The sequence below is a fragment of the Eretmochelys imbricata genome, chromosome 6, assembly GCF_965152235.1.
Source record: "Eretmochelys imbricata isolate rEreImb1 chromosome 6, rEreImb1.hap1, whole genome shotgun sequence".
Lineage (NCBI taxonomy): Eukaryota > Metazoa > Chordata > Testudines > Cheloniidae > Eretmochelys > Eretmochelys imbricata.
The window spans coordinates 72,527,288-72,670,456 of record NC_135577.1 but is presented as its reverse complement, the minus strand read 5'-3'; the positions used below and the strand labels follow the sequence as shown (position 1 = coordinate 72,670,456).

The 143,169-nt window shown below is 43.9% G+C and overlaps 4 protein-coding genes and 1 non-coding gene across 6 annotated transcripts; 3 read left to right on the top strand and 2 right to left on the bottom strand.

Moving 5' to 3' along the window:
• Positions 1-54,370: 54,370 nt before the first annotated feature.
• On the bottom strand, positions 54,371-61,694 carry CCDC32 (coiled-coil domain containing 32). Its single transcript, XM_077818888.1, has 4 exons — positions 61,633-61,694; positions 60,604-60,859; positions 58,510-58,666; positions 54,371-57,383 (listed from the first exon to the last, which is right to left on the bottom strand). The coding sequence occupies exons 2-4, from the start codon at positions 60,845-60,847 to the stop codon at positions 57,245-57,247; spliced, it is 540 nt and encodes a 179-aa protein (XP_077675014.1). The 5' UTR covers positions 60,848-60,859; positions 61,633-61,694; the 3' UTR covers positions 54,371-57,244.
• Positions 61,695-61,825: 131 nt separating this feature from the next.
• On the top strand, positions 61,826-75,759 carry LOC144265847 (protein-L-isoaspartate(D-aspartate) O-methyltransferase-like). Of its 2 annotated transcripts, XM_077818886.1 has the most exons (9): positions 61,826-61,981; positions 67,742-67,889; positions 68,863-68,967; positions 71,398-71,429; positions 71,985-72,089; positions 73,329-73,449; positions 74,604-74,689; positions 74,909-75,078; positions 75,437-75,759. In XM_077818886.1, the coding sequence occupies exons 2-9, from the start codon at positions 67,772-67,774 to the stop codon at positions 75,447-75,449; spliced, it is 750 nt and encodes a 249-aa protein (XP_077675012.1). In that variant the 5' UTR covers positions 61,826-61,981; positions 67,742-67,771; the 3' UTR covers positions 75,450-75,759. The 2 variants fall into 2 exon arrangements, with proteins under 2 accessions (XP_077675012.1, XP_077675013.1); XM_077818887.1 differs by lacking the exon at positions 71,985-72,089.
• Positions 75,760-78,635: 2,876 nt separating this feature from the next.
• On the top strand, positions 78,636-85,010 carry RPUSD2 (RNA pseudouridine synthase domain containing 2). The gene is made up of 3 exons (XM_077818885.1): positions 78,636-79,121; positions 80,272-80,568; positions 84,129-85,010. The coding sequence occupies exons 1-3, from the start codon at positions 78,636-78,638 to the stop codon at positions 84,909-84,911; spliced, it is 1,566 nt and encodes a 521-aa protein (XP_077675011.1). The 3' UTR covers positions 84,912-85,010.
• Positions 85,011-94,499: 9,489 nt separating this feature from the next.
• Positions 94,500-94,581, bottom strand: TRNAS-GCU (transfer RNA serine (anticodon GCU)). The gene has a single exon. It is a non-coding gene; the product is annotated as a tRNA-Ser (tRNA).
• A 431-nt stretch (positions 94,582-95,012) lies between these two features.
• On the top strand, positions 95,013-139,692 carry KNL1 (kinetochore scaffold 1). The gene is made up of 26 exons (XM_077819988.1): positions 95,013-95,040; positions 100,155-100,209; positions 100,642-100,681; positions 102,981-103,040; positions 104,099-104,160; positions 104,666-104,715; positions 105,714-105,753; positions 107,184-107,221; positions 107,567-107,619; positions 109,365-114,428; positions 116,372-116,519; positions 117,672-117,739; positions 117,882-117,980; positions 120,237-120,352; positions 122,512-122,602; positions 126,160-126,276; positions 127,082-127,169; positions 128,524-128,604; positions 129,041-129,080; positions 129,207-129,308; positions 129,778-129,878; positions 130,183-130,251; positions 130,423-130,532; positions 131,190-131,308; positions 137,238-137,360; positions 137,497-139,692. Exons 2-26 carry the CDS (start codon positions 100,175-100,177, stop codon positions 137,609-137,611), a joined length of 7,029 nt encoding a protein of 2,342 aa, XP_077676114.1. The 5' UTR covers positions 95,013-95,040; positions 100,155-100,174; the 3' UTR covers positions 137,612-139,692.
• The last annotated feature ends 3,477 nt before the right edge of the window (positions 139,693-143,169 follow it).

The following is a 143,169-nucleotide window of genomic DNA, read 5'->3' as shown; positions in this document are numbered from 1 at the left end:
ATTATTAAATTCAAGAGGACTTTTCCATAAGAATATGTCTTCCCTTTACATATCATTACATTACCTCTGTATCATTACCCTTGGTAGATTATCTTCTCTACAGGTTCTTCTCATGGACTACTGGTTCTCCAATGCGTTCATCCTTAATGATTCATACGCAATCCAGCCTTTTAGCAAGTAGCAATAAATGGGATGCTCTCACCTTTGACAGTTATGGATGCCTTTCATCCTCTCTATGTTATATGGATCTGGCACCTCAGGGGCATCAATTGTACAAAGCTTCAGGGACAAGAAATTGTGAAAGTGGAACCTATGAAGAAAAAGATGCATAAGCAACTCTCTCCCTTCATGGCAGGTATCTCACTAAATAAAACAGGCACTCAGCTAGGGCAAGAAGACAACCCATGCTTTAATTTCAGTAAGACCCTTCCACTCCATAAATAAAACTAAGAGGGGAATGGTTTAGTAAATTTGTGAAAATAAACTACACTAATATAGGTGTATTTATACCTGGTGGTTTCAATGGCATCACTAGATCTGTGTGTACACTCGGGAATAGCCTTGATTTACCAGTCAGTAACCAGTGTAGCTGCACTGCTTCTGACCCCTAATTGTCAATAAAGGCAAACTGAGGTTTGCACCAGCTGAGGTTTGCACTAGGGTTTATCCCTGCTTCAGGCACGTCCTTGCCTGTGTTTAGGGGTTGGGATCGGTGCAACTACACTATAGTACAGACAAGGCATAGGCTGGGAATTTTATATTTTGAATATGTGTGCTATCATTCCAATTTTCATGCAATGTGTTACTCGGTTATTTCTATTGTGTACTGAGTGACTCTCTTTGTACAATATTTAAGTGTTCAGGTTGGATGGCTTTAACTCTGTTTTTTTTTTCTTTTTCGACGTAAAGCCAATTATTCCGCCACTGAGGATTGCTTAACATTTCCCACAGGCTTAATGTTGTTACATCTCACCTGATATTAGATTGCAAGAAAGATTGTATTATCATCTCAATGAGATAGTTGAAGGCCCAGAGTTTTAAAGGTATTTAGGCGTTGCTTCACTCAGCATTATGAGGTCTAACTGACTTAGGAGCCAAAGTCTCATTTTCAGGAGTAACATCCCCAGAAGTAAGATCCTCAAAGCCCACCCAGCTTTGGCCCCTCCATCATGATGGGAGGGTGGCAGGGCCAAAATTAACAAGTGCCATTGTGACTTGTGCACAAAGTGGGTGTGGGGAGTTGCTGTGTTGGCACATGGGTGGGTTGCAGTCACTGTGTCGCATATGAGGGTCACAACACCTCTCACATTTGGTCCTGTGGCCTCTTCATCATGACGGAGGGGCGGTGGGGTCAAAATTGAAAGAGTGGTGTTGCAATCTGGCATGGGGGGGAGGTCATAGCACTACTCAGTTTTGGTCCTGTCTCACTCCCCCATCATTTAGCAATGCTGCAATCCCCCAACTCCCCTGTGCACTAGATCCCAATGCCACTCAATTGTAGCCCCACAGACCCTCCATCATGATGGAGGACAGCAGAGCCAAAACTGAGCAGTTCTACAACACGCCTTGGAATCTATCAATCTGTGAAATGAAGAATTTACATACTTGAGTGTTTAGTAGGTCTGCTCTGGAGATGAGGGAGTGGTCTAATCTGGGAAAAACATTTGTGTACAAAAGGGGAAAAAAGATGTAGGGCCTGATTTTTTGTAGCAATCTGCCTCTTGTGCACTGCAGGAGCAGAAAGTTAATGCAGATGGTCCCATGGGAATATCAGAAAGCAGAGGGCCTCCCTAGCCGACATAAGGTATGTGGAAGAGGAGCTGGGGGGGCGGGAGGAGACATGGCTAGAGAACATTGTGTTCCAGCTATTCTCTGCTCCCCACAGGCTATTAGAGGCTATGAAAAGCAGAGCAAGACAGAGCAGCCCTGAAGGAAACAAAGCTGATATCAAACCCTTTCTGAATCTAATCTCCTGTGATAACTGGGTTGTAATGGATCCCCTGGCTTGGTAATAGTTGGGTGGTAGATGGGGCCTTAGTGGTTTGCTTTCCTGTTTTGGTTACCTTAGGGGTCTGAATAAGGACAAGGTGGAGCATGATGTTAAGGCCATCCTCTGAGGCAGATAATGTCTGTCTGTCCCTCCGATGGCACCAAGTCTCCATGCCGCCATCCTGATGTGTTTCTTTTTCAATCAGGTTTTCTCTCTCAGATGGAGAATGGGACTCCCAATCTCCCTGGTGTGGCTAAAGCTGACTAGATAGTAAGTCAGGCAAGAGTTTTGTCCCAGAGTGTGGAAAAGGGGATGGCCATGCTGGGTATAGTTAGCACATTTAATGTCTCTCTCATACAGCTGCAGCCTTATGAAACCAAAGGCGGTCTAGAGCTTTTGAACCTCAGTGGAGTAATTATGGTCTATAAATGTTTTTCTTGCCACCAGTCCTTTCCTCCAAGCTGTCTAGCTTCACATGGAGATGTCTAGAAGTGCTAATACAAGGGAGGGGAGGGGCTGTATGATAACCCCCCCAACAAACTATCCTGGTCATAAAAATCCTCTATCACCAAACATAGAAAGTGTAGCAAATGCCACCCAAACTGCAAGACAAGAATGAGGGGGCTGTCACCCTTCGAGCTAAAGAGAGATTTTCTGAAGCATTATAAAAATAACTGTAAAATGCATTTACTCAATATTTGTTAAGCATAAATTTTAACTGTCTAAACAACGTGTAAATATTTGAGAGAAATGCTAAGGACAGTTTGCTTGAGAAATGTTAAACGTGCAGTTTGATTTGGCAGAGAGAGTTATTGAATGAGTGCTCATTGCACTCTTTGGCTTTGTCTACACTAAGTTTAAAAGGTGTTTGATCATGACCAGCTAACATGTCTATAAAGAAGTTTAACTCTGCCTACATAGCTGCTAAGTAATATCTAAAACATCTTATTTTAAAAAGTGTTACCTAACACTTTAAAAAAAACAAAAACTTCTAGTCAAGTCTAGGTAGGACCTTTCTATGTTTGGTCCACAATTGATGGTAGGCCTAGGATCTTTTCAGCAAGAGTGAATGAAGCTGAACATATTTTGTTTTCCACCTCTTCCCAGAATTCAGTAGATACAGGCATGCCTTATATACAGATGTTGCTCCAGCATGACCTGGTCTCCAAATCATCACATTTTCCCTCAATTCTTTTCCTCTCTGAGAACAATCAAGTGCTTTGTCTCTTTGAATACCTAAGTCCTTTTCCTTGCAATGCACTGCTCTGCTTCTTCTCTGCAGGGATGAAGGCATTTTTGGTTTTTATTTTTGAGAAAGTATTCAACCTTTGGGCTTCCCAGCCACTTTCTGCTTGAAGGAGTGCATCTTTGCATGCGTGCATTTCCACCTCTTTGATCAGCCCTAGGAGGCCAGGGAGTGGCTCATAGACACAGCTGCGGATGGGGAGGAGGAGCTGCCAGGTTGGCTTCTGCCGGGCAGAGTGTTTATCTGCAGCAGAGTTTTGGTTTTGTTGACGTTCCTATTTTCCTGTTGTCCAAGAACAAAGGGATCACTCTGACTGAACTCTCAGTAAGCCAAGAGAGGCCACATCCAGCGCTTTGTTTCATCGGGCTCTGATATCTGATGCTGCTGTTGTCTTTAGTTCTCTCCTGGCTTCCTTATTAGAAGGGTTTTGTAAACCCATCTAGTAACTCCAGGGATGTGGTATAATGAAATAACTTCATTTAAGGAAGTAGAGGCAGGTAGTTGCACCTGGTCCCATGAAACACCCAGTATGTGGATGGGTCTTTTCACTGTGGTTAGATTATTCTCTTGGTACAACACTGTGCATTGGTGGCTAGGCTACATCTCGCAAAGGGAGGCCAGTATGGAAGTGCTATAATTCCAGTCTGGGTTGAGTCACCTTATTGATTGGGCTCCTGCCATGTTCATTAATATTATTTATTATTTATATTCCCAAAGCACCTAGGAGCCCCAGTCATGGACCAGGACCCCATTTGTGCTAGGTGCTGTACAAACAGAACAGAAAAATAGTCCCTGCACCCAAAGAGTTTGCAGCCTAAATACACTGTAATATTTAATTCAACGCAACCCCTTTACTCCAGGATGGAGATCAGCTTGGTGCAACCATTGAGGAGTCTGGATTTCTCAGAGTCCAACTGGGAACCTCAGGTATTTCCTGGGTCTAATGACTCAATTATGTCAGCTCACACCATACTGTTCCCCTCTGCCATAACGCCACATGGGACCGCAAGGCAGAATAGAATTAAATATCCAGTCACCCATGCCAGGGTGTAAAAGAACGGCCGGGGCTAGGAACTGCAGTTTTCTCTTCCACTAGTGTCCTTTCCCCCTGCTTAAACAATTGCTTTGAAGGCTCTCCAAATGGTAGAGACCAAAAACCAGGCTTGGGGAGGAGATTTTTTTTTTTTTTTAAAAAAAAGGGGACCCAAGAGTGCTCGCGGGAGACAACCAGCAGCCACGCTTGATGCAGATCGCTTCTGCACGAGCCCTAAAGTCTAGGCTTCTGCGTAACTAATTCTGAGTTTAGCCAGCCAACAAAGTGCAGTAGGGAACCTAATTTAAGTTTAGTTAATGAATTCGGATTAAAAACATAGCAGACTGTCCCGAATTAGAGACCTTGTAAATGGGAGTTTACGGTATGGAGATTTTTAAAAGTCACTCACTCCCGTGGAAATTGCTTAAAACAGTTTTGCCTCTGTTTTAGGGGGAAATCTCTCTGTGCGTGCTGCGGAATTACGAGAGCAGAGTGTGAAAACTGGTGTACAGGACAGACGAGCCTGAAGCCTGGTGTCCACTTTTATAAGAAGAACTTTCTTGACGGATGAGTCGACCCATCTGCTGCTAGCACTAATTAAAAGGGGAGTTTTCTCCTTCAAGACCTAGCCTTGGTTATTTCAGAGCTTTCGTAAAAATACTGTATTCCTCACTCCTCGCCTGGCATCCCGGCGGGCTCGTGTTGGCTGCCTAAGGGCTAAGGCACACGCATCTCCCTCCTGAGCTTGTCTCTTGGAGCGAAATAAAGCAAGCGCCGCTTAGCTCCCTGGCTCCCGTTACAGAATGGTGCTGCTCTTAAGTTGTTTCCAAGGGGCAGTGAGCTAAGAGCTCTGCAAACAGGTGCCCCCAGGAACCTATGGATGGCAGAAAGCGAGAGCTCGCCGTTGGTGGAGTCACGAGAGACTCATGCCAATCTGGAAAGCAAAATGAAGCAGCAATTCGGAGAGCCGAGGGCCACCGGAGCCTTTAAATGTAAGGAGCTGTGGAAAAGGTCGACAGCCGTTCCGCGGGGGAGGGCGGGGACCCTTTACAGCCTGGGGTAATGTAAAGCGAACTGGAGAGTAACCCTGCACCCTAACATTCAATGCACTCTGCCACTTACTGAATCAAGCCGCCGGCTCGTCCCAGGTCCTCCCGTTGCGTTGGTGTTCGCGGCCCACCCGCGAGGAGAGGGGGAGAAGTTTGCACAGCGGAGCTCTGCCGGAGGGGCTGCTGTCGCACGGCAGAGAGCTGCGAAAGCCAGTCGGGGAGAGCCGGCAACTAGCTTCAGACCCCGCCTTTGGAGAAACTTCGCCCGGGGAGGTGGGTCTTGCAGACACAAGCTAGGGGGTGACTCGTGACTGAAAAGCGTCTCCATTCCCAAGGGGCTGGGGATCCACGGGGGTGCTGCAAAGTACCCCCGCCCCCGAGGGAGGGCGGCTGGGGCTGTGTGGGGAAAGGTGACAGTTTAACAGAGCGGTTTCAATAGCTGGAGCCTGTCACTTCCACAGCAGAGTGGAGAGCCCGCGGGCTCACCTGCGTTGGGAGCTGCTGCCCATCCCCACACCTTGGTCCTTCCCCACTTCAAGCCGAGATCTCGCTGGGGTCTGGGTGAGGTGCTGGGACTCAAACGCCCGCACCTCCCCGGGAGCTGTCCCGTCTCCGCGGTACTGAAGCCGACGGCTCGCTCGCTCTACCCTGTCTCTAACCAAGGGAGCAGCCGCCGCCTCCTTCTCGGGGGACCTGCTCTCTGCTCTCCCTCCCCGCAAAGACACTATTTCCTTCCCCCTTGATCCTGAAGGAAGGAGTCGGTGACGGCCAGAGGGAAACTCCTCTGGCAGCAGAACCTGTTCAGAGCGCCCAAAGCAGCCCAGCTATGGCTGGTGCCTTGCGGACACCCAGCTCTCCACTCCCACGCAGAGCCAATGAGCCGGTCCCCGTAGATGTCGCTTTGTATTCTCTTAGCAGGAGGCTTCTCTTGCTGCTCTCAGCGAATTCCCCAGAAACGTATCTGCAATTGGTGGGAAAGAATGGGGGGCCGGTGGGGTGGGGGAGGAGGAGAGTGGGATACGGTCGCACATTAGCCCTTGTTGCTGGAGAAAACTTCAGAACTTACCCACAGCTGGTTTCCAGCCCAAGGACCTGTAGATCACTGAGGACGTGGCGAGTCGTCTGGAAACCCCACGCTGTTCATTGGGAGTATAGGGCCGAGAAGCTGTTGTTCCAATTGCCACAGAGCAGATCTCTGGTGGCGCCTGGTGATCAGGTCTCGAAGGTGGGCTTGTTTGTTTTCAGAGAGCCAGAAACTGCCCCTGAGAAAGGCAACTCTTCTTTGCGGGGCTTTCACCCTCTCCCCCCTGATTAGGCACAGAGCTCGTGAACAGTTTGCCATCACAGGGGCATTTCTTGGAACTCGGAAGTAGAGACTCGCTTTGCGTATTCAGCCACAGCTCTCCCAATGGACACTGAAGACCTGACCTTCTTTCAGGAAGTGGGTGATGGGAGTGACTCCAATCCCAGTAAATGTCTTCTTGGGCCGTAGCAGCACAGCAGGGCAGAAACAGCTAGATGTGGGTGGCCTTGCATCCGACAGAGAACTCCCCAAACACTGACAGTTCCAGAAGGAAGATGGGACGTAAAGAAAACTACGCAGGTGGAGTTCCCAGCCTGCAGTGAAAAGAATCTACACACACTGGGCTGAACCTTCGCTGCAGCTGAGCTCCACTTTGCTCAACTGGTGCGGGGGAAAGGTAGGTCGGCTTCAGATTCCAGCACAATTTCAGCACCCTCAGAACTTCTTTAACTAGGACTGGCTGGCAACAGTTTCACAGAGCCACTCCACCTCTTGGGGCTCATCAGAGCAGAGACGCACTCTTGGCACTGCCTCTGATAGGGCCCCTGCACTAGACCCAGCTCCTAAAGGTAGATCTGGTTTTGCTGGTTTCTATGCTACCAGGGAATTCCCCTGCACTAGGGAAAACTGCAGTCACATAGTAGAGCTGGCTCCCCACCTGCTTCCCATTGAGAGAACAGTGCAAAGCTAGTTGGGGGGGGGGGGCAGGGGGTATTCAGGGTATGGCCCATTGTATTCAACAAAACTTAGTCTTCCTAGGTTTTGGTTTTTATTGGTAATTCTACTAACAATAATAAAAACATAAAGCAGGCCTACATTTTCTTCCTGAGTTTGGCTGTTCATAGGATTTTCATGTAGCAACTTCACCATACACCCCAATTCCCTCTGCCAACAGACCAATTTGCACCTCAATTTATATCCAGGGTGGATTTAACAAGCCAGATGTGCCACAATGAGTCAACAAGAATAGGTCACCAGCTCCCTACAGGGTTCCAGCACCTGCTAATAACATAAGCATCCTCCCATCCTGCTGCAAAATCAAGCACATGCACAGCAGATGCTAAAGGCCTGTTTCTGATTTCATTTGCACAGGTTTTACAGAGGTGTAACTCTAATGATTTTGGTGGAATTACTCCTGGTTTATACCAGCATAAATGAGAGCTGAACCAGGCCCTGAATTTCACTGGAGATGTATCTGCTTCCATCATAATTTCCTCTGAGATTTGGGTCCTAATTCTTTTTTTCAAAGATGCCCCAGGATAACTGTAATCTCAGAAAGAAAAGGAGTACTTGTGGCACCTTAGAGACTAACCAATTTATTTGAGCATAAGCTTTCGTGAGCTACAGCTCACTTCATTTGATGCATCGTAGCTCACAAAAGCTTATGCTCAAATAAATTGGTTAGTCTCTAAGGTGCCACAAGTACTCCTTTTTCTTTTTGCGAATACAGACTAACACGGCTGCTACTCTGAAATCTAATCTCAGAATGAATTAAACAAGATAACTGAAGTATCTCAGAAGTGGCTTCATGTAGAAATGCAGCAGGAATTTGTATGAGAAATTCTTTCCACTTGTGATTCTATTGATGAATGGACCTTTTATGTTCCAATTTCAGTACAGATTTTTTTTTTTTACTTCTTTAATATGATTCAACTTTAAATAAATGGATGAGAGAAAAGCTTTGCTACTGGGCTCTTCTTTTACATGGGTGCTTTGTGTGAGGCAGGTGCTTTTCCAATACAAAGTATATTTAGGACACACAAGGTTTTAGTGTTGTGTAGTACCCTGTTCTGTCATGATTGTTCTCTCCTGTATCTGACTTTAAATACACATTACAAATAATGTAAATGAGTGTAGGAAAAAAACTCAGCATGCCGCCTGTTCTCAGAATGAATGTTGCTTGTTTTGGGCGGGGGGTGTGTTTGTGTTTTTAATTGTCCAGTGAAAACTGTGGCCCTGATACTACAATCAGAATTGGATAGGTAGATGACAACTTCATTGATTTCAGGATCAGGGCCTGTAATTTGTAATGACACTCTGCTATACTTTTCTGATCAATTAATACTTAAGGGCATTTTATTTGGAGCATCCTGAACGGTGATTAGAGCTGGGCAAAATATTTGCAGTGACTTCTTCTGTTGCTGAAATTTGCTGTTTTCATGTTCACAAAACTTTCACAAAATTTGGAGTCATCGTATGATTGTCAAATTAAATTTCACACACTTTTTATGGCTGCAAATTTTACAGTGAATTTTCCTATTATTTTTTCAAAGTTTTGAGATTATTTTCATTGGTCATGTAAGTGACATGGTTTGGGTTCTGCTTCCCTGATTGGATATGTCCATGTGGTTAGGAGGGTTAACAGAAGCCATTTTGATCCATTTTCTCAGGGGGAATGGCTGCATTTTGTACATGCTGCCTAAGCCAGGCAGAAAAAAACTTGATAGCAGCAGGGAGCAGCTCAGTGCACTGCTCCCTACTGCAGTGCTGCTGTTGCCAAACTAGAAATTCCCACTCACTTACACTGGGAGTGTTGTTTTATACCCTCTTTGCTCAGACGTAAATAACTACTCAAGGTTCAAGGCAAAGAACAATCAAGCCTGCTGTCTAGTAAACACAACAATTACTGGACCTCATGCTGCTGCCCTTGATGCAAATGGCAAATTTCTAACTGATATCAATGGGAGCAGGATCAGCCCCCTTGAGTGTAGTTCTCTGTATGTCTGGTTTTGGAAATAAACAATGTATAAAATAACTTTAGTTTATGAGAAAACTAGTGCTGAGTAACTAAGGGGTTGTAAAACTCTTTATCACACCACAAACACTTTCAGCTCTTTACCTAATGCCCTTTGTCCTTTGCTTTTACACCTTCATGTTTTCTTTAGGAAAAAATGGGTTCTAAAATGTCCACTAGAAATATTTCAAAAGTGCACTCCATTCTTGTACTTTTCCTTCCTTCTGTACCAGTGGCAGTTCTCAAAGAGAGGAACGTGGAGTGCTTTGCGCTTGCATTGCACATGTAACATCTGATCTTTTATAAATATTTTAAACTGTTGGCTAGGATTTGAAATACCAAATAGAAATTTTATTCTTTTGATTGACTCAGCCCACAGTCATTTACCATTTTCCTTTAAAAAATGAATTGATTGCTCATGAAAGGAGCCAGACTCGCAAGTCCCAGGATCAAGTACTTTAGTTCAATACAGCAACAACAACAACAACAAAATGGGGGAGGGGGGAATTAAAGTTAAGAACATGAGTAGTCCCACTGAAATCAGTAGGACTATTCATGTGATTTAAATTAAGCATATGCTGAAATGTTTTGCTGGATTGGGCTGTATGCTTAGTATTTTGCAGGATCCAGCTGCTGGAGACTGAATTCCTTTAGTTAAATACAGAACAGGTAAAATACAGGCAGTAGCCATGCAAACCTCACACACACATGCTGTCTTGCCAATTTACGTCAGCTGCATTCAGTCTAGTGAACGAATCCTGAAAGACCAAGTAGCGTATTTTCCATGCAGAGATACATCTATTTCAAACGCTGTATGTAGTGAGGTGGGAGGAGCCAGGCTGGGCCCACCCCTTATGCTGGAAGCAGAGGGGTGGACTAGGTAGTATAAGAGGTGGAACTTCCAACTCATTTGAGGGAGAGCCAGGGAAGGAGTTAGATGCTTCTGCTGGTTTTTGAACTAAGGACTGAGCTGTATCAACCCCTGCCTCTGGAGGAGCTGCCCCAGGTGAATACCCCGAGGAGCTGCTGGAACTGCCAGCCGTTGAGTACCCTGAGGACGCATGAACAACGAGGCCCTACAAACAGGTGGGGGAGGAAGTAGCCCAGGGGAACCAGACATTAGTCTGACCCCTGCATGGCAGCCTACCCACCTTACAGGGGTGGCTGAGTTGTATGGGCCTGTGGTGCCTGGGCTCCAGCAATATTTGGGGCCTGGCTCCACCCATGTTTGGGGCTGGTCTCTCCCCTGGCCCTGTCTGCTGCCCCCCTGCACCTCCCCTGAGTGTCCCCTGACCCCAACTTGCTGCCCCCGTGCACCTCCCCTGGGAGTGTCTCTGCCTCTCCCCTACAGCTCCATGCTGACCCTGCTCTGCTGGCTCCTGGCATCAACTGCTGCTGCAGGGTTCTATTGCCCTGCATCCACTAGTGGCAAGGCAGGCTGCCCTTACCCTGCCCTTCCACCTCTGACCCTTACATTTTCCAGCAGGACCCTCCACCAGCACAGCCCCCCCCCCACCACTGTAGTCACCACTCCTGCCCCACGCTGGGCAAAGGGCAGCCCCATCCCTCACCCCCTATGAGGCTACAGTGAGGGGCAGCAGCAGGGGAGGAGGTGCACATGTGATGGCAGCCCCCCTCCCCCCGCAGCACCCACCACAGGGGAGGCAAGGGGACTTCCTGGACCTGAGAGGAGCCCTAGAACCATGTGCAGTGACAGTGGTGAGAGGTGAGTGTGCTGCCAGGGGGAAGAGGGGGGCACCTCCCCCAGAGCTCACTGCTGCTGGTGGGGAGAGGGCTGGGAGGAGTCCTCTCTGGCCCCAGCTCCAGGGCAGCCTTTCTGCACCCCAAACTCCTCATCCCCACCCCAGAGCCTACACCCCCAGCCAGACCCTCAACCCTAACCCTGAGCCCCTCCCAAACCCCTAATCCCTGGCCTCAGCCAGAGCCCTCACCCCCCCCCGAGCACCCTAATCCTCTGCCCCAGCCCTGAGCCCCCTCATGTATCATGAACCCCATAGCCCCACCGCACAGCCCTCACCCCAACACTCTGCCTGAGCCCTGAGCCCCACCCCAAACCCCTCATCTCCAGCCCCACCCCACAGCCCTCACCCCTTTACCCTCTCCCTCCTCCAACTCCTTCCCAAAGCCTGCACCCCTCACCCCCACCCCTTGTCCCAGCCAAGAGCCTGCACCCAAACTCTGTCCCAGAGCCTGCATCCCTTACCGCCTCCTGCACACCCACCCCCTGCCCCAGTCCAGAGCCAGCACCCAAACTCCCTCCCAGAGTCTTAGGCGGGTGGAGTTTGTGGAGGCAGGTTCTGGCACCACCAAAATTTCTACAAACCTGCAACCTTAGGCTGCACAGCCTGTGTCTGTTGCTGTCTGCCCAGTCAGGGAGCTGAGCAATGGATGACTGGGTATTTCTTGGCCCCACCCAGAGGGCTGGGCCACGGATGGCTTGGTATTGCTCAGACCCGCCCAGAGGGCTAAGCCTGACTATGTTGCTGTCTGCTCCTGCCAGGGGGCTGGCTACAGACTGTTACTGGTGTTCATCCCCTGTTTATCTGCTCTCAGCCATTAGGTGGCAGAATGATGGGGCATGGCCTCCCTTTGACACAGACAGGAAGGAACCACTCCAAGCCACTACACTGTAATTTAGTTGTTTATGTGGCAGCAATCAAAAAAGACTGACTCCTTTTGGCCACATTTTAAGGCTTTCCATTAAACAGTGAAGGGAGTGTTTCAATCCTTTTCAATTCACATTCATTTAGGGGCCCATCTTGCAACCCTTACTCGTGTCAGGAATCTTTACTCAAATGAGTAGCGCCACTGAAATGAATGAGATTGCTCTCATCAAGTAAGGATTCCAGGACTGGACCCTGCCATTGTCACAGCTTGGCAGCCTTGTGTGGGCAAGGCTACCATATCATTAGGGCATGCTCTGGGGCTGGGCTGTCTTTATCTTTCGTTTCTTTTCATTAGATATCACTAGGTTACAAAGTTGTACTAAGTAGGTAAAATACAAGCTTCCTGGCTCTTGGGGAAACAATGCTGAGGTAACAGCCGTGTTTCAGATGTTTGAAGGGGTGACAAAGTCCTCAACAAGAACAAACAAAGGCACAAGATACATTTTTGAAAACTCTCTTGCTTGTCCTTCAGTGCTCTGGAGAGGCCATCCAAGTTGATAAATATTGGTGTGATTTCCTAGTTTTAAAATAGTCATCAAGTCTCTTCATACAGAGATTTACAAAGTCTTTGAGTAACAGATGTGTTGATATAAAGATTTATTTTCCCAGCCCCTTTAAAATGAAACAAAAGCTGCCAGAGCAATAGTCATGTAAATATGGGTCCTCTTAGCCCACAGACAGTGGCTAGGCACATATCTCCATGCTGTGCTGTCAAAGTGCCTCAGTCCAGTTCTGGAGGGATGACCTCTCTGGGTAAGAATCTAATTCAGACTCCAGAGACCATGTTGCAAAATAACTGCCTAGGAAGGAGTACTGCGGAAAGGGATCTGGGGATCATAGTGGACCGCAAGCTAAATATGAGTCACAGTGTAATGCTGTTGCAAAAAAAGCAAACATCATTCTAGGATGTATTAGCAGGAGTATTGTAAGCAAGACACAACAAGTAATTCTTCCGCCTCAACTGGAGTATGGTGTTTGGTTCTGGGCGCCACATTTTAGGAAAGATGTGGACAAATTGGAGAGAGTCTAGGGAAGAGCAACAAAAATTATTAAAGGTCTAGAAAACGTGACCTACAAGGGAAGATTGAAAAAACTGGGTTTGTTTTGTCTGGAGAAGAGAAGACTGAGAGTGGACATACCTTTTCAAGTACATAAAAGGTTGTTACAACGAGGAGGGAGAAAAATTGTTCTTCTTAACCTCTAAGGATAGGACAAGAAGCAAGGGGCTTAATTTGCAGCAAGGGCAGTTTAGGTTGGACATTAGGAAAAACTTCCTAACTGTCAGAGTGGTTAAGCACTGGAATAAATTGCCTAGGGAGGTTGTGGAATCTCCATCATTGGGGATTTTTAAGAGCAGGTTGGACAAACACCTGTCAGTGATGGTCTAGATAATACTACTTAGTCCTGCCTTGAGTCAGGGGACTGGACTAGATGACTTTTCAAGGTCTCTTACAGTTCTATGATTCTATGTTCTCTTGCTTGACTCCACTCCCTTTCCTCCACTCCTGCAGCACCAGTGCAATGGAAAGCTCCTATATCTGCCCATCTGGAGATCCAATGGGACTTTAGCTAGCTGGTGTAAGTTATGACAGCCCATGAGTTACTCTGCTGGGCCAGGGCTGTCTTAGAAAATCAGGGAGATGCAACCAGTTCCCTGACATCCCTGTGTGCATCTTGGTGCAGGAGAGAATCAGGGTGCAGGCCCATTCAGTTGTCAGCCGCTCTATTGATTCACCCAATGTGAATGCCAATTGTGAAAGCATTTTTGTGATAGGCATTCTGGTGTACATGAATGAAAAATAATGGTGAATGTTTTCTGTGCCCCTGTTTTGGCCAGCTGTGGGCCCCAGCAAACCCATACATGCAGCTTCTTTGTACCAGAAGCACGCGTAATCCAAATGAAGGAGGATGCAGTGGCCAGTGACAGACATGAAAAGTCTGTACTAAAATATGCAGATCAGGGATGCCCTCAGACCTTGAGCCCTGTCCTGCAACACCCCTCTTGAGAGGCTATGTAGAAGGCCTGTGTAGCACGAATGGTACAGGTCTGGGAGGAGATGAGAATCAGGGCAAAAGAGATGCACCTGTGTTTCTTTTCTGTTGTTCCATCCTTGAATTCCTATTGCCACTTTTAATTTCTATTACTACCAAGTAGACAACCTTTAAAAAAACAAAAGAGAAAACTTTTGGGGCTATACTTCAGCCCATCTTCCGTTAGGACCAAATCATCACCCCCGCACCCACCTCAAGGAGCTGAGCTGTGTGCTGGGAGGATTAGTAGAGGGAAGTGGGTGAGGCCTCCATTGAACTTGCATTAGCTCCATGCCAGAAGTGGCCATGCCCTTCCCTACCATGGCTCTATTGTGAAAAGAGAGCTGGAGGGTCCATATAGTAGCAAATCCTTGCACAGCGTGCAGCATGGAGGACAATTGTGAGTGGAGACTGTGTGGGTGCAAGAAAGGTTAAGCACTAAGATTCGTCTGTAACACCTGGAAATGAATCTCCATTCCCTTGTACAACTTCATCACTCCAAAGAGATTCTGCACAGGGTAAAAACAGGCTAGGATACGGACAGAGGAGGATTATTTCTGAGAAGATGTGGGCATAAGAGGATCCTCAGCATGAAATCACTCCCTGCTTTGGCCATTCTCCTACTACTAGGCATGAGGAGCTTGCTGGCCGTGCAGCAGCATTGCCCTTAATGCAAGATCAGGTTTCCCTGCACTCTTTATTCTGATCATCATTTTTTTTATCTTGCATTTCCACACGCAGTGCACATGTGTTGTCCAGCGTGCAGCAGACATTCGGAGCAGGTAGATTAACAGATGCGGCGCATGCTGTAAGTGCTGCCACTGGGGAGCTAGCTATGTTTATTACCATTCCTCACCCCTGCTGAGGGGAAGCTGAACACTGTATGTGACATTCCCTATAATGGAAGGCTAAAGTGGCCCTACCTTTGGGGATCTATATTGAGTCACTTCAGGAAATAAAAATAGTAATGGACTGAGTGGTTTTTTTTTGCTCTCACCTTCACAAATCATACATTGTATTGAATTCTAACCACTCCAGATTAACACATTTCCATTTTTAAAGCTGTAGGGAAGGAGTTCAGATCATACAAGAGGAAAAAACATTTCAGAACATTTTTTTAAATGTTGCAAAACATAGGAAAAGTTGTCAACACTTGAAATATGTGCAAAGTCTAGTGACTAATCCCCAGTAACAATCATAAAGCTTTAGGAGCCACAATTTGCTAGAGCCTGCCTATTCTTTTCTTTTGAGATGTGTGTGGATTCATTGATCAAGCTTCATTTTCTTATTTATCTTCCCTCTCTCCCTTTTCAGTCACCTCTCATTTGGTCCAAACTTAGCTCCTCTCTGGCAGATAAGAAATAAACAGCTTTGTCACCCAGGCTTTCATTTGTGAAGCAACTTTCACTCTTTTCTAACATTTTCAAGGAAGAAGAGATAATCTGTGATGGTCATGCAGTTTTCTGGTGTGTGGCTAAAGATTTTTAGAAATGTGTGGGTTTAGCCGGAATTAACTCAGATTATCCCTAATGAGAATTAAAGCAATTTAGTTATTCAACATGATTAAAGAGAGGCACAGACCTCTTCTGCTGCATTGATTTCAGTTGTTTGCAAAGGTAAATCTAATCTTAAACCTTGATTGGGCATTGAATGGTTGCTGAATGATAATATTAATGCCACTGATTGTGCTAATTAGTCTCTTTCATTAAATTACACGTTGTTAAAACAAATGTGGTGGTAATGTGAGATGAAATGCAACCAGGGCATAACTGGTCTCTTGACCTGAAGGCTGGACTTATGCTAAGGTACTGCAGAGTCCTCAGTTGTGCACTGACTGTGACTGATCCAAGGCCAAATTGTTTGTGTATGTGTTTGGGATTGGGGTTGTCCTGAAGAATGGCTAGTGTTTCTGAATCCTGCTAAGTAGCCGTGGCCAGATCACTGGCTACCCCAGAGAAGAGAGATCACGCTTGCACTTCCCCCAAATCTGGGCTAGAAGAGCAGATAGGAGCTAGGCAGGGACTCTCCCCTTCCCTACAGACCCTGGATGATGCTGTGGCAGATCTTTGCTGCCCTGGGAAGAATCCCCACACACAGGCACTTCATAGGACTACCCTAGCTTGGCCTCCAGAGGCCTCTTGCAGGTGCCCATGTAGGATGAATACTAGGTGTCAGAGGAGGTGAGACAGTAGCACAAGTGCTATAGAGATTCTGGAGCAGCTCTGGGTTTCAGAGTTGCCCATAAACAGCCTTGATAGGTTTGGTGTAACTTTGAGCAGCTCTCTGGATTGCCTAAATTATGCTGTTACCTAACAGTCCAGAATCCAAAGGGCCCTTTCTCCTCTTGGCCTGTTCCTGTGTGTGCTGAATTTCTTGGAAACCCAAAGCACAATCTTACCCCTAACTTTTAAGATCCTATTGGAAAGACCCATGAACTGCAAATTGCATGGAACTCAGTTTATCTACTTCAGAAGGATGATGGGATGAGTTGTTTGGTGGAATTTAAAATTAGGGTTTCAGGAAGTCTATTGCTGAAATCATGGCCCCACTGAAGTATATGGGAGTTTTGATGCCAGGATTTCACCCCTAGACTCCCTGGAACCACAAATTTAAATTCCACCATACTCTTTCTGATATAGGAAACAATTTTTAAGTACATCTACATGTACCACATCATATTCTCCCATTATATTGGTTACATCATAAGATTTAGAAAGTTATCAGCAACAATTAATGACTTGCCTGGCTGATATTCTAATTTTAAGTTATACAAGTACAACTGAAAAAATAAGCTTTGTATCTGAAGTGGAATGTTTGTCATATTCCTTTTGAAAAAAGAAAAGGAGTACTTGTGGCACCTTAGAGACTAACCAATTTATTTGAGCATAAGCTTTCGTGAGCTACAGCTCACTTCATTGGATGCATACTGTGGAAAATACAGAAGATGTTTGTTTTTATACGCCCAAATCATGGAAAAAATGGGTGTTTATCACTACAAAAGGTTTTCTCTCCCCTCACCCCACTCTCCTGCTGGTAATAGCTTATGTAAAGTGATCACTCTCCTTACAATGTATATGATAATTAAGGTGGGCCATTTCCAGCACAAATCCAGGTGAAAATATTGAAAATATTAACTAATGGTTTATGACCTGTTTCTGCCAGTACAGATCTACCAGATGTAAATATGTGAAATGTTTTTGCATGCAAAAACTAATGCCAAAGCCTCTTTTTCTATTTAAACATACTGAAATTCCATTTTTTACGTAGCTTGAGATGTATAAGCAACAGATTTCCTTGGATCACCATACTTTTTAATCAGACTGCTCCTGGGCCTTGTTTGGATGCATCTGAAGACAATTTTGTAAGTCTGTTACTATAAAATATTTTAATACTGGAGCTGTTTTTATTAGTTAGTTAAGCTGCTTAACTTCTTGTTGATGTTGACAGTCCCATTTCCACTGATTATTTTTACAAAGTAAAGCCCTTTAATTTTTTTGGCTAGTTTAGGTATGTGTTTTTCCTACAAAATTAACCAGAGCCAAAAATTTCTGTAATGACATCTGTATACAGTGTTGTTATAGACGTGTTAGTCCCAGGATATTAGAGAGACAAGGTGGATGAAATAATCTTTTATTGGACCATCTTCTGTTGGTGAGAGAGACCAGCTTTTGAGCTACATGGAGCTCTTTAGGTCTGCAAGACATGTATGTTCTGAAGAAGAGCTCTGTGTAAGCTTGAAAACTTGTCTTTCTCACCAACAGAAGTTGTTACAGTAAAAGATATGACCTCACCCTTTTTGTCTCCATAACAACTCCTTATCTTTTGGGTAAGCAATATTATCAATGGTTTGTATTCATTATTGATCACTCTGCAATCCCTGTCTAGTCAGTTTTTCTCCTAGAAACATTAATTGTTGCACTCTAAATTTACATTTATTTTTGTTAAGTTTCAGTCCTGCTTCTTTAGTTCTAGATAATGCTTTAGTTAATCTTATATCATGCTTTTCTAAAGTTCTTCCCCATATTATTATGTCATCTGTGTGCACTTGGGCGCCATCTAGATTTTCAAAATTCTTTTGTATTGCTCTATGAAACACCTCTAGAGCTGTACATAGTCCAAAAGGTAATCTTTTAAAACACAAACATCCAAAAGTTGTGCTAAACTTACACAGCAATTGACTTTCTTGCTCAAATGGTATTTGCCAAAATCCATTTGAAGCATCTAAAGTAGAAGAGTGCTTTGCTCCTGACATTTGTCCAAGTATTTCTTCCCTGGTAGGTATTTTTAAATGTTCCCTATTAATATACTTATTTAAGTCGTTTGGATCTAAACAGAAATGCAAGGATCTATCTTCCTTTTCTATTGTTACTAATGAATTCACCCCTCTCAGGCCTGGTCTACACTACAAACTTAGGTAGACAGAAGCTGCCTTATGTTGACCTGATAATATAAGCATCTACACTACCAGGTCCCTTCTGCTGACCTAACTCACCTGTTACATGTACTTAATTACTCCACCTCCACGAGAGGCATAGTGCTTAATTTGATCTTCATGGGTCAACAGAGACAGTGTAGATGCAGTGTTGTGCAAGTTGACTGAATTGGCCTCTAGGAGGTATCCCACAATGCTCTGCTGTGACTGCTCTGGAGATCATTTTCAACTCTGTTTCTGAGCAGCCAGGTACACAGGAAACAGCCCCTCTCCTGTAAAAGCCCCGGGAACTTTTGATTTCCCATTTCCTGTTTGATCAGTGTGGAGAGCTCTCCAGCACAGCTGATTATGGCAACTCAGTGCCCCAAACGTGCCAGGAGTACATAGGAGGGGGTGGGCCTTATTGGTGTGTGGGGAGAAGAGTCTGCACAGGCACAGCTCTGACCCAGTAGAAGAAACACAGACCTCTACGAGGAGATCACACAGGGCATGGGGAAAAAGGACTACAGTAGGGACATGCAGTAGTGCCGCGTGAAAATCAAAGAAGTTCGGCAGGCATACCAGAAGACAAGGGAGGAGAACACTGGTTTTGGTTCTGCACCACAGACATGCTACTTCTACAATGAGCTGCATGTAATTCTCAGCAGCGACCCCCATCACTACCCCCCAAATGCAGTGTGAACACCTCCCAGGAGTCTGATTCCTAGGCCACCTGAGGCAACAATGAGGAGGACATTCTGGACAAGGAAGAGAATGGGAGACCAGTGAACAGTGGATCCATTCTCCCCAAGAGCTGTTTTTAACTCTGGAGCCCAGTCAGGTGCAGGACAGCATGATGCCAAGGAAGGCACCTCTGGTGAATATGCAATCCCAATCAAACTGTAGGGGTTACATGCTATTATAGTGTATGTATAATCTGAAGAAAATGTGAGATGCAGTGTGTATCTGCTTCCCAGTGGCCACTCCAGCTACTCAGAGGCTGCCCCCTGGAAAAGACTGTTTATGTGCACAGGGATGGCTTGGGAATCTTCCCTGGAGATCAGTAGGAAGCTTTCATGGAGGTACTCTGCAATCCTTTGCAGAAAGTTTCTGGGGAGGGCTGCCCATTTCTTCTACCACCGTAGGACACTTTCCCACGCCACTCCAGTATATTAACTCTTCTGGCATCATTACAGCACACAGCGTGGTAGCATAAGGACCAGGTCTGTACCTAGAACCTTGTAGCACCTGTTCCCTTACCACTTCTGTTATCAGTCTCCAGAGGCTATCACATAGCATCACCTAGGGGAAACAGGAAGTTTTCATTACAAGTGCTCATACCAGAAACAATAGAGTCTTTGATCTCCCACCCATGGTGACTTCTAGGTCTCTCAACCATGCTTTCCCTAACATGCTGGTGGTTTGGTTGGCATGGATTGGCATTGACCTCAGATTCTGCAAGTCCAGGGTGACTATTACTAGCAGCGTTAAGGGAAGGAGGTGGATGGGCTTCCTGTGTTCTTTCGTAGCCTCAAACCCCACCTCCTGGAGTCACCTGGGACAAAGACCACAATTTGGGAGTCTTAACGCTGGTCCGTGGTCTCAAAGCAACGTATTGCTAGGGGGAGGGGGCATTGTCCACCTATGCTCCCAATGCAGATTTCCCCAAGTTGTCCACCATGGCTGGAACAGCAAACCTGTTAGTTGAATAGCTTAGGAGTCTGATTATGGTCTGGCTTGCACTTTAGTGTAATAAGGGGAATATTTTTTAAATAGGAACCTTGCACTAGACCCAGGGTATGTGCTGACAATGGTTGCCTTGTGCTTTGCATGCCTTACAGTGGAAACCTTGTCCTTCAGCACATCCTTCACGCCAGCACAGAGGTTTTCGCAGATTAGAAGATAGGGGAAAAAAAGGACAAGTGGTGACATATTCAGCAAGATAATGAACACCTCTTGGACAGCTGAGACGGAGCTAAGAGCCTGGAGGATTTCATTGTCTGAAAAACTGGATATGGACATGGAAAGTAGGAGAGCATCCCAGGAACATGAGATGCTGTGGAATATGAAGGACCAGTCAGACATGTTGAGCTTCAAGAAAATACACTTGAGGCTAGACTCCCTCTGCAGCTCCTGCAGAACTGCCAACAAGCATCATCCTGTTCCAAATTCCCCTCCCCCAAACATTCCAGGAGGTGGGGGAGAAGTTCAGCATCCTTTCCACTCAACACCAGGGGAGGGTACCAAGAACAAAAGGCAGCCATTTGAAGGCGATTGATGGTCAAGACTACTCTGCTGTCACAGACAAGCTGACTTGGTTTCTCCCCTCCCAATTTTATCACACCATTTGCCCCAGGTTAAATTATTTTAGTGTTCTTTAAGTTTCTTTGTGTGTGCAATAAAAGTAAATGTTTCAAGAATGAAATGCTTTCTTTATTCCAATCAAGGGGATTTGGGTGTGGGGAGGAGGTATAGGGAAACTGATGTAACTGAGGGGATGGTATGGGAAGGCACAACACAGATAAGGGGCGCACGTTACTGTGGTGGCCGGCGTACGGCTTCATGAGTCATGGGAGCAAGGGGAAAGCTGGGTCTCCCAGGATCATGATTGGCATGTCAACATCATCAATGGTTATTTTGCAGTCTGGAAAGCAAGTCCCGGATTGTGGCTTTCTGAACAGACCAGTGTTCCTAAAGATACCCGCGTTGTGCACCTTTCCTGTCCATCCCATGTTGATGTCTGTAAAATACCCCCTGTGATCTGTTAAGGAAAAGTTAGCACATGTGACTCCATTTTGGTTTGGGGCCCACTATTGTCTAAAAGCAAGCACATCATGCACCAGGAGGAGTGTTCCCTAGATACTGCAGTCCTGTGAAAATCCTCCTCCTCCTTGTCTCCAGCCTGCCTTGACTCCCGGTATCTGTTCTTTGTCAGTCTCTAAACTCCCTATCTCCTGGCCTTTGATGTGAGGCCTCCCATCCTGATAATAAAAGTTACTGATGCATGGCTTTAGGACCATGCTGTGTAATTAACATACTAGTTTAGCACCGAGGAATGCACCAAGCAGGGATAGGTGGTAGATAAGAAAAGGGTTTGTTTATTGGCTAAGGTTTCCGATGCACGAGGGCAACATGCTTTGCTAAAAAGTATATAAACTTTGTATAATCTGTATTCGGGATCCCCTCCTGGCTAGCAGGGGCGGGCACCACGCTCGAGCGTAATAAACTTAGTATTTTTTGGGAACTCTGCAGTTGTGGACTTTGTTTATGTGCCTCAGGGTATGTCTACACTATGGAATAAGGTCGAATTTATAGAAGTCGTTTTTTTATAAATCGGTTTTATATATTCAAGTGTGTGTGTCCCTACAGAAAATGCTCTAAGTGCATTAACTCGGCGGAGCGCTTCCACAGTACCGAGGCTAGAGTCAACTTCCGGAGAGTTGCACTGTGGATAGCTATCCCACAGTTCCCGCAGTCTCCGCTGCCCATTGGAATTCTGGGTTGAGATCCCAATGCCTGATGGGGCTAAAACATTGTCACGGGTGGTTCTGGGTACATATCGTCAGGCCCCCGTTCCCTCTCTCCCTCCGTGAAAGCAAGGGCAGACAATCGTTTCGCGCCTTTTTTCCTGAGTTACCTGTGCAGACGCCATACCACGGCAAGCATGGAGCCCGCTTAGGTAACCGTCACCCTATGACTCCTGGGTGCTGGCAGACGCGGTACGGCATTGCTACACAGTAGCAGCAACCCCTTGCCTTGTGGCAGCAGATGGTACAGTACAACTGGTAGCCATCCTCGTCGTGTCCGAGGTGCTCCTGGCCACGTCGGCTGGGAGCGCCTGGGCAGACATTGGCGCAGGGACTAACAAGAAGGGTTTCTTCAGGTATGTTGGCAACAAGAAGAAAACCAAGGAAAGTGTGGGCCCCTTACTGAATGAGGGAGGCAACCTAGTGACAGAGGATGTGGAAAAAGCTAATGTACTCAATGCTTTTTTTGCCTCTGTCTTCACTAACAAGGTCAGCTCCCAGACTGCTCCGCTGGGCATCACAACATGGGGAATAGATGGCCAGCCCTCTGTGGAGAAAGAGGTGGTTAGGGACTATTTAGAAAAGCTGGACGTGCACAAGTCCATAGGGCCGGATGCGTTGCATCCGAGAGTGCTAAAGGAATTGATGGATGTGATTGCAGAGCTATTGGCCGTTATCTTTGAAAACTCCTGGCGATCGGGGGAAGTCCTGGAAGACTGGAAAAAGGCTAATGTAGTGCCAATCTTTAAAAAAGGGAAGAAGGAGGATCCTGGGAACTACAGGCCAGTCAGCCTCACTTCAGTCCCTGGAAAAATCATGGAGCAGGTCCTCAAAGAATCAATTCTGAAGCACTTACATGAGAGGAAAGTGATCAGGAACAGTCAGCATGGATTCACCAAGGGAAGGTCATGCCTGACTAATCTAATCGCCTTCTATGATGAGATTACTGGTTCTGTGGATGAAGGGTAAGCAGTGGATGTATTGTTTCTTGACTTTAGCAAAGCTTTTAACACGGTCTCCCACAGTATTCTTGTCAGCAAGTTAAAGAAGTACGGGCTGGATGAATGCACTATAAGGTGGGTAGAAAGTTGGCTAGATTGTCGGGCTCAACGGGTAGTGATCAATGGCTCCATGTCTAGTTGGCAGCCGGTGTCAAGTGGAGTGCCCCAGGGGTCGGTCCTGGGGCCGGTTTTGTTCAATATCTTCATAAATGATCTGGAGGATGGTGTGGATTGCACTCTCAGCAAATTTGCGGATGATACTAAACTGGGAGGAGTGGTAGATACGCTGGAGGGCAGGGATAGGATACAGAGGGACCTAGACAAATTGGAGGATTGGGCCAAAAGAAATCTGATGAGGTTCAATAAGGATAAGTGCAGGGTCCTGCACTTAGGACGGAAGAACCCAATGCCCAGCTACAGACTAGGGACCGAATGGCTAGGCAGCAGTTCTGCGGAAAAGGACCTAGGGGTGACAGTGGACGAGAAGCTGGATATGAGTCAGCAGTGTGCCCTTGTTGCCAAGAAGGCCAATGGCATTTTGGGATGTATAAGTAGGGGCATAGCGAGCAGATCGAGGGACGTGATCGTCCCCCTCTATTCGACATTGGTGAGGCCTCATCTGGAGTACTGTGTCCAGTTTTGGGCCCCACACTACAAGAAGGATGTGGATAAATTGGAAAGAGTCCAGCGAAGGGCAACAAAAATTATTAGGGGTCTGGAACACATGACTTATGAGGAGAGGCTGAGGGAACTGGGATTGTTTAGTCTGCAGAAGAGAAGAATGAGGGGGGATTTGATAGCTGCTTTCAACTACCTGAGAGGTGGTTCCAGAGAGGATGGTTCTAGACTATTCTCAGTGGTAGAAGAGGACAGGACAAGGAGTAATGGTCTCAAGTTGCAGTGGGGGAGGTTTAGGTTGGATATTAGGAAAAACTTTTTCACTAGGAGGGTGGTGAAACACTGGAATGCGTTGCCTAGGGAGGTGGTGGAATCTCCTTCCTTAGAAGTTTTTAAGGTCAGGCTTGACAAAGCCCTGGCTGGGATGATTTAATTGGGGATTGGTCCTGCTTTTGAGCAGGGGGTTGGACTAGATGACCTCCTGAGGTCCCTTCCAACCCTGATATTCTATGATTCTATGACTAAATTTGGAGTGACTTGACCAGGTCATTCTCTTTAGTCCTGCAGTCAGTCCTATTGAACAGTCTTATGGTGAGCAGGCAGGCGATACGGATTGCTAGCAGTCGTACTGTACCATCTTCTGCCGGGCAGGCAAGAGATGAGGATTGCTAGCAGTCGTATTGTACCATCTTCTGCCAGGCAGGCAAGAGATGAGGATGGCTAGCAGTCGTACTGTACCATCTTCTGCCGAGCAGCCATGAGATGTGGATGGCATGCAGTCCTTCTGCACCGTCTACTGCCAGCCAAAGATGTAAAAGATAGATGGAGTGGATCAAAACAAGAAATAGACCAGATTTGTTTTGTACTCATTTGCCTCCTCCCCTGACTAGGGGACTCATTCTTCTAGGTCACACTGCAGTCACTCACAGGGAAGGTGCAGCGAAGTAAATCTAGCCATGTATCAATCAGAGGCCAGGCTAACCTCCTTGTTCCAATAAGAACAATAACTTAGGTGCACCATTTCTTATTGGAACCCTCCGTAAAGTCCTGCCTGAAATACTCCTTGATGTAAAGACACCCCCTTTGTTGATTTTAGCTCCCTGAAGCCAACCCTGTAAGCCGTGTCGTCAGTCGCCCCTCCCTCCGTCACAGCAACGGCAGACAATCATTCCGCGCCTTTTTTCTGTGCGGACGCCATACCAAGGCAAGCATGGAGGCCACTCAGCTCACTTTGGCAATTAGGAGCACATTAAACACCACACGCATTATCCAGCAGTATATGCAGCACCAGAACCTAGCAAAGCGATACCGGGCGAGGAGGTGACGTCAGCGCGGTCACGTGAGTGATCAGGACATGGACACAGATTTCTCTGAAAGCATGGGCCCTGCCAATGCATGCATCATGGTGCTAATGGGCCAGGTTCATGCTGTGGAACGCCGATTCTGGGCTCGGGAAACAAGCACAGACTGGTGGGACCGCATAGTGTTGCAGGTCTGGGACGATTCCCAGTGGCTGTGAAACTTTCGCATGCGTAAGGGCACTTTCATGGAACTTTGTGACTTGCTTTCCCCTGCCCTGAGGCGCATGAATACCAAGATGAGAGCAGCCCTCACAGTTGAGAAGCGAGTGGCGATAGCCCTGTGGAAGCTTGCAACGCCAGACAGCTACCGGTCAGTTGGGAATCAATTTGGAGTGGGCAAATCTACTGTTGGGGCTGCTGTGATGCAAGTAGCCCACGCAATCAAAGATCTGCTGATATCAAGGGTAGTGACCCTGGGAAATGTGCAGGTCATAGTGGATGGCTTTGCTGCAATGGGATTCCCTAACTGTGGTGGGGCCATAGACGGAACCCATATCCCTATCTTGGCACCGGAGCACCAAGCCGCCGAGTACATAAACCGCAAGGGGTACTTTTCGATAGTGCTGCAAGCTCTGGTGGATCACAAGGGACGTTTCACCAACATCAACGTGGGATGGCCGGGAAAGGTACATGACGCTCGCATCTTCAGGAACTCTGGTCTGTTTCAAAAGCTGAAGGAAGGGACTTTATTCCCAGACCAGAAAATAACTGTTGGGGATGTTATTGAAATGCCTATATGTATCCTTGGGGACCCAGCCTATCCCTTAATGCCATGGCTCATGAAGCCGTACACAGGCAGCCTGGACAGTAGTCAGGAGCTGTTCAACTACAGGCTGAGCAAGTGTAGAATGGTGGTAGAATGTGCATTTGGACGTTTAAAGGCGCGCTGACGCAGTTTACTGACTCGCTTAGACCTCAGTGAAACCAATATTCCCACTGTTATTACTGCTTGCTGTGTGCTCCACAATATCTGTGAGAGTAAGGGGGAGACGTTTATGGCGGGGTGGGAGGTTGAGGCAAATCTCCTGGCTGCTGGTTACGCACAGCCAGACACCAGGGCAGTTAGAAGAGCACAGGAGGGCGCAGTACGCATCAGAGAAGCTTTGAAAACCAGTTTCATGACTGGCCAGGCTATGGTGTGAAAGTTCTCTTTGTTCCTCCTTGATGAAACCCCCCGCCCCTTGGTTCACTCTACTTTCCTGTAAGCTAACCACCCGCCCCTCCTCCCTTCAATCACCGCTTGCAGAGGCAATAAAGTCATTGTTGCTTCACATTCATGCATTCTTTATTCATTAAATAGGGGGATGACTACCAAGGTAGCCCAGGAGGGGTGGTGGAGGAGGGAAGGAAAATGCCACACAGCACTTTAAAAGTTTACAACTTTAAAATTTATTGAATGACAGCCTTCTTTTTTTGGGCAATCCTCTGTGGTGGAGTGGCTGGTTGGCCGGAGGCCCCCCCACCGTGTTCTTGGGCGTCTGGGTGTGGAGGCTATGGAACTTGGTGAGGAGGGCGGTTGGTTACACAGGGGCTGTAGTGGCAGTCTGTGCTCCAGCTGCCTTTGCTGCAGCTCAACCATACACTGGAGCATACTGGTTTGGTCCTGCAGCAGCCTCAGCATTGAATCCTGCCTCCTCTCATCACGCTGCTGCCACATTTGAGCTTCAGCCCTCTCTTCAGCCCGCCACTTACTCTCTTCAGCCCGCCACCTCTCCTCCCGGTCATTTTGTGCTTTCCTGCACTCTGACATTATTTGCCTCCACGCATTCGTCTGTGCTCTGTCAGTGTGGGAGGACAGCATGAGCTCGGAGAACATTTCAGCGCGAGTGCGTTTTTTTTTCTTTCTAAGCTTCACTCGCCTCTGGGAAGGAGAAGATCCTGTGATCATTGAAACACATGCAGCTGGTGGAGGAAAAAAAAAGGGACAGCTGTATTTAAAAAGACACATTTTATAAAACAGTGGCTACACTCTTTCAGGGTAAACCTTGCTGTTAACATTACATACATAGCACATGTGCTTTCGTTACAAGGTCGCATTTTGCCTCCCCCCACCGCGTGGCTACCCCCTCAACCTTCCCCCCTCCCTGTGGCTAACAATGGGGAACATTTCTGTTTAGCCACAGGCAAACAGCCCACCAGGAATGGGCTCCTCTGAGTGTCCCCTGAAGAAAGGCACTCTATTTCAATCAGGTGACCATGAATAATATCTCACTGTCCTGAGGATAACACAGAGAGATAAAGAACGGATGTTGTTTGAACGCCAGCAAACATACACTGCAATGCTTTGTTGTACAATGATTCCCGAGTATGTGTTACTGGCCTGGAGTGGTAAAGTGTCCTACCATGAAGGACGCAATAAGGCTGCCCTCCCCAGAAACCTTTTGCAAAGGCTTTGGGAGTACATCCAGGAGAATCGCCAATGCCAGGGCAAAGTAATCCTTTCACATGCTTGCTTTTAAATCATATATAGTATTTTAAAAGGTACACTCACCAGAGGTCCCTTCTCCGCCTGCTGGGTCCAGGAGGCAGCCTTGGGTGGGTTCGGGGGGTACTGACTCCAGGTCCAGGGTGAGAAACAGTTCCTGGCTGTCGGGAAAACCGGTTTCTCCGCTTGCTTGCTGTGAGCTCTCATCTTCGTCCCCAAAACCTGCTTCCATATTGCCTCCATCTCCATTGAAGGAGTCAAACAACACGGCTTGGGTAGTGGTGGCTGAACCCCCTAAAATGGCATGCAGCTCATCATAGAAGCGGAATGTTTGGGGCTCTGACCCGGAGCGGCCGTTCGCCTCTGGTTTTCTGGTAGGCTTGCCTCAGCTCCTTCAGTTTCACGCGGCACTGCTTCAAGTCCCTGTTATGGTCTCTGTCCTTCATGCCCTGGGAGATTTTGACAAAGGTTTTGGCATTTCGAAAACTGGAACGGAGTTCTGATAGCACGTATTCCTCTCCCCAAACAGCGATCAGATCCCATACCTCCCGTTCGGTCCATGCTGGAGCTCTTTTGCGATTCTGGGACTCCATCATGGTCACCTCTGCTGATGAGCTCTGCATGGTCACCTGCAGCTTGCCATGCTGGCCAAACAGGAAATGAGATTCAAAAGTTCGCAGTTCTTTTCCTATCTACCTGGCCAGTGCATCTGAGTTGAGAGTGCTGTCCAGAGCGGTCACAATGGAGCACTCTGGGATAGCTCCCGGAGGCCAATACCGTCGAATTGTGTCCACAGTACCCCAAATTCGAGTCCGCAAGGCCGATTTAAGCGCTAATCCAGTTGTCAGGGGTGGAGTAAGGAAATCGATTTTAAGAGCCCTTTAAGTCGAAATAAAGGGCTTCATCATGTGGACGGGTGCAGGTTTACATCGATTTAATGCTGCTAAATTCGACCTAAAGTCCTAGTGTAGACCAGGGCTCAGCCTAGATGCCTAGATTCGAACTGTGCGTGACCTACCAGGTGTAATCCGTAGTATTTGTGTGCGTGTCCTACCAGGTATAATTCGCAGCAGTTGTGTGCTTGTCCTATCAGGTATAATTCGTAACAGATCCACCAGCATTTGCAACACCATTGAAAAGTATCCCTTATAGTTTATGTACTCTTTGGCAAGGTGGTCTAGTGCCAAGATAGGGATATGTGTGCCATCTATCGCCCCACTGCAGTTAGGAACCCCATCACAGCAAAACCATCCACTATGTCCTGCACGTTGCCCAGAGTTACTACCCTTAGCAGAAGTTGATTAATGGATCTACATACTTGGATCACAGCTGCTCCCATGGTGGATTTACCAACTCTGAATTAACTCCCCACTGCCCAGTACCAGTCTGATCATTGCAAGCTTCCATAGAGTGATGGCTACTATCAGAGCAGCTCTCATTTTAGTGTTGCTGCACTTCAGGGCTGGGGAAAGCTCTGCACAAAGTTCCTGGAAGGTGGCCTTCCGCATTCAAAAGTTCTGCAGCCACTGCTCATCATCCCACTTCTGAATAACAATGAGATCTCACCAGTCAGTGCTTGTTTCCTGGGATGAGAAATGGTGCTCCGCCATATTAAGCTGCTGCACGACTGCCAGTAGCAACCAGGAATTGTTTCGTTCTATGCCTTGTAGCAGCACTGCTTGCATGACATCGCAATGTTCTGCACAGCGGCTTCTGTCTTGACTCTGGAAACACTGCAGAATAAGGTGGGAGGTGTTTGTAATGCTCACAACAAGAGTGCACAGCTGGTGGGGTCCATGCTTCTTGGTGTACACACGGCTAAACCAGGCTTTTGAAAAAAGGCACAAGAAAGTATGGGTTGTTTGCCATTGATATCAGGGTAGGCAGGGAGGAAACTGTATCATGGAAGTCTGAAGCCATGTTCCCATTCCCCCCTGCAATAATGTTTTGGTCCCATGAGGCATTGCAAGCCCTTCCAAAAAACCCCTGTAGCTAGCTGTACTGTGGGATAGCTTCCCAAGGTGCACTGCTAGTGAGGATGCACTCCGCTGATACAATGAGCATGGTGTGGACACACATGACCAATTTAATTACTGGATGTCGACTTACATTTAGTTGACTTTATTTTGTAGTGTAGACATGCCGTTAGTTGGCTCTTTCAACTGAAATTAACTAACCTTTCCAATCACTTTTGTACTCAACTTCTTAAAGCTAAGGGTATTTTTCTAGTTGCATGTATAACTTGTTTCTTTGTTTCATTTAACTCTATTTATAAATTGTAGCTAATTTACCAATGCCTGTGAATAACTCTGTTAAATTAATATTGTTTCCAGTGTTTCAGAATCCTGAATAGTCTGAATTCTACCAACTAGATTTAGTGCTATGCATGTTTCTAAACCTAAAACAGAAATACCTTGTCCCTTAACAACTAAAAATCTTATGTTTTCTAAATTATCTTTAACTTTGACTAGTAATTCACAAATACCCAAAGAGGAATTTTTTTGCTACTATAAGATTGTAAATTATTATGTATTTGTTCTCTTAATACAAGTTTTATTTTTAGACATTTTATAATTTCGTCTGAAATTACATTCGCTTGTGCCACTATATCTACTGCATATAGTATCTACTAATGAAATATTTATTTTGTAACTGTCCAAACTTCCTGGTAGTTCAGAGTGACTGTTTCAATGTACCCAGAAATAAGTTTTCTTCATCTGTTATGTCAGCTCTGTATTCTTTATTCAGTATCTTCTCAGAGAATTTTGAACTAAATGTATACTTCTAAGTTTTTCCTGACTTCTCTGTCTACAGATTTTGGTAGAAAAATTTTGTTTCTTGCCATAGGCGCTGACTCTGTGGGTGCTCCAGAGCTGGAGCACCCATGGGGAAAAAATGGTGGGTGTTGAGCACCCACTGGCAGCCAGCTTCCCCACCTGCCCAGCATCTCCTTCCTGCCAGCGGCCCCTCCAATCAGCACCTTCCCCTCCCTCCCAGGGCCTCCCGAAGCTGTGATCAGCTGTTCTGCTGCATGTAGGAGGCGCTGGAGGGGCAGGAGTAAGGGTGGGATGAGCTCAGGGGAGGGGGCAGAAAGAGGTGGAGTGGGGGCACGGTGGGAAGAGGCGGGGTGGGGATGCGGGCTTGAGGGAAGGGATAGAGTGGGGTGGGGCAGAGTGAGGGTGGGAAGAGGTGGGGCGAGGGTTTGGGGAAGGGATGGAGTGGGGGTGGGGGTCTGGCGCATAGCCAGGACGGGTTAAGCACCCACCACCAACAGATTAGAAAGTCAGTGCCGCTGTTTCTTGCAGCTATGACAGGTTTGACCGTATCCTGGACGTTCATAGAATCATAGAATATCAGGGTTGGAAGGGACCCCTGAAGGTCATCTAGTCCAACCCCCTGCTCGAAGCAGGACCAATTCCCAGTTAAATCATCCCAGCCAGGGCTTTGTCAAGCCTGACCTTAAAAACCTCTAAGGAAGGAGATTCTACCACCTCCCTAGGTAACGCATTCCAGTGTTTCACCACCCTCTTAGTGAAAAAGTTTTTCCTAATATCCAATCTAAACCTCCCCCACTGCAACTTGAGACCATTACTCCTCGTTCTGTCATCTGCTACCATTGAGAACAGTCTAGAGCCATCCTCTTTGGAACCCCCTTTCAGGTAGTTGAAAGCAGCTATCAAATCCCCCCTCATTCTTCTCTTCTGCAGGCTAAACAATCCCAGCTCCCTCAGCCTCTCCTCATAAGTCATGTGTTCTAGACCCCTAATCATTTTTGTTGCCCTTCGCTGGACTCTCTCCAATTTATCCACATCCTTCTTGTAGTGTGGGGCCCAAAACTGGACACAGTACTCCAGATGAGGCCTCACCAATGTCGAATAGAGGGGAACGATCACGTCCCTCGATCTGCTCGCTATGCCCCTACTTATACATCCCAAAATGCCATTGGCCTTCTTGGCAACAAGGGCACACTGCTGACTCATATCCAACTTCTCGTCCACTGTCACCCCTAGGTCCTTTTCCGCAGAACTGCTGCCTAGCCATTCGGTCCCTAGTCTGTAGCGGTGCAACCTAACGTTGTTTAGGTTGGTGCCTCCTTCCACTTCTAGAACATTCTTTCACATGATCATATGTTTTAACTTTAGTAGTTTCACTCTATTTTTCTCCAGAGACTTGTTTTTTTTATTTTTTCTTATTAAGTCTATATTCACATCAGTTTGTTTTCTTTCTAAAATGTTCAATCATTGTTGATTAAGTTCAGCAGTTTGGCAAATTCTCACTGTTTATTCTAGATTTAGATCTGGCTTTTCAAACAGTCTATTACACTGATATCTTTTTTTATGTCCATCACAATTTGATCTTTTATCATTAACTCGGATTCCGGACTTCTTATCTTTAGATCTCAAAAGTCTCATTCTCCATCTGACTTCTTGAGTGAAAATGAAATCTTTCAAATGTTACTTTTCCTTTTGATAAACAGAATTCCTCTTTTTTTTTTTAAGACAAACTCATAGTCAGCTCATTCTCTAACATTAAGTGCCAATGCATTATATGCTGAAATTGTTTCATTACCTGCAATATTAAAAAAAAAAATAGGAATCTTTTATTCATTTTCCTTATGAGTAGATCCTGATGGCCTCAAAAATAAATCAAATTCTTGTTTAAACCTTTTCCAATTTTCTGCAGCATTTCTCAACATTTTTGGAAATGTAGGAACTCTTTATCGATCCATCTTATTACATTCAAACTTGCTTTTCACTTCTGAGTAACTTTTACTTCAAGTTTTCTTCTGGGGTTTGGTTTTGTTTTTTTAACTTCTTCCTTCGCTCCTGGTACTACTTGTTGTTTTATATTCAAGTAATCCACTAGTCTTAATAATATTTCAGTGCTAGTAATTTAACAATCTTTATTAGATACATAGTTAACATATATACAGAGCATCTTAATTCAGGTCAATCTTTCAGTCTTATCTAAAACCAACTGCCGGCTCCCACTGTCAGCTCCCACACCCTGGAGACTCTGTTCGTTCTCTGAATGCCACAGAAACACCACACCTAGTACAATGCCAGATCTGAATCAGCAGCATGGAGTCAGCCCAGGTGGCCAACATGGCAACTTCGCTTTTTCTCTCCAGCCTGCACCCCCCTCTCAACAGGGTGACAGTAATACAGTATTTCCACTGAATAAGAGAAATTGTGGTTTCAGGCAGAGGGAAAGCTGAGAGAAGCAAAGCTGGAAATGCTGTTAAGTGCAGAAGAAATGTATTTCCGGCAAGACAGTACAGTTGAATTTCCAGAGGACTTTATGGGGGTTTTATCATTTCTTTTAAATCAGTGGATCATTAATAGTGTGCACATCCCTAAGGAATCCATTTAAAACTTTCACCTCACAAACCTACCTCCTGGTAGACTTCCAAGTCCCAGGCTGAGAGAGCAGGCAAAGCCACGTGAGAATGAGAAAACACCATCTCTGACCAGTTCCCGAGAACACTAAATTCAGACGTTATTCCACGAACTCTCAATCAACAGGACTTCTTTGTTCTGTTATTTAAACTAAATACAAACAGTAGCACTGGCAGAGGCACCAGCACATAGAAATCTGTTGTGGATTTGCATCTGGTCTTATGTTGTCTGTACAGTTGGCTTCAGAAATAATCCAAACAAACAACCAAAGCGCACATTTCAGTTAAATAAGTACACGGTGTAACCTTTGCTGTTAACAGTCACCATGGCAATCAATAAATTTGAAAAGCTCTCAGCCTTTCAAAGATATGCCATCAGACAGAAATGTCAGATTATTGCCCTGGACTTGTTCTTCCCCATGAAATTCAAGAGTTTTTCTCATTTTGATTTTGCTTTGCAGAAAAAACAAATCCTTGTTTCTCTTTGGGATTCACTTTGAAGCAAGTTCTATTAACTACTGAACAAGTCACTAGTTGATATTTAACTGGATCTGTGCTGAGTCATCTTCTGCAACAGGAGTTTCTTGACATTGGTGTCACTGTCCGTCAGCAGCCTTGTAATGACATCAGCCTCAAGATACCAGGAGACGTCCTTCTCTCCAACCAAAACCATCCAAAACATGGAATGGTCGCCTACATCAGGCTGAAACTAAAAGACATAGCCAAAGCACTGCCAACAACGGACAACAGTTTTTCGATCAGTATCGAGTTGGTGAGCTGACAATAAATAATGTGTATAAGCTGCTCAAGTGGCAGTGGCCCTTCCCAGCCCTATCAAAATCACAACACCCATCCATGAACATAGAAACAGCAATACAGAGGGGTCAAGGGACTTGCCCAAGCTCACGCAGAGCAGGTAAGTGGCAAAGCAAAGATCAGAACATAGTCTCCTAACTCCATGTCCCATCTATTAAGACACAGTGCCGCCCTAATCAGAGAGCAGGTTAGCTGGATGGATAAAAGCTGAATGATTTATGACATGTTTCCTAAGCCCTATGCTGCTAACAGAGGGTCTCCCTAGATACTGTCATCACAGGCTGTGATTGCTGCTCAAGCAGACATATCAAACTAGTGTTAATTTAGTTAGCTCAGATCCCAGAGCAGTAAAGCTACCAGCAGCATGTGTGTCAGTACAGGCTGTATGAGCCCACCCAGAGCCCAGGGTAATTACTCATGGTGCAAGGCTGCCATGAAGCACCCACTGCCACAGCCTCACTACTCAAGGCCCTGAGCTAGCTGGACAAAAGTTAATTCAGAGGTGTCTACTCTAGCTGCAGTCACTCCCTGTGATTACAAAAAGACCCAGAGACTCTCCAGTAGGGGCCTTTGCTTTTGGAGGAAGATTGGAGTTCTATCCTGACTGCAAAGGCGGAGTTTGGGGCTGGGGAGAGCATTGCCCCCCTCTCCCCCAACTGCAAGCCTCAGGCAGGCAGCCTGAGTGTACAATGTAATGAGTTCTGCAGAGGACAGGAGAATGCTGCTTCCAGCTTGCACCCCTGAGGCAGGGAGTCCGAATTTTGTTTCTAAACAGAGTGATTAACAGGTGGTTAAGATAAGAAAGGGCTGTTAGGATGTTTCCTAAAGTTAAATGATCTGTTCCAAGCTTGGTGAGCTGCAAAAAGTAAGTAGCTTAAAAGATAGAGAGTATTTGTAGATTTTTTTACAATTGTTTCAATTGTTGTATTCAAGAGGTAATAACAAAGTTATTAATATCTTTCTTTGCAAAGATAACTGATTTTTTAGACAAAAGAAATGCAGTAGATCTAATCTGCCTGGATGCTAGTGAGGCATTTGATACAGTTCTACATGAGAAATTATTAGTTAACTTGGAAAAGATGGGGATTAATAAGAGAACTGAAAGGTGGATAAGGAACTGGTTAAAGGGGAGACTGTCAGGCTAGAGTGAGGTTACCAGTGGAGTTCCTCAGGGATCAGTCTTGGGACCAATCTTACTTAACATTTTTATTACTGACCTTGGCACAAAAAGTGGGAGTGTGCTAATAACATTTGCAGATGACACAAAGTTGAGAGGTATTGCCAGTATGGAGGAGGACCAGAATATCATAGAAGAACTGAAGGACCTTGAAAATGGAAGTAATAGAAATGGAATGAAATTTAATACTGCAAAGTCCAAAGTCATACATTTAGGGACTGTGACAGGGTCAGGCCAGATGGCTACAGGAGAGTGATAGAAGGCAGATATATTAGCCCCAGGTTAAGTAGGTTCCTTTTCCCTGTAAGGTAACAGGGAAGGTTCCAGAACAATCAGGAACCTTCTGGAGACAATTAAGACAGACAGGCTGATTAGAACACCTGCAGCCAATCAAGAAGCTTCGAGAATCAATTAAGGCAGGCTAATCAGGGCACTTGGGTTTAAAAAGGAGCTCACTTCAGTTTGTGGTGTGCATGTAAGGAGCTGGGAGCAAGAGGCGCTAGGAGCTGAGAGCGAGAACACGGACTGTTGGAGGACTGAGGAGTACAAGCATTATCAGACACCAGGATGAAGGTCCTATGGTGAGGATAAAGAAGGTGTTGGGAGGAGGCCATGGGGCAGTAGCCCAGGGAGTTGTAGCTGTCGCACAGCTGTTCCAGGAGGCATTCTAGACAGCTGCATTCCACAGGGCCCTGGGCTGGAACCCGGAGTAGAGGGTGGGCCCGGGTTCCCCCCAAACCTCCCAACTCCTGGTCAGACACAGGAGGAGTTGACCTGGACTGTGGGTTCATGAAAACAGCCAAACTGAGGGCTGCCGTGAAGCTCCAAGGTGAGAAAATCCGTCAATAAGCGCAAGACCCACCAAGGTAGAGGAGGAACTTTGTCACAGGACTAACCATAAGAATTTTTGCTATAAGCTGGGGACTTATCAGTTCCAAGTGACAGAGGAGGAGGAGGAAGATCTGGATGTACTGGTTGATCACAGGATGACTATGAGTCATCAATGTGATGCAGCTGTGAAAAAGGCTAGCGCGGTCCTGGGGTGCATCAGGCAAGGTATTTCCAGTAGAGACAGGGAACTGTTACTACCATTATACAAGGCATTGGTGAGACCTCATCTAGAATACTGTGTGAAGTTCTGGTCTCCCATCTTTAAGTTGTTCAAAGAGTTGTTCAAACTGGAACAGGTTCAGAGAAGGGCAACCTAGATGATCTGAGGAATGGAAAACCTACCTTTTGAGAGGAGACTCAAAGAGCTTGGCTTGTTTAGCCTAACCAAAAGAAGGCTGAGGGGAGATATGATTGCTCTCCATAAATACATCAGAGGGATAAATACCAGAGACGGAGAGAAGTTATTTAAGTTAAGCACCAATGCGGACCCCAGAACAAATGGATATAAACTGGCCATCAACAAATTTAAGCTTGCAATTAGGCGAAGGTTTCTAACCACCAGAGGAGTGAAATTCTGGAGCAGCCTCCCAAGGGGAGTAGTGGGGGCAAAAAAAACCTAACTGGCTTCAAGACTGAGCTCGATAAGTTTATGGAAGAGATGGTATGATAGGACTGCCTACAATGGCATGTGGCCCATCGACGACTGCCAGTAGCAAAAATCCCCAATGGTTGAAGATGGGACACTAGATTGGGAGGGCTCTGAGTTACTCCAGATAATTCTTTCCCAGGTATCTGCCTGTTGGGTCTTGCCCACATGTTCAGGATCTAACTGATTTGGGGTCAGTAAGGAATTTTCCCCTGTGTCAGATTGGCAGAGACCCAGTGGGGTGGGGGTTTGCCTTCTTCTGCAGCATGGGGCATGAGTCACTTGCAGGTTTAAACTAGTGTAAATGATGGATTCTCTGTAACTTAAAGTCTTTACATCATGATTTGAGGACTTCAGTAACTCAGCCAGAGGTTAGTGATCTAATACAGGAGTGGGTGGGTGAGGTTGTGTGGCCTGCATTGTGCAGGAGAATAGCCTAGATGATCACAATGGCCCCTTCTGACTTTAGTAAGAGTATCTGAGTAAGAATATACATTACAATTTAAACCTAACCAGTGTCCCTTAAGTGACTTGCCACAAGATGTCAGAACATGTTAGTATTAGAGCTGAGTGGGTCTAATATTTATTTAATTTTCTTTCTTGATATAGGAATTAGATACAATGCTCCTATCAGATAATTACTAAGATATTATCTGAATTTGCCCCCCACAGGCGTAGCCCTGCCCCCCCAAATATAGAAGTCAAATTATGCCTATGCCTTACTGTTGCTGTGAAGTGTTTGCATCTCTATCATGTGCAGCACAGATGACAATCAAGAAGGCCCAGGTTGCTGTGGATTTGTTACAGTATGTCTCTATGCATCAGACCTGCAACAGGATAACAGAGGAAGATCAGAACAATTCGGGCCAAAATTTTCACACATGGCTTCTGCTTCTGGAGCGATGTGAGTGCTCAGCAACTCTGAAAATCAGATCCAAAGTGTCTCAAGTTGGGCACCTAAAGTCAGAGGTCACGTCTGAAAGCATTGTCCCTGAATCTCTGCATACCTCAGTTTTTCCAGCCACCAAATGACAATAATAATTATTTACCTCACAATCAAGTGTAAGGCTTCATTCCTTAATATTGGTAAAGCCCATCAAGAGTCTCAGATGAAAGAACATATAGAAGTGCAAGCTTTATGATCATCATTATTATATACTGTTGCCAGTCCATGCATTAATTATACTGATTTGGGCTCTTTAAATACACGGTAGCTATCTTCTTTTCACTTCTTGGTGGATAAGCATTTAGTTTGTTTGTTTGTTTAAGAAAATAGAATCATCACTGGAAACCTGCAAGTATTCTAAGAGCACGTACATGGCATGCTAATAGTACAGTTCATTTATCAACAGGGATCCTAGTTTTCCGTGATTTAAAAAAAAACACAAATATCTCTTATAAAAAACAAATATCTACATATTTCCATGATTAAAATGAAACAATGAACTTTAGTTTCCCTCGCTACAATATATATAGGTATCAGCTGAACACAGTGTTTTACTGATATACAGTAGAACCCTATTTATCTGAGCCTCTTTTATCCAGCTCTCCATATTAACCAAACCACCAGCGGCCTGGAGATGACTGCGGCGGGGGCTCAGGCAGACCACCCCAGGTGGCGGGGACTCAGCAGGCTGTCCTGGGTGGCAGGGACTCAAGCAGACCACGCCAGCCATGCCACTATCAGATCCGGGCTGTTGGTGGTTAAGTTAGTACAGAGAGCTGGATAATGGAGGCTCAGATAAATAGGGTTCTACTGTACGTTTTTATTTTTTCACAAAATGTAAAAACTAAAGATTCTCTGTAAAACTGTAAATTCTGCATTTTTCCTCAGCAAATAGACTTCTAGAATCCGAGTTTATCAAATACAAGCAAATGTACCCAATTTTATTGTGTGCAGCTCCACTGCTCGAGAGATCACTTTCCCCCACCTATCCCCCAATTAGTTTTTATGTAGAAGTCAGAGACAGACGCTGTGTTGTGCTAATTTGTTTTTAGTCAAACACCGCTTTGCCTCCTACTTATGTTTAAAAAATTCTCATCAAATAAAGCAAATTAATTTAGAAAGGATTGTTGAATAATGAATCACATTAGCTTTGTAAATATGAACACCTCTGCCATGAAGCCATTCATTTGTCTTTAAGCGTGATGTATTGTTGTATAAGCTTTTCTGTATGCACGCCCTTTGCCAACAACCTAGTGCTTTGCCAACAACCTTCCTGTTTACCAGCCATAGATTATATTTTGCTTGACTGTTGTTTTCTCTTGGTTATTATTACAGTTCTAGGGATGTTTGAGAATGTGAGCAGGCTAGTAAGCAAGCTACTTATTCACTGGCAATACGTCTCTTTGACAGTTAACATGGACTAGGCATGTCACATTAGTAAATGAAGTGCCATAGCCAACTGCAGTTTACCCCACTGGGCCTGATCTTCCCCTCACACTGGTTTTACACTGGTGTAACTGCACTGATTTCAATAGAATTACTTCTTATACTGTTGTGTGAGAGAGCAGAAACAGACCCAGTGCAGGAATTCATCTTTGGTGCTGGAGGCAACGGGGCCAAAGGCAGGAATAAGCACACTCAAAGATTTGTCCCTGAACAGAACACCATCACTCTGTTCAGAACAGGCTCTGCCAGCTCTGTTCCCCCTGCAAAACCCCCTGGAGCAGGGGGCAAGAGAGATGTCAGAAGTAGATCTGAGTGGGCCGGAGGAGGCAAGAAGAGGCATTGCTGTGCCAATCTTACACCCTGATGATTCCCACCGTGGGGGCCATGGCAGTGATGAGGAGGGAGCGTTTACAAATTAGAGCACCTCTGAGGGCTGCTCTAGCCTGCCCCAGGGGCTGAACCAACTAGCAATCCCTGAAAAGAGGTGGAACAAATCACCTCCCCTCAGTTGGTGTGTCAGCCTATGGAGGACTCTCAGCCAGTAGGGAAAGAAGGCTGAATATTCCAAGGTGAGTTCCCAAAAGAAGTCTGGATGTTACGAGCAGCCCAAAATGATGCTCCTACAGAACATTCCAAATGACTCAGAGGACCAGGGTCAGGGATGCCTTGTGTTCCTTTCTATAGGCCAGGGTGTACTAGTGGTACAGCAATGTACTGTAACAAGGAAATGAATGAAATGTGGGTTCATAAACACTTTGATAGTATGAGGGAAAATGTACTTTGAGATCAGGGTGTAGTGGTGTCTTGTAACCAGAGTAAGAAATGAAATGTGCTGATGAAAACACTTTATGAGGAACCGATGTGATTGAGGGGAGTTGTACTGCAGTGACATTTTTTCAGATGAATTTTGCATCATAAAAACTTTCATTGATTCAACATAAGAGTGCAAACTTCAGATTAGTGGAGCTGTGGCAGAACATGTTAAGTTAGTACATGTTTGCACTGATGGGCACACAAAAATGGGTAGGTGGAGGGTCAAAACTGTTCTCCTTATCCTGGGGTGGAGGGGGCAGTTGAATGGTGTAGAAGGGCCTGATATTTGGGGGAGAGTGAGGGGGCTCCAAGTATCCTGTGTTCTCCACAAGTGCATGACATGGCTATTGGGGGTGGAGCATGAACATGTTCTCCAGCAGAATTGTTGGCCTCTGCATCCTGTCCTGCAGGTCCTTTTCTTTGTCCAGGTGCTCCCTTTCTGTGTCCCAGGTGCTCCCTTCAGAGCTTCTCAGACTGCTAAGGGAAACCTTCCCTCTGCCCATCTGCTTCCTCGACTGCTGAGGTACACTCACAAAGTCAGCAAACATATTTTCCCTGTCTTCTTTTGCTTCCCTTGGACTTTTGTCAGATGCAGACCACCTATATGGGCAGCCCAGGGAAGGCTGCATTGCTTCGCAATGTGTGTGCCAAAATAGAGCATTCTCTTTGCCTTACATTCTCTTTTTTTTTTAAACTCCTACAGATCAGCGCAAAGTGCACTACAAAATAAAGAGACTTTTGCAATAATTACTTTGAACCCAAAGAGTAAACGAGCCTGTGAGGGGCTGATTCAGAATAGCCATGAATGCCTGATAATCTCTATTTCAAAATGTCTCTGTAGCCTAATTTTGGCAATTTACCTATAAAATGTAAAAGTAGCTAACGCCTCAGGGCACTGGTCAAACTGTGAGCCAAAGTACCTTTTCAATTGCTTTTTCTGTGTCTGTGGTTATGATAAACATGCCTGCTGTGCAGTGTGTTTGATTTTTAACCCCCACGGTGCCACCATCTTGAATGGAGGGACAGAGGGACACAGACAAGGAGAGGGAGACTTATGCGGCATGGGAAGTGGGGTGGGAGGGTGGCACATGTGGCCAGTGTTTGTAAGATTTGATACTTTAAGGAGAGAAATCCAGTGGAGCTTAAGATCTCTGGTGTGGACTTTTGAGCATACTAAGTGCAGGGGAGCAGGTGGACGGAGCTCATCGCTCACGTCCGTCCAACATGGCAGTGCTCAGCAGGCAGCCAGAAGAAAGTTGTTTAAACCTCCCTATACAGTTGTATTGTAATACAGCACATAACACTTAGTAGTAGTAACACTCCCCACAGCAGTTTCCTCCTGGTCTGGGTCTGGGGTTGCATAGGTGCCTTACATGTTCAACTCCAAACTACCCAGCACCTCATGTCAGGTTTTGGTGGTGACCTCCCTTGCAAAAAGCCGGTCCAGTTCCTCATAGTTTGGGCAGGTTATGGGAGCATTAATGGAGGTCATGTTCTTGTCCCTCAGATTCTTGTAGTTCTGCTGGAGCTCTTTTGCTTTGAAGCTGGATTGGTCCTTGTCCCAGAAGTGCTCCTTCTCCTGCCTTTTCTCTACCAGCAACTTGCAGCTCTTTATTTTCCAGTGACTGCTGTTCAAATGGAATTGGACATGCTTCTCTCCCCAGAGGGCAAGGAAGGTCAGGGCCTCCTGACAGGACCACACAGAAGCACTGGGTATGGCTACGATCATGGGTATGTGATTCTGGGCGTATGGACTTGCTACAAGCTGGAATTGCAAAGGCGTGCACCTGGCTGGGCTCCAGCATTTAAACAGGGTGGTGACTCTGTGTCAAGATATATAAATGGACGGGCCGATCCAGACATAAGGCAGAGTGGCGCGCAACTGCAGTAGGAGGACTGCCAGAAGCAGAATAACTAATCTGCACTACAGAACTTCACCCTGAAAAAAATCGTTCCAAACTAATAATTTCACTTCCAAAGTGGATTAATTAAAACACCACCAGCGGCACTACTGCTGATCCCTGTAGTACCCCTTCACCTGCATTCCCCCATGCAATCTGCTCGTGGATGTCCAAGTTTCTGTGACTGCTTTGTAGCTGTGCCTGCACAGCGTTTTCTCCACACAGGCCCAGGAGACCCAATACCTCCAGGCAGAAGCATGTCTGGAGCATATAGCCAGAAAGAAAACACACAACAAAGGAGGAGCGGCAGAGGAGCCAGCAAACAGACCTGAAACCTGGCAAGTTTGAGTGGGAGTTCTGTTGGAGAAGAAAGGAGGAGGCTAGCTCCTGTTCCTGAGGGGCAATGAGTGAATTCTCAACAGTTTGTTTCCTTGCTAACTGGTTTGTGTTTGTTTTGTTGTGGTGTTCTTTTCTTCACTTTGCAGAGGCTGGAAAGGGGCAGTGTGCCACAAGAGAAGAAGAGCCTTTGATCACAGCAGAGCCCTGATTAGGGGACAGGGCTTCTCTGATTAGGGGCCTATAAACGTAGTGAAGCAGCCAGGAAACAGCTGAAAATAGGGGAGTTTGAGTGGAAGTTTGTAAGGTGAGTTTGGTGGAGGAGTGTTCTGTTTTTGTTTTGTTTTTTCCTTGACAGGAGATGAGGCAGGAAGACTTATGACCGATATAGAGGCAATAGTTGTAGTGACCCAAGGAATGAAAGAGACAATGAAGATGACCGGATGTGGAAACTGCAAGATGTACATTATCCTGGAGCAGGTACCCAAAAAGAGCTTTATTTGTATGAAGTGCTACCTGATAGAGCTGATGGAAGAGAATATCCAAGTTTTGGAGATGCAGGTGCAAACAATGATTGAGTTTTGGAGGGGATTCAAGCAGATAATGGAGGGAAGGTGAGAGAAGACAGAAGGGAAAACTCAAGACTCACAGATACAAGCTGGACTAGAGAACTGTGAGAGTAGACAGCTGGATGAGGAAAGTGGCCAGTGGAAGCATGTGACTATGCAAACTAGGCAGAGGAAAAGTCTGGCTAGAGAAGGAGAAATAAAGCTGAGCAACAGGTTTGCTGAGTTGGTAAATGAAGAAGGGGCACAGCAAGCAGTAACAGAAGATGGGAGGGCAAGGAAGAAGAGAAGAGCGGGTAATCCTACAAGAAGAGGGGAAGAGTCAATGGAGATAGCCAGAGTGTTAAGCCCCAGGAGGACAGAGGATGACTTGCAGAAGATTGCAAGGGAGAACAAAAGACAAGAGAACTTGCAGTCAGCAAGAACAGGAAGAAGGCCAGAGAATCACACAACACAAGGAAGAGGCAGGTCAATGTGATTGGTGACTCCCTACTAAGAAGAACAGACAGGCCTGTCACCAGAGATCATCTGGAGAACAGAAGAGTGTGCTGTCTGCCAAGAACTAAGATATGGTATGTGGACCTGAGGCTGAAGAGGTTCCAAATTGGAGCAGGAAAGAATCCACTGATTGTCCTTCACATGGGAACAAATGATAGCACTAGATTATCAATGGAATGTATCAAGGGAGACTATGCCAGGCTGGGAAGACTCTTAAAGAAATGGAAGCCCAGGTGATCTGCAGTGGGATTCTATCTATCCCTAGAGGAGGAGAATGAAGGAGAGACAAGATTATGATGATCAACAGATGGCTCAGGCAGTGGTGCTATAAGGAGGGCTTTGGGATGTTCAACCACTGGGAGGCATTCATAGACAGAGGACTGTTCTCATGGGATGGACTCCTTCTGAGTAGGGAGGGAAATAAACATCTGGGAGAGAGGTTGACACACGTGATTAAAAGAGCTTTAAACTAGGAATCTGGGGATGTTTGGGAGATGCTCATGTAATCTCCATGTCCGATTCTAATATTGACCAGGAGGAAAATCAAGAAAGAGAGAATACAGCAATGGAGAAAGGAACAGCAGTGTGTAGGAGAATGGACATTAAGAGAAAAGATTGTGCCAAACCAATGACATCAACAGTCAGGTAGGCGATATTGGCAGTAGAATGATTTTATCTAATTGGGTGAGGAATCTGGGCAAAGTCAAGCAGAAACAACGAAGATGTTTGTACATTAATGTAAGAAGCCTGGATAACAGAATGGAGGAACTAGAACTGGTACAGGAAGTGAAACCAGATATTATAGGGATAATAAAAATATGGTGGGATCATAGTCATGACTGAAGTACAGGTATTAAAGGGCATGTGCTGTTCAGGAAAGACAGAAATAAAGGTAAAGGTCGTGGAGTGGCGTTGTATATTAATGATGAGAGAGACTGTACAGAAATTAAAAGTTTTATGGAATAGATAAAACAGACTCTGTTTGGGTCAAAATCACTTTGGGGAAGAAAGACACAAAGTTCAATCTTGTAGATGCTAGGGGTTGGCAACCTATGGCACACGTGCCAAAGACAGCATGCGAAGACCCAGCAGACAGCAGCGTGCCATTAAAATTCCTGCCCGGCCCGGCCCACTCTTTTCTGCCCCCCGCCCACCACTCTCTCCTTGCAGGGCAGGCAAGCTTCCCCCTCCCCCGCCTCTTCCCCCAACATGCTGGGTTCCTGCCCCTCCTCCTCTCCCTCCCTGCTGCCGATCAGCTGACGGCCCTTGCTACAGTGGGGGAGAGGGAAAACGCAGCACGCTCTCTGCTCCAGGGGCCTTGGGAAAGGGGGTGGAATCGGGCACATCCCCTCCAGCCTCCTGCCGTGAGCCACTCAGGGCAGGGGGCTGGGAGCACGCCCACACCCCCAGCCCTCACCCCCACATCCTCCCCCACACCCCAGCCCCATGCCCTGACCCCTGCACCCCCCCCACAACCCCAGTCCTGACTCCGGCACCCCCCACACATACCCAGCCCCCTGCCCTGAGCACCAAACGGGACCTCCTGCACACACACACACCCCACATTCCCACCTGCACCCCTCACACCAAATGGGAACAGCCCAGGTAAGCGCTCCACACCCAAACCTCTTGCCCCAACCCTGAGCCCCCTCCTTCATGCTAGCTCCTGGCCAGACCCTGCACCCCAACCTGCTCCTTCACCCCCAGCCCTGGTCTCCGTGCTCTCTCACCCTCATCTCAGTGCAGAGAGAGGAAGAGAATGGCTAGAACCAGGGAGAAGGTAGGTACCTACTCTACATGGACAGGTCCAGGACCCCAAACCAGCAGCCGGCTGAGCGGGGCCAGCAGCCGGGACCCTGGCAGGCAGAAGCCGGCAGACGGAACCCCAGACCAGACAATCTTGGTTTGAGTGATCATGAGCTAATTCTATTAAAACTAAATGGAAGGATAAACAAAAATAGATCTGCAACTAGGGTCCTTGATCTCAAAAGAGAAAACTTTAAAAGTTAAGAGAAATAGGGATGTAAACTGGACTGAGGAACTTAAGGATCTGAATGCGAAGGAGGGAATTACTTTAAGTCAAAGTTGTGGAAACTATCTGAAGCCTACATCCCAAGCAAGGGGGAAAAAATTATAGGGCAGGGTTGCAGACCACGCTGGGTGCGTAAGCATCTCAAACAGATTATTTAGAGAATGTGGAAAGCCTAAAAGGAATGAAAAATGTGACTGATCAGCAAGCAAAGCTACCTCTTGGAGGTCAGAAAGTGCAAGGAAAAAGTGAGAACTTCCAAAAGCCAAGCAGAGTTGGATCTTGCAAAGAAAATTAAAACCAATAGTAAAAGCTTCACCAGCCATATAAATAAAAAGAAAACAAGGAAAGAAATGGGACTGCTAAACACAAAGGATTGGGGGGAGATTAAAAATAATCTAGGCACGGCCCAACATCATCACAAATATTTTGCCTCAGTTTTTAATAAGGGTAATGAGGACCTTAGGGGTAGTGGCAGGGTGACTAATGGAAATGAGGATATGGAAGTAAAAATTACCACATCCAAGATAGAAGTCAAACTCAAACAGCTTAATGGGACCAAATCAGGCCCCCTGATTATCTCCATCCAAGAATATTAGAGAAAGTGGCACTTGAAATTACAAGACCAAGGGCAAGGATTTTTAATGAATCCATAAACTCAGGGGTCATACCCTATGACTGGAGGATTGCTAATATAGTCCACTGGACCCTCGCTAGAACGCGGGATTTGGGATCCATGCGCAGTACCGCGTTAACGCGGGGACCTCGTTAAAATGAATTCCAGTTAAAGTAATTAAATTTGGGATCCATGGCCACGACTGCGTTATATGCGAATTCATGTTATATAGACGCGCGTTCTAGCGAGGGTCCGGTGTACCTATTTTTAAGAAGGGGGGAAAAAATGTGATCCGGGAAACTACAAGCCTGTTAGTTTGACCTCAATTGTATGCAAGATCTTGCAACAACTTTTGAAAGAGAAAGTAGTTAAGGTTATAGATATAAATGGTAATTGGGATAAAATACAACAACGTATTACAAAAGGTAAATCATGCCAAACCAACCTGATCTCTTTCTCTGGGACAATAACTGATTTTTTTAGACAAAGGAAATGCAGTATATCTAATCTAACCTGGATTTCAGTAAAGCATTTGATACAGTTCCACATGGGAAATTATTAGTTAAATTGGAGAAGATGGGGGATTAATATGAGAATTGAAAGATGCATAAGGAACTGGTGAAAGGGAAGCGGGTCATACTGAAAGGTGAACTGTCAGGCTGGAGGGAGGTTACTAGTGGAGTTCCTCAGGGATCTGTCTTGGGACCAATCTTAACACTTTTATTAATGACCTTGGCACAAAAAATGCAAGTGTACTAATAAAATTTGTAGATGACACAAAATTGGGGGGTATTGCCAACATGGAGGAGGACCAGAATACCATACAAGATCTGGATGACCCAGAAAACTGGAGAAATAGAAATGGGATGAAATTTAATAGTGCAAAGTGCAAGGTCATTCACTTAGGGACTAACAATAGTTTTTGCTATAAACTGGAGATTTATCAGTTGGAAGCGACAGAGGAGGAGAAAGACCTGGGTGTATTGGTTGATCACAGAATGACTATAAGCCACCAATGTGATGCAATCCTAGGATGCATCAGGCAAAGTATTTCCAGTAGAGATATGGAAATGTTAGTACCATTATACAAGGCACTGGTGAGATCTCATATGGAATACTGTGTGCAGTCATGGTCTCTCATGTTTAAGAAAGATGAATTCAAACTGGAACAGGGGCAGAGAAGGGCTACTAGGAGGATCAGGGGAATGGAAACCCTACCTCATGACAGAGGACTCAAAGAGATTGGCTTGTTTAGCCTAACCAAAAGAAGGCTCTGGGGAGATATGATTGCTCTCTGTAAATACAACATAGGGATAAATAACAGGGAGGGAGAGAAGTTATTTAAGTTAAGCACCAGTGTTGACACAAGAACAAATGCATATAAAACTGGCCATCAACAAGTTTAGGGTTGATATTAAATGAAGGTTTCTAATCATCAGAGGAATGAAGTTCTGGAACCGTCTTCCAAGGAGAGCAGTGCGGGCAAAAAACCTAACTGGCTTCAAAAAGGAGCTTGATAAGTTTATGGTATGATGAAACTGCCTACAATGGCATGTAGGCAATCTGCAACTGCTAGTAGCAAATATCTCCAATGGCCAGTGATGGGACACTAGAAGGGGAGGGCTCTGTGTTACTACAGAGAATTCTTTCCCAGATGTCCACTGTTGTGTCCTGCAGAAAAGCTCAGGTCTAAGTGACCACCATATTTGGGTTCAGGAAAGAAGTTTCCCCCAGGATCAGATTGACAGAGACCCTAAGATTTTTCACCATCCTATGGAATATGAATCACTTGCAGGTTTAAACTAGAGTAAATGGTGGATTTTCTGTAACTTGAAGCCTTTAAATAATGATTTGAAAACTTCAGTAACTCAGCCAGAGGTTATGGGTCTCTTACATGATTGGGAGGGTTAGGTTCTATGGCCTGCAATGTGCAGGAAGTCAGATGAGATGATCATGATGGTCCATTCTGGCCTTAAAGCCTATAAGTCTATGAGAGCTGCTAGCTATGCTTGCCAAACTGGGCAAGTCAGGAAAAGGCATTTCAAAAATATGTGGGGGTTTCAAAGGTGGGGGTGGGAGGTGGCTTCCAGTTTCCATGATCCCTGGACAGAGGAGGTCACAGTTTTGACCAGACTAGTCAGTGTCAGGCATTGTCTCCAGATCACAGGCCCTGGTTCTAATGGGGGACTTCAATCACCCTGACATTTTCTGGGAGAGCAATACAGCAGTGCACAGACAATTCAGGAAGTTTTTGGAGGGTGTTGAGGACAACTTCCTGGTACGAGTGCTCCTCCTGACCTGCTGCTTACAAACAGGGAAGAATTGGTAGGGGAAGTAGAAATGGGTGGCATCCTAGGCAGCAGTGACCATGAGATGGTTGAGTTCAGAATACTGACAAAAAGAAGAAAGGAGAGTAGCAAAATACGGACCCTGGACTTCAGAAAAGCAGACTTAGACTCCCTTAGGGAACTGATGGGCAGGATCCCCTGGGAGGCTTATATGAGGGGGCAAGGAGTCCAGGAGAGCTGACTGTATTTTAAAGAAGCCTTATTGAGGGCACAGGAACAAACCATCCCAAAGTGCAGAAAGCATAGCCAGTATGGCAGGTGACCAGCTTGGCTTAACAGTGAAATCTTTGGTGAGCTTAAATTCAAAAAGGAAGTTTACAAGAAGTGGAAATTTGGATAGATGACTAGGGAGGAGTATAAAAATATTGCTAGAGCATGCAGGGGTGTAATCAGGAAGGCCAAGGCACAACTGGAGTTGCAGCTGGCAAGAGATGTGAAGGGTAACAAGAAGAGTTTCTACTGGTATGTTAGCAACAAGAAGGTGGTCAGGGAACGTGTGGGACCCTTACTGAACATAGTGACAGATGTGGAAAAAGCTGAAGTACTCAATGCTTTCTTTGCCTTGGTTTTCACAGACAAGGGCAGCTCCCAGACTGTTGCACTGGGCAACACAGCATGGGGAATAGGTGAGCAACCCTCAATGGTGAAAGAACAGGTTAAGGACTATAGAGAAAAGCTGGACATGCACAGGTCCATGGGTCCAGATCTAATGCATCCAAGGGTGCTGAGAGAGTTGGCTGATGTGATTGCAGAGCCATTGGCCATTATCTTTGAAAATTCATGGTGATTGGGGGAGGTCCCAGACGATTGGAAAAAGGCAAATATGGTGCCCATATTTTAAAAAGGGAAGAAAGAGAACCCGGCGAACTATAGACCGGTCAGCCTCACTTCAGTCCCAGCAAAATCATGGAGCAGGTCCTCAGGGAATCCATTTTGAAGCACTTGAAGGAGAGGAAGGTGATCAGGAACAGTCAACATGGAGTCACCAAGGGCAAGTCATGCCTGACCAACCTGATTGCCTTCTATGATGAGACAACTGGCTCTGTGGATATGGGGAAAGCAGTGGTTGTGATATATCTTGACTTTAGCAAAGCTTTTGATATCTCCCACAGTATTCTTGCCAGCAAGTTAAAAAAGTATGGATTGGATGAATGGCCTATAAGGTGGATAGAAAGCTGGCTAGATTGTCGGGCTCAACGGGTAATGATCAACGGCTCAATGTCTAGTTGGCAGCCAGCATCAAGCGGAGTGCCCCAGGGGTCAGTCCTGGTGCCGGTTCTGTTCAACATCTTTATTAATGATCTGGATGATGGGATTAATTGCACCCTCAGCAAGTTTGCAGATGACACTAAGCTGGGGAGAGAAGTAGATATGCTGGAGGGTAGGGATAGGGTCCAGAATGACCTGGACAAATTGGAGGATTGGGCCAAAAGAAATCTGAGGTTCAACAAGGACAAGTGCAGACTTCTGCACTTAGGAAGGAAGAATCCCATGCACCGCTACAGGTTGGGGACCGACTGGCTAAGCATCAGTTCTTCAGAAAAGGACCTGGGGATTACAGCAGACAAGAAGCTGGATATGAGTCCGCAGTGTGCCCTTGTTGCCAAGAAGGCCAATGGCATATTGGGGTGTATTAGTAGGAGCATTGCCAGCAGACTGAGGGAAGTGATTATTCCCCTCTATTTGGCATTGGTGAGGCCACACCTAGAGTACTGCGTCCAGTTTTGGTCCCCCCACTACAGAAGGGATGTGGACAAATTGGAGAGAGTCCAGCGGAGGGCAACGAAAATGATTAGGGGGCTGGGGCTCATGATTTACGAGGAGAGACTAAGGGAATTGGGGTTATTTAGTCTGCAGAAGTGAAGAGTAAGGGGGGATTTGATAGCAGCCTTCAACTACCTGAAGGGGGGTTCCAAAGAGGCTGGAGCTCGGCTGTTCTCAGTGGTGGCAGACGACAGAACAAGAAGCAATGGTCTCAAGTTGCAGTGGGGGAGGTCTAGGTTAGATATTAGGAAACACTATTTCACTAGGAGGGTGGTGAAGCACTGGAATGAGGTGGTGGAATCTCCATCCCTAGAGGTTTTTAAGGCCCGGCTTGACAAAGCCATGGCTGGGATGATTTAGTTGGTGTTGGTCCTGCTTTGAGCAGCGGATTGGACTAATGACCTCCTTAGGTCTCTTCCAACCCTAATATTCTATGATTGTGGAACAGCTGCTGGAGGACTGGTAAGGTAAACATAGGCCACACAGTGTCTACGCTCGCACTGGGTCCAGCAATCACTCACACCCCCAATTACCGTCCTTTGTTCCAGTTTCTTTCAGGCATTTTTGGGGGATGGAGAGGCCATCTCTTAAGCCAACTGAAGACAAAATGGAGGGGTTTCCAAGGCCTTTTATATTCTTTCTCTTGTGAGCAGAAACCTCTTTGTTCTTCTGTGCAAAGTCACAGCAACAAGATGGAGTTTGTAGCTACCAGGCAAGTCAAATGTTCATGAATGATTCAGTTTTTTGCAGGCCAACACCACTGTTTACTTGTTAGCTTAAACGTTCCCAGGAAAGCTCAGATGTGGATTGGCGTCTCCCAAAGTCCATTGTCAGTTAAGTGTTTCTTAATTGGGCACTTACTGAGAATAGTCCTTTCTCAAGAAGCTGACCAAATGCTTCACTGAGTCTACTTAGAATCAAACACATTGAGATACAAGTACATAGCCAATATTCATAACTTCAAATACAAAAATGATACGCACATACAGAGTGCATAATCATAACCAGCAAACTACAACCTTTCTATAAACACCCCACTTGACCTCCTCTGTACAAGACCTGGTGTAACCATAGGACCCCGACTGCAACAATGATCTATATGATCTGAATGCATCTGATGAAGTGAACTGTAGCTCACGAAAGCTTATGCTCAAATAAATTGGTTAGTCTCTAAGGTGCCACAAGTCCTCCTTTTCTTTTTGCGAATACAGATTAACATGGCTGCTACTCTGAAAACTATATGGTCACAGTTCATGTCAATAACGTCACAGTGGAGTTACTGCATTACCATAACATGACATTTACATCGGTGGGAGAGAAATTTAAGCGTAGACACAAGTACAAGCAAATTTCAGAGTAGCAGCTGTGTTAGTCTGTATCCACAAAACGAAAAGGCGTACTTGTGGCACCTTAGAGATTAACACATTTATTTGAGCATAAATTTGTTAGTCTCTAAGGTGCCATAAGAACAAGCAAGGCAGCTTATATCAACCTGATTTTGGAGTGTAGTCCTGGCCAGAGGTGTCCACCTTAAACTAATTTTCCTTTAAACAGCAAGAATTCCTATTTTATTAAAATGCCTTTTTAACTTTATTCTCCTCCAGATTAAATATGAACTATTATCAGAGTAATACTGAGCTGTCACATATACCAGAATTATCCACATTTCTGGACAAATTTAAGGAAAAAAAGTCATTCCATACTGTGATTAAAGAAAAATACTAATAGTAAAAGGTAGAAGCCAAGGAGAGTTAGAAGATGTATAGGGGGGTGGAGGAGAGAATAGGAAATTTAATTTGTTTTTTTGTAGTCCAGAAACAGCTTCTACATTTCATGGTAACTGTCCTGTATTTGTTTTATCATCTGAATATTAACCTTTCACATGATGCTACTGTTAATGCTGTGGTCAAGAATTTTATTGTTGGTTTGTTCTTCCAGCAGCTGATTTGTTTCATCCATCCTTTTCCTTGTGCTATTTGCTCTGTCACGTCTCCTAGTGCACATAAGGATACAGTCATGGGGTTTTTTTCTTATGTGGAAGGAGTGCAGTCAGTGGTCAGAACAGGTAACACCTTTTTATTATTCTATAGGTCAGTATCCTGTAATCAGTATCTATTATTCTATTGACAGGTCTCAGGAGCAGCCGTGTTAGTCTGTATCCGCAAAAAGAACAGGAGGACTTGTGGCACCTTAGAGACTAACCCATTTATTTGAGCATAAGCTTTCATGAGCTAAGCTCACTTCATCAGATGCATTCAGTGGAAAATACAATGGGGAGATTTATGTACATAGAGAACATGAAACAATGGGTGTTACCATACACACTATAAGGAGAGTGATCAGGTAAGGTAAGCAATCCTTGATGATGCGTTGGAGAGGTTTTAGTTGGGGGCTGAAGGTGATGGCTAGTGGCGTTCTGTTATTTTCTTTGTTGGGCCTGTCCTGTAGTAGGTAACTTCTGGATACTCTTCTGGCTCTGTCAATCTGTTTCTTCACTTCAGCAGGTGGGTATTGTAGTTGTAAGAACACTTGATAGAGATCTTGTAGGTGTTTGTCTGTGTCTGAGGGGTTGGAGCAAATGCGGTTGTATCGTAGAGCTTGGCTGTTGACAATGGATCATGTGGTGTGGTCTGGATGAAAGCTGGAGGCATGTAGGTAGGCATAGCGGTCAGTAGGTTTCCAGTATAGGATGGTGTTTATGTGACCATCGCTTATTAGCACCCTAGTGTTCAGGAAGTAGATCTCTTGTGTGGACTGGTCCAGGCTGAGGTCGATGGTGGGATGGAAATTGTTGAAATCATGGTGGAATTCCTCAAGGGCTTCTTTTCCCTGGGTCCAGATGATGAAGATGTCATCAGTGTAGCGCAAGTAGAGTAGGGGCATTAGGGGACGAGAGCTGAGGAAGCATTGTTCTAAGTCAGCCATAAAAATGTTGGCATACTGTGGGGCCATGCGGGTACCCATAGCTGTGCCGCTGATTTGAAGGTATACATTGTCCCCAGTTATGGGTGACGACAAAGTCACAAAGTTCAGCCACCAGGTTTGCCGTGACATTATCTGGGATACTGTTCCTGACAGCTTGTAGTCCATCTTTGTGTGGAATGTTGGTGTAGAGGGCTTCTAGATCCATAGTGGCTAGGATGGTGTTTTCAGGAAGATCACCGATGGATTGTAGTTTCCTCAGGAAGTCAGTGGTGTCTCGAAGATAACTGGGAGTGCTGGTAGCGTAGGGCCTGAGGAGAGAGTCTACGTAGCCAGACAATCCTGCTGTCAGGGTGCCAATGCCTGAGATGATGGGGCGTCCAGGATTTCCAGGTTTATGGATCTTGGGTAGCAGATAGAATACCCCTGGTGGGGGTTCCAGGGGAGTGTCTATGCAGATTTGTTCTTGTGCTTGTTCTTGTGCTTTATTCTATTGTTCAGTATCCTGAAGCATATTAGATTCAAACTTGATTCTTATACAGCTCATTCATTTTCACTTTCCCACGGATGCACTGGGGTAAAATTCAAGTAGGTTTATGGGGTGGTTTTTTTCTCCAGTTTGGATTTGTTTTTGTTTGATTTCCTGAAAGCACTTGTTTTGGACATTTTTGGAAGTTGTTCATGGTGCACGCTAGCTTTCGTTCCTTGGTGGTTGTGTTTTCCCCCTAGCTGCAAGAAAGTCATATTTTATCACTTGTATAAAAGTGTGTATAGTAGTTTTGGTGTTCCTCTATTTATCCATGTTGTCCAGTCAAAGTACAATTTCTGTGAGTTACTGTATACACACATACATTTTTACTCAGCTGTAGTGCATCTAAATTTTTCTGTACTTTGTTTAACATATTACTGTGCCATATCAGCTTCAATGTTGATATATCAACCAATTTCCCTTGTTTCTCTGTTTATTCTCAGAAGTGGCATATTAGCCTTTCTGCCACACTGTATATGTCTGGATCAAGTCAGATGTAGAGATAAGCCTGAGACAGAGACTTTGGATCGAGGTTTTACCAACATTGGGAGGGTTGGATCTGGTGTTTTATCCGAGTCTGATCTCCAGTTAAAAGCCATTTAATAGAGAGGCTTTAAGTTTTGATAGTTTTAATTCTCTGTTGCGAAGATGTGGACAGTTTTGTGGGCCTGATTCATCATTATCCTGAATCTTGTACACCCATTTACCCCCCTGACAATCTCGTACAGGTATGTTTTTATAAGTTTTTCTGCATTTTGTTTAGAGTTAAATTATAGCAAAGACATATTTCACCCTGTCCTGCAAAAGGCTTAGTACGCTAGTCAGTGGGCCTGATCCTGCACCCTTTGAAGCCAATAAACACTCCCATTGATATTATTGCATGTGGGACTCAGCTGAGTGGGACCTGAAGGTACTCTGCCCCTCACATAACTGGCTTCACTGATAGAATCGAATGGAACTATTTACAGACTACAACGGCCCACTTCCCCTTTCAGTTTTCCCATCTCTGAGGTACCAAGATTGGCTCAAAAGGACATAGGACTACATGTCGATAGTTCAGTGTGTAATCTACTACACCTTACTAATGTACACTGTTCAGGGCAGTGACATCCAGTGGGGATGCTATGTGACTGGTGGCACATCAGTGTAAACAGGAAGAGCTCAGTTGCTAATGATGTATTCAGACAACAAAGCTTTTTCCACCAATCCTCCTTTTCCTTGGGGATCTCGATACTTTTTAAAATGGAAAAATCAAAAACCAAAATTGCTTGCTCTAAGCTTCCCCCTCTGGAAAAACAGAAGAGTCAATTCATATATTTAGCTTCATTTTATTATATTATACTTAAAATTTAACTCATAGAAACTGGTTTATTTTTGCACGAGATTACCTCAGTTACTCATTCTGTAGGTTCAAATATTTAAATTTTGTTGAAACTTCAACTTAGTTTGAGACTTTCTGATTCCAGGTGTATAATCTCCTTACTAGCAGCTTTAAAGGGAAACTACAGTGTAGCATAAAATATCCTAACCACAATCTCCGATTACAAAAAAGAGGAAATCATTAACATGTTTTTGTGAACAGTATCAAATAGGAAGTCACCCTCATTATAGTCTGACAACATAGTTTCAGCTACAGAATAGAAACTCAGTATCAATGTATAATAAAGCAAGAGATTTTTAAATTTACACTTATTCTATTTTTAAATAGCATTTTAAAATTTGGGGAGTTAAATAGTGGAAACTTAATTTTAAAAACCCACATCTTATAAATCTCCTGTCCTTAATGTTGAGATGGTGCTGAATTATGAATTACTGTGGTTGACCTGGGTCTGGTACAGCTTAGTAAATATGAATTTGCTAGGGGATTTTGGGAGCAGCATTCCCTTAGCATCAGACAGGTGGTATCAAAAGTTACTGAGTGAGAGTGTTGAAACTGCATTTGTATGCTGACACAACTATGTACTTCGGATGTTTACTTGGGGCTCTGTGTATCTGTGCTGATCTGGAAGAACTGTCACGGTCAGTCAATGGTCAGACCACCTAGAAAACAGGCAGAAAATATACAGATGGTGGACTTGGTACTAACTGCCTTGCATCAACTGACTCCTTAGGACAGCACAACAAAAAGAGCTCAGGTGAATGATTGATGAAAAGGTAAATGTTAGTCGGCCTTCAGTCTGTGCCTGTAGTCCCTTCCAAAAATATTAAGCAGGAAAAAAAACAAGTCATGAAATGCCAACAGGGCATATTTCGAGGACATATGACTCCCTGGAGATAAGTGTATAAGTACTGCAGAATAATCCTATGTGCCACTGCCACCCCAACTAATATCTAAGGAGGCTTGTGATGCTGTAGGACGGCCACTATAGCCAACACCCTTCTGCGAGAGATTTTTAGGTCACGGGGTTTCAGGGTAGCCAACACGCTGCCCTGGGGACATTTGACAGACCAAGTGCTTGAGAAGAAAAGGAAAAGAAGTCTTCATCTAGAACTGGTAGCTATACCTGCTTTGTTTGCCAATCAGGATAATGCGAAGGGCCAGCATAGTTACTAAGAGAGTTTATGCTTGGGGAATTGAGGCTTATTAGGAAGAAGCATTGTATAACCTTTTTGCTGCTTGTCGGATTCTTTCAAATAAATAGCTTTGCACAGAAGAAAACTTAAGTCCAGGTTTTCACTGGCACTAATACTGTAAATTCTTCCCAGCTGTGGGCCAATAAAAGACCCAACTCTGTATGTTCAAATGATGAGCTGTATTTCTCATGACTACACAGGAAAATTTACTGACAGGACCAGACCAGTATAGTTATACTGGGAAAATTTCCCCTGTAGACACTTATTCTGGAATAAGTGTGGTCATGCAGGGACTTATACTGCCATAACTATACCAGTATAGTTCTGCAGGTAAATTTCCCCATTTAGACAAGTCCCAAGTCATCCTACTGGACTTCCTGCTCACAAGTAGCAGTAAAACTATAGCTCGCTTCAAAACAAACAATAGCACTACTCAATTATGGAGACATAGAAACAGGTAGGTATTTCAAGAAGCTGTTTTGCAAGTGCATTTTCACAGATCCATATTTGCTACATAACGTCTATATCGGTATAAAGTATTAGAACTAATCACTACAGTTTTAAGTACTGTCCCCAGCAGAAGATGTAAGCCATTGCTCTCGGTTGCCCTATGCTGTTGATACCATATAAGAAACTGCAGCTATACAATAATTATAAGAGTCAGTCTCATACAAAGGTCAGGATTACAGACCCTTTGAGTAATGATGGGGGACGGGGACAACTTGCTGTAGATAAAACAGATCAAGTATCTATAGAAACAGGCTTAATGTAAGACTCACAAGGAATTATTTAACATGAAAATAATCCATTGATCGGTTGTCAGTGCCACTGATTTAGAATCTATCATTTAGATTTAGAATCTAACCTGCCCCTCTCGAGGGAGGGGGGGAGTGAGAAACAAATCAAACAGAAGAAAAAGGTAGAGAAACACCTCTTTTCATACAAGACTGTCTGAAGGTCCAATAAATGTGATATTCCAGGCTGGTACATTATAAAGAGAAGAATTTTAAACAGGCTTTGATAATTATCATTGGAGAGTAGAATCCCATTTAGTTTGCACCAAAACCAAACAGAGCAAATGTTTCTCATCTCTCCAGGATACTGTTTAGAGCCAACTCAGGCACAAATTGTGGAGTTTTACAGATAACTTTACAGCGGAATTGTTGTAACAGATCAACGAATAACGCCTGTGAAGCTAACAACAGGAAAGATATAGCCACAAAGAGAGGGTACAAGAAAGGAGGAAGAAATGACTCAGTCTTTTGAGTTATTAGCTGCACTACTCAAGGATATCACCTTTTTTGACCAGCTTCTTTTTGTTCAGTAATCATTTCAGTGAATTATAAAACTGTTTTTTTTTAAACTGGAATGACTGGTTTACTACAAGATGGGAAACCACGTAGCTAAAAACAAGATTTAAGTCCAGCATGCACAAAGTTGCAGGACACTTCACTCCTGTCGATAACAAATGCAATTTTATCCTCTGGATGTCCATAGCTCTTTCCCTTGCTGACCAAAAATTGGCAATTTCCTCACCCTACCCTTTTATTACTGCCACTGAATGCAGCTCTGTCAGTCCTTGGACAGCTGCTTTGCATGGTTGGAGTGCATTTCATTGTTCTGCTGCTGGAGACTCTTCTTCAGTTTCTTGCTTCTCTATATGGAACTCTGGGGGAATCAGGTACTGTACCTCTTCAGTACTGATTGCCACTTTATCAGGCTGCAGCCACCGCTTTAAATGTTCCAGGGTGCTGAGGGAAAGAAGTAAGAAGTTAAATATAAGGCAGCAGTAAAAGCCAGTACTGAATTATAAAATCTGGTGGTGTTAACCCTCCACAGGCCTTTCTTCCATTTTATAGGCTCTCCTATGGGTACAGGAAGGATCTATTAACTGACTAATCTGTGTGCCAGAGAAGAAACAGGAATCCACTGTGCTCAAGAAGATGAATGTTTGGTTCCTGACATCCCCACATGATGTTTTAATGGCATCTGTAACACAAGTCAGGACACTGTCTCTAAGGGACTGCAGTTCAATATATAGAAAATGGCATCTTTCAGGAGACGGAACTAGGACCTTTGTGCTATGGAGGAGAACATGCAGTTCAAGCCAGAACAATTTCTGTTTCCTTTATCTGACCTACCTAATGAGGATGCTAATACTTAGCACTTATATAAAACTTTATTTTCAAGGGAGAGAGCTCACAGGAGCACTACAGACTAAGCATAGAAACAGACGCCAGGAACTCAAGAGTTCTAATCTGAGCTCTGACACCAAGTCCTGCCCGGACCTGATCTTACAAGAAGCTCCTCATAGGTATCTCTCTTGCTGGAGCAGTGTGGACTTCAGTGGGGCTCTGCACAGAATCAGGAGCTGGCCTGCATGGAGCTTCTCACTCTAAGATTAGACCTAAATTTTTAGATATTTCCAAACGGAGACATATTTGGCCATATTTTCAGCATGCCTGAGCACCCACCATTCTAAATAAAGCAATTGAAGTCACAGGTGCAATTGAAGTCACCTATGAAAAGCAGGTGCAACATGTGTCAAGTTGGACACCCCAAAATTGAGCCACCCAAAATTAGTGGACTTTTAAAAATTCAGGCCTTACCCTCTTTGCCACAGTCATCCTATGTATAAGGTGGAGATATGACTACTTTCCTGTCTCACTGAAATGCTGTAATAATATCAGTGAATTGCTCGGAAGAGGCAAAGCGTTAAGTAACAATATTACTGTAATGCTGTAATTCCCACACACACACACTTCACTAGAAATCTCCAACAATTTTATTTTACTCTTTTAAAAGAAAGCTCTGCTCTATTTGCTAATGGTAATCCCTGAATCAGTCTGACTGGCGTTTCCTCATCATGTTTGTTACCTCTCTTCAGATTCATGTCCCTCCACATAAAATTCGGACTCAAACTTTTCCTGCAGGAACCTATCCCAGCATTCCTTCTTTGCTTGGGCCAGAGTATGCAGCATATCCTTGGAGGTCACTTCCTGAGACAAACCCTTAATTCTCATCAGTCTTCTCTCTGGGCGGAAGAAAAAGAAGTTTTACTGAAGAAAGAGAAAAAACAGGAGGTTATGGTGAGAGAGTTTAAATCCAAAGAATCATAGAATCATAGAATATCAGGGTTGGAAGGGACCCCTGAAGGTCATCTAGTCCAACCCCCTGCTCGAAGCAGGACCAATTCCCAGTTAAATCATCCCAGCCAGGGCTTTGTCAAGCCTGACCTTAAAAACCTCTAAGGAAGGAGATTCTACCACCTCCCTAGGTAACGCATTCCAGTGTTTCACCACCCTCTTAGTGAAAAAGTTTTTCCTAATATCCAATCTAAACCTCCCCCACTGCAACTTGAGACTATTACTCCTCATTCTGTCATCTGCTACCATTGAGAACAGTCTAGAGCCATCCTCTTTGGAGCCCCCTTTCAGGTAGTTGAAAGCAGCTATCAAATCCCCCCTCATTCTTCTCTTCTGCAGGCTAAACAATCCCAGCTCCCTCAGCCTCTCCTCATAAGTCATGTGTTCTAGACCCCTAATCATTTTTGTTGCCCTTCGCTGGACTCTCTCCAATTTATCCACATCCTTCTTGTAGTGTGGGGCCCAAAACTGGACACAGTACTCCAGATGAGGCCTCACCAATGTCGAATAGAGGGGAACGATCACATCCCTCGATCTGCTCGCTATGCCCCTACTTATACATCCCAAAATGCCATTGGCCTTCTTGGCAACAAGGGCACACTGCTGACTCATATCCAGCTTCTCATCCACTGTCACCCCTAGGTCCTTTTAGGGTTAGATTAACTCTACATGATTAAATGATATTTAAAAGTTAACTATTTTACTACTACTTGAAATCTGGAGGGGTGCATTCTTTTGTTTAAATCAATAGGGTGTTTTTTTAAAAATTCCATTATTGTGGATTTCTTCTTTATTTGGCTCATGTATTAACTTATGCTCACTGTAGTTTTGACAGAGAACAACGTCATAGGAAGGAGTCAAATTGGGCCAGCTTGTGGTGGCATAACAGGCCAGTATTTCTTTTTGGAGGCTGTCATCTTGTGCTCCAGACGCTAAGTTGTCGTTTTAAGACATAAGTCTCTAGCCCTTGTGGTTGCAAAAATTGTGAAACCTTGCAACTCTGCACACAGGCTGAAACCGTAAATGTGAGGTACAAAGAGTTCCTATTAGCTGCAACAAGGTACTGACTCCGAAGCCTATTCATAAGAACTTAAGTGTCAACTAACTATTTGACAACTGATCAAAGCACAAGAGAAGAACTGATGTCAGGACATGTAAAGTGTGCAAGAAAGAAGAGAGATAATCACATTATGAAGATCTGCACAACTACTGTGAGTGACTTCTTTTTTTGGTCTCTTTAGTGTGCAGGACTTAGGAAAGTACCACTGGTATCTGTTTTAAGTTTTTCTCCCTCAAGCTGGACAGTGGTCACAGATCAAGAGTAAACTGCATTTCTCTCCATAAGCACACAACATATTTAACAGAATGATTAGAAGTGTCCCAAAATGTTTCACAAAGCAACAAATTAGATATGGGTAATTCAGAACACATTCCCCATTCATAGTTAAATGCACTGGAAACTATTTTTAAAGGAGGAACAGTGGTTAACTCTGAATTATGTTTGAAAGAAGGTGTGGGATCTTTAATTCACCCATAGAAATACCCAGAAATGTGTAGAAAGGGCCTCAGTTTTAACCGTCCAGCTGAAGCTCAACCAAGCTAATTTTGCAGCTCCTCAGATTGCCAGTACTTCAGTGCACTATCAACATTGGGTACAAGTCAAATCCTCATGGGAGCCTGAGTCCAGAGTCTTTTAATTCAAAGGGATGAGTGTCATCCCCTGAGTTACAATTACATTAACAGAGATACAGAAGCCCTCACCATTCTCTAAACTTACTTTCTGACTGAAGCAAACTCAGAAATCAGAATTTTAATATCTACTCACCTAGCGATGCTAAATATGTCTCTGAATCTTTCAGAGGTGCCCAGGGCTTCAGATTTGCTTGGAAAGAACCATCTGGTTCTTCATCCTGGCTTTCTCTACTGATGTAAGAATCTGTGAAGCAATCTGTAAAAGCATCACTAAAGTCTTCTTTCTGATCTGGATCTGGCAGACAGGAACAGATTTCAGCCCAGAGGTCCTGGCTTGACCTAGTTACTACAGAGTCAACATTCTCAATCATTTTCATTATGCAGAAATCCTGAAAAAATACATGTGATGAATTGTAAGCGTCACCTGTAAAACAATGTTTCCATCTACACATGATTTTTTCCCCAGCCTTAAGTCTAAATAGATTTTAGATTTCTAGAAAGCTCCTTTCAGAAAATCACAAAGTCTTGTTTCTCACTTTCCATAAAGGGAAATTTGTACTAATAGATTGTATTTGCATACTGGGATTATGTGATCTATTGCTGTATGAGTCATAATAGAATGATTCAGAAAAGCTTGCACCTCAGTCAGTTTCAAATAATCTCCAGTTTACACTATATTTTGTAAAGAGCCACCCTGATTTTGATAGGTCCATCCTGTGATTTACAGGCCATTCAGCTAAACCTGAAATTTTCAAACCAAACACTACTTCATAATGCAGCAATTCTGCCACAGTAAACAAAGTCTCAGGTTTGCCAGAGCCTAGTCACATGGACCAAAAAGGCATGATTACAAAAATCTTGTTGCTCAGGTTATGTAAATCCCAAAAAGCCAAGTGTGGCTTTTGCATTCTTTGCCTCGGGGGCATGGGCCAGGCATAAAAATAAAGGCTCAAAATCTCAGCAGGGTCAAGTCCAAAGGATGGTGGAGCCGCCAATGGCCTCATCATGGAGGCCCATCAGCCTCGGGGAGCTGCTACCACCTCTTGGGGAAACAGCCTCCCAGACCTTTCCCCAACTGAAGCCAGAGGTGCGGTGACAGCCCCTCCCGGCACAGAGGCAGCAGCGACACCCCAATACCCGCAGAGCCCAAGACCCCACCTACCTGAGTCCCTCACTGCTGCCCCCTCTTCCTTCCAGGGTAGGACGAATGGGGACGTACTGAGGTTTCACTGACGTGTAGCCTGACCAATCAGCGAATGGAAGGGCAGCCCTGCCGTGCCAGCCATTGGCTACAGGAAAGTGCCTATGACTCCTCCTCCTGGAGAGAAGGGGCGGAAAACGTTGCGCGGTTCTTGGCATGACGCCATCTTGAAACCGGGCGGAACTTGTCCTCTTCTCATAACAAACGGAGCGCGGGAGGGCAAGTCGTTGTTACACATAGCACAGGGGTCGTGAAAGTGGGTCTGTCTGCGGTATGAGGGCTAGGAGGAGGCCCTAGTGCGCCTGCGCAGGTGAGGCTGATGCACTGACCCACTCCACTTCCGCAGGGGCAGCGCGGGGTCCTGGTCGGGTATGCTAGGGAAGGACGTAGCGTTGTCCGCCCCCTCCCCCGCCCGAAGTGGCCGTTTCCCGCGGGCTCGGTGGGCACCGGAGTCCCTGCTCCGCTGGGCGGGGCTGAGCTGCGCCGCGCCCTGCCTCCCGCCGGAGAGCTCCCTTCCGCGGCCTCCCGCGGTGCCACCTGCCCGCCTCGATCCGAGCCCGGGGTGGGGCGCCCCTCCGCCTCCTTCGCCCAGCGCTGGGGCCCCCAGCCAGTCCGGGGTGAGGGCTGCCAGCGCTGGCCGGTTCCCGCAGGCTCGAGCGGTGGGAGGGTTTGTTTTGTTTGCCTCTGATTTTAACTCGCTGGCACCGGAGTCAGAGGCTTGATTTTACAAACCCTGGTTAGTCGCTGTCTGCTGAGCGCACAGCCCGGGACCTGCCCCACGCTGCGTGCCCGCTCCTGGGTGCAAGCGCGAAGGGAGGGAGGCATGGAGAGAGCTGGAAACTGTCCAGCCCTCTCAGGATCTTGCACGTTCCCTTGGCCAGTGAGACACGTGTTGTTTCCCAACGGGATGTTTTTATACCCGAGTGACGTGTTGCCTTGCACTGTGCTGCAGCTGCTAATCGCTAGTGGGAAAGGTCGCGGGTGGACCAAACCTCTTCGGATAAATGAAGGGGCAGGAGCTTTAACACATCAGCGAGCAGCGTTTACAGCTTACTTTGAATAGTGAATTTTTAAAAGGTCCTGGTGTAGCTAACTTTTATACTAGAACCTCAGACTTACAAACACCTCGGGAGTGGAGGTTGTTCCTAACTCTGAAATGTTCCTAACTCTGAACAAACCGTTATGGCGGTTCTTCCAAAAGTTTACAGCTGACTATTGACTTAATACAGCTCTGAAACTTTATTACATAGAAGAAAAGTGCTGCTTTCCCTTTATGTTTAACACAGTACTGTACTGTATTTGTTTTTTTTTCAATCTCTGCTGCTGCCTGGTTGCATACTTCCGGTTCCAAATGCAGTGTGTCCTTGACTAGTCAGTTCCTAACGCTGGTATTCGTAACTCCACGGTTCTACTGTAATAACTTGCCACTGATCATGCTCTGATTCTTATATCGTAAACTGATTGTGTAATTAAGCAACCTGTAGTTAGGTGGAGAACGCTGTAGGTAATAATCAGCAATATTCTCAGGGGGAATCTTCTGACAAATTAGTATGTTACATAACATCTTGAATCCCTGCTGTTGCTTTCACTTATCCCATTCCAGTGTTGCCATGTGTTCTCCAGGTGCACCCTTTAAAACTAACAAACTTTTGATTAATATTAAAGAGTGGGGTTTTTTTAGTTATTTTAAGTTCTGTAAAGAGATGGAAAAACGTTTTTATCACTTAAGTATGGAGTAGTTTGTCACACATGCACCCTTGCCTTAAGGCTTTCTCTGTTAGGAAAATTCCCACAGTCCATTAATTCTCAGCTCCACAACGCAATAGCATCTGTAGTTATGCAAGTTAAAATAAGTGAGGTACTGAAATAGTTTGTGATCTGAAGATTCATTGCTTGTAGGGGTATAGAAGGCATTTCCTCCTCTGCCCCTAATGCACAGCACAGCACAATTGATTGGGGTGCATTTAAGGGGCCTTGTCTTGAAGAAACCAGTTTTGGCCATTGCTGCTGGTCAGATACCAGATCAGATGGAGTCAGTGGACTGATCTTATTCCTATCTAGGGAGTGGTTGCTTTTTCACATTGACTTCAAATAAACCACGATTTGAGGACTTCAGTAGCTCAGACATAGGTGAGAGGTTTTTCGCAGGAGAGGGTGGGTGAGATTCTGTGGCCTGTGTTGTGCGGGGGGTCAGACTAGATGATCATAATGGTCCCTTCTGATCTTAATATCTATGAATCTATAATTGTACATCAGAATTAAGGATTCATTCCCAGTACATGTCACAGTGGGACTGCCTTCAGGCTTCTCCCATCTGATTTTCTTTAACATCTTTTAAAACCAGTGGGGCAGGGGAGAGGAAATCTCTCAGCTGAACAAATGCTAGTCAACTTTGATATTGCAAGTAAAGTTTTAAAACTGAAAATAAATAATCCACCTCACCCTTGTAATATTAACTGACATCACATTTATACCATTTCAGCGCTGCATTCTGCACCATGGAGATCTGTACTTTAATCACAAAATATTATATGTTAAAGCATTAATTTCACTACTATTCAATATTAAGCTCCACTTGTGATTTCTACAGAACAAGTAAAATCTTTATGGCAAAAGGAATAACTGAAAAAATTAATAATCTCTAGAAATCCTGTATGGGTATCGATATTATTTTGTTATGAGTTTCGGGCAGAGGTAACCTGGAGTTAGCCAGATATAAGTCACAAAAGTAATTCTTTCTTTTACTTGCCTGTGATAAATCCTAGAGCTAGGTTATAAGATTTCATTTAAAACAACTCATGATTTGTGTGAGACTGTTCTTCCTGTAGGGGAAAAAAATGGTCTGAAAAAAGGGTTTGATGTTCTGTGAGTGAATTTGACCCTAAAGATGTCCTTGGAAGAAAGGCTATAGACGTGCAAAATATCCTCTGCCTATGGCCGTGAGCCTGGAGTTTTGGGTCACCCTTCTGCCAATCATGGTACAACCTGGAGAGAGTAATGGTCTCTCTTTTGAGGTGAGAAGGGAATTCCTCACTCTCACTTTTTTGAGAAGAAGGTGTCCTTGAAAACTAAACTTGTCTCTGGGTGGTCAATAAAGTATGTCAAGGAACAGGTAGTGGACATGGAGAACTTGTTACTAGCTCAACGCTATTTGTAATTTTCAGTTTTAACAGGATCCTGCAGTAAGCCCTGGTGGGGATGGGGGCAGAGTTGGGCATTCCCCTTGCCTTTCCCAGCATTCTGGGTCAGACCAAGGCAGAAAGCCATGTTTTAGCCTTCTCTTTGCTTTTTCCATCTCTTACTTGACTGCATGTCGCTTCCTTTTCATCATTGTTTGCATATGTAGATCACACTGGTCATGAAAGTTGAGTAATTATAGAGACCCTATGGTTTAATTCTAATTTCCCTTTGCTTTGAGGGCAGGGGATGGGAATGACTGACCAGTACAGAAGGCTGTATGTAACTGTGATTGAGAAGTACAAAGATTTAAAGGTTATTCCCCCTTACTAAATGTACAGATAGCAGAAGGTTCAGAGATATGAAAATCCACCCTGGCAAAGACTCTACATCTACCTAGCAGCCATCTATAAAGTAAAATTTGGACTCTCAAAGCTGCAATCTTTAATGGCTTCCATCAGTCCACACATCAAGAGCATTAAATCCACTTAAAGTAAAAGCTGGGCAACTGATATTCTGCAAACTGTTGTGGCATGTGGGAGAAAAAAGTCAAAATCAGGATGATGTGGTGGTATTTTAGTGAAAATAGGTGTTTGAGCTCCAGTACCCTGGCCAAACTCCTATTTATCTAGCTTATGTCTTTTCTGCTTAGGTTCCCTCTGCAGCTTTGGTTGGATTCATTCTTTACTTCGTGTCCTAAATTGGTGTGTGGCTGTGACATTACACATGGTATAATCTGGACTGTTGAACAGCTGTGTCCCCTCAGTTCTCCAGCCTGAGGTGGCTTTTATACTGCTCTGCTGTGAAAGCAACCACTCTTGGTCTGGCCTCACATATATTCCCAGCTATATTATATGAGTGCCATGGCCAGCTATACTTGAATTACACTGCAGAGCAACGCCAGCAAATTCCCAGTCCCAGACTTTTCCCCAGAAATGTGCATCTTGTACTGCCCAGCCCTCTCCTGGATAATGCAAGCTCATATAAAATCTGTCCTTTTATTAATAGAAAAGGATATGCAGAAGTCCTTTTATCCCAAGTGAAGTTTCCTAAACACTTCAATCCAAGCATACTGATTTGAGTAAAACAACTTTATTAACTTCAGGGGGAGGGATAGGTCAGTGGTTTGAGCATTGGCCTGCTAAACCCAGGGTTGTGAGTTCAATCCTTGAAGGGGCCATTTAGGGATCTGGGGCAAAAATTGGGGATTGGTCCTGCTTTGAGCAGGGGATTGGATTAGATGACCTCCTGAGGTCCCTTCTAACCCTGATATTCTATGACTAAACTATAGAAAGATTTTAAGTGACTACAAGTAATGAGGCATAAAAATAATAATCGGATACAAATAATTTTTTATCCAATTATGACAATTTAGCACACTCTTGGAAAAAGGAATGAACATAAAAGTGCAGACCGTCACAGTGGCATTGCTGTATATTGTTACACAGGGTGATAGGTTTAAGGTGTAGTTCTACTCTGAAAGGTTACTGAAATAACATTGTAGGTTTCTTGTTTGTCTTGATTACTTCTGCACCAAATGTGCTTAATTTACAGGTCAGAGTCTCTTCCAACACCCAGTCCTGCAAACTCAGCGTAGGCTCTGACAATCAATCTGGGTTTTTACCATCTTGCACATCATCATTTGCAAAAATAGCTCTGCAGGCCAAATTAAGCTCAGTGACATCTGTGCACTACATTGAAGGGGAAGGGATTGCACAAGCATTGCTACCTCACAGACATCATTACAGCAGAATCTGAAGACAGTAGGGCTGCACTGATATCACTGGCTGGAAGTTAGAAAAAAATTCTGGTGCATATCAGAGGAACAGGAACTGCAGCTCACTCTCCCATTGCTGTGTTGGCTTTGAGAGACTAAAAGGATTACAAGCTAATAAAAACTTATGTGCTGACTCTAATGTTAAAAAAAAATACAATACAACTGACCACATATACACAAGGAGTAAGAAAATGCCATTACACTCTTCAAAGCAGAATTGTACTTGAAGTAGCTCCCCAGTAATCAGGGGACTGTTATAAAGCCCTTAAATGACACAGATTCCTCCCCACTTCCTTGAATTTTGAGAAGCAATTTTTAGTTGCTGCAAAATATAGAAATGCAGGAGCTGTGTTTATGTGCTATAATAGTCTGTATACTTATAGACTTGTGTAGCAATAGTGTTTAGTTTTTTCCTTCTTTAGACATTCAAGTTGTGTTTGTAATGTTGGTTAATTTTTTAATTAAAGAAAATGAATTTAAGGGCTTATGTGAGTCCAGGGACATCTTCATATCTTCGGAATGGGTGAATCTTCAAAAACAGAGGTCACTGTTGGTCATAACACAGAGAAGTGCAGAAAAGTGATAACTGGATACAGAACCTTTTATTTCTATACTGCTAGTTAGAATCCAGCCCAGGTTAGTGGTGACAGAAAGCTGTTGCCATGTGTGTTTGGGCATTTAATTCCATATTCCCTGGGAATAAGTGTCCACATCATATGAACAATCATCAGTTAGCCTTAACTGACACCTCTGTTCCTAAACTGAAGTACCCTTTTATTCATGGAGGTGCTTTCTCTAGATCCACATTAAGACATGTTGGCAAAGCAATATGAGGAATTCTTGCATTGCAGCAATCCGTGCTCTGTCTGTTGTTTGGTCAGAGCGCTTGATTCTTCAGGGTTGGTAATGAGGCACATCATGTAACATAAATGTAGTGGTTGCTAAAATTGTTTAATGGCTATAGGATGTGTATATCATTTTAATCTTGGCCATTTGTGATTGGGAAGGATTTGAGTTTTGCTGGGTGTTATCCGAGCTTGTTTTAAAGTCTGTCTGTCTGTCTCTCTTGCTTTCTGCACCCTCTTCCCCTCCCTCCCCCAATGACTGGCATGCAAGGCCTGGGAGGCCACTGTGCATTTCTGAGACATGAGCCGTGTGCTGCAGTGTGCTATATTTACTGTGCTCATGGGACTGTTGCTCACAAGAACCATGGCCTGGACTTCAAGTGGAAAAACACATGCTGAGCTACTCAACAATCTTTACAGTGAGTACCACCAGCAGCCCCTCAGGGCTCACATTTAAAGCTGATAATGAAACTTCTCAGTACTTCAACAGTTGTAGGTTTGATTTTCACATTAGACTGAGTGGGATTGTAATCCATCATTCTAAAATGTCCTGCAGTAGTCTTGGCACTTTTATCTTCAACCACTTCAGAATCTGGATGTCACAGCCTGAAACTGTTCTGTTTCTAATCCTAAACAGGACACGATGCTAGGATTAGTAGGAAAAACTATCCAGACCCAAAGTCTCTGATATGTGTCTCTTATTTGGGTATGTGCAAAACACCTCTTGTGTGATTCTGTAATCAATTACATAGAGCATAGAGAGACTGAAGCTGATATAACTGACTTTTACAGTCGGTGCTCTATGCGGTTAACTCCAATGAGCTGTTTTGGGACTAGAATAGTTATTGGTATTCCCACTCCATTTTGGGCAAATGATTTGGATTGTAACTGTAATAGCTTTGAATTCCCCTGTTGCTAGAGCCACACAGCTGTTCTCTCAGCGGGAGTTACTGCAGAGAAATTAGGAATGAAGGAACTGTGAACTTCTCTGCAGTCATTCTCCTTAACTTCATAATTTTACATCCTGCCAAGGTGCCTTAATATGACTTGAAGAAACCACGTAAGGGGGTCAGAGTATAATTAAATCTGTCCATTTAGTCCTTTGCCTCTTTGCTGATACTGCCAAGCGTGGTGCTTGGTAATGCAGGCACTTGCCTGCTAGGAACTGACCTGAGATTGTCAACTCATTTGATGCAGGGCATCAAACTGCTGTTGGAGGGTAGCTACTTTTACTCACTAGTTACCTGGGATAGATGTGAACCACAAACCTGGAGACATGCAAGTAGCTCTATTGCCTATCCCTCCCAAACCCTCCACTGCCTCTGTCCAAACCTGAATATGTTACAGTACTAAATAGCTGAAATCTTTCTTTCTGTGGTTTTTTTATTTAAGAAAATGGAGTGATTAAATCTCAACGGGTCTTGGATGTGTTAACGGCCACAGATAGAGCCCACTACACCAAGTATTTCCCATACATGGATTCTCCTCAGTCAATAGGTAAGAAATTTGTAGCGGATTGACACTTTTATGGTGTGTGTAATGGCTGCACTAATCTCAGTGATTGAACGGTGGAGGGAAGACACAGGGTGAGTTTGTACGTCTTGGTTTAAAACGCTAGCAAGTCTTGCCTATATGGAATAGTGTCAAGAATGGGAAAGAGGAACATTTCATGTGCACTCTTACTGCTGGCTCATCAAGAAGAGTATCAGCATGAGTCTATTTGAGGGTTTCTTTGGGAGAAACAGAAAAAGGATCTGCCCTTTGGAGGCTGGGAATGCTCAGATGTGATCATGGGGCCACTATATTTAAAGAACAAAACTCTTTATGAAGCATAGGAAGATTAGCCCTGATGGTTGGTAGACCATTGTTTCTTGACACAAGGTATGTCTACATTTAGGGCAGTGTATGGTATACTGACACTTGCATGTCCCGCTGGCATGGGTGGGCAAGTAGAGTGCCCAATATGTCTGAACTCTAGGCTATATACCTTACCAGCTCATGTCTACACGGCTGTTTTTAGCAGTGTAGTGTCCTGTTGTTGGAGCATTTCCCTGCTGTAGTGAAAGGCTCTGGCAGCTCCCCTCCACCCAAGCCTTTCTTTGCTGCCTCCCCGACTGCAGCCTTTCATTGCTGCATGTAGCTACACACTGTAGTGGCAAGTGTGGATACAGGCTGCAGTGAAAGCAGGCTGCAGCTACATGTGTAGTGAGTGTATGCTACACACTGCTCAAAAAGCCATTGGTGTGAATTTCAGAAGTGCCCACAAATCCAGTTGACTTCAGTAGGAGTTGTGTTGTGCATACTCAGTACCTTTGAGAATAGTCATTTGTGAGCCAGAAAAGAGGAAATCCTTAAAACATCTGTAGATCCAAAAATCAAATAGATAAATGCAAACAGTGTAAACTCAAAGGAGAAAATAGTAAACAGTATTTCTGTATGCCCTGAGTAAAGTATTTGGTGCTCTCAGGAACTGGATTGTGATACTTAGTGTGAAAGCCTCCTGGAAATAACTTTTTCTTTCCACATGCAAAGTCAGAAAATGGGATTTTTTTTTTTAAAAAAAAGGATGGCTCCAAGATAATAGGAAAAATCCTGACTCTGCAATAAAATCCATGGCACCTATCACCTTGAATCACAAGGCATGTTTGAATTGGCGGAGGGGATGTTAGGGAAAATAAAAAATTTGGGGTTAGGCTGTAGAATTCCTGCATTTGAGGGATGAAGCCATTTTGTGACTTGCTCGTTCATGAATACAGGTGTCCGAGGGGTAGCCATATTAGTCTGTATCAGCAAAAACAACAAGGAGTCCTTGTGGAAAAATACAGTCCTACTGTATTTTTCCCTCCATGCACCTGATGAAGTGGGTTATAGCCCACGAAAACTTATGCCCAAATAAATTTGTTAGTCCCTAAGGTGCCACAAGGACTCCTCATTCATGAATGTCCACATTAACTGAATAGTTTCCATGAAAATATTATGAATGGTACATATAACTGATATGACTGCAGCTAAACACTACACCCACACTTTTGTTTTAGTGTTACTCCGTTCTACGGGACAGGTCTTTTCCCTAAGTCACAAGGCATAGTAACCATACTTCACATTGATATTTCACCCATGCACACTCAGCCCTGAAAGCTTCCCTCGCAACTTGGTCTAAATCAACATTTTAAATAAACTGAAGCTGAAATCTCTCTCACTGCGGTATCACAGCACAGACATCTAAATTTCCTCCAAACACATACATCTGTAGCACGGGCAGATAGTGTTTGTAGCTTTCCTTCCTCCTTTCCTGAAATCTTGAGGGGTGAACCTTGAATTATTATTATCCATTCTGAGACTTCTCCCTGCTGCCTCCACTACCACCTCTCTGTTGATTTCTCAGACAACTTATTTTTCTACACCAAGCATATTGAAATATCTGTTTGATTTTTTTTTTTTTTTGGTCTTCTATTTTGAGCTTATCCACTTTGTGGCTTAATGCTAGACAATTTGTGGTATTACAGTAGTTAACTATTTTTGGTGGCTATTACCTCCCCCCGCCCCTCCCCTTCCTTATGAACAAACTTGTAACAGGTCAATTCTGTGCTCAGAATTCTTATTGATTGGAGTGGTTGCAAAAGTGGGCTCTAAGCAACAGAAGAACTGTGTTGGTTGTGAATGAGCCTGAAAAGTTGTGTTGATTGGAACACTTAGGTGGTGATTGGAACAGTCAGGAGCTGAAATATTGCTTTGCTGTCATTAACACCCCCTAGAGGAGGTAGTTTAAGTCAGTACATGGCCTCAGATAGGAGGGAGAACAGAAAAGGTTTGCAATATTGAAAGAAAAATAAAAATAAACTGCTTTTAAAGTAGTTAATAGTAATTATTCAGACATGGTCATAATTTCATACTACTTGTGTTTAACTGTCAGTGGTTTCTTTTCAGGATATAAGGCTACAATCAGTGCACCCCATATGGTAAGATAAACTTTCCATTCTATTCATAACTTTAATTTAAAGGTAGCTTTAATTTAAAAGATGTAATAGCAAGTTGACATAGGTCTTATATGCTTGAGCATTGGACACTGTCTTGTACCACATGTCCTATATTACTGGTGTCCTGTACAACTGTGTGAAATGCTTACAAACAGTTTTAAGGAAGGACAGTCAACCTTGAACAATTACTTTAAACAATAACTCTGTCTTATGAAGGCTAATAATTGAAGTTTTCTATTTTTTCAAGAGATCCTCTTCTTCACAAGCCAGATATTTTCTGCTAAACATTCCACTAGTGAAATCCATATCCCTAACAACTTTCAAAAGTGCTGTCATCAGAATGATTTTACAAACTCAACATTGGGACACCACTGCAAAATGAGTCATGGGAAGGAAAAAGTTCTGTTTTAAACATAATATGCTTGCACAATTAGCACATTTCTGACTGGAAAAACTGGGGGAGGGGCATGAGAGAAATTAATATCTCTGTGTGAAAGTGTGCATCATGATATCATCTTGTTGGTGTTATCCCCATAGCATGCCCATGCTCTGGAGTTGCTGAAGGATCAGCTAGTGGAAGGAGCAAAGGCCCTGGATGTGGGATCAGGAAGTGGTTACCTCACAGCTTGCTTTGCTAGAATGGTGAGCAAAGTACAAGATTTGCTTCTTTGCTTGAGATAAATATGAAGAGAAGTAATCTGCTTCTTAAAGCAAGCTATTGTGGTTTTTCTCCCCAGATCAGCTTAAACAAGAAATAAATGTGATCCTTCCAGTCAGTTTGAGTATAAACAGATGGTGTATCTGCCAACAGAAGTATGATCTAGTAGACAGATTAACCCAGTATACACTGAAAAGGGAGTGAATTAAGTGCCATATACAGAAACTGTCACTTTCTGACTTTCACTTGCTTTGTTTAACTTAAGAAACATACTCTACAGAAAATGACTTAATGAAAAGAGTTTATCACTTTAGATAAGCTATTACCAGCAGGACAGTGAGGCGGGAGGAGGTATTGTTTCATGGTCTCTGTGTGTATATAATGTCTTCTGCAGTTTCCACGGTATGCATCCGATAAAGTGAGCTGTAGCTCATGAAAGCTCATGCTCAAATAAATTGGTTAGTCTCTAAGGTGCCACTAGTACTCCTTTTCTTTTTTCTGAAAATAGACTCTTAGAGCACTAGAAGATTGCCCACGACACTCTCCTACCAGGGAATTGGTAACATTTTCAAAAAGAAATCCTGACAAGGAAGGCTTTTGGTTCCTCTTCCCAATCCACCTGTAGCGGATGCCTACATCTTTCCTAATGAATGCTGATTAGGAATCCCGATAGACTGGGCTAGTCATCTTTTGGGTAAGCGTGTGTGTGTGTATGTACGTACGTGCACACATCATACACACACATACATGTTACCTGAAAGATGACAAGCCCAGTCTATGGGGATTCCTAATCAACAAGAAGCAATGGGCTTAAATTGCAGCAAGGAAGGTTTAGGATGGACATTAGGAAAAGCTTCCTAACTCTCAGGGTGGTTAAGCACTGGAATTGCCTAGGGAGGTTGTGGAATCTCCATCAGTGGAGATTTTTAAGAACAGGTTAGACAAACACCTGTCAGGAATGGTCTAGATAATACTTAGTCCTGCCATGAGTGCAGGGGACTAGACTAGATGACCTCTCAAGTCCCTTCGAGTCCTATGATTCTATAAACAGGATTACCCATCATTAAAACTAACTTAATACAGAATTTGCACTCCTAATCAGATATTCCCTATAATAGACAAGTCCCTGGAAATTCTCTCTAATCCTTCCACTGCAACAGTAAAACACCCTGTAAAATGCACAATCTCTGTATGCACATAATGAAGCATCTGTCTGTTTTCAGGTGAGTCCAACAGGGAAAGCAGTAGGCATAGAACATATTGAAGAGCTGGTCCATGAATCCATTAGAAATGTCAGAGAAGATGATCCAACTCTGCTCACTTCTGGACGTGTGAAATTTCTTGGTGAGCTCTGTAGCCCATGACCTTGGTGTTTCATTTCTGTACCTGAATGCATTGTAGTCTGGCAGTGCTTAGCCCTTGCCGTTTCTGGAGACCTGCCTTTCTATGGTTGGCATAATTTTCTTAGTACTCAGGTACTGGTCACAGTAGTATTAATTAAGAAACTATTTTTCTGTTGAATAACTAAATTTCCACATGTAAGTGCAAATTAAAGGTTAGGTGGCTAATAGCACTGACTGAAGCCATATATAATGTAGGCAGGTGCCCTTCAATTGATCCTTCTCCAAGCAGCTCTTTCAATACAACTTTGTCCTTATAGGTGTGCAACAACTCTTTTATGTCAGTACTAAGCCCCTTTTAAGTAAAGATTGCAGTTAATACCAATTAACTGGGTTTGGTTTTTGACTGTATCTCCATTGGAAACTACCAACTCTGATGTGATGGGCTATCAATGGCCTGTGATGGGCTATTAGATGGGGTGAGATCCGAGTTACCCAGGAAAGAATTTTCTGTAGTATCTGGCTGATGAATCTTGCCCATATGCTCAGGGTTTAGCTGATCGCAATATTTGGGGTCGGAAAGGAATTTTCCTCCAGGGCAGATTGGAAGAGGTCCTGGAGGTTTTTCGCCTTCCTCTGTAGCATGGGGCACGGGTCACTTGCTGGAGGATTCTCCGCTCCTTGAAGTCTTTAAACTACGATTTGAGGACTTCAATAGCACAGATGTAGGTGTGAGGTTTTTTTTGTAGGAGTGGTGGGTGAAATTCTGTGGCCTGCATTGTGCAGGAGGTCAGACTAGATGATCATAATGGTCCCTTCTGACCTAAATATCTCTGAATCTATGACCCATCAAATTTAAACCTAGGTCTCTGGAGTCCTGTGTCTGCACTAACCTCCTTTGTCATGTAGGGTCCGTCCCAGCTTTGGTTCTTCCTTCCTCTAATGGTGTTGCCTGTTTCCAAAATCTATCTTCCTTTAAAAATTAACTTTATAGAGCAGCCTGTCTTAGTAGGCTTCTTGTAGAAATCCAAATTGCCAACACAACTGACATACAAAAGCCTTCCTCGCATACCTTTCAAGTGAAAGGAAAGATAGAGGGTTCTCTAGGTTGAGTTGCCACATGAACAAGGATCTTCATTGCACATTCCCTCTCTGCAGTTGGAGATGGCAGGCAGGGATACCCTGAAGAAGCACCTTATGATGCCATCCATGTTGGAGCAGCAGCAGACACTGTACCAAAGGAGGTAAGAATGAACAGACATGTCGTCTGTCTGCATTCATTCCCTCGCACCCGTGGCTGTAACAGAACTGGAATAGCTTCCTTTCTGTTCTGTGTGAAACTGGCAAACCTGTAAATGCCTTTGGTGGACATAGTAGACCTCATAATCAGCTTTACTTTTGTCTTTCTTTCCTTGTTTAAACTGTTTCTGGTCCTTGCTGATATTGACTCTTCTGTTTGCCAGTTGCTGAAACAGTTGAAGCCAGGTGGCCGGTTGATCTTGCCAGTTGGGCCTGCAGGTGCAAACCAGGTTCTGATGCAGTATGACAAAAACAGTGATGGACAAATCGTGGAAACACAACTGATGGGCGTGATCTATGTTCCCCTGACAGATAAGGAGAAGCAGTGGTCTCGGTAAAAAATATGTTTCCCTGATTGTAATTTGTCTTTTGTTCCACTTGCCCTTATCACTGGCATGATGTTGACAGACGCTCATTCCTCCAGAATCCGCTGGCTGAAAGATCCATCCCCAGAATCCTAGCAGGTGCAGCCAGCAAGACGAAGGGAAGGGGCATACATCCCCGGGCACAGCAAGAGAACTGTGTGCATCTCCTTGTATTTTAGAGACTAAAGAATAATGGAGATTGCTAGCTTCCATCACAATCTAGCGTTTTGTTTTCATAAATATTCTATTCATGTGCATTATCATTGTAAAGGAAGATTCTGAATTTATCCACAGCAGTAACACAGTTGCCTTTTTTTCCACCCATAGGGATGAAGTCTGACAGAGTATCATTTACAAAAAGCTCATGAAACAATTCCTGAAGAAGCAACTATAGATGTGTATGGCTTTGCTTTATAAATCAATTTTTTTTTTTAAACTTGGAAACATCACAGAGGCCTTTTTTTTAAAAGAACTCAATACGGAGGAGTGAGAGAAGAATATTCCTCCAGATCAATCAGCACCCAGTTCCTAAGCTGTGGAGATTTTGTCTGATTTCTTCCTGGACTGAGTAAAACCAGATAAGCCCAGTTGTCCTCTTTGGTCGGCTCCACATACAATATCTATGTAAATAAAGAATGGAGAATGTGCAATACTGTCTCAGATTTGAGAATTCATTTGTATTGTACTTGATTAAATGGTAGTGCATTATATTCATCACTTGCTCATCAGATGCTTGAAGAAAAATTACAGTATGTATGTGATCTGTTTAATCTTAACATACAGGAACTCCTCACTTAACGTTGTAGTTATGTTCCTGAAAAATGTGACTTTAAGTGAAACGATATTAAGTGAATCCAATTTCCCCATAAGAATTAATGTAAATGGGGGGGGGGGTTAGGTTCCAGGGAAATTTTTTTTGCCAGACAAAAGGCATTATACACATTTTAAACAAGCAATTTAATACTACAATCATTGCTGAGTATGAAGCTTGGTTGAGGTGGTGGAGTCAGAGAATGGAAGAGGGTAGATTGTCTGACTGCTCCTCTTGCTGAACTTTCTGAACTCGAAAAAACACATCTAGAGATTGTTGTTTTGCTTTCCTCTTTTTTTCTTGGTAAATTTTTTTTTGCAAGTCATTAGATGACCAACTCCCCTAATCACTTTGGATCTGCGTTCCCGGTCAGGATCGTCATCACTCAGGATTTGCAAGCCAGCTTCAATCATTTGGAAAGCTTCAGAAAGATGTTTGGCAGTCAAATTTCGATGGCTTGGTGGTTGTTCTACTTCTTGGCCTTATTCTTCCATTGCTCTCATCACCTCTAGTTGCATCAGATCTTCACTGGTTAGCTCTTCTCTGTGTGATTGCAGAAGTTGTGTAACATCGGCTTCTTCCACCTCATCAAAACCTGCTTTCTTGGCCAAGCCAAGGATATCTTTCTTCAGAGCGGGGACAATATCTTTAAATCCTGTTAAGTCACTGGAGACAATGAGGCAGGCAAGGAGGCTGAAGGTGCTGTAGGCTAGGAGAAGCATGTTGCGCAGCAGCAGTGGCAGCTTCCCCTACTCTGCAAGCACCAGAGGTGGGGGGCTTAACCCTCAGCCCGCCCACCCACCCGCCCCTTTCCCCCAAGTCCCCACCCTTGACCCGCCTCTTCTTCCCTTCCTCCCCCACCTACCTCCATCCCCCTTTACTTCGCAGGCTGCTTCCTTGCTCCTACCCCCTGCCACCTAGGAGGCAGGGGAGGTAAAGGGAGCCTGCGTGCCCAGTCCTCCTGCCTCCTAAATACAGCAAGCCAGCTGATTGCCGCGGGGGGGGATGAGGGGAAAAGCGCTGCCGGGGCTGGGGAATGCTGTGAGGCGGGGGGGAGCATAGGGAGGCTGCCTGCTGTGGAAAAAGCAGGCAGGTGAACAATGTAAGAGTGGAGCATTGCTCAACTTTAAATGTGCATGTTCCCTAATTGATCAACAACGTAACAACAAAACGTTAACTGGGATGACTTTAAGCGAGGAGTTCCTGTATTCTTTTCTCATCCCCTTTTTGGTGAGCTAGTTAATCAGCTGTATCAACACACAATTCCCCTGATGAAGCCAGGACTTGATGTTAGCAATCAAGTATGCTTACTCAGAATTGAGATACAGGCTCCTAAGACTCTCTTAAATGAGACACTTCTTTTCAATAGAGAAAAAAATAGGTATTCTTCAAGATGAAACAGACAGGTCCCATGTTTCATATGATGCTGATTAGCACCATTGTTGTGGAATCTTTTCTGAAATTGAATTGTGCACGTTCTAGGAGCTGGAATTATTTTCTCTCCTCAAATTGGGCCCTGAAGGGTGATGATCGAATTAATAGGGCTGAAATAAGGAAGCTCCCACTAGCGCTGTAAAAGGTTAAATGGTAAGCATTCGGCTTACCGTTAACGACCTTAACCGTTAACCCCCACAGGGACCCCAGCTTTCCCCCACTCCTGGCCCGGCCAACTCCAGCCTGGGTGTGCTGGCTGGAACAGGCCTTGGGCCCACCTGGAGGGCCTTCGGTTAACCTATATAATTGTAATCGTTTAACCAGTTAACTTTTTAAACAATATTTACATCTCTAGCTGCATCCACAGGAGGGCATTGCTCCCCTAAACAGATGAGAGGCTTGGGGAGGCATGTGCCATTCCCTACCCCTGATTTTCTGTGAGGGCCAAGCAGCAGGGGAGGGGAGGTCTAGCCATCCTATGCTGTGCTGCCTCCATACCCGCACCCACCCCCGGGCCCCTGTCTGCGCAGTGGGGCCAGGCAGGAAGCAGGTTGCAGCATCTACGCCAGGTTGCTGTCTCTGCAGCTGGATGCTGCTACCTGGGTTCTAGAGCCCACCACATCCACTGAAGTGAGCTGTAGCTCACGAAAGCTTATGCTCAAATAAATTGGTTAGTCTCTAAGGTGCCACAAGTCCTCCTTTTCTTTTCACCTATTTCCTGTACAACAGCTTGGGTTGCTAACTCTGCCGGGTTGCCCTGGAGTCGCCTGGAGTTCAAAATTAATCTTTCATTATAGCTTCTCCTGTGATGAAACCTCTAGGAATATGTCTCACCAAAATCGGCAACCCTACAACTGAGTGTCCATGAGGTTGAGGGAGCAGGGGGGACGGGGACAGTGGGGGGGGGAATGGGATAGGGAAGCAGCCACATCACCGCAGCTGCCAGTGCCAGAGCGCTCAGGCCGCCGGAGCAGCAGGGTCTCGCCCCCACCCCCCCGGGAACTGGCTTCAGCGTAGAGGGGGCCCCCAGGCTCCCCCCGCAAACTGCGCCTGTGGACTCAGGAGAGAGGCGCCGGCCCCGCTCTGCCCACGCTCCCCCCGCCAGCGGGCGGCGGCTCGGAGCACGGCCAGCAGCCGCGGCGCGGAAATGGCAGAGGGGCGGTGCCTAGTTCTCGGGGCGGGGAGTTTCGTGCCGCTTGTGTTCAACGTCACCGAGAGTGGGCAGGGGTGATTGGCTGGCCTGCCGGGGCGTCACGCGCCGGCGTATCCCAGTCCGAGGCCATGTGGGCGAGGCCGGCGGCGGCTGCCGAGCCGTGGCTGCTGCTCGCTGGCCCGAGAGTCCGCTGGTCGCTCGCCGCCCTAGCGCCCGTGGGCGGCCGCATGGAAGAGCCCGGCCCGGGGAGCATCGGCCCGGGGGACGCGCCCCCCGCGGCCAAGAGGCGGCGGCTGCTGGCCGGGGAGGAGAAGCGGCCGGGCCACGGCGAGCGCTACGTGCCGCCCCCGAGGAAGCGCAACCCCGGCGTGAGCTTCAGCGAGCCGCACTTCGCCGAGACCCGCTACTACTTCGAGGGCGGGCTGCGCAAGGTGCGGCCCTACCACTTCGACTTCCAGACCTACTGCAAGGGCCGCTGGGTGGGCAAGAGCCTGCTGCACGTCTTCAGCACCGAGTTCCGCGCCCAGCCCCTCGACTCCTACCGGGCCGCGGCCAGCGCCGGCCGCCTGCGCCTCAACGAGCAGCCCGTGCGGGACCTCAGCGTCGTGCTCAAGGCAGGTCCCCGGCGCCACCCCACCACGCGCCCGCCTGCGCCAGACCCCGGGTTACCTTCCCGCGGCTTGGCACCGGCGGGGGCGGCCGTAGGTTACCTCTCGGGGGATGGGGGGAAGGAGCATCGATTTGCTAGTCTCAGAAACAAGCTCCCCACCCTTGGGGAGAGAGATCCGTTCCCGCGTGGAGCTCCCCTCTCCCCCACCTGGCCGCTCGTCTACTTCACACTCTCCTTCCTGCTACCCCATGGCCCCAGCTGGCCGCTCCTGGCTGCCTCCGTGGGGAGCAGCCCTGCCCTCTGGCCAGGTGGCTCTCTACAACAGTGACTGCAGTTGCGGGTTCATTGCCTGGCTCCGTGTGTGGAGGAAGGGGTATCATGTTTCCCACTCTAGAAGAAATCAAGAGCAGCTAGAGCCCCAAGCCCCCTATCTAGACTACAAAAAACTGATAATTAAAACAATATTTTGAAATGTGTGTAGCTAATTTGTGGTGACCTGGAGTGGGGAGGAGACTAGCCTACATAAAGAGAACCTAGTTCTCTAACATGTCATGATGTTGTTTTTTTCTTCTCTTCATATGGGAAAAGAAAATAATGTAATATATTTTGGCCACAACCACGTTTAAACATAGTAGTTTGTATTGTGGTAGGACCCGAAGTTATGTGCAGTACAAACATCCAGGAAGAACTAGTCCTTCATCTGATGAGCGCAGAGTAAGGCTTTCTCTGCCTGTGGATGCTTTTCAGCATAACTTAAGGTGTGACTTTAAACCAAAAGTGCTGGATGTAATTTCATGACAGTATTTGAAGCTGTATTAGTTAAAATTGATCAAACTTTCAGGGCATAGGCTGTTCGCCTGCATGAGTCAGGAAGGCATTCATCTCCCTCAGACAGCATTGCACGCAAGTGACTTTTTGTATTGAGTTTCCCCCCTGCCTAAAGAATACTAGGCATGCGAGCAGTGTTTGAGCTAGGATTTGATAAACCAGTATGCTTAATGATTATAATACAGTCCTATTTCCTAGTATATATTTAGCTGGTTTCTTAATGTTGGGTCCCACTTTGTTCTTGACCTGTGCTTTCTGTCCCTTATTTCTCACAGATAGCTATTTGGGGAAATCCTATCTACTCTAATAATCTGTTTTGCTTGTAGAATAATGATTTTCTGAGGAATACAGTGCATCGCCATGAGCCTCCAGTCACTGCTCAGCCTATCCAGATTTTGGTGGAGAATGACGAGGTGGTTGTCGTGGACAAACCCTCGTCTTTACCCGTACACCCATGCGGCAGATTTCGACACAACACTGTCATCTTCATCTTGGGCAAAGAGCATAACCTGAAGGAGTTGCACACTATTCACCGGCTTGATCGCATGACTTCCGGTGTGCTCATGTTTGCCAAGACTGCAGAAGTGTCTAAGAGGATTGATGAGCAAGTTCGGCAGAGACAGGTGAGGGCTGAGGACTTAAGTGTTTTTTAAAGTACATCTTTAAAGAGCTTTTGAAGCAGGTTTGGTCCAAGTACAGACTGTTGGGCAAACACAAGTCCCAAAGTTTACAAGTAGCCTTCTTTAAGATGAAGACAGGTGCAAATTACATGCACCCCTTGTGCTCTTGGTAAAATGCTAATGTGATGCTCCACTGAGCAGAATTTGGGTGCCTTAGTAGGTTGTATAGTGGATAAGTGTGCTAGTTTGTGAGACAATAATTGAGAGGTTATTGATGTTTTAATAAAAAGTCTATTTCAATTTTGAAGGACTCAAATTTTCCTGTAAATGTTCTATGCAATATCCTGTTTTGACATTCCCCAGGGTGCATGCTGAATTGCTATGGCCCCTTAGCTCTCCAGCCTGGGATGCCTTTTACGTTGCTTTGCTAGTAAACAGCAAACCTCCAGGCTCTGATCACTCACAGCCACCAGCATGCAAAGTCTCTCTCAGCTGAGTACATTAATGATATGCCCTGCCATCAATAACTAGATACAGGGAGACACCCACATATCCCTGAGTCCCAGCTTTGTACCTTCAGTAGCCCACTGGACCGTACAAGCTCGTAAACTAGTCCGTCATTCCTACAGAGCCTTTGTTGTCTCAAGTGAGACTTTCCAAACACACTGGTTTAGATAAAACAGTATCTTTCTTAGTTAATAAACTTGTTTTAGATTTTAAGTAGGGCTGTCTATTGATTGCAGTTAATGCATGCAATTAACGCAAAACAAATTAATTAGATTTAAAAAAAGTCACAATTAATCGTGGTTTTAATCACACAGTTAAACAATAATAGAATACCAATTTAAATGTATTATATTTTGGATGTTTTTCTACATTTTCAAATGTATTGATTTCAGTTACAACACAGAACATAAAATGTACTATGCTCTCTTTATATTTTATTACAAATATTTGCACTGTAAAAAAGATAAAAGAAATAGTAATTTTCAATTCACTTCATACTAGTCCACTCAGTTCTTCTTGTTCAGCCAATCACTCAAGACAAACAAGTTTGTTAATATTTACGGGAGATAATGCTGCCTGCTTCTTATTTACAGTGTAATTTGAAAGTAAGAACAGGCTTTTGCATGGCACTGTTCTAGTCGGCAGTACAAGGTATTTGCGTGCCAGATATGCTAAACATTTGTATGCCCTTCATGCTTCGACTTGCAGGCTCTAAAGTTTTACATTTGTTTTGGTTTTGAGTTCAGTTATGTAAAAACAAAAAATAATAATTCTACCTTTGTAAGTTGCATTTTCATGATAGAGATTGTGCTATGGTACTTGTATGAGGTGAATTGAAATACTATTTTTTTTTACAGTGCAAATATTTGTACTCAAAAATAATAGAGAGCGCTGTACACTTTGTTCTGTTCTAATTTAAAATCAATAGATTTGAAAATGTAGAGAAACATCCACAAATTTATTATAAACTTAAATTGGTATTCTCTTGTTTAACAGTGCAATTAAAACGCAACTATTTTTAATCTTGCGATTGTGATTATTTTGTTAATTGTTTGATAGCCCTAATTTTAAGTGATTTACAAGTGATAAGACATAAAAGTCAGAGCTGGTTACAAAAGAAGAAAAAAGATAAACACGCAAGCAAATTCCTAAACTTTACCAAGGTTAATAAGTTTAAAAGCAAAAAGTTTGTCTCACCCAAAAACTTTCACTAGTCTTACTGGCTGGAAAAACCTTCAGGCTAGGACCACTCTCCCTCATAGGTGCTGGAGCTGGGGGGTGTTTCTCTGAAAATATCCACTCAATGTGTAGCGGCAGTCAAAAAGGTGTTGGGACAGAATGTTGGGAATCATTAAGAAAGGGACAGATAATAAGACAGAAATCCATAGTAAGCGCACATCTTGAAGACTGCGTGCAGATGTGGTGCCTCATCTCAAAAAAGATATATTGGAATTGGAAAAGGTTCAGAAAAGGGCAACAGAAATGTTTAGGGGTCTGGCATGGCTTCCACATGAGGAGAGATGAATAAGACTGGGACTTTTCAGCTTGGAAAAAGACAACTAAGGGGGGATATGATAGAAGTCTATAAAAATCATGACTGATGTGGAGAAAGTAAATAAGGAAGTGGGAACACTCCTCAACACAAGAACTAGGAGTCACCAAATGAAATTAATAGGCACCAGGTTTAAAGAAACGAAAGGAAGTATTTTTCCACACAACGCACAGTCCATCTATGGAACTCATTGCCAGAGGATGTTGGGAAGACCAAGACTATAACAGGGTTCAAAAAAGAACTAGATAAGTTCGTGGAGGGTAGGTCCATCAATGGCTGTTAGCCAGGATGGGGAGGAATGGTGTCCCTAGCCTCTGTTTGCCAGAAGCTGGGAATGGGCGACAGGGGCTGGATCACTTGATGATTATCTGTTCTGTTCATTCCCTCTGGGGCACCTGGCATTGGCACCTGTTGAAAGACAGGATACTGGGCTAGATGAACCCTTGGTCTGACCCAGTATGGCCGTTCTTATGTTGAAGTGATTTCCATTATATACAGGGTTAACAGCTTGGTTCAGTGACTCTCAGCACCCCCACTATAAAAATTGTTCCAGCACCCCTGCTCTCCTTAGTTTAATGATGCACGTTTTGTCTTTCAAGTGATCTTCTGTGAGTAAAGATGGGCGAAAAGAGGTCTCTAGAGGCATTTTTTTCTCCCTTCTTATACTCTGACCCTTTGTACTGGAAAAGTCTTTGCTGGGTCATGGTGTCGGCAGTTCCATGGCGTATGTGAACTGCCAATTGTCCTTCAGGTGAATTATCAATTTCTTGTTTACAACTTTCCTGCTGGTGTATCTCAGATTAAGCAGGTAATGGCCTTTTGGCACCTAGCTGGCTTGCCAGTGTGCCTTTGTCTTTGAGAAAATAGTGTGTGGGCATTACCCAGAACTACAGCATATTTCAGTAACAATCATAAAGTAAAATCTCAAAGCTCCAGATACAATGTTGATACACAAATTTTGACAGGACAGTGTTGTTCTGTAGATACCTCACAAGGCATACTTTGTACAAAATACATCATAACCATCTAAAAATGCTGAACGTGGGATACAGGGTGTCACACCCGCAACCTGCCAATCCCAGTGTGGGACTCTGGCTTTTAAGATTTGCAGCAAGGGCACAAAAGTAAGGGATGTAACACAAATCTGAGAATAAATCTTGAAATAAATTTGGGTTTAATGTTAAAATAGTTTCCTAGGTCTTAGCTGAAATGTTGAATTATGAAGTTATCAAATTCCATTAATAAAGTACACCTGAATGGAACAGAAGCCACTGTAGGTCTAAATCGAAGACTTCACTTTGTAATGAGGTACACTTGAGATGCTTGTTTGCTTCTCCTGTTTAGCTGCAATCCTATAACTGAAATGTCTGAACTTCCCCACATATCTGTAAGTGGAGGGGAGGGCAGGAATGGTTAGTTTCAGCTTAACGTATTTGGAGCTCGAGAGAGATTTACATTGTCTGGATTGATGTGTTTCTGATATTCACTCTGTTTTCCCCCGTAGCTGGAAAAAGAGTACGTCTGCCGTGTGCTTGGGGAGTTTCCAGAAAATGAAGTGACATGCGAGGAACCCATCCTGGTTGTTTCTTACAAAGTGGGAGTGTGTCGTGTGGACCCCAAAGGCAAATCCTGTAAAACTGTCTTCCAAAGGCTTAGTTATAATGGCAAGACCAGTGTGGTCAAGTGTTTTCCATACACAGGTCGCACTCACCAGATCCGGGTCCATTTGCAATTCCTGGGATATCCTATTGTCAATGACCCCATCTACAATATGGAAGCCTGGGGTCCTACTAAGGGTAAGGGTGGTGAGATTAATAAAACAGATGAGGAGCTTCTCAGGGCTTTAGTGGAAGAACATCGTTCCAAACAGAGCTTGAGCATCTTGGACGTTTCAGAGGAGGACCTGAGGCCCATTGTGGGAAGTAAAGAATGTGACCATTCAGGTTACTGTACTAAGCCAGTTGAGATTATGCCTATAAGCGCAGACTCCTGCAGAACTGAGGACTCTAAGGATCAGAAAGAAGCTGAAATACAGGCTTGTTTGCAGAATTCTGACACCAGACCAGAAACACATGAAGCAAACCCTGAAGGAGCTAGTTCAAGTGGGAATCAGGATGGACATACAGAAGAAAAGGACCCTCTGTGTGAGGAGTGTAAAATAGTGAGGCAGGACCCATCTCCTAGGGAGCTTGTGATGTACCTGCATGCCTTACGCTACAAGGGAGCAGAGTTTGAATACAATTCCAAGATGCCAGACTGGGCTCTAGAGGACTGGGATGAGAGCTAAGAATAGATACTGAGACTTTTTAGTTTCCTTCCAACAAAACTAAAATGAAAGTATTTGGTAAAGTCCTGAACTTGTGTGCGGTAAAAATATCTCATTGGAGCTACTGCGATCTTCCATCATTATTTATTGTGTTGTGCCTGGATTGCTTGTGAATTTTGAGGAGGTGGGAAGAGTTCTTCCTGATTAACTTTGAGAACTCTTTCCTAACAATGAACCTGCTGACAGCTACTGAAGGGAGAGATGGTTAATCCAAGACACTTTAACTATGTTTTCCTTTAAGATGGTAACAGTGATGGGTAAAAAATATTACTCAAAGGTGGGAAGCTTGGAACAACTGCTTCCTCTTCTCACCACATGGTGTTCAGGGTGCATCCTTGTTTGCAGATTGAATGCAGTTGCTTACTAAATGCATACAACTAAGACAATCAGCATCTTGGCCCTTTTCCTGTGTCTGTCATCTAACTCCCTTTCTGGGTAAGGGTTGGGGAGATGTTAGTCAATCTAAAATACTTCAGGTGTCACACCCAGATCAGTTTCAGTTATGTTCTTAGTTTTGTTTATACCAAGGCACTGCAAGCTGGTTCTTTTCCTGGCAGGTTAATCTTCATTCATTTTATTTGGAGTTCTGTTGCATTGTGCAGTTCTCCTCATTAAGACGTTTCCATCCTTGTGTGTGTTTCCAGATTCCGTTTTTTGTTTGTTCTAGATGGAGTATAGTCTGTCCTTAAATCAGCTTTGCAAAATTCCTTGGAAAAGCATACTGCTCCAACTAAAAATTCAGTAGCCCAAAGAAATTGTCATCTTTGCTGTTAATGAGTCCATATCTGTAGGTACTCCCATCCAAAACAATCTCTACATATTTTAATCAGTCTGTTTCCTTTCCCTATATTTTTTAACTCCTCCCATATAGTTTCTCTCCTTATTCCTTAACCCCCATTACGCCTTTTACTGTACATCTCGTACTGTGCATATCTTTTCTAACATATCTTAACTACCCCCTTCCATGTACCCACACACAGGGCTTAGAAAGCATACCAAACATATAATAGCCAGAAAGCTAAGTCTGATAAGGAAGGTGGCAGGGGCTTGCTGTTTCAGGGATGGCTCTACTCCACCCTCTTGACTTTTTGGTTGTTCTAAGGAGGGGTGTTTCTACTACCCTAGCCTTCATTTTGCAGCTCCCAGCCTCCGTAGAAGGAGCTTCAGTATCAGCCTCTGCTATTACTCAGAAACTTTGTGAGCTGCCGCAGAATGAAACACCTGATTGCAGCAGCGATAGGGTTCTGAATAGTAGAAGTAAAACTGAAAATACTTTGGTTAGTTTTCACTTTGCTGCAGCTTGTTCTGAAAGTTCTAACCCACACCTGAGGCATTTCAAGAATTAGAACACTCCATCTGTTTGTGTGTGAGAGACTTTAGGATGTAAAAAAATGTTAACCTTGTGTGGGGTTTTTGTTTTGTCTTTTGTGTTCATTTTTTTTTTTTTTTTTTTTTTTGAAGGGCAGGACAGTGATGTACTCACTGGGACATTTCCTGTTTGCTATGGCAAAGTGGATTTTTCCATCCCAACCTTAAATAATAATGCTAATGTTGGTAGATGTGTGCTAGCTGCTTGTACTTGCCCTGCATTAGACAGTAAACCCAAACCTGTACAAGCCAGTGCATTGCTGGTAAGTTGATATTAGGAAGTCTAGAATGTTATCGGCTTATTCTAACGATGCCAAGAGTGCATCTAGAATAGAAAAAAGTGTGTGTGGATTTTGGCCAAACAAAAATCTTCGCTCACTACCCAGTGCTTTGTTTGATCAACATACATAGTCCCTTTATTATTATAGCAGCACTTAGAGGCCTTGACGAGAGCCTTACCATGGTATGCATTGCCCACACCTAATAAGAAGGTAGCCCCTGCCCTGTTCAGGTTTACAAACTAACTGTGAACATTCGCATCTAGTCTTCTATATGCCCAAACAGGAGTGATATCTTCAAAGAGGGTTTCTTCAGGATTCATGATCTTGGCCCTGTGAAATACAAAGGTGACTTAAAGTAAGAAACTGCACGACTGCCACTTTCCCTAGTAATTTGTGTGTTAATGCTAAGTGCTTTCTTTATTATTCTGTGGCTGTAGTGTGTGTGGTGGGGGGGGGGGAGTACAGAGGCTCCATGATTTACCAGCTAGTATGTCACAGTGCCCCATTCTGCAAAATGAAAGATCATTAGGGTAACACCACCAGGGGAAGGGGTTTTTTAACTCTGGTTTATCTTTGCTGGCTGACACGTTGAAGAATGTGTTGAATTTATCATTCTGCCACTTGAATAAACACATCCACCAGAGAGGTCCTCTAGCAACACCAGGAAAGACCAGAGTTGCTGAGAGTGCATGCACACATTAAAAAAAAAAACAAAAAAAACCAGCCCACCGTACACACATAACACACACACACACATAACACACACACACACACACTTTAAAAAAGATCCTTGGTGGATCACTGCATAAAGTTGATGGTAAAGAACAAAGTGCTGTTTTATCAATATAGGCAAACTCTTCTGTCCATCCTTTGAAGAAATGAATTTTGAGGTCCCAGCTCTACAGCAGAGAGCCTGGAAGCTGTGAAAGCTTCAGCTGGAGCTCTCAGGGTTTCCATGCTTCCTGATGAGGGCATGGCAGGCCTACCTCAAGCTGTTGCTCTCAGGATCTGGACTCCCAGTACCATAGGGAGCCTGGAAGCTCGGAGAGCCACATCTCCAGCTGGGGCTTCCAGGCTGTCTGCCACTGAGCCAGGCTCCCCGGTCAACTTGCGCCCCAGTTGCCTATACTCTATTAGCTCAGGGAGCCAGCTGGCGTGGGAATTTGGTAGCCCTAGGGTTGCCAGCCTTGGGCCATCCATGTGGTCAGGCTGTCATGGGGCTAGTGGACCATGGAATCCCTGGCAGCTGCTGACCTGGTTCATGTCCATTTCATGGCTGCTCAGGACTGAATGGTAGCCTTGAAAATGACAGTTTGATAGCTGCTATTCAGTGGTGGGAAGTAGTGAAACTGACACGAATCATTTCAGTTTCACTAAGCAATTACCTGGGAGCATATTTCCATAGGTGCTGGATCTAGGGGTGATATTGCACCCCCAGCCTTGAAATGGTTTCCATTATATACAGGGTTTACAGTTTGGTTTAATGACTCTCAGCACCCCCTTCATATTTCATTTTGAAAACACTGTTTTAGTGTTTCTGAAACACAATTTTTCAGAATCTCCAGTTCATGAGAAATTTTTAATGTTGAAATTTCCCATGACGTGGAAATTCCAAACTTCAGCCAACTGTAATCCCAAATTTAATTCTGCTGCCTTTTCTATCTCTTCTGTAAGAAGACTACCACAGGAAGCAAATACTTTATAATACTAAAGTGTGGAAGTAATTTATGTTCCTATGTGGAGAACGGAAGACTGAAAGACCTATTGTGGAAAATTTGGGGGAAGGCGTAAGTACAGATAATATTTTGAGTGCTATATCTCCACTTCATTTTTTCTGGCCACGCTTAACAGTTACTATTAAGGCCTTCATACACCACCACATTATTTATTGTGTCCCATTGCTGATAGAGAAACTGCCTGTGATTACTGGTCCCAAAACAACTTGAACTGTGGGAGGTTACGGTTTTTTTATTCAAGCATCCTCCCTGTGAACATTGCAATTCATTGTTTTATTTGAGTTAAAAGCTGCTGTCTACGTTATATTGTGTGTATGAGTTGTAATTTGTATGCAGATAGCCAGATTTGTGCAGAGTCCAATCTGTTTCCTTTTTATAAAGATAATTGAACATACCAAAGGCAATTACAAGGTAGTATAATTAAAGATGTCAACATGTTTACCATAAACCCTGCTCTATGACTGATTCAAGCAAAAAAAAAAAAAAAAAAAAAAAAACTCTAAGCTAAAACCATGGGGTAGCGGGCCTTCGTCATGGAGTGATTCTGTGCATGTTTCATGTAGGTGGATATGATGCTCGGGGAAAGTGAAGATTGTTGAGATTGCTGTACCTTAGCTTGGGGCTGCTGAGGGCAAATACATCCCTTGCTCCCTGGGTCAACAGGGACTAGAATATGTGGCAGAGGAGGCTGGTTACCTTTACATGCAAGTCACCACTTATTTGTGTTGCTGTAGTGCACAGGAATCCCAGTAATGAACCGGGACCTGTAGAGTGATGGCCACACACCAGAGCAATATGCGTGAACACGCTACTCTTGGGGGAATTCTGCATGTGTGCATAATTAATGTGCGGCACGTACTTATATTTTTTTCTGCAAAAAATAGTTTCTGCCAGAAAATTGCTGCAGTTCTGCCTTTTGCCCGCCCAAGGGAGCTGTGGCACTAGAACAGAGCAGCCAGCTAGGGAAGAGAGAGAACTTGCAGTCTCTTCTTCACAGGGCCTGTCGGGCCAGGTCAGGAGAAAGGGGATATGGGGAGACAGACAGCATGGGGCTGCTTGGGGGTCAGACAGGGGCTCATAAGGGCTAGTGGGGGAGGACAGACTGGGGCATGGGCTGAATGGAGTGGAGGCACAGGGCCACATGGGGGAGGGAGGTGGCTGAGTTGGGGCACAGAGACACAAGGATGGGGGAGGGAGTGCAGGGACACATGGGGATGAGGGGTGGGGGCTGTCTGAGGGGGTGCAAGGACACAGGATGGGTGCAGAGCTATTTAGGGATGGGGAGGGGGCTGGCTGAGGGGTGTGGGACATGGGGATGGGGTGTTAGGGGGAATGCGAGGGCACAGAAATACATAGGAATGGGGTGCAGGGACACATGGAGACAGGGGAAGATGTGCCTGAATGGGAGAGGCTGGGGTCAGCCAGGGTCTGCATGGGGGAAGCTCCCTAATAATCCCACCCTGCTGCCCCCCCCCCCAAAAAAAACCTGTTCCATACTTTTCCCACCCATACCCAACAACCCTCCAAGTTCACACCCAGACTTCTTTCAAGCAATTATTTCCCTCTCCCTGAGCTTCTCCATTATCCCTGACTCCCCCAAGTCTTTGCACTGCTTCTGGGGGTGTGGGAAATATGGTTCTGTATTGTAGTTTGAATGAATTATTACTCAGAGTTCTGTATAAATATGCCTAGTATAAGTATGCCTAGAATCTATTTGTCAAAAAAAATTTCCTGAATCTTCGTCTTTTCTATTGTTAGACATACTTGCTGACAGGTGTTTTGAAATAAATTACCAAAATAATTGAAACTGGTGTGATTATATTGTTTGTTTTGACACACAAAATCTGCAGAATTTTAAAATATTGTGCACATGATTTTTAATTTTTTGGCACAGAATTCTCCCAGGAGTAACACAGCGATAGCCCCTGCTGGCAGCTCTGTTAAACTCTTCTGGGAGCTTTGCTTTACTACACCTGACCCAGAGAATGCATCAAGGCCTGGGAAGCAGGAATTTAACAGAGAATGAACCTCTAAAATGTGTCCAAGATCTATGTAGTCATATCTTGCTTACCTTACTAACTCATCAGCCTGCCAATGTGCCTCTTTGCATAGATAAAGGTATTGTGAATAGGCCAAGAGAGAATATGACAGAGGTCTATAAAATCATGACTGGTGAGAAGAAGTGTTATTTACCCCTTCACATAACACAAGAACCAGGGGTCATCCAATTAAATTAATAAACAGCAGGTTTAAAACAAACAAAAGGAAGTACTTCTTCACACAGCACACAATCAACCTCTGGAACTCATTACCAGGGGATGTTGTGAAGGCAAAAACTATATCTGGGTTCAAAAGAGAATTAGATAAGTTCATAGAGGATAGGTCCATCAACAGCTATTAGAGAAGATGGACAGGGATGCAACTCCATGCTCTGGATGTCCTCAAGCATCTGATTGCCAGATGCTTGGACTGGACAGCAGGGGACGGATCACCCCATGATTGCCCTGTTCTATTCATTCCCTTTGAAGCATCTGGCATTGGCCACTGTCAGAAGACAGGCTATTGGGCTAGATGGACCGCTGGTCTGACTGAGTATGGCCAGTCTTATGTGCAGCTGATTTTTGCTTTGCCCTAATGTGTTCGCTTTATATCAGGTTTCACTGTGCTTAGTTTACAAAGTACTTTGGAACCCTTCAGATGAAAAGTATTATTTACATGTAAATTATTAACACAAATTTGATCTCTCCCAGTTTCATATTTTTTAAAAAACAGCTAAAGCAAATCCATCAGTTTCTCTGATTTCCAAGGCATTTTGCCCTTTAAAGATAACCTGTAAGGAGTTTTTTTAATTGAATTTCCATAGTTTTATTTTTGTGTTTTGTTTTAGTGCTTTATGATGTCTAAAGAAGACTGAATCAGTTTGTTTTCCTGCTTCTATTTTGCTGTGGAAATATCAAGATCTCTGTGATAGTTATTGTGACCTCTCAAACATTCATTGAAGGGGTGCGGGAGGTTGAATCTTTTAGCAAAGACATCTTCATTCATCATTATCATCACCACCAAAACAAATCCCAAAGGGATGTAGCCTCCTTCCGGATCAAGCACAACTCCAATCAATCTTTAGCTAGGTTCCTAAGACAGTCTGGCTGGATATTCAGTCTTTGTCCATCATTGGTAATCTTATCGCATCACCCAAGCTTTTGGTAACCATATGATCACTTTCCATGTGGCAAGATTCCTTAGTAAATATGCTTTATAATTTGTGGATCTGCTATCATAATACTATGTCTGTACCAAGAAAGCTGCTGAAATGGAACCAGCGCTGATGGAGGTGGTTGGTGGGTTTGGCTACAAATATTCTCATTTTTGATCTTGTCCTGCCACTTAATATGGAACAGTTTATAGAGGTGAGAATCAAAAATGCCAATCAACTGCTCTTCAGCCTACCTTAATGCACACATTTCACTGCCATACAACTACGACTACATAGAGCTGCAGATTCCTAGCAAGCTTGGTGTCACAACATTGCCACAGAGGCTGCTGAAGGGCTCGAAACAAAGCAGCAGCAGCGGGGTGTCCACCTCTCTCTGGCATCCTTCAGCACCGTCTGTGATGCTTCCCAAGTATTGTACAGTTGCCACCTGCCAAGTGTCCCATCTGGACAGGTTAACAGTGAGCTAGTTGTAATCTAGAGTTGGAGGGTGCTTGATGGCGATGGCCAGGGACTTAGTTTTGTCTGTATTAATAACCAGGGCAATGTCCGCTGCTTCTCACCTGACCAGATCACGCAAAGATAACCTTTCTCTAAAATATTAGGTACGAATATTAAACAGTTGTAAATAGATAAAATTGGAGTTTTAAAGAGTCTGACTAAAAATCCCTTCCACTGTCAGTTGCTCAGCTTTTATTCTCTTGATTTGTGCAATTTCACTGGCTTGTAGTCTTCCACTCTAGACAGGAGCGGAACCTCTTCATACAAAAAACCAGGGAGGAGGACTTTTCTTTTCTTTTTCTTTCTTTCCATTTTTCCCAAGGAACTTTGTTGACCTTTAAAAATAAGAACTAGAACAGGGGATAAGTCTTTTCTCCACTTCCTTTGTTAATCACCTTTAAAGCATGTAGCTGGGAGGATAGGCATACGTGTTAATGGGAAACATATAGACACAGGAAATGTTCGTGAAAGTTCAGCTGTTACTCTCTACTATAAGGAAGCACAGATGTCCATCCACTATAACTAGGCTTGGCAGAATTCAATTTTTAAATATAATTTTGATGGATAAGATCTATGTTCATTTTTAAGCATTTTTTCAATTTTTATCAGTTTAAATTTTCACAGCTGCAGGAAATTATGAGAGGTGTAATATAGTGCTGGGAGGGGACAGCTGATGTTGAGAATCAAAAGTTAAAGCTGTACACCCATTAAAATAAAAATTGTCAATGTGACATGTCAAAAATATACAAAGTAAACATCCTTCAATCAAACGCTAATAAGTTCTGAGGTAGAATTTTTCTTACTTTGCTTATCTGTAAACTTTGATTATTATTGATGGAAATAATTTTCATCAGTTTGTGTGTCTATGGTGAAATCAACATTTACTGACATTTACCAATGAAAAATCTAACCCTTCCAAGCTTATTTAGAACAGAAAGCAGCTCACTTCAGCTTGTTAAAATAGGGAAATCCAGATAAATCGCTACCACCATCAGGGGACAGCCAAGGGTGGGAGGAGGTATTGTTTCATATTCTCTGTGTGTATATAAAGTCTGCTGCAGTTTCCACGATATGCATCCGATGAAGTGAGCTGTAGCTCACGAAAGCTCATGCTCAAATACTCCTTTTCTTTTCTCACCTCAGTGACAGAGGTCAAAAGTCCCCCTTGCAAGAAGCCCAGATGTTAATTTCTTGCTCCCTGGAAAAGTGGATAGTTCAGTGAGGTTACTCCTACTACAGGAACAAACCCAGTTTTTGTTCTTTATCACAGGATGAGCGAAGCAAATATTGCAACCATCATAGCAGGGATTTTCAGGTTATCCTAATAACAGAGGAAAGCCCATTTGTTGGCTCCATATGTCTCCCCACTATGGAAGCCCAGACGCCTCCCTAGTCCACTGTTGTCTGCAGTGTTGCAGCCCTGTGGGTCCCAGGATATTAGAATGACAAGATGGGTGAGGTCCTATCTTTTACTGAACCAACTTCTGCTGGTGAAAGAGACAAGCTTTGGAGCTCCACAGATCTCTTCTTCAGGCCTGGGCCAGCCCAGCCCAGCCCACAGCAGAGCGAAACAGGGCCGGCTCTAGGTTTTTTGCCGTCCCAAGCAAAAAATGTGCTGCCCCAAGTTCCAAGAGCGCAACTGCCCAAACAAAACAAAGGAAACAAGAAGGGTGGCCGGAACGCCGCCCCTGGCATTGTGCCCCAAGCACCTGCTTGCTCTGCTGGTGCGGAGAGCCGGTCCTGGAGAGAAGCACACAGATGATCCCCCTACCACAGTGAGACGCACAAGTGTCTTCCCTGCCACAGGAAAGCAGCTCTTCTGTGACAAAGAGGTGCCCAGGCGTTCTTCGGTAACTAAGGAAGTGTTGCCTGCCTGCAGCAGAGGGGCAGCCCAGAAACTGTAACAAAAAGGACAGGTGCGAGTCGACCCCCTAACCAAGAGCAGGGGGGCTGTCTCCCATAATTCAGTAGCCCCGATGTGCGCCCCTTCCCCCCGCCTGCCCCATGATGGAGACCTGAAATGTCCCCTAGAAGAAACAGGGCAGATCTTTCCCCTACACGAGAGAGCGGTTCGGGTTCTGCCAGTGCGCTGCCCTGGGACAGTGCGGATCAGCCCGCGCGTCCCGCCTCGGGCAGCCTCCTCCGCCTGGACCACAGCCGCTTGGGCCGCCTCGGTGCGACGGAAGGCAGCACGTGTTCCCCCCCCCACTCCCCCTACGGAGCTGCTGGGGGGCAGAAAACTGCCTTTCAGCTGGGGAGGCATTCACTGTCACTGGCGAGCTCCCCCATCACTTTATAGTCACCCAGCGCCCTGATAGGCGATTGTGATCGAGATCAATGAAGCTGGGGGGCATGTTCGGCACGCTGCTAAATAATCAACCGCCCTCCCAGCCAGCAATAATGTAAATCCAGCCGCTTCCTATATTAAATAAAGAGAAGAAAAAACATCTTGCGACGAGGATGGGATTCGAACCCACGCGTGCAGAGCACAATGGATTAGCAGTCCATCGCCTTAACCACTCGGCCACCTCGTCACAGAAACCTACAGCCTCCAGTAGTCTATAAGAAACGAGTCTAGCCAGGCTCAGCTTGTTTTTGGGTTTCCTGTACAGAGTACACCTAAAGAAATTCCCACCATGAACGAACAATGCTCCTAGCTCCACTTCTGCCTCGGGGCGAGCCCTGAGACAGTTTAGGAGGAGACATTGTAATGCAATACGTAGAGCTGACTAAACCGAGGCCGTCATGTTGTACGGAAATTCGGTGGCCGCCATGTTGTACGGCGGAGGGTGTAGGGGCCGCCATATTGTACTTGTGGAGTGCGCTTTGCCAGGAGCCTAGGGCGCATGCGCAAGAATAGGCGGTTAGGTTTGAATAGTGAAGCGGCGGCCCTAGCCGAGCCCGATGGGCGCCGTGGGAGTAAGCGGCGGCGGCGGCGAGGAGGCGTTGGTGTCGGTGTCTTGAGGGCTGGATTTGGAGCGGAGCTGTGGAGGGTGAGGAGTCCGTAATGGCGGCGGCTCGTGAGGGGCTGGGAGCGGGCTCTGCGGGGGGCCGGCCCGGAGCAGAGGTGGGAGGGAGCGGGCCCGGCCCGGGTACTGCAGGGAGGGCGGGTCCCACGAGAGCCGCCGCCGCTCTGTGTCGGGCGGGAGGGTCTCTGACTGGGCGGGGGGCTCCCTGGATCCCCATGGGCCCCTCTCCCGGCCTGGGGCTGAGGGCGGGTCGCCTCCCGCTCCCCTGTGTGCCGTGAGGTGACGGTAACTGTCCCATAGGACCAGCTCAGTCTTGCGAGAGGTGTTCGCCGCGGCCTTAGGGGGAAGCCGAGATCTCGGTCCCGCGCATGCAGGTCTCTGCGCCGGTTCTGTGCCGCTGCCTGCGGATGCTGAGCGCTCCGTTTTTAAAACCCTTCTGTTTCCGCTGCGAACACGGCCACCGCCGCTGATGGAAACCTGTTCTCAGCCAGACAGCAGCCGTTCTGGGGAGACCTCCATGCAGCCTGTCCCATTAATAAGTTTTGGGACCATTTGCATGCTAACGTTATTAAGCCCAGACAGTTGTTTTTTATAGCTATTTTGTGCCAATATTTTGTTCCTTCCCCTTCTTAGGCCACATCTACATGAGAAACTTTTGTTGGTATACTAATATTGGTTAGGGGTATGTGATTTTTTTGGTGACCTTTCTCTACTGACAAAAGCCCTAGTGCAGATCGTACCAGTAGAACAGTGCTTTTGCTGGTATGGTTTATTTCTCACATACGCAGGCTGTTGTTGTGTAGGTCTCAAAATATTAGAGAGGCAAAGTGGGTAAGGTAATTCTTTCATTGGATCAACGTCTTTTGGTGAGGGGAAATCTGTAAGGCTATGTCTACATGTATAATGTATAAATGTTGGAAGACAGGATACTTTTGCGGATACAGACTAACATGGCTGCTACTCTGAAACCTGGGCTAGATCAGTGGTTCTCAAACTATTGTACTGGTGACCCCTTTCACATAGCAAGCCTCTGAGTAGACTCCCCCCTTTTAAATGAAAAACACTTGTGTATATATTTAACACCCTTATAAATGCTGGAGGCAAAGCGGGGTTTGGGGTGGAGGCTGACAGCTCGCGACCCCCATGTAATAACCTCATGACCCCCTGAGGGGTCCCGACCCCCAGTTTGAGAACCCCTGGGCTAGATGGACCTTTGGTCTGATTCAGTATAGCCGTTCTTATGTTGCTTCTGATGATTAACTTGGAGGGTTGTTTGAAGGCCAGAAAAGGGGGTTCGGGAAAGATATCTTTCAGGATGTGGCCCCCATTGAGTATGGGTTGTAATTGTTTAATGATACCACACATGGGTTCCAGTGTGGGGGGTGGTAGGTGGCAACTAGGTGTATGGGATTAGAGGGAGTTGTCTTGGAGAATTTGGGTGGTCCTTTCCATTACATGATCTAGTTCTTTGGGGGACTGTCCTTGTTTGGTGAAGATGGTTTTAAGAATGTTAAGGTGTATATTCCGGACCTTATCTTTGGAGTATATTCTGTGTTATCTGAGCACCTGGCTTTAGATAACAGATTTTTTGGTGTAATTGTGGGGAGGAAAGGGGTTACTGGGTCTGTGAAAGTAGGTGTGGCAATCTGTAGGTTTCTTCCGTACAGTTGTCTGTGGGTTCCAATGATGAAGCTGATTGTGGTGTCTAGGAAGTTGATGCTAGTGTGGGAGTGTTCTAAAGAGAATTTAATGGATGGGTTGTGATTGTTGAAGATTGTCTAGCACAGGGATTCTCAAACTGGGGGTCGGGACCCCTCGGGGGGTCATGAGGTTATTACATGGGGGGTCGCGAGCTGTCAGCCTAGACCCCAAACCCTGCTTTGCCTCCAGCATTTATAATGGTGTAAAATATATTTTTAAAAGTGTTTTTTTAATTTATAAAGGGGGGGGTCGCATTCAGAGGCTTGCTATCTGAAGAGGGTCACCAGTACAAAAGTTTGAGAAGCACTGGTCTAACATAAATGCTGAATAAACTGGTAACTTAGATTAGAAAATATGGACGTTGAGTGCTCCATGCTTTTCTGTGACTAGACAGGAGGAGATAAATATTATAATTCAATGACAAAAAGCTATTGCAAAATGCAGAGATAAGGTTGGTTGGTGATATATGTCATCCCCTTGCAGAACATTGAGCTGAGCAAAACTCTAATGTCAGAAACCCAGGAAATGCTAAGGGGGGTGGTGTGGGAAGGGGTTGTGGGTGTCTGGCACCCTGGCTGGGCTCTGGGAGGGGGAGAAAGCGGGCAGAGAAACATGAACTGGGTTGTCATAGGGGTTTCTTTAACTCTCTACTCCTGGGGGGGATTTTTCTGTGTCTGTAATATTTCAGACATACTTGCTGACAGGTATTTTGAAATAAATTATTAAAATTGAAACTGGTGTGATTATCTAGTGTTATTTTGACAAATAAAATTTGCTGAATTTTGCAAAATTTTAAAATATTGTGTACAGAATTTTTAATTTTTTAGTGCAGAATTTTTATATCTTTGGCGCAGAATTCCCCCAGGATTAACTGACAGTGGAGGTATTTAGTTAATTCTGCTTGGTCAAGATCTGTGGATTACTTTGAGGTGTGAGACGGCTATGATTGTGAGATGTGGTAATCTGTTTTTCACCCTCCAGTGTAAAGAAAGAGAAGAGGTGCATGTATGCCTTCAGGATGCAGTATGCATTATTTCTATGCAGAATTGTGTAGGAGTAGAATGTCAGTAGCAAGGAATAGGGCCTTTATAATAAAGGATATTGTCAGCAGTGAGGTGGAATAGGAGAGAATTCTAATGTTTTAATGATGGTTAAGTTAAAGTATAGGTTGAAATTGTATTCTGTGAGTAACGGTACTTCTGCATTTGACCTTGAAGATGTGATTCCTAGTTCATGTAGATGTACCTGTGTTACCTCCGCTTGAGCTAGCACACTGGCAGAGCTCTGAGGTGCAGGGGACTGGGGGAATTGGCAATGCAGGAGGTTGGCGGGGACTGGCAGAGCTGGGATGCAGGAGAGTTGAGGTTTAGGCTGGTTGGGGTGCATGGGCAGCTGGGAGAGCAGCGCAGTTAGAGTATACTGGCAGAGTTGTGGGGTGCAGAGTATTGGGGTGCACTGGAAGAGCTGGGAGTGCTATACCTTCCTCATCTGAGCCTACAAACTCTCTTGCCTTCCCTAGTATTCAACCCTATTTATCCACCTCCCCGTAAGACCCCTCTCCTTGCTGAAGCTCCAAACCCCAACCTCTTATTCCCCCATTCCTTTGTCCCCTAATATCTTTCCCTTTCCCTCCCAAGAAGTAATTTGTCTTATTTCCGCCCCTCCCCCCCAAATACTGTGATTATAGTCCCTCCAAAAGGAAACTGCCACCCGTGATTCACAAATTGCAGCAACTTCCAGCTGCTCAGTCTCAAACTCCTTTTCTCTTAGGTGGGGACTTATGATTTACTTTTCCTTAGTTCTGTTAATTGAAGGGTGGGCTCACGGCCATTAAGAGGTCTGTCATTCATCCAGTCATTGGAAAAAATAATTCCAATTACACAAATATAATGATGGGGGTCTAAATTAGTTGTTTCCACTCAAGAAGGAGATCTTGGAGTCATGGTGGATAGTTCTCTGAAAACTTCAGCTCAATGTGCATGAGAGGTCAAATGTTGAATAGAATGTTAAGAACTATTAGGAAAGGAATAGAAAATAAGACAAAGTACAGTGCCACTATATAAATCCACGGTATGCCCACACCTTGAATACTGTGTCAAGTTCTGGTCCCTTCGTCTCAAAAAAGATGTGGTGGGACTGGAAAATGTTCAGAGAAGGGTAACAAAGGTGATCAGGGGTATAGAATGGCTTTCATACGAGGAGAGACTGAAAAAAAACTAGGGCTGTTCAGCTTAAAAACGGGATAATTGAGGGGAGATATGATAAAGATCTATAAAATCATGAATGGTGTATAAAAAGTGAATAGAGAAATGTTATATACCCTTTCCCAAAATACAAAAAACAGGGGTCCCTTGATGAAATCAATAGGCAGTAGGTTTACTACAAGCAAGAGGAAATACTTTTTCACACAATGCACAATTAACCTGTGGAACTCATTGATATGGAATGTTGTGATGTCCAAAAACATAACTGGGTGGAAAAAAACAACTAGATAGGTTCATGGAGGATAGGTGTATAAATGGCTATTAGCCAAGATGGTCAGGGATGTAGCCCCATGCCTGGAATGAAGAAAGAAGAAGCCGGGGTGGATCTTTCCAAAATTTCCCTGTTCTGTACATCCCCCTTGAAACTCTGGTATTAGCCACTGTTGGAGACTGGATACTGGGCTAGATGGACCATTGCTCTGACCTGGTATGGCAGCTCTTACGTTTTTATTAGTACCTCTCAGTTTTAACGAAGCTGCAAAAGAAAACCATTTGGAAATGGGAGCTTTAATTCAGGAACCCCTGGATCAAATGACCTCAAATTTGGATCACTAATGTTACCCTGTCCTCCCTTGAGGCACACCAAATTTCAAAGCAATCAGAGTTACATTTTGGATTCTAGAGCCCTTACAAAAGTCAAGTTTAAAGCATTTGTAATGTCAGGAATTGAACTCTAGCTGTTTTCCTAGTATTGGCACATGCACAGTGTAAATGGACATTTTTCTTAAATACCACTCTCAATTTGGGTCCCCCAAAGTTTTAGTGAGTGCCATACAATACCTTGGATAAAACTTGACAGATTGAGACCATTTTGATCCACATTGCGTCAATAGTTTGACTTGTAGCTCTGGGCAAAAAAAAAAAAAAAAAACCTAGAAACTTTTCTGTGACTCCTGGCTTAAATTATTCCAATTTTGGAGCCTTAACCCTGCCCTGCACCTTCCTGAGGCACACCAAACTTCAAAGAAATCCAACTAAGCATGTTGATTTTAGAGGACTTAGGTCCACCTTTAAACAGATGTCATGATGCAACCTTAGCAATAGTGATTGTTATCCTGCACCACTTCAATGATCCGGGTGTGGCAGTGGTTGAGTATCATGGCTTAATGTGATTTCCCTATTGCTTTGACTCTTAGCTGTTTTTTGGATTTAAATGTTGTGTGTTTGTTACAGGAAAAACTTGCCCTTCAGAAATGGACAGGATTTATTCAGAATCAAATGAGGAAAAGTAAGTTGAAGCTTCCAACTGAGAATTTTAAGGTGCCAAACATTGTTTTGTTTTAGTGGATAAAGATTATTTCCTGTCCTTGGCCCTACACACAGCAGCTGTCCCCAGAGACGCTAACATCTCCATTAAACCCAAAGGACAGAGGGAGCTTCGTTGTTACAATAAGGGAAAGTTCTACAAATATTTCATAGCAGTAGGTTGTTTGAGGTCTCATCGGGGGTGGGGGACAGCACTATATTTTCCAGAATTTCTTTTCTGCTCTCTAGCATTGGGATCAGCTGTGCCAAGAGGGCTTGGATTTAATTATTTTCTAAACATAAAAATAATGAAATCCTGCCCATTTTAGAAACTTGTTGCTAAAGATAGTGTCATTGAAGAACGACATCCTTTGTGTGAGTTTACACCCTAACAGTTCCTCTTTTCTTTTCTCAGTGATCATACAGAATGCATCAGACGGCAAAGGCTTTCCTCGGTGAGTGTGACTTTGAATAAGATCATTTATCAGTAGTGGAAGTTGGTATAGATGAGCCTGCTTTTCTCCCTAGCATATGGAAAATCCTCAGAGTCAAAAAAGAATAAGTCAAGTGGGTTTGCCTATCCATCTCTTTCTGATGGTTGTTCTAGTTGCTTTCTATAGTGCAGTCTGGCCACTTACTCAGTAAGCGTCTAAATTAAAATGGCACTCCTGCCGATGTAAGTCGCTCACTACAGTAATTTAATAACTCCACTTCTGCGAAAACGTAGTGCTTAAGTTGATGTAGTTAAGTCAATGCAGTGTCCATGTAGAGCCTGTGTTGCTTACATCGCCCTTTGCCATCAGGGGCTGACAGCCAGAGCCCACTGCTGCCCTCCCAGTGAGGAATTGCGGGTGGTGGGGAGGAGAGCTGGAACCTCACCTCCACTGCCCAATGACGATTTGAGGGTAGGTGGGGAGGAGAGCCCGAACTGGGGTTGCGTCCCAGTGAGGGATGGAGGAGGGGTAAGAGGGACAGCTGCCACCAGCTCCTGGTGAGGGATTTGGGGATGTGTGTGTGGAAGGACAGCCTGAGCTTCGTCTGCCTCACGGTGAGGGATTTGGGGAGGATGGGGGGGGAGAGTCTGAGCCCAGGTGGCGGGGCTCAGGCTGTCAGTGCCCCACATTGTCAGTTAAATCCGTGCAAGTGCTCCTGATGAGGATGCGAGCCACTGACAGAAAGAGCATAGTGTAGACATTAAAAATCAGATTACACCTCTATCCCGATATAATGCGACTTAATATAACGTGGGTTCACATACAATGCGATAAAGCTCTGACATGCTGCCCTGAGCAGCGTGTTAAGGGTGCTGGGCTGGGCCGGGGCAGAGGGGTTGGATAAGGGGCAGAGGGTCTCGGTGGCTTCCCCCTCCCGCCCCCCCCCACAGGGTCTCGGTGGCTTCCCCCTCCCTCCCCCCCACAGGAACCACAGGGCAGGAGCTGTGGGGGGCACTTTTGGGGGCCCTGTAGTCCCAGAGTGGCCCGGGGGATTAGCAGGAGGCCGGGAGCAGCCCACTTCGCTTCCCTCGACCCAGCCGTGTCTCTGGGGGGAGGGGGTTTGGGGGGAAGGGATCCCCCCCTGCACTCACCGGCAGTGGCAGAAGTGGAGCAGCCTGGAGCGGAGCAGCCCAGCCCCAGCCTGCTCCACTCCGCCAGCTCCCAGCCACGGCGCTCTGCTTCCTGCCGCAGGGGTGTGTGGATAGGGGTCGGAGCAGTCAGGGAGCGGGGGGGTTTGGTGGGGTCATGGGGATGATTAGGGACAGGGGTCTCTGGAGGGGGCGGTCAGGGAACAAGGAACAGGGCGGCCAAAGCAAGTTCAATATAACGCGGTCTCACCTATGATGCGGTGAGATTTTTTTTTTTTGTCTCCCGAGGACCGCATTATATCGGGGTAGAGGTGTAATTATTCTGGTGGCTGTATGTCGAGTTAATTTATGTTGACTTAATTTTGTAGTGAAGATATGTCCTCACCGTTCTCCACAGCATATTGAAATAGCTGCTCGATGGATATACTGGTAGATCAGACAACTATTTAGTGGTCTGTATGTTGCATCATGGAAGAGGATGGAAGCATTGCTGATAACAAAATGACGTAACACAGTTTGACACCCTTTCCGTGGAAAGGTTTATAATTTAAGAAAAAACATACGTGGGCTCATTTAGTATCTTTCTGACAAAAGTGTAAGAACTCATTACTGAAAGGGACAGCCTTATGTACCTTATTGTCTAATAGAAGAATTAGAAGTGCTTAAAACAGTGAAATGAGACATATGCTCAGAAATTCAGAGTGAGCTCTTTGCCTAAGATGTATATCTTGCATGATTGCTTTTAAAATTCCTAAGAGGTTTTAAGAGCTGCTGCACTCTCATCTTCCTTTGGTCATTAACATCTCTTTTAAAAAAAAAATCTTATCTTCTGCACCAATGTGGAATACCAAATTAACCTTACTGTCTCATCCATTTTCTAATGTCCCAATCCTGCGCACTACTTTTCTCAGATGGAGTTTTGTACTGTCTTGCTTTTTGGAAATCTTCATATAAAACTGTCATTTGTGGTAGGTGAAGTTCTAGAAATCAGGAAGCAGCAGCAAAGTGTGTGCTTGATTAGCATTCTGATCATAGTAGAGGAGAGAGAGAGAGTCTGTATTGGAACATGTTACTCATTTGCTAGCTTTCCTGAGTGCCTGATCTTTTATAGGAGGCCAATTGTTGAAGCTGCAGAAATCATTTTCTCAACTATTATAAATATTTTCTTTTAGATTTTAAAAGCTCCGCGGAGTCCTCTCAAGGACCTTGGAAGTGGGAATGAATTCACTCAGGTAGGGATTAACCCTTTACTTGTCAATATTTTTTTAACGACTGCAATCTGTTCTGAACAAATGTCATCGATTGAGTCACCTCACTGGCATAGCTGCACATGTAGAAACTCTTCTTATAACTGCTCAAGAATATGAATGGTTCAGTTGCTAAAATTCTGTGGACTTCCTGTAACATTTATCTGATATTTTGTAGGCTAACTAAAGTGTTTATTCCAGTCAGTGTTTTATTTTTTTGTTTGCTTTAACAAAAGCAAACTTACTTAAAGTAAAAGGAGAGGGAAGAGAGCAATGATTAACAAATTAGTAGATATTACTTGCTTTTGTTACAGTCCATAAGACTTAGAGTTTTAAGGCTGATTAATGTTTATAGACTATTATAGTAGTTAAAATGATTTTACATATGAAAAGCTAAAATTAACTTGTTAAAAACTAGGCAGCAAACTCTCTATTTAAGGTAAAGGTTAACAAACATTAATATTTTCATTTTATACAGAGTAACTTTTAGTACATGATTTAGTTCAAGTAAACGTCTGCCACCCCATAGTACATGTGGACGTAGTCCTAGCCGCTCTGCAAGTTTGTAATACATTCCTTTAAATCTGTGCTCTAGGCTATACATAGACTTTGCTGTTCATTACACTGTGATAAATATGGATGTGGAAAATTTAACTTACTCACCAGAAGGAGTTTGCTGTGTACATGTGGTTTTCACTGATCACAGAATTTAAATTTTCAATTGTTTGCTTGTCCCATTTTTCACTGAGGAGTACAAGAAAGATATACAGGATGCCGATATTTGACCTTTGAGCTTTTGAATGTGGTTAGTTAATTTCTGTGTCTTTCTTTTATGGTCTATTTACTTAATCACTATCTTGGCCATTTTTCTTCAACTCCTCTATTCAAAATACTCCTGTCTGCCTGCACAGTCTGTCCTGTATCATGAGAGTAGGGTTTTCAACTTGTGGTCTGAGGACTCCTGGGGGTCTTCAGACTATGTCTAAAGTCTATGTCTACAGTCGTCTGTAAATCATATTGTTGTGTCCTCTCTATATCTTTAGGATTATGATACTGAGAAGCGTCGGAAGAACTCTCGCCGTGTCAGCTTTGCAGATACCATAAAGTAAGTTTAATCTGAAGGTTGCTGATCTACAGGTTGTTTATGTATAAATGTACATCCCAGGCAGTGAGCTGGTGGCCAGTGAAACTGATAGGTTTGCATAAATGCATGAGAATTCAAGTGAAGGAACTGAATATTATTGGTGGCAGGAGAAAATAGAAAGTCAGAGACTTCAGGAATTTGAAGAGATCCTTAACCCATTCTTCTGCCTGTCTCGAAAAGAGGGCAAAAGGGAAGATTTTATAACTAGAATGTTTTGGTTGTGTCATTAATTCACTTTGTGGCTTTCATTTTAAGTCTAATAAAGATAATTTCCCATGGGAAGTTGGAGGTAAGTTCTTGTCTTTCTGAGCACTTGTGTTCAGGTATTTTGTAGAACATACAATATAGAGAAGGGCTGAAATCAAAACTGATTTTTTTTTAACTTGGTTTTAAACAGAACACCCTTTGTTCCAGTAGAGATAATTTTGTGTAGCTTATAAAATGTCTGTTCTGTTCTTTGTTTCAGGGTTTTCCAGACAGATCTTCAAACTAATGTGGTAGAGCCAGAAAATACAGGTAAAAATTTCTTTCTCTTTCAATTACAGGGTCTACAGATCTGTTGGCCAGTGAGTTTTCAGCTTGCATGCAGCTACATAAGCAGAACTAGACCTGTCAGTCACTGATAGGGTAGGGCGGGGCCAACTGTCAGTGACTGAAAGGTCTGATTCAGTCTATGTAGCTGCATGCAGGCTGAGAGAGCCCATTAGTTAACAGCTCTGTAGATCATGTAACTAAGAGGAAACTTTTGATCAAAATAAACGTTCCTATTCTATATACACCTCTACCCCGATATAACGCGACCCAGTATAACACGAATTCAGATATAACACGATAAAGCAGTGCTCTGGGGGGTGGGGCTGCGCGCTCCAGTGGATCAGCGTGTGAGTGTGTCTGGCTCCGACATGCTGCTCTGAGCAGCGTGTTAAGGGTGCTGGGCCGGGGCAGAGGGTCTTGGGGGGTGGTCAGGGGATAAGGAGCGGAGGGTTGGATGGTTCTGGGAGTGGGGCGGTCAGGTGACAGGGAACGGGGGTGTTGGATAGTGCGTGGAGTCCCGGGGGGCCTGTCAGGGGGCGGATGTGGATAAGGGTCGGCGCAGTCAGGAGGCAGGGGTTGGATGGGTCAGTCAGGGGGCAGGAAGTGACTATTAATAATGGAAATGCTCGAGGCCAAAGCAAGTTCGATATAACGCAGTTTCACCTATAACGTGGTAAGATTTTTTGGCTCCTGAGGACTGCGTTATATTGGGGTAGAGGTGTATTTAGCATTCAGTTTCTACAGACCCAGCAGAATATCCTTCTATCTATTTCCAGCTTCCAAAAGTTTGTGTAGCAAGTACCTGAAAAGAGTTAACAGAACGTCAAGCTGTTCTGTTCTTCTGGTTTTCCGACTGAGAGGGCACATCAAAAGTCAGAAAGAGTAGAACATTTTTCCTGCAGTTAATTCCTATCTCTGAATGTCTTGATGTCGCTTCTCCTTTTGTTGATTTAATATTTATATTCTCATTTTATTTTTAGAGAGAGCAGCAAATATAAGGAATCAAATCCTATTTAACCAGTAAGTTTAGAAAATTGCTTTTTTGCACACCTTAAGAGCTATGCTCTGAGGGGGGGAAATTCCTTACATGACACAACTATCAAAGTTAATGTTTCTCTCAAAAACAAGATTAAGCATGGCATACTCTTATTTTAAAAATTAGTTTAAGGGGTTTAGCTTGGTTATGGAAACAATAATCTTGAAGAAAGCGCATGTTCAGTTCAGCCACTCAGAATAATAAGGCTGTATGGGTCATGGTATTTGCCACTAGTCATAGCTCCCAAAGAATCTAGAACAGGTTCTTCTTCAAGCTTTCTGCTGCTAGTGATGCTTAGTTCTATGAAGGGAGTAGAAGTCTTTGGAAAATAACAAAGCCTAGATTTTTTCAGAAAGATTTTTAAAGGATGAACAGAAATAAGACCTGCATGTTTCAAAGACTTCCACTCCCTATGCAGCATTGAGGTACCACAGTGGTGGTATTTGCACTTCAAAAACAAATTAATGGGACAGGGAAGATAGTTTGTATCATTCTATACTAGATAAAAATATTTTGAACATGTTAGCTCTTTGAGGTGAACCCTACTGAGTTTACTAATTCATGCTAAAAATACACCTCTTGTCATAGTGAAGACAAGCCCATGGAATCTGTGCTCTAAGACCTTGTCTAAATGAGGGGGAATGGTGGTGTTTAAAAAAAGAATTAGTGTGATTTTGATTAAAGTGTTTAAAACATATTGATGCACCTCATGAATGTAGAGTTTGATGCCTTTAAAACATTTTAGTTGGTGAGGGAGGAGCTTAGGGTTGGCCACGAACAGCTAACATTTTTAAAGGAGTCAAGCCCTGTCTAGGTACTAACATGCTTTAAACCAACCCTCTTCCCACTTCTCTCCCACCCCCCACATTTTTCCTTCATCATGCTAAAGTCTATCTGTCCTGAAAGAGCAGTAAAGGACACCAAAAGGAGAGGGCATCAGAAGTCTCACTGAGAGCAGAACAAGGTGTTTACCTGATACTCCCCTTTTCCTTAGATGGAATTACTGGAGCCTTTTAGTTTACAGAAGATTGAACTCAAACTGCCTTATAGCCCATTGGGAGCGGAAGGGGATAACCTAAACCAAAAGGTCTGGGTTTAGAATAAGGAATTAATTTTAGCCCTTCTCTCTTCCTCAGTGGCAAGTAATAATTCACCAGTATGCAAAATATTTGGGACGGGCAGTATCTTCTTGACATATAATGTTGCAGTAATTTCTTGGGTTAAGGACTCTCTTCAGCGTTATTGGACTGCAACTTTGTATCTTACAGATCTACTCACAGCATCTGTTACCTGCTGTTCAATACCTGAACACTGTTCCAAGCCTAATGCTCACTTCTTGCTATATTACCGAAATGAGAGCTCTGTGTTTTGAAATCTTTTAGTAAACTGTTTATGTAAAACTACTTTTTTTTAGAAATGAAGGGTCTGAAACTGTTCAGTGCGAGATTACTGGTAAGTTTGAAAATAGATTTCTTTATTAACAAGTTACTTTTGTCCAAAACTACTTATTGTGATAAAGGATGTGAGCAGTCCTGGAACAATCTGTCTGTTAATGAAGAGAACTGTTGTGTAACTGGGGTTTTTACCCCATAACTGCTTGGCAAGCATCCTGCTGTTGGACCTCAGCTACTTCCTCACAAGAGACAGACAAATATACCCTAAAATAAGTTTTCATCATAGTCGGCTGTATTTGTGTTCTATCCACACTCAGTTACTGATACATGTAGAGTAAGTTCACAGATCCCCATTTCCTACGATCCTGAACTCAATGGATGCAATACTTTTTTCTCTTAAAAGGGATGGACACTTTGCTTCATGCCCCAATCCAAACACCGGTGCAGCAGACTGAGGTATGTGAATACGTTCACTCTTTCATGCTGAGAATATTTGGGTCCAAAAATCTGTTACTTCCTACACAAATGAATGCAAGAGGCCTAACCAACAAAGATGAAAATACAACTTAAAATGTAAATGAGTTATTGAACAAACAGGATCTTTGTTCATAATTCTCTTGGGAAGAGAAAAATGTTCAGACTTTCTTCCAAGTATTTCCCTCCAATCTGATGAATATCATACTGTGATACTGCAGACTTCTACTTTAAAGTAGCTTGCTAATTTCAGCATTAGAGGGAGCTTCTCCATTATTTCTAGTTGTGATCTCGGGGTATGCAGAAGAGACTTTTGTGCCAACTGCCTTTTCATAGCTGGGAGAGCTCACCCATGCTTTTCTCATCTAGTGATATTCCTTTAAAGATGGAGGTAAGAATAGATACATTATCCCATTATCCCTATGGCCACTGCAACGTTCCAGAAAGATAGTAAACAGTTGGTGTTTGAGCATGTCTCTGTAGTTTTCCCTACTGACTCAGGCAGTGAAAAATCCAACCTTGCAGCTAATATTTTTGTAATCCTGGTCATGTAAATCATTGAGCTTGTGTGTTCTTACGCTTCACTCATGGATCCTGGGAGCATGTAATCCAGTGTTGTGGAACATGCTCGTACTTCTTTTTTTTCCAGGCAGGCATTTGCCAAGATACTTGCTGCTGTTGCAATGCCCTTTGGCTTTTTCTAGACTAGGATTTAAAGATGTTATCTAATACAAGCTAACTAAAATGTTCTAAAGTCTAGTGTAGACAAGGCAGTGTATACCTTAACACAGGGATCTCAAACTCAAATCACAGCTGTTTGGCGGCAGGAAGCACTGGGAGGTAGGTGGAGGAGTGGGGCGGGGGGTGAGGGGAGCTTGGCTGCCTATGGCGGCCCGCAGGAAATAACTCCACGGGCAATGTGTTTGAGACCCCTGCCTTAACACATGCTAAACTGGTCAAGTTAAAGCCTAGGCTCCTGATCGTTTTAGAAAAGTCCAAACAGGTCATGCTTCTTCAAGCATACTGCTTATTGCATAAAATAATTGTACTTTAAATAAAGTGTATAGAATATTTTCCCTTGATCTACACTTTATAAAATATGAGGACCCTGTGGATAATTGTGGATTATTATTGGTCAATTTTCTTTCACTATGTTAGATTGGTTGAGCCTGTCTAAATCTTTTCTTCATTCTCGTCTTGGTTGTGGGAAAAAGAATTGTATAACTTCCAGATCCCATTGCTTATATGAGCATACATATACCAGCAACAAGGGAGGGCTTTTGATTGCAGCCAAGAAGAAAGGATTAGGCCACAACATATAACTGGAAAGAAAAATGGAACATTTTTGATCCATAAGTGACCCAACTTTATGAATAAGGATCAGTGATCCAGCCATAATATAAGCAAGATAGATCCAACATATCAGAAGTTTATATATCGCTGTAAAGTTCTGAAGTAAACTCTAACTCTAAAATGTTACATAGCATTATGCTGTAATTATGGAGCCCTGTCTCTTTCCTTGAAGGTGTGTAAGCTTTCATTTTTAGCTAAAGCTGTGTCTATTTACTGCTCACCTAGAAGGTCAGATACAAGTGATAGTCTGTATTTTTAAATAAATAAATAAATCTGGCCTTTAGGCCACTTTAATTGAGCCATGTATTAAGCAGAATAATTGGTTTAGCGCTTCTTGTATATGTCAGTAACTGTCATTTCCCGTTCTTTATTAGTGGCATGATACAGACAACAATCAAACAAATAGAAACGACAGAACACTTATCTTTTTGGATGAAAATGAAATGGATATGACAGCTAGTCACACTGCAGTGATCACACGTAACCTTAAAAGCAATGAAGAAATTGACAAACCTAGGAAAATAGACATCAAATCATTTTTAGCTGGGTTAACATCTAAAAATGAAGGGCGAGAAATGAACAAGGAATTTCGTTTTTTCTGTGATCCTACAGAGGCAAATTATGCATGTCCGTCTCTTCAACAGAAGCCAGACTTTGAGCCAGTAAAGAAAATAGATTTCAGTGAATTCTTGACAAGTCTGAAGTCAAGTGAAATGTTTGTCAACCCCACTCTTGAAGGACCTGACAAGGAGAACCTGTTTTTTGTCCCTTCACAACTTCCAGAAACTAGTACATTTTCTCCAGTGGAGTGTGTATATTCCCTTGCACAAGAGAACACCAGCAGTGTGACTAGAATCTTCAGTGGACAAGATGATGGGATGGATATTACAAAGTGTCACGTATCTAACATTAATACCGTGTTCCCCAATACTTGTGAGGCCATATCAAAGCAATTAGAATGTGGTGATGTAACTGTGGCTTGTGGAGATATGGATATGACGGCCAGCCAAACTGTAAAAATGTCCCTCTCCAAAAATAACACATTCAACACTGAGAAACAAAGTCAGACCATCAGAATGGATTTATCATCCAGTTTTGTTGCTGACCAATCTAGATTAAAGAGAACATCTAACCATCAATTGATTGTTCCACAGGACCCCCAAAGGTGTGTTGAAAAGAAAACTGTAAGTGTAGAAGATGAGGAAGGTATTACTCGAAGCCATACTATCTTGATAGACAATCACAAAGCATCACAAACCTCTAATCAAGGTTGCAGAACAAAGACTGTGGTTCCTGAATGTGTTTCTTTTGAGCCCATCTTCCATGGTGATAAAACCATTGTCTTTTCCAGTTGTAATGATATGGAAGTTACTGGGAATTGTACATTTGTAAACTATAATGAAACTTCCAAGGCAATTGGCAAGTCTTATTATGAAGCTTTTCAAAAACCAGAAAATGCCATCTCTTTGCTAATGGAAAATACAGTTTCAAGAGATGATGACATGAACGTTACAAAATGTCAAATAACTTCAGATAATCAAGTTCTCAGGCAATGTAAAAACAATGCACACACACTATCTTCTGTGCCAGATAACGGAAGTGAAAAAGGGATCCAAAATCACAGAGCTGCTTCTGAGACTCTGGGTCTAAATTCAAGTGCAAATCCTGGTTCTTGGACTTCTAAGGGCACATTTCAACACAGCACAGTGACCCCTCTGCTCGTTTCACGGCCATGTGACAAAACAATAGTCTTCTCAGGGGAAGATATGGGCTTGACTAGAAGTTATATTGCCAAGGATGTCGAAAAGGGCATTGCAAGTCAACTTCCCCCTGTCTCTGCTGGTATGTCCACCTCTGTGAAATTCAAACCTCAAATTTTTGGTAACAAATCTAGCTCTTCTAATTTAAATGAGCAGGAAGAAATGGAAATAACTAAATGTCATGCTGTAATCATTGACCATCAAAACACTGGAATAACTACAAGCCAACAACAAATGCAGCCTAAAACTATTCCAGGAGAGAACTGGAACAACGAAGTGAATGAAGCTGTAAGTCTTCTAAACCTTGACAAGGAATATCCTCTTTCAGAAATGGGTGATCACATAGATATTAAAAGAAGCCATCTCAATCCCAAAACCATTATTTTTTCATCACAAGAGCAAGAGATGGAAGTCACTAAAAGCCACACCATTGCTAGCAACAACTGTGTGCTGAAACCTTTACAAAGACAAAACTGTGAAATATCTCAACAATTGAGGAGAAGCCTAGTCAACCCTTCACTTGCCTATACTAATGACAAAACTGTTGTTTTTCCAGATAATCAAAGTATGGATATAACCAGAAATCATACTGCTGTTCTTGACTTTGCTCCTATTCTAGTAGCACAAGAATATGAGAGTACACATACTCAGAACAATGTAATATGTAAACCACAACAACTACAAAATAAGACCCTCTTATTTTCTGATGGTTCTGATATAGATATTACTAGAAGTCAGACTGCGGCAATAGAATGTGGGAGTCTCGGAATGAACTCAAATCAAAAGAATGACACTCCTGGAAATAACCAAATTCCAGCCCTTGCTGCTCCAAGATTTGCTTTCACTTCTGGTGATGAGACCCTTCCCTCTGATATTAAAGGAAATGTGCATTTTGGGAAGACAGCAGGAATACACATTGACTCAAATTCTGAATTGCAACAGCAAAGCCATACTATGGCAGCATTAAACAAGGTACTGTCAAACACTGCAAATTCTGAGAGACTTTCTTCAACTAGTAAAGCAGCTTCACTTTCTTCAAAACAGGACTTCATTAAAACAGCCAGAACATCAATGCCAGATACAAAAAATTCACAGATGGCTTCTCTTTTGGAAAAGTCAGTTGTGTTTTTCTCTGAAGAAAATATGGATTTGACTGGTAGCTGTGTAGTAAATGTTCCTGATACTGTTTTAACGGAAAGAAAAGATACTTTATTTCCAAAGAAAAAGGACTTGACCTCATGCCCTACCATTATAGCTGCAGATAGTGTGCAGCAACAAGGATGTGACCAGTGCCCCTTGATATATGGCAAGAAGACGTTAAGCAACAATGGCTTAAAGCCATTGTCTCTTTCAAATGAGAAGACTGTCATATTTTCAATGGATGATGATATGGAGATGACTAAAAGTCACACCATGGCATCAGACAATAAAATTTACCTACAAGGCGAGAGTTCAAGTAATGTAATACCCTTAATTCCTGCAGATAAAACTGTTGTATTTACATACAATGATGACATGGAAATAACTAGACCCAACACTGTTGTAATTGATAAACCTATGGAAAAGGCTGCATCCCAGACTGTGCCAGAACTAGGTAAAGGGACTGGAAGGAAAAGTCTGATTGGATCAACTAGTGAAAAGACTGTTGTGTTTTCACTGCGTGGTGAGAATGACATGGAGATCACAAAGAGCCATATAGCAGCAATAAACAGTGAAATTGCCTCACAAGGTGAGAGAGCACCTCAAACCCAGTCTGTAGTTCATGGAGATAAAATGGTGTTTATGTTTAATCAGGATGATTTGGAAATAACTGAATCTCACACTATTGATAAAACTATGGAAAGGGTCATGCATGTGGATAGATTAAAACTGGATAAATGGGTTGGACAGGAAGCTTTTTCAAATAGCAAAACAGTTGTGTTTGCGATGGGTGATGACATGGAGACCACTAAAATCCATACAGTGTCCTCAGATGATGATATTGCCCTACAAGGTGGACAAACCACTCACGTTGGTCCTGTACTTCCTGTTAATGAAACCATTATGTTTACATGTAACCAGGATAAGATGGATATCACTGCATCTCACACTGTTGATATTAATAGTAATAATCTTAAAGGATCTGAGAACCAAGAAGTGTCAAGTAAAAACCACCAGCAGCAGAATTTATGTAGAACATCGGCCCCTACATGTGGAGAGAAAATGTATTTTATGCACGTAGAAGATTTAGATAAAGGATGCCACTCAGATTTTAGGGACAAACATGGCCTGGATTTCCCTACTTTGTCAGTTTTACTATTTCCCTATAAAAAGGAAGAAACAGATACACTCAAAATCCACAATGTTGCCACGGAAAAGTCCATTGGTCCTGTCACTCTGCCACTTCCTGAAGTCACTTTGGATATTGTTCAGGAACCACAGAATGTTATTAACCTTTCCAAGGGCAACTCAAGTTCTGTATACTGCAAGGATCTGAAAAAACAAGTAAAACTTAAATCAAAGAGAGTGTCTTTCAAGCTTCCAGAGAACCAGATAGAATCCTCGACTTACAAGATTGAAAGTCAAAGAAAAGAAATTGCTGAGAATAGCCTCTTGGATTGTGATGGAGAAAATGATAATGGTGTGTCTCAGGTTCAAATTCCAGTCCAGCAGTCTCACTTATTTAAGGAGATCACTGATAGTTTGAACAGGGGTGCAGTTAATATGTTAGATACTGGTAGTATAGACTTGAAAGATGATCCAGGGAAGTTGACTTCATCTAGACATGGACGCAGATCCACAGAGTTAGACATTGATGGAGCAGACACTGTTATACTTCCTTACAAAGAGACTAAGGAAAATGAGGGAGTGTCTGCTGAATGGGAAAAACTTACAAAAGATTCCCAAAAAGACTCTGAACAGATTAAGCAATTCTCCCAAGTCAATGACATTCCTGCAGAACAAGTAGATCCCAGCCTTGTGTCTGAATTATCAGGTATTGTTAACATTTGTTCAAGGCTGAAAAATTGTAGAAGGAAGTCAGAAGTTGTCCCATTCTCTCAAACTGCTGCTGTCTCTAACCTTGCTGACAATTTTCCCAAATTGGCAACACAGCCAGAAGATCCTTTGAGTTTAGGAAAAGATGTTGAAAAGGAGTCCATTAATGCATTTTATATCAAAGAAGAGGAAAATATATATTTTGAAACTGGAGATGTACCCCTAGACACAACACATACAGATAAATGTCAAGTGAGAAAGCTACCCCTAGGTATCTTCTTGCCTAAATTGCCAAACAAAAGAAATTCCACTGTTCCAAGTGTAGAAGACCTCAATGCCAAATCAGTGGGTGGAGTAGAAGCTCAGGTTCCAGAAATAAATTTAGTCACCAGCAAAACCTCTGACAACATTTATCCCATTGGAAGGCAGATCTTGAGCCCTTCTCAGTATATAGATGAGGAATTGCTTCCTACATGCCCAGAGGAAATGGATTCAGTTGAGATTATAAATGAGCCCCTTGATGGAACCTGTAAAGAGATGAATAGAAAAGAGAGCTTTCACAATAAAAGCTGTCCATTAGAGGAGCAAGAAACTTGCAGCAACCAGAAGAGAGCTTGGGAACAAGAGGAAGAGGAACTCCAGAAAGGAAAGAAGATCAAGAGGGCTGAGAGCTGGGATGGAGATACCACAACAGAACAGCGGGTGAGCCTAATTACTCAGTAATCAGAATGTGGTCAGCTGTCCCCAGGGCTTTGATTTCATTCTGCCTAAATTATAGGCATGTGAATTAAAAAGTTTTAGTGTAGTCTTTACTCCTTGGGATTCTCTCAGTCACCAGTTCATTAATGATCATGGTTCTCTGCCTTTCCCCACTATCTTTCCTGTCTCTTGCCAGAGCTACAAAATAAATTGATGTGTGGAACTCACTTCTGAAGTGAGAGGAATTTGGGACAACAGAGTACTGATTTTCATGCCAGTTTTAAAGCACCCACCCTTAATAGCTTCATGCTAATTCTTTCCTTGACATGTGTTCATAGTCATCAGACCATTTGACAAGGTCACATTGCTTCGTTTGCTTTCCCCTACAGACCCAAACTTAGCAATCCTTGTATTGCTAGTAAGAAAGATGGAGCAGGATGTTGTTAATACTTAGAATTATGACCTGTTCTCTAGCAGAATATTTAATTTCATCCCTGCCAAATGCACAAGCAACCTTAATTCTAGCATTTTTCAGTGCCTGAATTTGCACCCTTAATAATGTTCTTTGTGTGTAATAGAGATTTAGCTTAAACTGATTCCTTATCCTGTCTTAAATTGAATTGGAGGTGTCCACACAGGGTTTTGCACAGATTTAATTAAATCTGTTTAAAATCATACCTTGAGTTAAACCACCGTGCAACTTTGAATGAAAACAAGGAATAAGATATTGTCCTTGTCCTGAATAGCTTTAGCTGAGATAAGGCTCAACAAGTGAGGGACAAACAGCAGGAAGAAGGGATAGGGAGAACAAGGATAACAATAGTGAGGTCATGTGGTTATATAGACTAGTCATGAGTCATGCCTTTGTTTGGCTCTTTTTAATCCCTTAGCTTTTTCTATTTCTTTATTTGTAATTCCTTTGCCCTACTTCTATTTTTATAACTTTGCCTGGCTCTTTTCTAAAATTATATTTTTTAATTCCTTAAACTATTTCTATAATGAGAGCAGGTGGGAGGTATGAAACAGCAGACAAACAGCAAAATAGTTTGCATTAGCAACTGCATACAAAACAAGAGGCAACTGACTGGTCCTCCTTGGAGGAGTGATGTTCTGGAGTGGAACTGAACTGGGCTTTTACTTCACAAAGAGTGGTGAGAATGTCCAAAAGCTGGAAAGGTGACTGCGGTCCCACCTGCCAGAAGAGCTGGGAGTTAGACAGGTGGCTGGTATGGCCTTATAGTGGGATGCCCTACTATTTAGTATATATAAATAGGGCCCTACCAAATTCTCGGCCATGAAGAATGCATCATGGACCATGAAATCTGGTCTTTTGTGTGCTTTTACCCTATATTATACAGATTTCATGGGGGAGACCAGCGTTTCTCAAAATGGCGGTCCTGATCCAAAAGGGAGTTGCAGGGGGGTCACAGTATTGCCAACCTTACTTCTGTGTTGACTTCAGAGCTGGGCAGCTGGAGAGTGGTGGCTGCTGACTGAGTGCCCAGCTCTGCAGGCAGCAGCGCAGAAGTAAAGGTGGCAATACCATACCATGCCATCTTTACTTTTGCGCTGCTGCTGGCAGTGGATCTGCCTTCAGATTTGGGCTCCTGGCCAGCAGGCGCTGCTCTTCAGCTGCCCAGCTCTGAAGGCACAGAAGTAGGGTAGCAGTACTGCGACCCCCCCCCCCCCCACACACACACACACACTTCCTTTTTGGGTCAAGACTCGTATAATTCCAACACCATGAAATTTCAGATTTAAATAGCTGAAAGCATGAAATTTATTATTTTTAAAATCATATGATTGTGAAATTGAACCAAATGGACCGTGAATTTGGTAGGGCCCTACATATAAATATGCAGAAGCTAAACATGATTTGCTATTGAAAGTAACAATGTAGCTGTTGTATAGCAAGTGTCCTAATAAATATGTTTGTTTGATTTCAGGCTACCTCCAGTATCATTTTATCTCATACCCAAGTAGAAACTCATGAGGGTGAAAATCCTCCAAGTCTATCAGCTAAAAGCCTGGAGAGGAGCAACTCTAGCAACAGCAGCAGTCTGGATTCTCTTAAAGCTGACACAGATCTTAGCAGTAAGACTCTCTTGGCAGTATTCACCTAAAACTGTTAACTTATTTCGGTTTTAATCAGCTCAGTAGATAAGGGTCTCTTACCAGCATTTATTTTCTCTGGGGATGTTGCATGTCATGTAAGCGCTGTATGGTAATATGTATTAATCTTTTTCAGTTAAGATAGCTCTTCGATTCTGTGGATGAGTACAAATTGTAATGGCATTTTTCCTAAGAAGTGATTTAGAAAAAGCAGACTCTTGTTACCAGTTGAAGGAAGGCCTGCAATAATATTTCTCTGTCCTCACCAGAAATGGTGGTTGTATTCATAATAGAGAGGCTCAGGTGTCACAGATCAATTGAGATGATACAAGTGAGAGTAATGGAATGTATAACAGAGAGAACTGAAGAAAATATAGCTAAGTTTATTTCATTTGATTATTCAGACAAATAAGATTTGAAAGTTGGAAATATACTTTGAACAGAAAATCAAATTAAAATGTAATTTAAAAACAAAAACAGCCTTGAAATTTGAGAAAGGTGGACTTAAGGTTCATAAGCAACTTAACTCTGATCCCATACCCCTTTTCACCACCAGCCTAATAAGTCATGTGAATAATATTCGAATGATATTAGGATATATTTCTAAACATTAGAAACTTCATATCATTAACTACTAATGAACTTTCCTATTACCTCAAATTTCCCCAACAGTATTTCTTTGGCTGCTAAGCCCTTGTCTACACTGTAAACTTACATCAGTATAACTACATTACTGAGGGGTGTGGAAAATCCACAGCCCTGAGCAACACAGTTATGCCAGCCTAACTCCCAGTGTAGACAGTGCTATGTCAACGGGAGGGCTTCTCCTGTCAACATAACTACTGCCTCTCAGGGAAGTGGAGTACCTATGCCGATGGGAGAAGCTCTGCCTTTGGCATAGGTAGTGTCTTCACTAAGCCCTAAAGTGGTGCGTCTGCATTGCTGTAGTACCGTATGTGTAGACAAGTTCTGAGTAAGCATATTTTTTAGGCAGAAAAAGCATTGTTCATATGGTGTGAGGGTCAAACTCTGAACTGTATGAAAATTGTTCTTATAATCTGAACTGGTATGGACCTACAGTCATGACTTCATAAAGTTTTATTTTTGAACCGCAGCAATCTCCTTTCTCTCTAGTGCAGCGAAGCAGTCAGATGGAGACTCAGCTTCTCATGGACAGTATTTGTGAACAGAATTTATTTGAGGTATGTAGGTATCTAAAAGGCCATTAATTTTTTTCCTAATAAGAGATATGTTGCCTGTCTTCTCTTTAGATACTCTTTTGCATGCACTCTTGCTAATGAGCATACTCTAATTATTGATGTGTACACTTTATTCACTCTGTAGAAATTTCAGGATGGTGTTATCACAGTAGGGGAGTTTTTTACGCTTCTCCAGGTCCATATTCTAATTCAGAAGCCCCGGCAGAGTCATCTTCCAGCCAATGTGAGTATCTAACCTCTCAAACGCATACTCATCACTGCCACTTAAAATGTATTTATTTCAATTATTTTATAGAATCTGACTAAAGACAGCTAAAGAAGTTGAATTGTAAAGATCTTTGTTACCAGACCCACAGACTAACCAGCCTCCTTCCCTTTCTCCCAGTTTACTTCTGAATAAATCTGGACAGTTTATTTTCCAGCCCTGTAGATCAGAGCGCTTCAGAATTATTACACACGAAGGGCTTATCTACATGAACGCTTAGTTTGTGGCATGCCAGGGTGTGAATCTACCCCTGCTAGCCTGCTGCGCACTAAGTATCTGTGTGGGCCCTTCTAACGTGCACTAGTAGTTCTTTTGTATGCATTGATCTACTCCCATATCCTGTACTCTGCTTTGAAACTGGCTTTGTAAATATATTCTGTAGTGCAGCTTCTAATTGGTAAAATGGCAATGGTTACATTGGGGCTGGTCTAATAGTCCAATTTCTGTTTCTGATTTCTTCCTTGTGCCAATAGGAACTGCTCGTTGTGCCAGAGATGATGCACACAGCACTCCTGGAAAGTGGGAACATTTAGCTTCTTATAACAGCAATCTCTGTCTAGTTTAGGAGTAGCTTAGGGTTAGGGTGGTGCAGGGGTGATGGGCATAGGAGGGAGATAAAGGTGCTCTCTGGCTGCCCAGCCAGTGCTTTGGCAGGTCATCCTCCGCAGCCCTCTAGAGCAGTGGTCTCCAAACTTCTTGGCTTGCACGCTCCCAGGGTGACCCGCCGCAGGCTGGCCGCTGACGGAAGAAGACCAGAAGACCAGCTGCAGGTGGGCTGCCGGAGGGGAACACCAGCAGTGGACGTGCAGAGCTGCTGCCGAAGAAAAAAACTGTGGAGCGCCGTCCGGCGGCGCTATTGCTGCCGCGCACCCTCTGGGATAATCTCGCGCACCCCAGTTTGGAGACCACTGCCCTAGAGGACTGTGGGGGGAGGAGGAGCAATGATAGCAGGTGCTCCATGACTCCAGGTTCCCCAGATGGGCGCAGGAGGGGGTGCAAGGGTTAGGGGTAAAGGGGGCACAGTGCAGGGGTTGGGGTGCAGGAGGTTGGTGCAAGGGTTAGGAGTGTTGGAGGTTGGTGCAGGGGTTACGGGCACAGATGGGGGTGAAGTTGTTCTTCAGCTGCCTAGCCAGTGCTTAATTTGTGCTGTATCAGGTCAGTTGGAGAGGGAAGCAGCTGCTTCTGCAAAGTAAGTCAATATGGCTTCCTGACTTAATTTGCAGAAGTAGCTGCCTCCCTCCCCAATTGATCTGATATGACAATGATGTTGGGAGAGGTTTCCTAAATTGTTTGGCTTCTTAAACTGTGGCAATAAGAGCATGGGCGATTTTGCTACCTGTCTTGATCTATCACCTCCCTTTTCTCTGTACGTGTTGGGAGAGGGAATATAGGGTCTGGAAGATGTGGAAGTAGCCTCATAGGCTATGAGCTGAAGACAGCTGCTTCCCTGCCTTTGAGATCCTATATTTAGAGCTCTGCATGGATACAAAATTTGTATCCGCATCCAATCCACAAAAATGGACCGTGGATATCCGCATCCACAGATGCGTATATCCGCTGATATAAAGCGGTTATACATGGATTTGCAGACTCTAGCCATTTTACTAGTGAATGAACAGTCAACAAAACCAAAAGCTTCCTTCATCCATCCTTGCGTCAAGTTAGAACAGCCTACGTAAATTCTTGTCTATGAATAAAATTTTCAAAAGCATCCAGTGACTTAAGCACTTAGGAGTCTGATTGAAAGTCAGTTGGACTTGGTCTTCTAAGTCACATGGGTGCTTTTGAAAATTGTAGCCTTCATGTTTTACTCTACCAGTTTTCCTGAACTGTAACCTGTCTACAGATACTCTAGGACTGGCCTTTAAGAATAAAAATAATACTTGGCACTCATGTAGCATGCTTCATCCCTAGATCTCAAAGTGCTTCACAAAGGTGAGTAAATTTGAGGTATAGAAGTGATGTGACTTACTTTAAGATGCATAGTAAATTTGGTACAGGATGGAATATAACTCAGCACTTCTAACTCCTAGTGCTGTGCCCTTTCCACTAGGCCATGCTGCCAGCCATAGGAACTTTCTCTCCAATAAAATTTCCGCTAAATAACTATCTTGATCCTGGAACTAATTTCTGGATGTGGATTTGACTTGAAGTTGGTGTTTCTGAAATGCACTCTCTTGGATTTTTCAGTTTCATTCCTATTTCCCTCTCTAGTATGCAGTAAACACAGCTCCTACTCCAGAAGACCTGATTTTCAGCCAGTACATTTATCGCCCCAAGCTGCAGATTTATGAAGAAGATTGCCAGGTTCTCTCTCAGATGATAGAAGAGTAAGAGAGGGGTTGTTTTTTTTGTCATTCACAGGGAATGTTAGTTTTTTTGTTTGTTAACCCATCATCTTAGATTTGGCTGCATGCAGGATGGCCTGAAGGGAGTAATTCCATTATTTTCCAATGGACAGGTGGAAAAAAGTTCAAGACTGTAGTAAGCCTGTTTAATTTTAAACAAGTATCATTTAAACCTATGGGTTAAAGCTGAATGTGGGAAAGTCTTGGTAGGACTTGTGGGTGTGGAGGTGGGTAGAGACAAATCTGCCAACAGTGATTTAATTTGTTCTTTATTTCCTCTGATCTGTAAATGTAACTTAATGTTAGCAGAAGTAAACATTTTTATCAAAGCCGATAGAAGATAGCAAACAGAAGAAAGATCATGGTGGATTATAATCTGCCATTATCTGTTCTAATTCTCCAGAATTTATCAAATTAAAATACAGACCGTACGATATCCCAGAGACTTAAGTTTTCCTGTTCATGATTGATTCTAGTATCTGATTCTTTAGTCACACTGCAGTTAAACTGCTAAAACAAAATATAGGAAATAGAATGTAAAAGCCGTCCTAAAACCTTAACAACCATAACACCGATTCCATTTCCTCCTCCTTTGTTCCCTGAACAACTCTTCCCTGCATGCTCAGCCTTCCCTAGAAAAAAAAAAAGACAGCTGGGGAAAACATGAGCTTTGCATCATATTCTGTAGGTCATCAAATCTGGGCTTGTGCAGATTTGAGATGGAAATAAATTCCAGGTTGCCTCTTGTTTAAACCAATGGACTGTTAGCTTTACTGTCATGGATAATCTAACACAGTATCTCACAGGAAGAGGCAGTCTCTCAAGTAATCAAGGAAAAAGCCACTTGGGAATTTATAGCTCAAAAACACCACCTTAAACTTCACCTGGAACACAGCTAGTAACCAATGGAGATATCAGAGCAGCAGATGTTTAATGTGCTTTCAGCATGAAAGCAAGCTGCAATTTTCAGATTACTTGAATTTCTAGATTTCATTGCAATAATACAGCTTCAAGGTGACAAAAGACTTGATAACCATAGCATGGTCCACATTAAAAAAAAAAAAATGGTACAGCCTTTATGCCCCAGGCCGAGGATAAAATTAAAAAAGACTTTTGGTAAATTTTTACATAGATATCCAACAAAATCTCCAAGTTGTGAATAAAACTGTAGGTTTATCCTGTTAATTGGCGTAGGTTCTGATATATTGGGAATTACTTCTGGGTGCCTTACTTATCCTGTAAACATTATGGATGAAATCTTGGCTCCACTGAAGTCAAAGGCAAAACTCCATTGACTTGAGTGGGGTCAGGATTTCATCCTTAGTCACCTTGATCTCATCCATGCCCCAATCTTAGACACCAAATAAGTCACTGCACTGAACCAGCCAGCTCAGATATGGAAATAAATTGAATGACGACAGCATACTGAGGATGTTACCTGCAGCTACTCACTAACTCTCCCAGCAGCCGTACATTAACCTTGAGCAAGAGGAGTATGAATATAAACCTCGGAGATCAGTCAGTCCAGTTAGTTTTACTTCTGAGGAGTTTTTCCTATAAATATAGGAACCACACTTAAGCTGTACCCACAGTACCCATACTATTCACATAGCCACAATAGTACAAATGGAGCTGAATTGGGTCGGAAATGCTTCTTTAAGAATAAAGCAGCTATACAGCAGTTAGAAACCAACAGTTCTACTTTCATTCTGATATAGCAGTCTTCATGCATTTAATTCCCTGGACAACAAAAAGAGATTATGCCCCTTTATTCTACATAAATTCACGCTTCTGGAGTTTGTTGACCTGTAATTTTGTAACTGGGATTAAAGAATAACATAATTAAGTGTAAAGAAATTGAGGAGATTAAATATTCTGTGAAGACTACCTCCTTCACAATGTGGTCTGTTAGAAATTTTTAATCAAAAGAGGGGTAATATCCAAAAGATAGTGAAAGGGTAGTGAAGGAGTCAGGTCTGACAAGTTAGTCAAAGGCACTGAGTCCTACTTAAAAAAAAAACTTACATCTCCATGCTTAGTTAAAACTCAGTGTAGTAGATTTGCATAAAATGCATAACCTCTTGTGTGCTGGCTTACATGGCTATAACAAGACCGTTCTCTGACCTTTTTTCATATTTCAGTTTAAAGTTATGTGCAGGAGTCCAGGATAAACTTTTGGTGGATGTGAATAAGAGCCTCTGGGAGGTGATGAGGACCTTCTCTGACAAAGAGGTAATACCAACTGTTACAGTCTTATTGCATGCAGTTATAAAAACTTGAATGGTGACTGGACATGACTCACTAATTGTGGGACAAAAGGCAAATTGTTATTATAGATCCAAAACTGGCTAGGAGACAGGAAATAAAGAGCTGGAATCAACAATGATTGATTTTCATCATGGCAAAAAGTTAACAGCAGAATAGCTAAGAATTGTATATTAAGTCTTGTGCTTTAGTATATTAACAATCTGGAAAAGGGGAGTGAGTTGTAAGGTAGCAAAATTTCATAGGTTCTCAGGCCAGAAGGGACCATTTGGATTATCATGTCTCACTTCTTGTATAACACAGGCTGTAGAACTTCCCCAAAATAATCCCGAGAGTATAGTTTTAGAAAAATATCCAATCTTAATTTTAAAATTGTCAGCGATGGAGAATCCACAGGATCCTTGGTAAATTGTTTTAACAACTGTTAAAAATTTACCCCATATTTATAGTCTGAATTTGTCTAGTTTCAATCTTCAGTTTGAGGGTGATACAAAGTTATTTGGCTTAGTTGAGTTCAGAGAAGACTTAGGAATTTCAGAGGGACCTAACCAAGCTAGGAGAATTGACTACACAATGGCAGATGATGACCAGTGTTGACAAATGCAAAGTAATGAATGTTGGATGGAAAAATTTGAACTACTCATACACCTTTCTGGATTCTAAATTAATTCATCAACTCAGGAAAAGGATCGGCATGTCACTGTAGACCATGCAATGAAGAATTCTGCTCAGTGCACTCCTACAGTCAGAAGAGCAAACAAGACGTTAGGATGCGTAACGAATGTTATGGATAAGGCTGTCTGTCACAGAGGTCATGGAAGTCACGGATTCCGTGAGTTTCCATGACCTCCGTGACTTCTGCAGCGGTCTGTGCTGGCTCAGAGGCTGCTCGAGCCAGGCAGCCCCTGCGCCAGCAGCAGCAGTTTGGGTGTGTGGGAGGGGGCTCAGGGCTGTGGGAGGGAATTGAGGTGCAGGGCGGCGCTTACCTGGGGGAGGGGCTCTCCAGCTCCCACTGGCATGTTCCTGTAGCTCCTAGGACTGAGTAGGGAGCCTAGTAAGGGGTAGGAAGCCCTTCCAGGCCCCTCCCCCCCCTCCAGCACCAGCAGGGGTCCCAGGCCATGTGCTGCCACTTGAGTCTCCTTCCCCCGCTCCCAACCACCAGCAGGGGTCCTGGGCCACCCGCTTCCTCAGCACCCATGGCCCCCTGGCCCAAGTTTACTGCCTGTGACCTGTCCATGACTTTTACTGAAAATACCCATGACTAAAACGTAGCCTTAGTTATGGATAATACAGAAAATATTATGCCATTATATAAATCAGTGGGCTGCCTCCCATCTGGAATGCTGTATGCAGCATTGGTCACTCCATCTCAGAAAGGGGTATTAGAGTTGGCAAGGGTTTGGAGAAAGACAATGAGAATGATTAGGGACATGGAAAAATTCTTATATGAAGAAATTAAAAACATTTGGATCTGAAAAAAAAGGGGACAAATAAAAGTATACAAAATAATTAATAGTATTGAGAAAGTAGATCAGGAGCTTCAATGTCTCAATACAAGAACAAGGGGACATTCAATGAAACTGGAACATGGTAAAATCAAAAGTGATGAAGAAATACTTTATCACACGATTCATAATTAAACTGTGGAACTCATTGTCATAGGATTATGTCATTGAGGCCAAGACCTTAGCAGGAGTCAGAGATGGGTTGGACATTATGGATAACAACTTTTGGATATTTGTTATAGCTAATGCTAACAAATGTTGCAAGAGATACTAAACCAATCTCTATTAGGGATTAGAATGAAACCTTCATGTGGAGGTAGATTGTAAAGTATCTGCATGTCTAGAGTGTGGCTGGTGTGTGTCTTTCACCCTCCCCTGAAGCTTCTAGAGCTGGCCACTGTTGGAGCCAAGATATTGGACTAGATGAACCACAAATGTAATTCAGTATGGCAATACCATATATATATTGTAGAGTTTTGCTAAGTTTTGGAACTTCCTGACCCAAATGTTTGATTCCTAGTGTGTAGCACCCTGTGTGGATACAAAATTTTTATCTGCATCCGATCCACAAACGTGGCCCCTGTCCCAAAGAGGATTGTGATGGACTTCCTTGGGGTGCAGCCTGGAACTGGGGTACCGCTGAGACCTCTGGCATACCAGCCTGGGCCCCTCTCACGTTGTGAGGCAGTGACAAGCTGCAATCCTCTCCAGGCCTTATTCTTATTCAGGACACCCCAAGCTGCAGTTACATGAATGCTTCTCCTAGCCAGTCATGAACCAAGAATAGGGAGGCTCCAGCCAGCTTCGCCCCTTCCCTCCCAACTCCACAGCCTAGGACCCCAGAGCTGTACCAGCTTGCGCTGGTCAAAAGCCTGACCAGTGTAAGTTTATTTCCCTGTCCACCCCTCACTCAATGTGGAGAGGACAATGCACCAGCCCCTGTTCCTGAGCAGATTTACCTTTGCACTTCAAACACCACACTGTTTTAGTAAAAATATAAAACAAATTTATTATCTACAGAAATATTTTAAGTGATTATAAGTAATAGTGTACAGATCAAAGTTGGTTACCTAAGAAATAAATAAAATTACAATCTAAATTTTATAAACTAGACAGGATTTGAAATAAGCAGTGTTTTACCCTGATGGTACCAGTAGTCCACCAATCTTCCATACACAGGCAGTGTTTTGTTCTTTCTCGCCTGGGACCCTCTTCCTCAGATCAGTCTTTGTTCCTAAGGTGTTTCCAGGTGATGTGTTGTAGGGGGAGTGAGGCCAGTGGTGGTGTCATTTTCCCCCCTTTTATAGCTTCCTCCATGTGGAGGGGACTTCATTGCTCCAAGCAAAGCCCCACCACAGTTAGTGGAAAAATACTGACACAGGATGGAGTTTAATATCACATGACCTAGTCATGTGCCCTTGCGTGCTTCGATGAGTCATAGCAGCCATTACCTATATATTGGCTCAAGTGTCCACAGGAAAACTCATCAGGTGAGGCTAAGCTTTTCCCATGGCCCATTGTTTTCGTTGATGGGCCCTTACCTTGAATAGACCCATCACAATATGCCACCTAGACTGGATGTAAATTACCTTATGGGAGTTACCCAAGAGAAAGCACATTTGAAATACAGATGCATAGTCAAATATTCATAACTCCAGATACAAAAATGATACATGCATACATATAGGATAATCATATGCAGCAAACCATAACTTTTCCATTCACACCTCATGACATATTTTGTACAAGATGCATCATAATCATATCATAATCATATCACTATGGTGAATATGGAATGCAGTTTCACAAGGATATCTGCAGATTTGCAGGACTCTAGATATAAAACTTGGATCCGCATTCATCTGTGATCCGCAAACATGGTCCATGGATATCCGCAGATTTGCTGGGCTCTACTTGTGACTTTCATATGCTGCTACTAGACAGTTGAATCAGTCCCAAAGACTAACTTTATTTAACTTTCTAATTCACCTTGCCTATTGTTCTTCCCATCCATTGCAGCTGAAGAACTTTGGAACAGAGTTGAATAAAATGAAATCCTGTTTCACCAAGAAGAGTAAAGTCCTGGCTCACAAGGGGAAAGTGAAATTGTATGATCATTTGGTGCAGAACACACAGGTATTAGGGTTGGAGAAGGGAAGAGGGTGGTAGAGAGCCATTAGGGATTCCTGATTTATTTATTTCATTTATATTTAAAATGTGTAAGGTGAGTTGGGACTATCAAATCATGCACATAACTATCCTATGTAAATATGCATTCTACTACTGTTAATCTCCTACTTATTCCCTCATATTATGGAATCTTATTTTAAATTTGATTGTGAACACGTTAGGGCAGGGGCAATATCTTTCTATGCACTTACACAGTGGGGACCTTGCTCCTGATTCAGACCTGTGGATGCTACACACTGCAAAGTACGAAAGGGGAGGGGGAGAGTTGCAATGACATGGGCACTGCTATCTTCTTATGGTGTGATCATATTGCACTACAAGTAATGAGAGTGGGGATATCAGCATAGGCCACCAGTGAGAGAAATAAATGGAGCATTTGTCCCATTGTGAAGGACATCTCAGAATTTGCTTATTTCTTAAAGGGTCAAACAGGTTAGCATTTGCTCAAAAAACTATCTTCTCAGTTAGCACCCTGCATCATCTCTCCTCTTCCTGAGAAAAGTGATTGAAAGATTATGGCAAAGCAGCTCTGGTGTCATCTGAAATCCTGTGATTGCCTTAACTGCTATCTATCTGGTTTTAGGTCAAAGTATGATAGACTGCATTGGCTTCACTGGTCCATTTCCTAGCAAGCAGAGATCAGTGTGAGAGTCCTAGAAAACCAGAACTATTATTTAAATACAGCCATAGATTTATGTGAAAATATATTACCAAACAAAAATGAAACATAATTGTTCAATTTTACTCTTAGATCCAATGGGAGAAACTACAGTCAAGAATAGCAAAAATGGATGAATTCCTCAGGGAGATGGATAGTTGTCTTTTTGCTCTGGAAACAAGTAAGTGTTTCAGATCCTAGTTCAAGAATTTTCATTTACTGGAGTATAAACACCTCTTAACTTCTCTGGAAGAGTTACGGCCCGCGGGCCACATCTGGCCCACGGGACTGTCCTGCCCAGCCCTTGAGCTCCCAGACGGGGAGGCTAGCTCCTGGCCCTGCCCCTGCTTCCCCCCTTTCCAGCAGCCATGCGGGCAGTGTGGCTTGTGCCTGCCCACCTCCCAGGCTTTCCAATAAGCCAGTCCTGCCTCTCCGAGTGGCATGGTAAGGAGGTGGTTGGGGGTTGGATAAGGGGCAGGGGGTTTCCAGGGACAGGGAATGGGGTGGTTGGATGGGGCGGAGGTTCTGGGGTGGGGCGGTCAGAGGACGGGGAGCAGGGGGCGATTGGATAGACGGAGTCCCGGGGGGCCTCTCAGGGGATGGGGGGTAGATAGGGGTCGCGGCAGTCAGGGAGCAGGAGGTGGTTGGATGGGGTAGAGATTCTGGGAGGGGGTGGTCAGAGGACAGGGAACATGGGAGGTTGGATAGGCGTGGGAGTCTCGGGGGGGCCTGTCAGGGAACGGGGGTGTGGATAGGGGTTGGGGCAGTCAGGGGACAGGGAGCGGGGGGGGTTGGATAAGGGCTGGGGTCTGGGGGGGCAGTTGGGGCAGCTTCCTGGGGGGGTTGGATGGGTCGGGGGATCTGAGGGGGCAGTCAGGGGGTGAGAAGTGGGAGTGGGCGGATAGGGGGCGGGGGCTAGGCTGTTTGGGGAGGCAAAGCCTTTCCTACCCGGCCCTCCATACAGTTTCCCAACCCTGATGTGGCCCTTGGGTCAAAAAGTTTGCCCACCCCTGTACTATTCAAACGATCACTTACAAGCAGAAACTAGCAAAGGGGTGTTGGAGCATTACAAGTCCTGTACTGTGAGTAACTTGTCTGTACGAGGCTGGTTGGATAGGCCTGTGATTGTAGATTTGGCTTAAGGGAACCTTGTAAGTAGGACGTGGAGACTAAGTGACCAGTTTGATTTTTTTTTTCCTAATATATTTCAGTGCTCAAGACAAATGTGCACCATGAGTTTCAAAATTGCTATAATGGGATATAGCACAAATAAGATTTTTACCCACCATCCACTGCTACCAGAAATTTTCTGTGTAAACTCTAGAACTACAGGCTTCTTGTCACATGTGTCTATATTGTCATTTTTGACAAAGTAAAACTGCAGCTCATTGTTATAATAGCTGAAGACAACTGAAACCTAAACATTGAGCCTGACTGACTGATACAAAGAGAGGCTGAATTCCTGCAGAAGTCACTGCTGTGCTTCAGAATAGTGTGGTAGGTAGAGAATGGCTTCTAACGCTTCTTTCCTTTAGTTACTAAGTTGGAAGAATGTGAAGCAGATATCAGTGATCCAGTGTCAGAGTGGGAGTCCAAAGTGAGAAACTCTGAGAAAGGTAATGGGGCCAGCTGAGGTGTATTTCCATTAATGAACTCTGGGGATGGAAAGGTTTGTGATCCAGAGTAGGGGATATCTACCTCCAGGCTAGTGTGAAAGAAAACACGGACGGTGGGCATCTTACCACCACAGTTGTCTTCACTGGGTTGGGAGATGGCTATCCACAAAAACCATCCTTTCTGCATTTTGTCTTTTTTCTGGAAAATCAGAACTTGGAATACAATGAGCTGAAAAGAACATGGGCTGGCTATAGTGCATTGTTCTACAAGTGCTGAATAATTGCCCATTTCTACTGACATCCTAGAAAGGGTAATTACCGTCACTCTGGGGTCTCTCCTGATGTTGAGAACCAGGGCTGCACAGCCAGTCGGGTTTTTTTTCATGCTTCTCATACTGCTTGCAGATCTTTCATAGCTTTTTTTTAAATTTCTTAGAACTTGAAAACCTCAAAGTCCAAGAAGAGGAGCTTCAAAGGTAGAATTTCGCACAATGATTCTTTTACATCTATTTAAAGCCTGCATGTGCACTAAGGTTCTAGAGATTGAATCAGGGTGCTTTGTCTTCCCAGGAGCATCTGATTTTGTTGCTATATTTCTGTAGGGATCTGTCAAATCTGGAGGTTCAGAAGAAGCAGGGGTTTTCTGAGATAAACCGTCTGAAGAATAAAGCAAGTGACTGTGAGGAGCTCCTTGACAAATACAAGTAAGAGAAGGGAAGGGTCTTCACCTTTGATTCTTATCCCAGAGATAACCAGTTTCCTCTCCCCACATTGGTAGTGCTAATGTATTTTTAATTGTTGCTACATTTGGGAGCCTATCTCCTGGCAATGTAAAATTAGCAGTAAAGTTTCTGTGAGTTTAGTGCATAATAGGATGCACTGATTTTATATACAAAAGAGACATTGCAAAATCTCTTTCTATAGCAGTCTCCTCCCCTTCCAAAATGAGTATTTTTGTTTTAATGTTTAGTGTTACCTCTCAATAGAAGACAAAATTTTAAATATTTCCTGGAAGGTCATGCTCATGCTACTGTTTCCATCTGTCCACAGGGACAGCAAAATGCCGGCTTCTATTAGCACATTTATGTGGTGCTAGATGTTGTATGTACATCTAGTACTTTTATCTTTTTCCACTTTGTGTCTTTGTTTGTAACTCACGTTTTTCTTCTTTAGCTTCACTGAATGGGAGATCAGTGAATGGAGCGATCAACAGGCAGTGTTCTTCTTCCTTTATGATTCTATAGAACTGACTATTACATTTGGACCGCCAGTGGGTGAGTGGCAAAATCTGGCAGGAGCTTTCTCTGGCTTACAAACCAAAAGGTTTACATAATATAAATCCATCAGATCAGGCTGACCTTATACTAGTAGGAGAGGGCAAACATACTAGAATGGAAGCACTCAAACTGTGAGTTACGGTAGTTATGGATTGGAGTCTGGGCCTGATTTTTTTTTAACAAAAGGATTAAATTATACAACCTGGATGTCTGCTCTAGAGAGAGATTTCTGAGGTGTTAGGAAGTGCACACAGTCTGGAAATACACCCTTATAATATGGTTTGTTTTTGGTCTCTCACAGATGGTGCTATTTTCAATCACAATCCCTGCAGAAAGATTGTTGATATGAGCTTTGAATCTCTGTTGGATGGTAAGGCTCTGAAATGGCTTGCTGCTCTGGTCCTTGGGTTTGCCGTTTTGTGGGAAGGCATCTGCACACTTGCACTTTATCTGCAAGTGCATTGCCTGGCAGTGCCAAACAGAGATTATTGATTACAAATATAAACAGTTCTGAAGAATAATTCTTTCTTTTGTCTTACAGAAGAAAAAGCTCCACTCTCATCATGTCTAGTCCAAAGGCTCATCTTCCAGTTTATTGAAAGTCAGGGTTCCTGGCATACAAAATGCACAACAATGGACCACCTGCCCCAGGTAATGTTCCAAGAAGCTAAACTGCAGAGCCCTGAGAAGATGATCATGGAATCTATTCTGTTCAACAGAATAAAGATGATATTCTTTAACAATGATTTCTTAAAATAAAGTTCAGCCTTGAATTAATTCATATTCTGCTGCTTAAGTGTTTGCCATAAGGAAAGTGATTCTAAAGCTGTAGTTTCAATCAATCATAAATCATACAGTAAAGTATCTGGTTCTGCTCTGAATGGTTACTCTGTATAACTGTAGATTCCTCAATCAATAGATCTGTTCCCTGATTGATGTCTGCTTGCTTTACAATTGAAATGTTTTACTGCTTCTGTTAGTACTACAGAGACAGCACAACCATCCAGGACAGAAATTCTATTCTGGTTCCTACATAATTAATAGAATAGTGGTTTTAATTGCAGAACCAAATTTGGCCTTCCCACAACGATGCAGAGGTATATTTGAGAGCAGAATTCTGGCAGCGGAATTTTTATCTGTGGTGATACTTGAGCAGTTTCATTTTTAGATCCCAGACTGAGTGTAGAGCTAGCAGTTAAGATTATGGGTTTTTTTATGTACTTTCTAGAGTAGAACTGCAATTTAAAATGTTATGTAGCTTACAAGAGTAAACTCTAATATGATTACTTTATCTGATTGTCCACTTAGATGCTGCATGAGGTCTCATTAGTGGTGAATCGCTGTCGACTCTTAGGAGAAGAGATTGTGTTTCTGAACAGATGGGGTGGAAAGTTTAATCTTCTGAAGACAGAAGTGGACAATACGAAGTGAGTGATTAAAGATCACACCTATTGCAATTCAACGCCAAAAAAGTGCTGTTAGTGACTACTCACAAACAGAAGACTTTGAAACACACTTTCCGTCTAACTTTAATAATGGAGGTCAGCTGACATCCAAAAACGTCATTGTTTTTGTTGTTTTTTTTTTAAAAATTCAGCACCTTTTTAAAAAACAAAACCCTAACTTCAGAATAGCAGAAAATGAACAGTTCAGGGATTCTGTCAGCTTCCTTACTGACACATCTTTCATCACTTGCTACCTGCCACTTTGATACATACCTCTATCCAAAGCATTAGATCAGGGAGTCAGGACCAAGAGTTCAAGTAGATGTAGCTGTGTATTCCACTTAGGTGTATTCCAACGCACTGGAGCTGGAGAATTTTGCCTAGCAGTACCAGTAGAGGAGCAGTGCTGTGGCCATGAGGGATGAGCCCATCCCTGGCTCTATGGGGCAGCATCACCCCAAAACCTCCACCCGGCCCCTCCCAGATCCTTCTTTCCCCTTGTGGCTGGAGTTGTTTGCTCTGTGTGGTCTTAACCTCTCACTATTTTAGTGTTTTTTCTAGTTGTATATAATTAATTAGTACACTTAGTGGTAGTTAAATTAGGGTTAGCTGTATTTAGTTAAGTATTCCCTTCTGATGCCCTTACCAGGGTTTAAACATGGTCTATTGTGTCGGGGAGTGATCCCTAACAATTCTTCAGACGTGGAGTTTGTGGTGTTTGGGTGAGGCCCACGTCAAGGAGCAGTGTTCGATCTGTAAATCAGTCACAAAATGAACTCAAGTGGCTAAGGGCCTTTGCCTAAAACAGCACCTGCTTGAAGAGGCCATGTGGCTTGCTTCAATACCAAGGCCCTTGTTGGATCAGAGGTCACCCTCAGGTTCTGAGAGTGCTGCCACTTTGTGCCCTGGAGCAGGTGTCTCTCCGAAGAAACGGAGGAGCCGTTCCCTGTGGCATGTACCAACGAAAAGGTCATGCAAGGCCAATCAAGACTACTCTAGATCTTGTGGGGACTCTTGCCTCTTCCAGGAAGAGCATGGAGCAGCACAGTTAGTGCTAACCTCCCTACCGCTCCCCAGGACTCAGTAGGGATGTTAGAGACCCTGTTAGATTGTTTCCATGTCGGTACCATACCAGGTGGCTGCAGACCTCCTTTGCCCTTCTGCCCCGACCTCTCCTTTGGTCCTAGACTTTGCCACGGCTGAGTCATTTTTAGCCCCATTGGCTGGACAGGCCACTGAACCCTTAGGTCTGTTGACACTACACCCCAGTGTTCCCCTTCCACAGTCTGGAACTGGGGAAGTACCAGGCTCAATGGAAGGGACCTTAGCACTGGGAAACTCCTTGGCACTGTTGCAGTTGGAGCTGAGGTGTTACTGTGGTGGCACTCATCACCTTCCACTTCAGCACCGTCAATCACCTTGGTACCAGGGCTGACTCTGGGGTCGACTCTACTTCCACCACTGGAAACAATGGAGGTGTACTCAGTGCCAGCGATACCATTTCCACCGTCTGTGTCAGTTTTCTCTTCGTTGTGGGCTACAGATGAGCCAGACTGGTTGCTCTCACCCTCAGGGCTGGCTCCACCTTTATCCTCTTAAGCCCAGGACTCATCAGCATCCAGATTGGGATCTTCCTCCTCCTCTCCCACTCTCCATTGTCTGACTCGCATCGGGGGCCATTTATGGAACACTGGCAATCAGAATTGGTGCTTGTCTTGTGGTCAGGAAGCCTATTGGTCACCAATGCCCTTACCTATACCTGTGGAATCCATGGATGCTCCTCATCTTGCCCTAAGGTGAGGTCACCAGGCAGGTCTGTGGCAGTGACCGTCAAGCCACCATAGGTCCAGGCACCAGTAAACCTTCCCATCACCTCCAGCCTCGTCCATCCAGGTCCATTGGTCCTGAAGCAGGATCTGGCTCTGGCACAGTTAACCACTTCCTCTTTATCCCCGAACAATTCTGCACTGCCAAGCTCTTCCTCTCCTTCAGTACCAGAGGATGTCAAGGCATACGAGGACCTCCCTGGGTATTCAGGAGGAGTTTCTCTAGAAGAATACCCATATGTTTTGGATCTCTTGCAGCCATCTGTCCCTGGGAGAGTCACCCTTCCTACTAACAGTGTGCTCCTAGAACCTGCTAAGGTTCTCTGGAGCACTCTGGATTCAATACTGCCTAATGTGAAACCCATGGAGAAATTCTACTTCATTCCAGTGCAGGGATTTGAGGGGTTTTAGTCCCATAATGCCTCAAACTCCATGGTTGTAACTGCGGTGAACAATAGAGCCCAACAGGGCAGGTTTATTTCCACTCCCAACGACAAGAACTCTAGATAGATGGTCCTGGTGGGTAGGAAGATTTACACCTTCTCTTCCTTGCAGATGTGTATTGCTGACCAGCAGGCACTGCTGTCCAAATACGATTTTGTGAACTGGATGGCTATGTCTAAGTTTGCAAACTAGCTGCCTGAAGCCTCGAGGAAGGACTTTCAGGCATTTATCACTGAGGGCTGGTTGGTGGCTAAGACTTTGTTGCAGTCTGCACTGGATGTGGCGAATAGTTCAGCCAGAGTGATGACCTCGGCAGTGACCATGAGGAAAGCATCTTAGCCGCTGAATTTGGGCATTGCTCCCAACATGCAACAGGCCATAGAGGATTTGCCCTTCGATGGACAAGTGTTTTGTTTGACAAGATGGATGAGACTCTACGCTCTAGGGCTACCCTACGGTTCTCGGGGGTGTACACACCGGCAGTGGAGAGGGACCACTGCTGTGATCAATATCAGCAGCAGTATCATCCACAGCATGCATTTGGGCAGCCTTTCCCTCCCCCACGACAGCGGGACTACCCCAGAAAGGGGCATAGGTCCCAGAGGAAGAGGCATTCGGGTCTGGGGTTTGGCCAATCCCACACACCTTAACCTGGCACCCCCCAAGCACCTGTTTTGACTCCTTGGTCCAGAGCAGTGTTCCAGGGGTCACTCCCTTCTTCCGGTACCCTTTGTTTGGGGACTGGCTGACTCGTTTTCACAATGCTTGGGGTTTGATCTCCCCAGACAGCTGGGTTCTAAGAACCATCAGATTGGGCTAAGCCATCCAGTTCCTTTCCACCTCTCTACCGACCCTCCCTCCCCATTCCTCTTCAGGGACCCCTCTCATGAGATAGTGCTCCTCAAGCAGGTTTGCTTGCTACTGGCTTTGAGAGCAGTGGAGGATGTTCTGCCAGAACGCTGGGGTCAAGGCTTCTAATCTCAGTACTTTCTGGTGTCCAGATCCAAGGAAGAAATGAGACCTATTCTTGACCTTCACGGCCTCAACAAATATATCAAATACATGAGGTTCTGAATGGTCACTCTATCAACTATCCTCCCTGCGTTGTCTCAGAATGTCTGGTTTGCTGCTCCGAACCTTCAGGACACGATTCACATGGTGATTTTGCCAAGCCTTAGACTATTCCTTTGATTCATCATAGTGGAGTGCCGTTTTCAGTATATGGTGCTTCCTGTTGACCTCTCTTTCGCCCCTGGGGTTTTTACCAACTGCATGGTTGTGGTGATGGTGTACCTCAGGAAGAAAAAATCAACATCTTCCTGTACCTGGATGACTGGTTACTGAGAGGCAGGTCCAGAGAGGAAGTCCTTTCCCATGTCGATGCTACGTTGCGGTTGCTTGACCCGTCTGGGTCTCAGTAAGTTAACTTTGGTTCTCGCGCAGAAAATAGAGTTCATTGGGATCCTAATAAACTCTAAGAGTTTGAGACCATTTTTGCCTACCAAGAGCCTTCAGGCGATTTGCCACCTTTGAGACTACAGACTGAGGCAGTTTTCCACAACAGTTCGGACATTTGCAGGGCTGCTTAAGTGGGCATCCATCCATACATTTACGAACCATTATGCCATTATCGCATCTGCCAGGGAAGAAGCAAGCTTTGGTAGGGCTGTCCTGTAATCTTTGTTTGGGTAGGCTGTAAGCCAGCGGTGGGCACACTTTTTGGGCCGAGGGCCACATCCGGGTGGGGAAATTGTATGCAGGGCAGGGGGTTGGGGTGCAGGAGGGAATGCAGGGGGTTGTGGGGTGCAGTGTGCAAAAACTGGCTCAGGGCAAGGGATTGGGGCAGAGTTGGGGTGCAGGGTGTATGGGGGGGCTCAGGGAAGGGGGGTTGGGGTGCAGGAGGGGTGTGGACTGCGGGAGGGAGCTCAGGGCAGGGGATTGGGGTGCACAGGGGTGCAGGGTGCAGGCAGGGGGCTTAGGGAAGGGAGTTGGGGGACAGGGTGCAGGAGGGGTTCGGGCTCAGGCCCAGCACCGCTTACCTAAAGTGGCTCTGGGGTGGCAGCAGCGCACACTGGGGCAAGGGCAGGCTCCCTGTCTGCCTGCCCTGGCCCCACACCGCGCCACTCTGGGAAACAGCCAGAACCATGTCCCTGCATGGTCCCTGGGGGGGAGGGGAGGGGGACACAGGCCTCTGTGTGCTGTCCTTGCCACGCCTCCAGGTACCTCCCCCGAAGCTCCCATTAGCTGTGGTTCCCCGTTCCCAGCCAATGGAAGCTGCGGGGGCGGTGCCTGGAGGCAAGGGCAACGCACGGGGCCCCAGGGAAGTGGTTCCGGCCGCTTCTGAGAACAGCACGGGGCCTGTGGCACCACGGGGGGTAAACCTGCTGGCTGGATCCAAAGCCCTGAGGGCCTGGATCCAGCCCGTGGCCTGTAGTTTGCCCACCCCGCGTTAAGCCCTGCCTTCTGGGGTGGAGGGTACTGCTTATGAGTCACCTAAGTGGAATACACTGCTGCATCTGTTTGAAGAAGAAATGGTTACTTACTGTAACTGTGGTTCTTTGAGATGTGATGCAGACGTGTATTCTGTGACCCACTTCTGTCCCCTCTGCATCGGAGTCTAGTCTCTGCACGTTGGTGTGAAGGAACTGAGGGGGGTTGGGGCGCCCCCACCTCATATGGCCAAAGGAGGGGCTGTGGCTACAAGGCACAAGCACTCCCCATTTACGGTACTGCTAGGCAAAATTCTCTGGCTTCGGTGTGCTGGGTGCGCACACATCTAAGTGGAATACACAGCTGCATCACATCTCAAAGAATCTCAGTTACAGTAAGTAACTGTCTTTTTCTTACAGTTGGTCTTCAGGGAAAAAAATCAAAACAGCAAAGCGAAGACATCTTAAGTTTGCTTCAGACAGGTAGAAAAACACATTGCTTAACTTCAAGTTCATTTAAAGCACAGTAATCCTTCATTTTCCCAGTTCCCACTTTCCTATGGTGCTTCCTTGTCCTGTGGCATGGCTGGGCTGAGCTGGAAAAGTACTTACTCTTCATTGCAGGATCCCTCTTCCAGATTTCCATTGCCTCTTTGTATCCCTGTTCTAGTTAACCCTTTCTCTATGTTCCTTAATGTGGGGTATATACACAGGCTGGATTTTTTTGGTAATATCCCTCATTAATGCCCTGTGTCCCTCATCACAACATAACAAAAGAAAAGGCAGTACTCTTTAGCGAGGTCAACAAAACAAATGTGCAGTTACATATTTGGAGAAATGAGGTTTGTTTATTTATTTTTTTTGAAGGGTGGAAATCCAGAAAAGGAATCTTTCCTCTCCCTTCCTGCCCTAGTCCTTCCAAAACAATTCTGCCTTAAGACAAAATGTGGCATATTAACCTTTAGGGAGATTGGTTTCTTCTGAGGGGAACTTGGGCCTTATTACTTAAAATGGGAAGATTCCTTCAACCTTACCCACTGCTACACTATAAACAAATTCTATTGATGCTCTTCAAGAATATAAAGTGAGGCTGTGTGTAACATCTGTGTTAAGACACTAGTCTTTCACATCTGGAGACACAATTTCAAAGGAAGCTGTATTATAGAAAGCCATGACTTAACCCTCTGCATGTACATTTTGTTTTCCATGCAGAGTGAAGCTCTTGTTCTCCACTTCCACAGCTTTTGCAAAGTTTGAGGTGACACTCTTTCTATCTGCCAACTACCCATCAGCTCCACTTCCTTTCACTGTCCAAAAATGGATTGGGCGCCTTGGGTGAGTAGCACAAGCAGAAGAATAAAGGACTTTGGGCATACTTTTCACTTCAAAGCAGGGAACAGGAAGCTTAAATGCTAAGAAGTATACTGTCAAAAGCTCACCTGAGATGATGATTTCTTTTTGTCTTTCCCAGCCATGATGAAATTTCTGCTGTTCTGTCCAATGTGCCACTGGGCACCAACTATCTGACGAGAATGGTCAAAATGATTCATCATAACTTGCTACAGGGTTCCCTGATCATTCACTAAATCCACTCAGGTCAATATAGTTCTCAAGCTGGATGTCTGTCCTCTTCAAACTTACAAGAGTTGCCAGCTTCTTTCAGTGCTATGAGAATCTGATTTAGCAACTGACTGTGAAATTGTCCAATATTTAAACCACTGAAATGAAATCTCAGAAAGCCTACTACCAAATACCTCTCCTATACTAAAGCATGCTGAGGGAATGCAGAAATCTCTGTAGAGCCAAGGAGGAATTTCAGATGGCTTCCATTAATTTGTCCCACTTTTCTCATATTTTTTTCCTCTTCCCCAACCCTTCCAGCCACTGCTGGTTTTGGTTTCCCTTTTGTTACACTCTGCCACATAAAAGAAATTCTAGCTCCTATAACCACCAGAATTAGCCTGGTAATTTCTCTGATCTGTTATTACCAAGGGCTATTGTCTATCTTCCAAGGCTTGCATGACTGGAAGTTATTATCACTAACTAGCCCAGATTTCAAGTTTGATTATATCAGCTGACTGGAATGTCGCTCAGATCACAGAAACTATAATTCTGGTTTCTGCTGCTTGACAAAATTATAACTTACGAAATTCACAAATGTCATGCACACAGTTAGAAGTTTCTTTTTAAGGTTACAGATCCCTGTTTCTAACCATTGGGGTCTGTTGCGCTGCAAAATCAAAGTCACATGGATCAAGTTGTGAACTTTTCATTGTGGAATTTGGTTCTAATCATTCTGCACATAGATCCTTTTCTATTGCTAAGGTGTTAAGCTATTTGATGCACTTACTTAGGCTAGGCTCCCTATTTCTCAAAGGGGTAAGAAGGCTAGATATGTAAATCTGCTTTTGCTTAGTGTATTCAGGAGGTGACATGGTAGGAGATGTTCAGAAGGGCTGGATCTATCAAGCACACTTCTAGCACCGACCATTTTGATACTATCTTGCTTGAGGCAGCTGTTTCCTTAGAAAAAAAACTCTGTGGTGATTTTCATTAAATAGATGGACTTTTCTCCGCCTAAACAGAGACCCAAATAGTGTTTGCTCTGTTTTTATCTGCAGTATTGGTACAAATGGTTATAATAGATACAACAAATCCAGCTAAACAAATTCCAGCTATCTGAAAATGTCTTGTGATGTGTACTATGGTCTCAGAAACAAGCAGCTCTTTTAGTTGTATTTCAGTCAAATTGATCATGTTTTGCTTAATTATTTTATAATTAAGTTTCTAAAGAAAATTTTAGTAACTTTAATGAAACTGCCACTACTAGAATTTTTTGCTTTACCTTTATGGATACTTTATGGCAAAACCTTTTTTTAAATTTCATCATAAATGCATTTTTCTTCCAAATACAATCTCCTTTACCTGTCCTCCTTTTGTATCCTCACTGGAATAGGATCCTTGTTTAGCAAACCATCCAGATCATTGCTTTTCTTTAACTCTTTGTACTGATACTGGTAATAGATAAACTAGTAACAAATTCTAAACATTTGCTGAATGCCCTGGAGAAGTTGGTATATAATTTGCCACAGAAATCACTAACTGACATCCTGTCTGTCCCCAAGTTTCCTATAAATTGCATGAGCTGTAATGTTCTAGGAGCCTTAAGGAGCAATCAGTGCACTATATTTCAATGTTAGTCTTTGTAGCAAATTTTGTTCATAGAGACTGAATTCTTTGGTTTCAAAACTAGGAGATCTGGATAATACCTTTGGCATACTCTGGACTGTTTTATTAGTCTTAATAAAGTATATTCTTCAGATTGTCGGGACTGACATGGTCATGTCCTGGGTGTACAGACACTGTTCCTATGGTGTTGAAGCATCTAGCACTTCTCAACTCTCCATTCTGTAGGTGCCTGACTGTTTCTATATGCCTGTAAAGTATAAGTATTTTAAAATGTGTTTTCAGATGTTTAAGCATTGATATATTTTTATGAAGTTCTCTGGTTTTTCCAATTTTTCCTTCTACATAAGGTAGAGAAAAGCTCATTAAACATTTGTATCATTAATACTTTTCTTCTCTTCTTTACTGTGAAATAATTTAGAAGTTAAATGGATATTGTCAACTCATATCAGATTTCCATCTGAAAATTTATCTAATAGCATGGGAATAACTTTTGTCATTACCTGTAAATTATTACAGCAATATTTTTCTTCTGTCTTTTGTTTGTAAATTTGACTGTGTTTGTGTTCCACTGATTCTCCTGTATATAGTCTTAATTTCCTCCCATTGTCTGTGAATGACTTTCACATAACAGGAGAAAAAATATATAAAAATACCCTAGGAAAATGACCACAAACTGGCAGAAGACTCTTGAGAGGCAGTACCAGAAACTACTTTTAATGCATTTTAAAATATATATTTAAATTGATGAAGTCTTGACATTTTTAACCAGCAGAGGGTGCTCCTGCAATACTTCATAAAGTGCTGTGCTGCATGGTGGTAAATGAATTGTCTGAGAGACATCAAAGAAAAACTAAGCCAAGAAAATCAGGGGACTACAAGGACTGGGGTGGAATATGGTGAATTGTCTGATCAGAGCGATCTTTGTATCTGCTCTAGTTGGAGACCTAGAGGGTAGGGGAAATAGCAGAGAGAATGTAAGCACAGCAGAAATGAAGCAGCTCTAGTCTTGCATATAATTTTTAGTCATAGTGTGTGTACACATGAACTCCTCCAAGGATTTTAGAAGTTGACGTTAACGGCATATTGTCATTCAAAGAGTAATTTCCCCCAGTTTTCCTCTACGGTTTCAGACTTGACTTATGACTCTAAACGTAGAAGTAATATATCTACTAGAATTAATTTGCAAAGATAAATTCAATTAGAACCTCATTTCTAAAGTTTTCACAATTATTCTGCATATGCCCATTGTTCAGTCAGGCAACTCCATGAATAACTCTGTAAAGTATATGATCATTTGCGTCTTCAATTTGATTCTCTGAAAGTGTTGAGCTGGGTTAGAACCCAACACCTCTGAATCCCGGGCCTGTGCCTCTTTTTCGAAAGCCTGGGTAGTTGTTAGATTTTGCATAAAAAGAGAGAGATGACTTCAGTATGAGTAATCTACAAATGACAGTATTTGCTCCTTTTTAAATTCTCTTTTATCATAAGAATACAATGCCATCTGTAGAAGAGGCTGGTGATGCAAAAGAAGGAACATGAGTCAGAACTACCCTATTTTAATATAAACTAGGGCTGTCAAGCGATTAAAACATCACAATTAATTGCACTGTTAAACAATAATAGAATACTATTTATTTAAGTATTTTGGGTGTTTTCTACATTTTCAAATATATTGATTTCAATTACAACACAGAATACGATGAATATACTGCTCACTTTATCTAACAACTACCCAAGCTTTCGAAAAAGAGGCACAGGCCCGGGATTCAGAGGTGTTGGGTTCTAAACCCATCTCAACGCTTTAAGAGAATCAAATTTTTTATTAGATATTTGCACTGTAAAAAACAAAAGAAATAGTATTTTTCAATTCACCTAATACAAATACTGTAGTGCAATCTCTTTATCATGAAAGTTGAACTTACAAATGTAAAATTATGAAAAAAAACCCCTGCATTAAAAAATAAAACAATGTAAAACTTTAGAGCCTACAAGTCCACTCAGTCCTATTTCTTGTTCAGCCAGTCACTCAAACAAGTTTGTTTACATTTGCAGGAGATAATGCTGCCCACTTCTTGTTCACAATGTCACCTGAAAGTGAGGACAGACGTTCTCATGGCACTGTTGTAGCTGGCATCGCAAGATATTTACATGCCAGATATGCTAAAGATTCATATGTCCCTTCATGCTTCAACCACCATTCCAGAGGACATGCGTCCATGCTGATGACTGGTTCTGCTCAATAACAATCCAAAGCAGTGTGGACTGGTACATGTTCATTTTCATCATCTGAGTCAGATGCCACCAGCAGAAGACTGATTTTCTTTTTTTGGTGGTTCAGGTTCTGTAGTTCCGCATCAAAGTGTTGCTCTTTTAAGACTTCAGAAAGCATGCTCCACACCTCATCACTCTCAGATTTTGGAAGGTACTTCGGATTCTTAAACTTTGGGTAGAGTGCTGTAGCTATCTTGAGAAATCTCACATTGGTACCTTCTTTGCATTTTGTCAAATCGGCAGTGAAAGTGTTCTTAAAATGAACATGTGCTGAGTCATCATCCGAGACTGCCATAACATGAAATATATGGCAGAATGGAGGTAAAACAGAGCTGGAGACATACAATTTTCCCCCAAGGAGCCACAAATTTAATTAACACATTTTTTTTTAATGAGAGTCATCAGCATGGAAGCATGTCCTCTGGAATGGTGGCTGAAGCATGAAGGGGCATATGAATGTTTAGCATACCTGGCATGTAAATATCTTGCAATGCTGGCTACAAAAGTCCCATGCGAATGCCTGTTCTCACGTTCTGATGATGTAAATAAGAAGAGGGCAGCATTATCTCCCATAATTGTAAACAAACTTGTTTATCTTAGCTATTGGCTGAACAAGAAGTAGGACTGAGTGGACTTGTAGGCTCTAAAGTTTTGCATTGTTTTGTTTTTGAGTCCAGTTATGTAACCCAAAAAAACTACATTTGTAAGTTGCACTTTCATGATCGAGATTGCACTACAATACTTGTATGAGGTGCATTGAAAAATACTATTCCTTTTATTTATCATATTTACAGTGCAAATATTTGTAATAAAAAATATAATGAGCACTGTATACTTCGTATTCTGTGTTGTAATTGAAATCAGTATATTTGAAAATGTAGAAAAACATCCAAAATGTTTAATAAATTTCATTTGGTATTCTATTGTGTAACAGTGTGATTAAAACTGTGATTAATTGCAATTTTTTTAATTGCAATTAATTTTTTGAGTTAATCGCGTGAGTTAACTGCGATTAATCGACAGCCCTAATATAAACACTCAACTTAAATCCTAACTTGACTGTGGTGTTCTGTCTTGATAGTTTTTATAGATATTGGTGATAAAACATGGTAATTGTACTTATTGTACTTTCACTTATCTGATTTAATTTGAAACACCTGTTTTTGACTGTAAATATTAAGTGATGTACAGGCATCTAAAATAACCAATTACAAAACAATCATTCATGTAAAATAAACAGTGTATGTTTCAGGAGGGGTTCCAATTTGACTAATGGTTTGTTTACACAGGGAACTATTCCAGAATAGCTATTTCTGATTAACTCTTTGCGTAGAAGTTTTTATTTCAGAATAAATCCAAAATAGCTATTTCACTTTAAACTCACACCTTCCCTTAATCTGAATTAAGGCTTGTCTACACTCGGAAATTAAATTCACAGTGTCATGAGAAGGAAATCTTTCTGAGGAAACACAGGGTATCAGTTTCTCTCCAGTTACTGATTTGGGACTGATTTCTGTGTAGTGGTAAGTGCAGAAGCCACTCAACGCTCATGGTGTCCATTCTTCATGTTCAGTCTTCACATCTTGCTTGAGTAAATCAAATTTGATGCTGGATTAAATTCTCCAACTAGCTGCAGAAGGATTAAGGTGAGGATGAAGGACGAGGATGAAGGTCACTTTGCCCT

What these genes read in the sequence shown, in the direction of transcription:
- CCDC32 (XM_077818888.1), bottom strand. Translation starts at nt 60,847, where the DNA reads ATGAAAATGATTGAGAATGTTGACTCTGTAGTAACTAGGTCAAGCCAG. An exon ending in GACATATTTAGCATCGCTAG is followed by an intron (nt 58,667 to 60,603) that starts GTGAGTAGATAT and finishes TCTTCCGCCCAG; the next exon opens with AGAGAAGACTGATGAGAATT. An exon ending in GGACATGAATCTGAAGAGAG is followed by an intron (nt 57,384 to 58,509) that starts GTAACAAACATG and finishes TCTTTCCCTCAG; the next exon opens with CACCCTGGAACATTTAAAGC.
- LOC144265847 (XM_077818886.1), top strand. Translation starts at nt 67,772, where the DNA reads ATGAGCCGTGTGCTGCAGTGTGCTATATTTACTGTGCTCATGGGACTG. An exon ending in CAATCAGTGCACCCCATATG is followed by an intron (nt 71,430 to 71,984) that starts GTAAGATAAACT and finishes TTATCCCCATAG; the next exon opens with CATGCCCATGCTCTGGAGTT. An exon ending in CAGCTTGCTTTGCTAGAATG is followed by an intron (nt 72,090 to 73,328) that starts GTGAGCAAAGTA and finishes GTCTGTTTTCAG; the next exon opens with GTGAGTCCAACAGGGAAAGC.
- RPUSD2 (XM_077818885.1), top strand. Translation starts at nt 78,636, where the DNA reads ATGTGGGCGAGGCCGGCGGCGGCTGCCGAGCCGTGGCTGCTGCTCGCT. An exon ending in ACCTCAGCGTCGTGCTCAAG is followed by an intron (nt 79,122 to 80,271) that starts GCAGGTCCCCGG and finishes TTTTGCTTGTAG; the next exon opens with AATAATGATTTTCTGAGGAA. An exon ending in AGCAAGTTCGGCAGAGACAG is followed by an intron (nt 80,569 to 84,128) that starts GTGAGGGCTGAG and finishes TTTCCCCCGTAG; the next exon opens with CTGGAAAAAGAGTACGTCTG.
- KNL1 (XM_077819988.1), top strand. Translation starts at nt 100,175, where the DNA reads ATGGACAGGATTTATTCAGAATCAAATGAGGAAAA. An exon ending in GGACCTTCTCTGACAAAGAG is followed by an intron (nt 122,603 to 126,159) that starts GTAATACCAACT and finishes CATCCATTGCAG; the next exon opens with CTGAAGAACTTTGGAACAGA. An exon ending in TCTTTTTGCTCTGGAAACAA is followed by an intron (nt 127,170 to 128,523) that starts GTAAGTGTTTCA and finishes TCTTTCCTTTAG; the next exon opens with TTACTAAGTTGGAAGAATGT.